Source organism: Topomyia yanbarensis, chromosome 1, assembly GCF_030247195.1.
Source record: "Topomyia yanbarensis strain Yona2022 chromosome 1, ASM3024719v1, whole genome shotgun sequence".
Taxonomy (NCBI): Eukaryota; Metazoa; Arthropoda; class Insecta; order Diptera; family Culicidae; genus Topomyia; species Topomyia yanbarensis.
The window spans coordinates 142,846,485-142,990,663 of NC_080670.1; the positions used below are offsets into that span (position 1 = coordinate 142,846,485).

At 36.9% G+C, this 144,179-nt stretch overlaps 2 protein-coding genes and 1 long non-coding RNA gene across 4 annotated transcripts in view; all 3 read left to right on the forward strand.

The window, feature by feature from the left end:
* The first annotated feature begins 2,756 nt into the window (after window positions 1-2,756).
* On the forward strand, window positions 2,757-112,692 carry LOC131696429 (uncharacterized). Its single transcript, XM_058984970.1, has 9 exons — window positions 2,757-2,977; window positions 3,060-4,147; window positions 91,742-91,847; window positions 93,473-93,604; window positions 103,484-103,730; window positions 103,822-104,281; window positions 104,346-104,733; window positions 111,180-111,359; window positions 111,432-112,692. Exons 2-9 carry the CDS (start codon window positions 4,078-4,080, stop codon window positions 112,588-112,590), a joined length of 2,742 nt encoding a protein of 913 aa, XP_058840953.1. The 5' UTR covers window positions 2,757-2,977; window positions 3,060-4,077; the 3' UTR covers window positions 112,591-112,692.
* Window positions 112,693-131,753: 19,061 nt separating this feature from the next.
* On the forward strand, window positions 131,754-133,556 carry LOC131676369 (uncharacterized). 2 transcript variants are annotated; one of them, XR_009303162.1, is made up of 5 exons: window positions 131,754-131,890; window positions 132,202-132,510; window positions 132,608-132,704; window positions 132,777-133,343; window positions 133,411-133,556. It is a non-coding gene; the product is annotated as an uncharacterized LOC131676369 (long non-coding RNA). The 2 variants fall into 2 exon arrangements; XR_009303161.1 differs by lacking the exon at window positions 131,754-131,890 and having other exon boundaries at window positions 131,920-132,510.
* Window positions 133,557-143,934: 10,378 nt separating this feature from the next.
* Window positions 143,935-144,179, forward strand: part of LOC131675814 (cystathionine gamma-lyase) — a 25,471-nt gene continuing 25,226 nt past the window's right edge. Inside the window, exon 1 of the mRNA XM_058954963.1 lies at window positions 143,935-144,088. Within this exon, the coding sequence (XP_058810946.1) occupies window positions 144,054-144,088 (35 nt within the window). The 5' untranslated portion in view covers window positions 143,935-144,053. The remainder of the gene's footprint in view (window positions 144,089-144,179) is intronic.

The window sequence follows — 144,179 nt, forward strand, 5'->3', positions numbered from 1 at the left end:
AAACGTTGGAAATCCGTGTTTCACTATTGCCATCTGCGCAACTATTTGCTACACGTGTTTGACAGCTGCACTCTAACTGCATTGTATCGATCACTGCGCCATCTACAAACGTTTGCCAAACGTGTTTCAGACGTCTAATTTATTCGTAATTTCAGTAGCGGGTATTTACACACGATTCAAATCGAGCCTAAACGTCTGTTATCTGTGGAAGTACAGAACGCTCAGCCCGGGGACAATTTGACAGCTCCCATACATTGAACTCATAAGCAAATTTTTTGATGATTTGCTGATGTCATGGCGGCTCTAATGGAGCAAAAGATCACGATAACGCGAAGAGAATTTACAAATACCATGATAAAACTACTGATATCATAAACATTAGGTACATTACTCTTTGAAAGTAAGCTCTAAAATAAAATATCACGATAACATGCACAGAAATTATGAAAATCGTGACTAAGAGCCTAAAATCATGAACACAATACGACTAGTGACAACAATATCGAAAATCATGACTAAGATCTTGAAATCATGAACATTAATTGCTCTATGCATGACTAAAATATCACGCTAACATGAACGAAAGTTACAAAAATCGTGACTAAGATCCTGAAATCATGAACATAAATCACACGACTCGTGACAAAAATATCCAAACTCTACTCATGACTAAAATATCACTATATGTAACGTGAATAGAATAGAAATTACGAAAATGGCGACTAAGATCCTGAAATCATGAACTTTAATTCCGCTAGTCTGACAGGAACTCCGATGGAAAACTCATGAACAAAATAGTAACGTGATGAGAAATTACAAGAATCGCTAATAAGCTCCTGAAATCATGAACAACGTTTCACTGTCGGCTGTGTATTCCCAAATCATGAACAAGAATCACAACAAAAACTAAACATGTCCAGGGAACAAAAACAGTAACCCAACCAAACACTCTAATGTAACGCCATGTATATGTTTGCAGTTTTTTGAAAACACAAAGAATTTCATGAATAGGTTTATTATTCATAATTTCATGAACTTGGTCACGGTTTTCGTCAATCGTTCAGTTCACGAAATCGAGACCTTTTGTTCATAAATTTATCAACGGTTTTTTCCGCGTGTACACAATCAAATTGCATCTCAAGCAAATGTTCGTCAAAATTCACTCATTCAACCAATCGTTTAAAACTTTCAAAACTCGCAGGGAAAATAGAACAAAACACCTTGTTAACCTTTTTCCATATTCGTTTTATTTAATTTCATAACAATATCCAAATGCATATACCTTCATCTTAACATTGTTCATAATTTCATGTACAATGTTTGGTCCAACTTTTTTTGATTTCGATTTTAGAGGTTTTAACCTTAGGATCATTCACCTCTTTTTTCGGGTTGGAAAGTTGTTTTTTTTATAAATCTCTAATCTTATGTGCGGGATAGGGAATCAAACCCAGGTAGGCTGCGTACAAGACAATCGTTTTACCAACTACACTAGGCCCATCCCATTGGGGCCAACATGCTTTTGTGTGGGAATACATTTTTTCTTCATCTCTTCTTCCGATTTCACCTCCTTAGCATGCTTTCGGAGTGCTTGCTTCAGGATGACTTAGTATTTCTCAATTGGTTTCAACTCCGGCTCGTGCATGGGATTAAGATTTTTTGGCAAGAAATTGACCCTCGCAGATTTGTAGTAGTCCACACGTCCTTCAAGTAATGGCACGAGGCTAAATCTCGGCAGAAACTATAAGGTCATCGTGAGACTTCAGAAATGGAAATAGACGCCTTTGGAGGCATTTATTCAGGTACTCTTGCCAATTGACTGTTCTGGTTGTCACGAACGAGGTACTTTGCTTTCCACGTGAGCAGTTTGCCTGCCAAATCATGTATTTTTGGCAAACTTAGACATCTTCTGCTTTCTAATCTCCTCAGGGACGTCGAAATTATGACGAAATGTGAAGAAAAGGATCCGAGGAAGCTGGTGGAAATCTGCTTTCAAATAGGGCTCGTCATCGGTTAAATCAACAGTTGAGTGTATAGCTTCTGTGCACGTAACTTCCCAAGCGTATTCTGCCGTTTATCGCGAATCTGTGCCTTCTGGACTTTTGTACCTGCGTTGTCCTTTGCGTTTTTTATGCATGTTGCGTAAAAGTTTAGCAAAAATGTAGTTTTATCTACTATTGGGAATCCTCTTGAAAACCTCCACTACCTATTTATGATACTTCACACTATAGTGAGATCCATTTTGGCTACTTTTTCCTTCCTATCTACAGTCAAACGTTCGTTTTAATGATTAAAACACGACTTAACGTAGATTGGACCATTCCCAATCGTTTGCTAATGGTACGGGCGATTACGCCGCTGATGTTCTTCTGACTAAATTTTTGCAATGGTTGCACAATTGCTTGTGATACATGCAAAATTTAAACAATACATATTGAACTAATTTCATCGAAAATCTTAGTAGAAAATTCGCAATAGGAACAAAGTTACAATAATTTGGAAGTAATGCAATTTGATTCCATACACCCTTTATGTGTGGATAACATTTGGAAGTTTACTTCAATACCACAATGCTCATTAGCTCAAAAATAATGATTAAACATTCGGACAGAAAGGGTTCGCACTTCTCACGTGGTCGACTGATCCGCGTCTCACGAACCACACGTTTTCCTCTCCAGCACACTCTCTCATGCTGTTTCGCAAAAAGCATACCTTACTCGCCGTAGCTCATTGTTGTGCGGCGCACCAACTTCGCGAACCAAATATACTTTCATTTGATTTTATGGTTGTTCCCAATCAAAAAATGAACTTTTTCATGTTTCCTCTCACGATGGTGTTTCGCGTAGCAAATCCAACAGCAATCAAAGAGTTACCCTCAATCCTACATGTTTCCTTCTTTCTTGTTGGATGCAGCAACTAATTTCGAGTGAAGAGCTGAAAGATACTTTTTTCACACAGGAGAGCGAAAGATTATTGGTAGGTATGTGTGTCAAACCGTTCGATCCGGTGCATTTCATTTAAATGTGGGAGGCCGCGACTTTTTGATGTTCTCTTCCTCTTAGTTACTACGTTCTGTGCATAACGCAGCACACTGCATGCTGGCTGTAGCCGACGCGGCTTAAACGCAAGCTCTTTGCAGCGACTCAAACTTTTCCTCGTTTGCTGCTGCGCTCATTCGGCCCGTGGCTCAATCAGTCGTCGTCGGTTACTTGAATAGTTCGGAAGTTATGCGCTCGCGAATAACAAGCTAATCACTGTTACCAGTTTTTTCGCTCCGAAATAGGACCGCACCGTGTTCCAAGTAGGGGTAGTTGAAAAACAAGTTGTATTGCAAGACGAATCGGTGACACCAAACTCTATGTACGAAAATTACATAATTTTTCCAATCATATCGGTGTGCTAAGGTAATCTTTGCGGTTACTGAATGGCTTCAATGTGATAATTGTTGGTCATTGAAGTGCGTTCAATAGGTGGTGAATAGTCGTCGTTATAGTCCTGCACTAAGTTTTTATTTAAATGTTGAATAACAATTATAACTAAGTCGAACAAAGTATATTTGCTGATATATTCAAATCTAACAATGAAATAAATGCAAGCGTTTGTGTGAAAATCTTGAAACAAAGAAGTAAAGTGCCAAAAAAGAGCGTTTAGTATCATCGATGTAATAATACTTCAAGTGAAAGCAACATGTGAAAGCAGAAACTCACCTCTTTGCTCTCCACTACCATAGCAGCAAAAAGCAGTTGTTTACATTTTGCACTGAAGCTTTAATTTATTTGCCGTAGCTGCCATATCGAGTTTTCTTTCGCATTTGACCACGAAGCCGGGTAGACGACCAGTGAAGCAATTTTTAAGGAAAAATTGCTTAAACGAAAAAGTCAAAGATAAAAAGTATCAACACTGACGTTCGTTTCCCGCCCTTTACACACGATCGCACCCAAGTAAGGGATGAAAGTCAGGTTTGTTTGCGTGCCTACATAAATGAGTGGCACTTCGCACAGTAGACACACGTCGTTTGAAGTGATCATATTAATCGCCGTTTCATCGAGGATACCCCGGGCTACCTAGACCAGCCTATAAATGATGATAGTGGCAAAAGCTTTGCTGGTCTGCTGTTTCACGCTCTTCGCCGAACTCAGTTTGATTGAAGGTAAGGAAGTCGTAGTCATATTTGGCGAAGAATATTAAGACAACCCGAAAAGCGGTGCAAGTGGATTATATGAACATTCTGAACCAGGGGTGTCTCGGTACGATTCTCCAGTGCAATGAATGCTACAGGTTGCACAAGACTAATAATATGGTAAAGCTATGGTTGATAGCGTTAATTGGTTTCGATTTGTTTGGAAACATCCACACTACCCATGCTATTGATAAGTACATTCAAAGGGAAAGCTCCGCTTTCCTTTTAGTGAATGGCAATGCCGCCTCCCGGTGTTTGACCGAGGTTTTTTGTTTAACTAATAGATTATATTTAACCGGTAACCGGGCTAGTACAGTTTGTTATTTTTTAATCGCAAAAATTGTTGGATTGTTGGAAGATAAATACAAAGCCACTGTTAATAGTTTGGAATATGCCATAGTTGAACAAATTTAAAAATATGTGTATCAAGTATTAAGCAAATTCAGCCAGATTCATTTCACTCATTCACTATATACATCCAACTTACAAGGTTCTTTTTATCCATTGACCGTCATCATAAAATAGTAAAACAGAACCTGAAATAGATTAAATATTTTTTAATGCAGTCGATATATTGTATAAGGCGCTTTTTCAGGCTTGGGTTATTTCCGCGATATCAGTTTGCAGAACGCCATTTCGCCGAATATATCGTTTTGCCGAATATCCTAGTCATGTGGGTAGCAGGTTGGGTTGTTTTGCCGAATTTAGTTTTAATTTAATAACTGTTTATCAAAAGGGATTTCAGTGTCGAAAAATAATATCAAGCGTTATTCGATATTTAAATTTGATCTCATACAAAGATCAAAAATGATAAAATATGGAATCAATATTCAAGTCATGTCAAAGATTTTGCTATACACGAAAAAGATATTGAGATTTTGTTTGACGATATTATATATTTATTACTAAACTTTTCGCAAAGCAGTTAGTTAATTAGTTTGTAAAATATAAGCGCAACTGATGATATAATACAAAAAATATGCTCTGACGCCTAATGTGGCTACGCCGCATCGCTTTGATTCGCATGTTGTCCGACATCGCTCCGCTAAACTAAACTAATTCATCGCCTCTAAGTTAGAGTAAGCCGGGCAATCGAGTGGATACAGCTTTACTTGGGCTCGGTTATGCGGACAAGCGCCCTCACACTTGCTTCGCCGTATACACGAACCCAGTAGCAGTCAAATAGCTTTGGGCGAAATGACCCATTCGACGAAACACGTTTCAACATTAGGGGACAACATTTGCACGCCAGCTGATCGTTTAAAAAATCACACAATGTTTGCTCGAAAAATTTCATGGAATATTCCTAATACAAGGTTGATGGTATGCGTACGTTGTGTCACATAGATTTTTTAACATTTATGAAATACTAGCTAATACCCATTGCGCGTTGCTGCGACTTTCAATGTGTTCCGAATCGCGCCGTCTGACGGGCAGATAATATCCGATCAATAGCATACAAACACGGTCTATACCCAATGCCTACCACATATAAATTTTTACGGCAATCGGTTAAGCCGTTTATACATATACATACAAACATTATATATATATATATATATATATATATATATATATATATATATATATATATATATATATATATATATATATATATATATATATATATATATATATATATATATATATATATATATATATATATATATATATATATATATATATATATATATATATATATATATATATATTCATTTGCTTGAAAGAAAAACAGTTTTTTTAACTATTCATATTTGCAAAAACAATGGAATCCGCGTGGGATGCCACACCAAATTAAGAGACGCCGCACGTGGAAAATATTGGAGAAAAGATTATCGTTCGTATATATTTTTGAAAACCACTATCATTCCATAAACCAAAAAAAATACTGTATTACAATACACATTCGGTGAGATCTCCCACAATCAATACACGAATCATAAAAAATGTATATATTGCGTGCATTGGCTAAGTTTTGTTACATTCACGACGTTTTTAGGACTTGTCTGACATGCTTAATTGGTCTAAACTTCTTCATTCATTGCAGTTCAGTCCATAATTTTCAATTTACACTACTTGACTTTCTAATGTACTTTGTTGGCATCTTGGAATTTGAAGAAAAATATCGCAGATTTTTTATATGTATTTACATGATTTTTCCACTTAATTACAATATCCTATTAAAGTGCTGATAGTAGGTAGGTGCGCACAGTGGCCCGACTGAGAACAAAAGGTGGACTAAAGTCAAAATCTTGCCGTATCGGTTCAAATAGGACGGTTTTATGCAATTTTGATACGCTGAATTCGTTTTCGATATTAAAACATAATAAAAATAAACATTTACTATGCATTAGGGTCTCAAAAATATTTATTTTATCGAAACTGTTCTTAACATTTCTGTATATTTGTTTCGTGCGCTAAATCGTTTGTGATATTAAGACTTGTTAAAAAACCATAATTATCCATTAGGGTGACTAAAAATTGATAATTTTGTTGTGAAGGCACATTTTTTTTATTTGTTGTAAGCGCTCTTTCTTTGTATGCTGAATACCTTTTTTGATGATAATATATTTTAGAAATTAACTTTACTACTTATTAGGGTGGCTCAAAAGTAAGCAGATTGTTTTTACGAGCACATATAGTGATTTCTTCAATAGTAATTGACGTAAGCTGAATATATTTTGAATGTTGAAACGAATTCATTCACATCTCATTATAGTGCTTCAGTTTTTACTAATCAAATAAGTTAAGTTCGAATAATTTTGGAACATCAAATTCATTATTGGGTTACTTGCTATGGAAACTATATTTCCATTAATTTTTAAAACAAAACTTTTAAGCGTCTTAGTGGAATGTTTAATTACTTTCACTAATCAACAGTGCTGGTGTGTTAGGTCGCTCATTTCATATCGTACATAAAATATAAATTAAAATTTTTTTCGCGTATATGGTTCATTTAACAATGATCTTACTTTATTTGGGTAATATCGCTTACCCTTAAGATAAATCAGTACTATAAAAAAACTGATCAAAATAGTTTTACCAAATGACTTGAACTCATCTTATTCACTCAATTTGACAGTTACTGCGTAAATAGTCAAGACATAGCTACAGAAACATTTAATGACATATTTTAATAGGTTGAAAATATTTACTGAGTTTTAAACATTCTGAATACCTTCACCATTTATGAAATCACTCTTTCCACTAAGCTCCTCTCTCTTAATCACTAGTAAAATCCTCATGGATCATGCTCTCAATGTTACTTGAAAGTTGTGTATGTATTTGTGTCATTAGTCTAACTATAAAGTGATTATACAAATTTTATATCAGTAATAACCATGCGTCTCCATACACAGTTTTTTATATATTGACTAGTTATCGCATGTTTTCGCAAAATCAGTATAAAATCATTTTGAAGAGCAAATTAAAATTGCTTTTACGATATAATTTAACCACATTGATAATTTTGGTGAAGTAAGGCAATGCATTAAATCAACTGTTACTTCGAAAAACGAAAATAACCGAATGTACTTCCTATGATCAAATTATGCAAAAACAGAGTTATGAGTTATGCCCTTCAAAAAGCTGTCAAAAATTATTTTACGTCCAAATCATATCTGATAGCTTAGCTGATGCGAGAAAACTACAAGCGAGAATATCGCGTAACTTTCATATATGGATTGAAGTTCGGGTTCGTCTCACTGTGGTGCGGCGTGTCATCCTGAATCTTTGCGACATCTGTACCGATTATAAGGAATAGACGCAACACCACTTTAATTTCTACTCGAAACGAAGCGTTCTCACAAACATAAGCTACAAACTTTCTAGAGGTTTTACTCACACAATGCAATTATCGTGTGGGTTTGTAAGAATTAACGCAAAACCGTAAGAAAAATCTATATTCAAATTCAGCGCTATAAATGTTACGGCATCCGCGGTATATAGCCATTAATAATATTTGTTGTGATATTAATTAGCAGCTAATAATTACGTTTTTGTTGATGTCGCGCCAATGCATCGAATTTATATACAAGATCTCGAAAGTGCGACATCTATACCGACGCGGCGTCTCACCCGGATTTACCTAGAGTCTGTGGCATTAGAGTTCCGTACAGAGGAATGCGCAACATAGCATAGCATAGCATAGCATGAACACCTGCACAAATCGTAGGATGGAGTTGCAGAATTGAGCATATCCATTGTCATATCAGACTTCGCCACAATCTACAATGACGTAGACCCGCTCAACTTCACACACCTGGCCACGTCCTTACAAGCGTTTTTATTTCATAATAGTCCTATCACCTACTTAAGGAAAACGCTCGGAACCGAAACAGTTTTCATAGATGACGGAGATTTCAAAAAGGCGAAAAAATGTGATCTGGAGATTATATAAATATGTTACCAATACTTACTATTCTCATCTTGGTTTGGCTGGCATTTTACGTGTATTCTTCATTCAACAATTTCTTCTACCAAACAATTAACATCTACTATAAAAATGACAATGTTCTATGTATTTCATTAGTTTGCGGTGTTGTCCGAATCGGTAGACTCCCAAGCTGTGTAGATTTCTTCTATTTTTCGAGTCACTCTGTCTTTTTCTAAGGCTAACTGTTCCCATTCCATGCGGTTCAGATCATCATACCGATCCATGTTCTTGCTGATGAGATCTAACCACGTGTATGCCGGTCTACCTCGTTTTTTGTACGGTCTTTTATATTTAGCAGCTAATTTCAAGATATGAGAGTCATCCGTTCTCATTATGTGACTCCAGTATCTCATTTGAAGGGCACGTATTCGCTTAGTTATAGTTTTTTTGTTAATAATTTGATTAAGTGTTACTCTGCTATCACTATTCACGCAGCAGGATGCCAATTCTTCCACTATCTGCCTTTCGTAGTTTCTCATTGAGACTCGGTTCTTCTTGGTCAAAATTGATACCTGCGAGCCGTACACCATAGTGGGGGCAACTACTGAGTCATAAAGTATCTTCCCTACTTCAATTGACGGTTTGTTTCTTCTAGCGAAATTTATCGCAACCTTTGATGCCTTCACCGCTTTTTTACAGCGCGCTCGCATAGTCTTTGATCTACACAAAGTCGAGGTAATGGTAATTCCCAAGTATATGATTTCATTAGACACATTGTATGTAATGTTTCCTACACAAATTTGAGTCGGTGGTGTTCCTAAAGGTGTTCGAATCAAAATTTTGGTTTTTTCCTTATTGAGATAAAGATTGATTTGTGCCAGATGCTTTGTTAATGTCGGGATTATCTTGTCTAATTGTTCTCTAGTTTGTGCAATGATGAGTATATCGTCCGCATACACTAGAATGATTGGGAATTTTAGAGACTGTTGCTGATCGACGACAAAGAAATCGCCAATTTCTTCTTGTGCTGCTTGCAACGCTTCTTCCATAATTAGATCAAACAGATATGGAGACAGCGGGCATCCCTGTTTGATTCCCATACGGCGACTTTCTTTTCGAGATCTTTTCCCATCCCATAAGGTCTGGAAGGATTCTTCTCTTATACACTCCACCACCCTTGCAATCAAATGAGGAGGCGCGCATTTTTTTCTAAGTATTTCGGGGATCTTTTGAAGAGATACCATATCAAATGCTTTGCTGATATCAAGAGCCATGATGATTGTATCGTCACCGGCATTCCATCTTTCCTCCAAAACTCGTTTTGTAACGAATGCGTGATCCATTGTAGACCTTCCCTGCAGGAATGCAGCTTGATGAGATCCTATTGGAGTCGTATTTGTTGTTAATTCCTTCAGGATCCACGAAGCATATATTTTATAGCCTACACTACTTAGACAAACTCTACGATAATCTCCGACGGTTTTTGGTTGCGATACTTTTGGGATTGGAACTAGTAGCGTTTCTTTCCACTGGAGTGGAATTACGTTTTCCTTCCATATTCTCTTGAAGATCTGTTTAAGTTCCATTGTACTTTCTGAGGCATATTTCAACAACTCCATGTTTACGTTGTCCAATCCAGGGGCTTTTCCGTTACTTGATTCTTTAATACTTGATTCAATAATGCAAACATCAGGATATTCCTCGGTCGTGTAAGAAGTTTTGCATTGGTATATAAGGTTTTTGTTTCGTGCGGTTGATTTTTCGATATTTTTTCATGTATGCATGCGTCTTATTAATTCTTTCTCCCAATTTCAAATGCTGCAGATTTTCAAAAAAATCCACTTGTTCTTTCTCCTCGTGTTCTTTATTGAGACGGTTATAGTTTATTTTTGAATCCTTAAGATTGTTCATCGCCGACATGTTGAATGGATCTCTTTTTGATCTGAATGACCACTTCTTGATTTTTGCCAGAGCTCTCCGTCTTCGGGGTGTGTTTGGTATCTTACTATTTGTTGATATCGTTTTACTAGCTATTATCTTAATCTTCTCGATGAACGATCCCCATACATCTGTTGTACTTCCAGCATTCACGTCGATTTGAATTGTATCTAGTGACTCTGCATATTTACGTCTAAATTCTTCATCCTTCAGAAGCGCTATATCCCATTTCTCCAAATCAATATTTGCTGGATCCTGTGAATGGTTACCTTTACTGTTAGCTACACCTTCTACGATGCTTATTCTGCCATATATGATTTTATGGTCTGTGCTCACATTTTGTACCCATTGTGTAGTAGTCATTAGAGATCTGTTTGCCATAGTAGTACGTAGCACTAAGTTATGGCGTCGGATAAAGAACTTCAGCTGTTCTCCATTCGGGTTCGTTTCTGTGTGGCCTACAAACTTTCCAATTAATAATTTATCCTCTTCAGTCAAATTGTCGTCGCCTATATTATAAATTTAAGTGTTATAAATCTTATGTATCTTCTAATCTAATTTTAATTCTAATTTCTAATACCTATATGTGCATTTGTGTCTCCTAAACATATTAAACTTTTAGTGTCCAACACCGTTCCAATATACGATCCAAGATCTCCTAAGAATTTAACATATCCAGTGCTTGTTGCATGAAAATTTATGATGTGCAATTTAACCATGCCGTTATGCACAGGTATCGTTACCTCGATTCCCTGAATGTTTTCAAACTCGTAGTGTATTTTTTCCACCAATACCTTAACGCCTTTCCTTACCAGAAACGCAAGTCCTCTTGATTTGTTCTTTCTATTTTTTGAAATGTACCACTCGTAATTTGCACTAGATACTTGCGAAGCATCCACACTAATTTCTTGTAGGCAAACGATGTGTATATTCCGTTTTAGTAATTCACTATCGATTGAGTCTCTTTTTGACTGTTGACAGCATCCTCGAATGTTCCAGCTGCATATTATAGGTATGCATGTTTGAGTTTTAACCTTCAATGGGTCTGCCAACGACAAATATCGTGTAGGGTTTATAGAATAAAAACGGATGATAATATTAAACTGTCTATTTCCTAAATAGTGGTTTTCCTCCAAGGAGCACACCTCTATTTTCTTTGTGTTCTCCATATTGCCGCAGTATGGTTCCAGCCGTGCTCGAACTACACCATTCTTATCGTATATCAAAACGATGAGGTTGAACGTGTTTACCAATGCTGTGATGTTACAGAAGTCTAACTCATTCAAATATGAATTTCCTGCTCGAATCTCTTCCAAATAATCATCCCTTATTATTTTTTCATTACTTATTTGGTACATAATCATTTGCTCTTTGATATTTTCTATGTTCTCTCCTACTTTTGACTGAACAGCGTATAGTAACGAATTTTCTCCTCCTGGTGGCTTCCGATATTTACAAACGAGTACACCGCTACTAGAAAATAACTGCAAATCTCGATGATTAGAATCTTCATCCTCCTTCCTATTATAATCCGAATGTATGAATATATTCCTGTCTGCGGTGCAATTGTCTTCGACACAAGGCGTGTGCTCCAACTCTATTGCCAATGTTGAAGTATTTTCAGTATTCTCAGGTTTATCGAACTTCTCGGGCACTATGTTTGTTACATAACTTCCCATATGCTTATCTACGATATTATGCTGCATCTCTCGGTTCGTTTGTGCAATTTCCAATACACTGGTAACACTATCGTAATGGTCCATTCCATTATAAAATAGATTTATCGCATCATACATATTTGCTTGACTTTCAAAAATCATTGGCGGGAATTGCTCGGCGAAAACTCTTATTGTCACTCCAAAATAGTCCCTTACTGCTCTTATTATCTCCGAACCTCCCCAGACCCCATTTTTCTCCAAGGCAAGTAGTCGGCGTTCAATTATTGTTGCTTGTCTTGACTGATCATCTGGCCATCTTTCCCCTTGTTCTAATTCTTCCATAATTATTGAGTCTCTATAATCGTTTTGATACAACCTCAAATGCTGTACCATCGTGACGCGCATTATTCTTACCGCTTCCTTGTGAAGGTTATCAGAAAAATCCAAACCTACGGAAATTTATCACTATCACTATTATTTTATTATTTATTTGACAGTTTTATCTTGGACATTCGTATAAAATTCTATCAGTATAAGTAAAATATGAAGTAATATTTGCCTGTAATTTGATGTACAATTGCCGAAAATAAACAACTTCCGTCACCTGGGATACGAGTGATTTTCAAATAATATTTGTTGTTAACCATTTTTTCCATATTTTGTTCTTTTAGTATGTTCACTCTCACTATAAGTTAAACCTTTTTCATTCAGAGCTCTAATTAATATCTAGGTCGCAGAAATAATCTTAGCATGTATATAAATAATGAAAATTGTCAAATAAATCGCTGAAAAATGTTATTGCTTATTACGGACTACATTGCAATGATATTCAAAATACTTGGTAAAGGTACATGAAATGGTCTCACCGACATCCAGTATGCGAAGGTCTTTTCTCTACCCTATGTACTACCAAAACACCTTCTACGACAATACGTCTCTATTCAATCCTGTGTCCGAATAGCGTCTTTTGTCGCAATCCACACAGAACGAAGAGAAATCCACTTGTAGATCCGAGTGCTGCGGAACCAATATGATCTTCTTGGTTACTGGTTTTCCGGAAAAATTGTAAATCAGCACGTCGAACAAGAAAATTTCTGACGGGAGCCAACACTATATAATCGGACCATATCTCATAAAACACGAACAAGTTCTACCGTTTCTGATTCAATTTTCTCATTAACATTGACATAAAAATTGCGCACCGATATTTTTTTCCTTCCGCCTGGTATCAAAGCTTACTTGGACTTTCCCGTACAGAGGAATGCGCAACACTGCCTAAAATGATGCCCTCTTCTTTGTTCCTGGCACCCACCGTTTTTGGTGTAACTTTGAGTGACTTCAACCGAAATTCACAGTGGAGTGAATTGAAAACTTACTGTTTCGTTGCTCATAGCACTTTATTCATGATACTATTCCACGTAATTTATTTTACATTGGTACAAACAAGTATAATAAACTAAATTCAGTGTCTTGTTTAGGCGATTGAAATATTTTGCCATGATATTATTTTTTTCAACACTAATGCTCTTCTTGCATGCTCTCCGAAAGAAGAATGTTTGTTTACTTTGCACTATAGGTAGCCATCTGACTGTTCGATAGGTTGATTTGGCTTCACTCTGTGCGGGCCTTTATAACATAAACAACACCTTTGGATTTACCCTATATGCATTATAATTTACTGTTCGTTAGGGTGGCTTACATTTTTTTCTGGCGGAGCAAACATTTTCTCAAGGCAGTTTAGGTGCACTGGTTTTGCTTATATCATGAAATTTAAAAAAATAAGATTGACTGTTGATGGGGGGGGACCTAAAAAATTGAATTTTAATTCTAAGGTACAAAAAATACGAAGGAATAAGTAAAGTGTAGAAAAACGCAAAATAACCTAAGTCTATTTTGCCTCCCCTCTCCCTTTCCATCCGGCAAACCATTCACTCAATGAATCTACGCCCAAAAATGATATTTTCGTACAACATGTAAGCAATAAAATGACATCAAAAATGATTAGAATATTTTATTACAAACCTGCCAGTACGGTGCAAGCAAAAATCAATTCAGTTATATAAAACATCTTTTAATCCATACATACTTACATACTTATTACATTTGGCACATATTTACAAGGGCACGACTGCCACGAACCTGATGAGCGACATATCGACGATGACACACAAAGAACAAAAAATATAACATTTAAGTACATAAATCAGCAGGAGTTAAATGTTGTCTTCGTGTTAATATATTTTGCAATTCAGTGGGGGAAGTTAGGAGTCATAAGTGTAAAAGGGGGTGGGAGGATGGTCTAAGAGGGTCTTTGTTGGTGAAAATGGGTTGAATCATTACCGAATAACCGATCATTCGCTAGCCGACTAGTAAACTCATATGTACATATAGTTGCTTTTTACTGGATTATACTATATCCTTTGACTTAAATCAATAAAGCATATAATTGATGTAAGTAAATAAGTGAAAGAAAACGAATCATTGGTTGATAGTTTTGCGCAGAGAGGTATATACATGGAAAAACGTTGCAACTCCCTTACTGTAATTGAAACGTCTATAGCAATTGTCTGATGCACGACCAATCTTTCATAATGCACTACAGATACGACTACAATCGTGGTCAGTTTTTGGGACTAATGTGCTCATATTCAGGTCACACGAGCACCCACAATAACTAATTCCGAAAGCGTCCATGCGAAACGAACAATCGTCACTACGTCACCTGTTCAACCATCAGTCGGCCAATTACTTGGTTAAATCCGCTACCTAACGATTGCGCAGGTTGCAGGAATAGGAGTGAGACGCTCAACCTATTTACTTATTGAATCGATTAGTATGCTGCACCATGTTTCCGTATATTCATATCGCAACTGCACATTATAGAGTTTTGCTCAATAGAGTTTTGCTCAATATCAACTTATCTCGATTTGGTAGAATAGAGCGCATGCTAAAAGTTGGCGAAAAATAAGCACACAATCCACTCGTTAGGAATTATAATGAAAGGTAAAATATACTACTATACAACTCTACAGTAATACGGAAAACAATATATTAAGATGATATACGTGAGAATTCATTTAAAAAAATATGAAACATAAAAATATATCAGAAAGTAACTAATTGATAACCATATAACATTTTCAACTAGTAGTAATTATTACTTGGGCAGTTTCTACTACTAGTTATTATACGTCGAAAAATCTAGCAGATTAAATGCAAACTGAATAAGGATTAAGGCCACCCGTCAGGACAAACTTCGAAAACTCGGTAGTAATGCCTGATAAGAATGAAATGACAAGATTATAGCGGAATACAATTTTCATACCAAATAGTGTTATAAAATTGGTCTCATTAGTAGTTTAAATAGATATAGTTTTGAAATCTTTTTGTTATGTGTTTCTGATCGGGTGGGCTGTGGGTTCTAAACAATTTCGTAGTACGGTTCAGATGTGTTTGTTGCAGGTTCCTTGTTTGTTAACTCATTCAACAAATATGTTTCGTTTCACTTTGGTGTCGCATCAAACCATCTATGGTGTACGGTATAGACGCGATTCTGAGAATGATAGAAAAAGGAAAGGAGCAGTTAAATCTGTAAATTGATGTCGTTTCACAAGATGTATACGAGGTATTAATAGAGAAGGTCGCAGCTCGCCAGTACATCCCAAACCGGCATATTGGGTGATCTTCCTCGAGCCCGAAGGGAATCCAATAGTTGGGATCTGGTAGAAATATACTGCCCAGGCAAATAAGTTCGATATCCTGAGATATGTCGCCACAAGCGCAGAAAAGCATCTGAATTATGTTATCTGCAGTTAGCAGTATATACTACCCGTCAAAAGTTTGGAATCGCTTTTGCAACACCCATATTGAATATTGCAACGCCTCGAAAAGTTTAGCATCACATAGGAAAGGGTTAATTCATGAGACTGTATCTCGAAATCCTGATTATCTACATATTTGTTGTTTTCATGAAAGTTGTTCTTTAAGTCTAGAGGAACCATCAGGTAACATTTTAGTTGGGATTTATGTCACCGCATGGTGCCAGTGTACATGTGAAGTTGAGCTCATCAGCTTGTTTCACCTATTTTTCTAACGACCTACACTGTTAATATAACATGTAAATATAACGAAATCGAGCATGCAATGCACGAATTCATTCGTCGTTTTCTGCAACGAAGTATTTTCGTGCATTGTAAATTGTAGGTTTCGTTCATTTCATGAACAAGAATAGCCGCTTGCTGAACGAAAGCTTTCGTAAATTTTACACATTTAATGTACACTGCACGAATGTTATCGTTGATAACGACATTATTTTTCGTGAATTAAACGAAATGTTTTGTTTATTTGAATAAACGTTTGTGTATATTACGAACGATTTCATTGCTGACACGAATTTATTTCGTTCATCTTAGAAAACTGCGTATTTATTAGCCTGTTGTTGTTTTCAGTCGATCTTTTGGGATCGATGTTTGACAACATCTTTTTTTTTAAAAAAAATGGATGTGGCTCAATCGATATTATTGTGGTACGAAGAAATGGCCGGTTGATGAACGAAAGCTTTCGTAAATTTTACTTATTTAGTTTACGTTGCACGAATGTTATCGTTGATAATGACATAATTTTTAGTGAATGAAACGAAATGTTTCGATTATTTTAATAAACGTTTATGTATATTACGAACGATTTCATTGCTCATGAATTTATTTCGTTCATCTTGGGAAAGTTTTCGTATTCATTAGCATATTAATTTTTCAATCCATAAGTTAAGATCCATGTTTACCAACGGCGATTTTTTTTAACTAACTAAAATGATCGATCTGGCAAAATCGATTTTATTTCAACCTGCTCACCTCTATTGGGGACTAGAAAGATTGTGGTGTGAAGTAATGGCCGCATGATGACCGAAAGTTTTCGTAAATTTTACTTACTTAGTTTACATTGCATGAATGTAATCGTTGATAACGACATTATTTTTCGTGAATGAAACGAAATGTTTTGTTTATTTTAATAAACGTTTATGTATATTACGAACGATTTCGTTGGTCGCAATCGATCTTTTAGGATCGATGTTTGGCAGCACCGATTTTTTTTTTAATTAAGGGGATCGATCTGGCAAATCCAATTCTATTTCAACCTGCTCATCATTGTTGAGGACTAGAAAGATTGTGGTGTGAAGAAATGGCCGCTTGATGAACGAAAGATTTCGTAAATTTAACTTATTTAGTGTACTTTGCACAAATGTCGACGTTGAAAACGACATTATTTTTCGTGAATGAAACGAAATGTTTTGTTTATTTTAATAAATATTCGTGTATATTACGAACAATCTCGTTGGTCGCGCGAATTCCTTTCGTTTATCTAAAAGAATTCTTCGTATTTATTAGCATATTATTTTGACATTGCTCCTGCAGAGAAAAACTCAAACTTATTCATACAAAACCAACAAGCAGTTCGCGATGGCTCAACTGCTCCGAATTCTAGATCAAATGGAAGCGAAAGAGGTTCAGGAAATCTTTCTGAATCCGGCGGACACGGATACGGCTACTAAATAGTCAGACCGTTGTGATTATCTGTCAACAATTATCTGACGTATAGCGACAATGACTCCATATTCCATCTCTATTGAAGCTCCTTTGACGTTGACGGTTTGACGAATGACGAATATTATAACTTTCGTATATACCAGCGAACAATTCGTTTGCCTAATGAAGCCATTTCGTAATAAGCCAACGAAAGTCGTTTCGTGGTTTTCACGAAAAACTCGTAATAAGAAAAAAGTGTTTCAATAAAACTACGAACGATTCATAATATGTACGAAAAATTCGCATATTTTATGAAAATTTTCTGTACGAAACTAATTCCTAGCGATTGACAAATATATTCTATCAGTGTAGAAGGTTCGTGTCTTCTTAAATTTCATTGAAATGGTCATGATTATGCACATAGTAATCGTTTTAATTTGGAACTATGTCACCACGTGGCGCTAGCGTATATGTGAAATAATACATTTTGAACGTGTTTTATCTGGTGAACTTGATTTACTAAAAGATTCGCGCCCTCAGTGAAGTTGCGTAGAAGGACATTATCTATTTGCTTTGGAACTCTGCCGAAACGTAGCGTTTATGTACATACACTACCTGTCAAAAGTTTGGAATCGTTTCAATATGTATTGCAATACTCATATTGAATATTGCAACGCCCACGGAAAAGTTTAACATCACCTAAGAAAGGGTAAATTCATGCTGCGGTACCTCGAAATCCTGATTAGCTACATATTTACTCTCTCCTATAGAGTTGTACTTTAGTTCAAGGGGATAGTAGGTGAATATTTTAGTTCAGAATTCTGTCACTAGATGACCCTAGTGTATATTAGAGATGATCGGGTTTCAATTTTTTCGAACCTGAACCCAAAAGCTTGAAAATTGAAAAACTCGAATTCGACCCGAGCCCAAAATATTAATATTTGAAAAATCCGAAGCCGACCCGAGCCCGAACATTTTAAAATTGCAAAATCCGAACCGAACCCGAAAAATTTATAAAGCCCGAGCCCGACCCGAACCCGATATTTTCAAAATTTAAAAACACGAACCCGACCCGAGCCAGAAATTTATAATTCGAAAAACCGGATCTGAACTGGACTTGTTAATACGGAGAATCAACCAAAGATCCCGAAGATTTTTAAATTTAGGCATCCGAGCTGAATCCAAGGATCATCCAAAAGTATCATCCATAGCTCATCCAAAATAGTTATAGAATCATTCGATCCTGAAGTAGCACCATACGCGTCCAGTTACATCAACCTATGGCAAAACGAATTACTGGCGAGAGAAATTGGCATTTATATTTAGTATTATTAAACGTCGCATATGTAATGTTCTGAGAAATTTTTAAATCGTTGATATCTTAATCAGAAAGTAGGATAAATCAGCTAACGGCTAACGCATGGGGAAACAAGAGGCATAATTATGACAGATTCAAACAACCTTGCCCGTTGTACTTAACCAAAATTTCTAACTTTTTTTTATCGAAAACCATTCCTGCAAGTGTAGTTTTGTATAATTTATTACATGTATTAAATTAAGCACTGTCAATTGGCTAGTCGTATTCGACAGTTTACATGACGTCAGCCGCGTTACTGGTTGGTACGGTCAAACTGAAACTTGTGTCGAAGGGTGTCAATCAAGATTCTTTGTCGCGTTCTTGATGTCACATCATTAGCTAGTACAGTATGCGCGCCAGTAGAGATCTAACCATTCGAAGCCGATGATTGTAGCAGCGCATAGTGGAAGAAACCCGACCAAAAAGGCAATTAATTGGAAGCCAAACAACAAATTTGATTGCATCTTTATCGCTAGAGTTTTCCTCAACTTTGAGGGTATATTTCTTTGAACTTTTTAAGCGGCTTCTGAATTAGGCTTCTGATTTGATAAAAACCGGTAATGTTCGGGATCTTCAAAGCCCCATATCCCCGGTCACAAGTGCGTGCGGTAAACAAATTTGAATGCATCTTACTCGCTAGAGTTTTCTGCAACTTTGAAGGTATAATTCTTTGTACTTTTTCAGCGGTTTCTTAATTAGACCTCAGATTTGATGAATACCTGTAATGTTCCGAATATTCAAAATCTCATATCTCCGATCAAAAGTGCGTGCGGTCAACAGATTTGATTGCATTTTATTTTCTAAAAAAATCCGCAACTTTTGGTGTATATATTGTCATACTTTTTCAGCGGCTTCCAATTAATTGCCTCTGGTTGGATTTCTTCCACTGTGCAGCGCCTGCCATCGTTGTTCAACACTTTGGATCAAATTTATAGAGCGAAAATGTGTACTCTCGATTAAAGTTTTCAATGGGTTCAAACACTAGCATTTCATCGCTGGAGAAAGTAATTTTGAATGAACTGTGAATGCCCCGAAAACCCGTTTTTATCAGCCCCTTTTGTGTCGCTTTGGTTGACAAAATGGGAGAAATAACAAAACATATTTATTTATTTTCTTTTATAAACTGAAGCTGTTAAAATATTCAACATTAGTTCGTATACATTGCCTCATAACCCTGGCTGGTTAACGAAATCGGGTCGAAAAGCTGGCAAAATAAGGGGCTGATAAAAACGGGGTTTCATTTGTTCTAGTTCCATTTCAGGCCTGCTCAAAAAAGTGTTTCGAGAAAAAAACACGGGTGTTGATTCCAGTACACTCAGGGGAGAGATGCGGCAGAATTGAAAATTTGAACATTTATATGCTTTAGTTTACAAACAAATTAAGTTGCGAGAAAAAGTATTTTCTAGTCTAATTTGAGGTCACCGAGCACGAAAACAACATTCATCCTTTTTTTTTTTTCAAAAAATCTTTTCAAAAATTTTTTCGGAAGAATGTGTTTTTTCGTTACACGAGATATTGACAAATAACTGTAAATAGTATCCGAAAAAACGCTTCTTTGGATTCGAAAATGGAAATTTATTTCGTGTTCAGCGACGCAAAATTTGAAAACTAGAGTTATTTTTACATATCATCCCTAGAGCATATTTAAGGCCAATAAAAAATTTCGATTCTTGACAAATTCTACAGTGATGAACCCTTTAATTGCACTTGACTTATCAAAGCGGAACTTGAAATTGCTGGGGGACGGACATAGCGTAGTTGGTAGATAGATTGCCTTGTACGCAACTCACCAGCCCCGCAAATTGGGATAGCGATTTTTTCAAAAGAGATTTCTTTAACCTGAAAAGAGACGAAAACTTTGAACTTTTCTCTCTACTGATGCTATATCATCCCAGAGCGTTCTGTCGCTGCTAATTTTCAGTCTAGAGTACATTTTCCATGATACCAGGGTGCTATTACGACCTGGCAAATACAACTTCGGAGAACCAATAAAACGTACTCCGGTTGGCTGTCTACTCCTCTAAAATTTAAGCTTCGCGCTTCTCAATATTGGAGAAAACCATGTCTAACTGCTGCTCCTGAGGCAAACACGAGTATGACCTTTTTGCGACATCCCTGTGGTAACCTCGATAATAGCCACCTTCATCCCACTGAATATTTAAATCTCCACCAACAATATTTATTTTCTCCTCCGAACTAATTTCCTGTAACCCATCTATACACGGTTCCTGAAAATCTCGGCGACTTCCAATGGTGAATATTAAAGTCCTCCATAGATACCCGGAGCACTAGGATGCATCATTCCAACTACCGAAAACCAGTTATCGCCGGCATTTAATTTCGGTTCACTTTTAACTTTCTGGTAGGGGAACATGGGGAGACTTGACCATGCGCAAAATTCTATTTTTGGTTACGGCGTTTTCTATTCGATTCTTAAATTTTTTTCAAAACTATGTTTATGCTTGTTTCGATCCCTTAAGGTAATTTTAAAAGTTTGGAATGAAAAATGCTTTCCTCACAGAAAATATTACGTGATTAATAAATTTGCATTAAATGATGTAATTCTTTGTCTAACTTTGTATGGACATATCTACTCGACTACTAATTACTATTAATGTACTAATATACCATCTTAATCCTTCTGAAGTAGTAAAATGATTTTACATAAATTGGAACATTGGAATAGTAATTACTACAATTTGCACGACATTGAACGCAATAACTAATGTTGGGGAGACTTGACCAAGATTTTATGGGGAGACTTGAACAAGTGGCAATTAGCTGAAGAAAGATACAAAAAAAATTCCACCTCAAACATAAGTCTTTATATTTTAGTATTGGTAGACAAAGTTAGCAATAGTAGGACTGATTTCGTGACGTGTGAACATGCAATGCAAACAGTACAGTTGATCCATAAAAATAAATGCATTAAAAAAATCAAAATTTTTCAAATCAAACCCTTTTATATGTTTTACTGCTACCTAAGGATCTCGACAATATGGAAAAAAAATAATTACAGTATTTTTTATGTCATTATTTTTTTTATGATTTTTCAAAATCCTCTTGGTCAAGTCTCCCTGCAGTGGGGAGACTTGACCAAAAAAACGATCACAGAAAAACTTTTGTAACTTTTCAAAAATTAAATTAAAAATTCTGCAAAAAATCATGAAGATGCACAATAATTTTGCACATTATATCCCAACGACTTTTGAGGGATTGAAGGCTTTTATAGAGATTTATGCAGTTTAAGCTGAAAACCTGGTCAAGTCTCCCCATGTTCCCCTACTTTGCGCATTTATTTTCTTCCGATTTGCGGTCTTTCTACGGATGACTACCACTGCAAATTGGACATGTCATACATTCGGCTTTATATTCAACAAATTTATGTTTAAATCCACTTTCAACATCGTGTCACACATATTCCAGCTTGTTTTAGCATTTTACACAACTTGAAATACTTCATGCCAGCACAGAGCTCCATATCTCCCATTAAAAACTAGGCCAATATTCATATTTTTGGATCTTTCTTCTCCCGAAGTCCAAATCCGGCTTAACCACCTCAGCTAAACTAAATCCCAGCTTTAGCGTTTCATCATTGGAAAGACCAATAATCTCAAGAGTTCGATCGCAACTTATAACTCTGTGGTAGGTCTGTTTTTTCTTCGGCGGCGAATATTAAACGACCAATATTCGCCGCCGAAGAAAAAACAGACCTATTAAAACGTTCAAGCTCATTGGAAACGATTTACTTTACATTAGCGTGAAAATTTTATGCCATCTCAATATACACGAGAGCTCATACATTATATGCATGATTCGCTCAAAACATTGTCATTGTGACAAACTCTAAACTTATACAAAACTAGACATGTTTCACATTCAAAAACAGCATTGACGGCGCACAGTGGCTGGAGGCTGGCCAAAACCTCAAAAATTTATTTTTGAAATATTGATATTTTATATTTTTCCTAAATTTCTCATGTATTGAATGATGTATATTCAAAATTTTATGATCATTGGATAAGAACACGATTTTTAACATGAGTTTAAACGTAGCAAAGTCCGGATTTTTTAATGATTTTCATTTCCGAAACCACCATTGCTCTGTTCACTTCAAATGCATGTTGCTCTTTTTATTTTGGTCCGATTTTAGCACAACTAGTTTCATTGTGTAGAGGAACGAAAGAACTTGGTTACTGAATAAAATACATTTGGTAAATTTACTTGGAACTATGACTTTTTAGTTTAAATATGTTTGAGGTGGTCAGATCAAAAATACTTTTTTCACTAATGTATTCTGTACAAACTTCGGAATCATTTCGGAACGGTCACATAGTATATATTCTATGGGAAATAACCTCTACTTTTCGAATATCATGGTCTCATTCTGCGCCTAGGTGCGCAAAAAGGTTTAAGGAGATTTTAAAGCTTTGTTGCTGATATGGAGACGCATGGTGTTTTGTGTAAAAAAGTTAGACAATCTACAGTAAACCAACACGTTATACAATGGTTTCAAAGTAGTGTTCTTCATTTTTTATGATATTGCTGACATTGGTGAACAGTAACGGAAAATCTATCATGAAAACGGTATCATATTTATAAGAAAGGTTCAATGACACTGTATGGTAAAATGAATTGAATATTTCACGACTTTTGACATCAAAAATGAGCTCAGCACCTCAAATTAGCTTAAATTGTGATTTTCAGCCAAATTAGGTAACATTTGAGGTTTTGTCCGACTTTTGTTTGAAGACCCGCCACTGTGCGGCGCCGGGAGTTAAGTGATAAGCGTGACCGCCACTCACCCCAGTTGGTCTGGGTTTCAATCCCAGCCGAGGTCGTTGAGATTTTTCTGAGGTGGAGGTGGAAAAAATCTGTGTTCATGAGTTGATGTGTCATTATTTAGTCCAGATAGTGGAGGTCACCTCTCTGGCGCCGGTGTTTGGTCTCGTAGAATATATAGGCCGCGAAATATAACTAGAGCATGTAAAAGGAGAAAAACAGCATTCTTAGAACTGCAAAAAAATCTATTTCTCGCTCAGGCAAGCACGTTGTGTGAATGCTTAATTCACCCTTAACAAAACATTTTACCACGTCTGCATTAGAATTCGTGATCGGCTCAGAGCACTGCACCCGGACTGTGACGAGCAAATTTTAATTATTGGCCTCTCCCTCCCCGCCAGTATCCATCGTCGTTGGTATGGTACTAGCAGCAACAGTAGAAAACATTCCAAACAATAGGTACACCAAACTTATCTCCGTCCGTGCGAGTTGAAAACTTTCGACTGTTTTGGTCGATTACTTCAGAGCGTGAAGACAGTTAACACTGAATGGAAGGGAATGAATTCCCGCTGATAAAATAAAACGATTTTAATCCTTTCATGCCCAACTTTTTTCTAGTGCATGTAGGGTTTCAAAACTATTTTTCCTTGAAAACGGTGGGGTTAAGAAACACGAAAAGCCTATTTTCATAAAGATAGGTCCATGGCAGTGCTAGAAGCTGGTCAATTTTTTCCTTCTAATGCTCAATACAATTCTCCAAGAATAATTACAATAGTCCAATTTCGTGGAAAACGTAGCCAACGACAGTCTAAATTGATAAGTTTGATCAGTTTTCAGTAATACACCATAACGAAGATATATGAAAAAACATTTTCCGTCGTCAACGTAAACTGCCTCTGGCAGCACTGCTCCATCGGAATCCAATCAGACTAATTGTAATAACTTCAGTTCTAGAGCTGATCCTTGTAACTGTTAATACTCAAATTTAAGGCAATAATCACATTAATGCGCCTTACTGTTTTTGTGAGCAAATCTCGGCTCAATCAAAAGTTATAGCTGTTTAAAAACGTTGTTGTCCACAAACAACATGTGCATGAATGGGCTAACACATAAAAAGGGGTATTCGCAGTCCCAGCTTTGCAAACAAAAACAAATATAGTTCATGTTACCAACCCTGGCCCTGCGTAATGTCTTTTTATTTGAAATTTTAATCTCAGCTGCATCGAATGAACATTCAAGATGTCCTCAGATTTTTACGGGCTGCGACAAAAAAATTATTTTTGGGTGGAATAAAAGATCTCAGAAGATCTGGATCAATGTATTGAAAGCCAAGAAGATTTCGTTCGAAAATAAATTAAAAGTTTTCTGGGTACGTGCGTTTTTCATTTTTGGGCTAGGAACTTTTCAAACCAGCCTCGTATAGTTACACTAGTCTGGTCACTGTTCTGTTTTGTGAGATTATTTGGTGCGTTATAAAGTTTAAAAAAAGTCAAGGAATCAAGCACTATACGTTTAATATCTTAGCATATCAATTGAGCATACTTTGTGACACCAACCCAAACAATAAAATTTTGTAAACGTCACCCCGTCATCGCATTAACATCATCATCAAATGCGGGGTGGCATATTGCGAAACATGATGAGGATCGGATAGAAAATGGCCGGAAAATAGATACAACCTACCGGTAAAAAATATCCGGTCTCTAATAGTTAACCTGCCCGGATGACTGAAGACCAGAAGCAGCGAGTCACACACTCTATGTGACCGCGTGTTTTGTACTTTGAAAGTTTATGTTTTAGTAAATCGTCGATCCGTTGGATCTAGTTAGTCAACCGTTCAGAACATTCGCACGATCGTTTGGTTCTGTTCGGTTGGTCGAGCAAACTGGCAAAGTTAGAAAGTCATTATAGACGCCATTACCTAATAGTCGATTGGGTTTGGCGGTCGACCGAAAGTACGTTAAAAATGCTGCTTAATGTATAGTCAGACACTCGTGTGTGGAAAGTGTGCGCAGTGCCACTCCCCGTGTCCTGTAGTGAAACGCAGGCCTCCGCTATGAATAGGCCGGGTTGCTGCAGTATCCGGAGTCCCTCGTCACCATCAAGGCACAAATCTCCGATCAACATGAGGAACGTGCCATTTGAGCCAGACGCTACTGATTCCCGATTCGTCGCCATCGTAACTGCATCCATTTCTGCATCGCCGTCGGAGCCCGCCCCGCATCCAGCCAGCAGCAAGTCCGTGGCAAGACAACCGTGAAACGACCCTAATAGCTGGTGAGTATAGTGTAGCGCCACCATCACAAATCAAACGGCACGTAACAGTTTCCAATGGATCCATCAGACACATAGCTAATCAGGCTCGTGGTTATCAAGCACTTTCTCAAGAACCCATGATACCATGGAGTCATAGTTAACATATCGAACTCTCAAAATGAATCATGTTCCGGAAGAATAACCTTCGAATTGATAAATTTCAGCCGTAGATAAAAATCCGCCTAATGCTTCACGGGAGCTGTAGCTCCGTTTTGCATAGAATATGTCGTAATATAGGTATTATATGTAAAACTCGTAAAACAAACTTTTGGATTTTAACACGATCTGATGCTTGCCAAATCTCTACTTTCGCAACTTCCGTGTGTCGACGAGACAGACTAAACCATTATAAATTAGTCTTTGCACTTCCGCTAGGTTTCCATAGATTGCTACATTTTTTCTACTTTTTCCCATGCAAAGATAGGTGTGTGAGATCCGCACCAACAGCTATAAATATTTTTATGAAACAACAACCTGATCGTGTTACGATTATTATCAACATTCCTTTTGCTGCACATAACAATAGCCGGACGAACCCACACGCATCACCAGTTATGCATAGAGAACAGACATCTGTGTTCGAGTAAATAGGTTTATAAATCTTGTGTAATTTTTTTAATAAATAATAAATATCTGTTAAAACACTAGCCACCCTATCAGCACATCCCAGCTATATCGCCTATCTCGAAATCTCTGTGATTATCTGTCAAAGCATGCAAACCCAGTAGCGCACATGGTAGTGATATCCCAATTACAGTCGAATAGACTGTAAATTTTTACACATCTTAAATGATCGGAATGAATGTCTGTTCTCTGTGACTTAGGTATATTACTGTGCATAAATAGATGCAAAACGAAGTGCGCGGCTTGTGATGGAGGCGAGAGCTTTCCAAGTGCGGCTTAATGCGCAATCAGCCGCTTATGGGATCGTTATACGGTGAGAACGCAGATTTCGTTTTCATCTCCTCAACAGTCGTCTCTTCAACAGAAGTGACTAAAGCCTCGAGGAGTTCAAGCGGTTTCACTTTTAATAAGATTTTGTAAACAATGCGGGACACATGAAAGAAAGAGAGACCGTTAGAAGGCACTTCACCTGTGTACATGTAGGTGAAAATGCGGTAAATTCATTGCTCGGAGAATCATGGTGTGATAATTGTTCGAGCACAACCTCACGCTAAGCTATCTGTGTTCTGTGCACGATGATGTTTCCATGTTCATTTGTTTCTGTAGTGTTTTTGCTTACGCCCAGCGTAGGTAGTGTAAACCGAACAGTGCCTTCAGAGCCTACCTACATGCGGAGACCCGTTCGCTCGAAGTACTTTTACAAACGTTTCTCAAGATTAGAGTTCAACTCTACAAGCATGTAATATTAGTGTGTCGCGACCTTAACCCTTCACTCCCTGTTGATGCTAGCCCATCGAATTTGCATATTACATCGATAAAGCAAGACTTTATCTGTATACACTGTAAATAGAAATGATCAGAAGTTGCGAATAATATTACTTTATATTCATGAATTACGTAACGCGTTGAGGGGGAGGGGGTTCAACAATTTGTTACATATTGTGACAAATGGGGGAGGGGGAGTAAACTAGAACGTTACGTAATATGTTTTCACTGTAGAATTTTTGTTAAAGGATTTGTTACGTAATAGGGGAGGGGGAATAGATAAATTTGTGACGATTTGTAACATGGGGAGAGGCAATTTTGGGCAATTTTTGCGTTACGTAATTTATGAATGGTCTCTATGACCAGTTTGCAAGAATAAGTTTTTAGCTCAAATCATCTTTTAAGAATCATTTTCAAATATATACTCTAATGAAAAAATATTATACACAAACTTTAACCCATATAGTCCTACGATTCCACATATTGTTTGGATGATATCCTGAACAGGTCGTTAGGCTCTTCAATCATAAAATGTTTATTAGGGTAACATTTTATAAGGTTTTACTTATTGAGAATAATTGAAACAAATCGCTTATAGTTGTTTCGACGAAATGCTCGCATTTTTCTGTTCATGCTGCACATCAACTGGCGCACTATACCTCTTCAGTTTATTTGTTTATTTATTTATTTGTTTGCTATAATTTCATCTGACATAGATTGTCTTAATGAAAACTTAAAACTAAAAGTTAAAACTAATTAAAAATTTAAACATTACGAGCACCACGAAAATTATCAAGTACTCGTTGACGAAACACATTAGTCGACACATTAAAATCGAAGAAATCAGCGAGTTCGTTGAATCGCGAGCAAACGAATCGAAGCGGATCGTGCTGTCCGTACTGTGTATTTCGTGACTCCAGGAACAAGAAGTTACAACGACGAAGTTGTCTCACAGGAGCGTACAAATTCAGCTGAGTAAGCAGAGCAGAGCTGTCATTTCACGATCTGAAGGTCATTTCACGATCTAAAGAAATGCCAAGATCCTTGACGCGTTCTGTCCTTATAAGAGAGCAGCCACAGATTTGGTAATCATAAATAATGAGCAGAGTTTTCCGATGGAAGGAAATTATGTTGTATTTTATTTATTTATTTATTCTTATTTTTCATCTGACCCATGTTGGTCTGCATGAAATGTAGCTGAATAGGAAAAGCCCATTTCAAGAAATACTTTAGAAGCAATCCTCAAATGGGCATAAAAACCCATTATCTTTTCATATTTTCACACCTGATTACAATGCATTCACTCTACAATAAAATATAATCACATAGTACACAGCATTACAAAAATAAAACCTATTTTAATCCACCTAGCGGTGCAATTGTGCCTTTCTCAATCATGAATCACGATAATGTGTGCGTTGTTTATATTCATTAAAAACTTTTAAATGCATATATTACATTTTATTATTATACATTACATGACAACTATATACAGGAAAATAAATCATTATTCGAGATCTAAAATTTTGAAAAAGAAAAAACAGCCACGGTAATATTGAACTGAAAAAAGGTGCGAAATCGGCAAAGTCCCAAAAAGTCGATTTAAAAAAAAAAGATTTTCGAAATAACATAAAATCTCGACGTTTCATGCATTTTAAAGACGTTTGTCATCAAAAATACGAATTCGATTTCTGAAATTCCAGAATTCCCCCTTTGAAAAAAAAATTTGAGTTCCGGCTTATATGGGAATTTCATATGTGACGTGACGATTTAGTCTATATTTCCGGACCCATATAAGCGATCCGTATGAAATTTTATACACATCTGTGGGGATATTATAGCTATCATTTGGGACTAAGTTTGTGAAAATCGGCCAAACCATTTCCGGGAAACTGATGTGAGTTCGTAAATTTTGAAAGATGGCCGCTTTTCCCGGGCACTTCCGGAACCGTCTATGGTGATCAATGTAGTCAACGAAAGTTTGTTTGGCTGTTGGTGACCTAGAACAGCAAATTTAAGTTGTTTGAGAGACATTTTAGCGAAATTTTTACCTTTTTTGCTTTCATCGGAGTATCGGTTTGAATCACAATTTGCTATGTGATCGCACGCCACAGCCTGTAACTCCGGAACCGGAAGTCGGATCGGGATGAAATTAAATAGCCATTTACGGGGACGCAATATCTTTCATTTGAGACCAAGTTTAGTCGAATCGGTCTAGCCATCTCCGAGAAACCGATGTGACTGTTATTCTGAATTTAGATACTTCCGCCGGGGCTTCCGGAACCGATGATGGTGGCCAATGTGGCCAAATAGACTTTGAATGGATGTTAGTGACCTAATACTACAAATCGAAGCAGTTGTGGTCATATTTTGGAAAAATTTTCACCTTTATACATTCATTGCAGAATTTCTTAAAATCGACATTTTCTGCGTGTTCGTACTCATCACCCTGTAATTCCGGAACCGGAAGTCGGATCCATTAGAAATTCAATAGCAGCCTATGGGAACGTTGCACCTTTCATTTGGGACTAAGTTTTTAAAAATCGGTTCAGCCATCTCTGAGAAAAGTGAGTGAGATTGTGTTCGCGTACACACACAGACGCACATACACACACATACATACACACACACAGACATTTGCCGAACTCGACGAACTGAATCGAATGGTATATGTCACTCGGCCCTCCGGGCCTCCGTTAAAAAGTCGGTTTTCAGAGCAATTGCAATACCTTTCTATTGAGAAAGGCAAAAAATACAAATATTACAAAAATGAATCTTAAAATCTAAGTCAACCTTCTTAGTCTATTTTTGAAAACATCACAAGATACAGAAAAGTCAAAATGGTCATAAACACTATTAAAACATTACCTATCGCCCTAATGGGTTCGTTTTGGCCGTACTCAGTGCGTTGAAACTCGAGTCTTAAAAAGTTATGCGAGACTTCTCGGGGGCACATTGACATTTATTTGTGAGAGAATATCTGGAGCATCTATTTGGCCAGTTAATATCTTCCCAACAAATACTGCTCTAAATGTGTTCCGCCTTTTGGCTAGGATTTCCATATTGAGCAGACGACAGCGATCGATGTACGGTGGTAGCTCTGTTGGGTTACGCCACGGCAGAGTTCTAAGAGCAAAACGGAGGAATCTTGCCTGCACTGCTTCTATTCGGTTGATCCAAATGCTCGTTGAAGGACACCAAATGGGTTCTGAAGCTTCCAGGACAGATCGAACAAGTGAAAAATAGAGTGCCCGCAAACAATATGGATCAGTGAACTCTTTGGCGATTCTTATAATGAAACCGAGATTTCTATTTGCCTGTGCTGTAATAGGAGAGTAATGATTTCTGAATGTCAGTTGTGAGTCCAGAAGTACACCGAGGTCTCTGAAAACTGTCATTCTCTCTAGCGATTCCCCGGAGATGGTGTAGTTCCACAGTAGACCTATCCACATTTTGAAATAGTTTTGAAATATACATCGGTCAGCTCAAATTTTTGTTCTAGGGGTGAATTTAAGAACTTTCGCCAAAAATGGCTTAATTTGGACATGATTTAGAGGTGTCTCCATTCAAAAATCGTGTTTTTGCTATGTTTCCATAGGAAGACCACTTATACTCTGATTTAATAGGCCCTACATGCCCACATATCGTCAAGGATTGTTCTTTAGACATATCTTAACATGTTTTAACAGGTGAACATAGCTTTAATCGCAATAGAAAATTTGTTATTTGGATTTTTATATAGAAAATACCAAAACCAAGAAAAAATACTACTAATTTTCTTTGGTTTTGATATACTTTTCTATATGAAAATCCAGTTAACAAATTTTCTATGCGATTAGAGCTATGTTCACCTGTTAAAACATGTTAAGATATGTCTAAAGAACAATCCTTGACGATATGTGGGCATGTAGGGCCTATTAAATCAGAGTGTAAGTGGTCTTCCTATGGAAACATAGCAAAAACACGATTTTTGTTTGGAGACACCTCTAAATTATGTCCAAATTAAGCCATTTTCGGCGAAAGTTCTTAAATTCACACCTAGAACAAAAATTTGAGCTGACCGATGTATATTTCAAAACTTTTTCAAAATGTGGAGAGGTCTATTCCACAGTATTGGATTTTTTCTTCTTGTAAAAGATATTATGGAGCACTTGGACACGCTGAGAGCCAGCAAGTTGCGATTACACCAACTACAGAAAGCATCTAAGTGTTGCTGTATTTCCTTGCAATCTTCTATTAACCGCACAATAAGAAATAGTTTGAGATCATCGGCATATATAAGTCTACACCCCGGAAGTATAACTAAACAAACGTCATTGAAGAACAACGAGAAAAGCAACGGTCCTAGATTGCTCCCTTGAGGCCATCCCGACAAGTTGATGAAACTGAACCAAAACTCCAAATTTTCCCATTACCACATGTAACGTTTCGGCTTACTGCTCTTCAGCCATTGTCGGACGCATAAACTTATATCACGCATCTCCATTCACTCTCGTTCACTCTCCACCGCTAGGAATAGCGAGGAACGCAGACAGTCGAAGAGTGATCGCCCGCCTAGCGGTGGAGAGTGAACGAGAGTGAATGGAGATGCGTGATATAAGTTTATGCGTCCAACGATGGCTGAAGAGCAGTAAGCCGAAACGTTACATGTGGTAATGGGAAAATTTGGAGTTTTCATTTTCACCGAGAAAAGTCAACAAGCCCATGAAATAAATTAAGACTTTATGTCTCTAAACCTATCTGATTCATAATGACAATTGTACCTATAATTGCATGCACGATCACCTCACGATGTCGTGCAGATTACTTACAAATAACTGACTAACGGCATTATGAAATTTTGTTTACAACTTATTGTGGAGCCTTTTTTTAAAAATGCGCATTCTTGGTATATTGTAAACGTTCGTTTCATTTAAATAGGCTATTTCTGAACCATTGACAACATGGTTGCTTTCCGGACACCGATTGAAAAATCAAACGGCTTACGAGGAGATATCGTTTTCAAATGCCCGTAAAAACTACTGCTATGTTCGTCGAAGATAAGTCCGGCAGTCTTGGAGAGTAGTTAAAAGAAGAACTTAATTGCCCTAAAGAAAAACTAGGCACATATTATCGCATATTGACCAATTATCAAAAAAAAATATTTTCATTTGTGGTGTAACGTTCAAAAAGTCTAAACCTCTACGTGCGAAGACCTTTGACTGACTCTTGTCACCCATAATATCATAGTTAGTTTTGAATAAAATTAAAGTTGAAATGAAATGAATATTTTTATTGCAGTGCTGCATTACACTGCTGGGAGGATTAATACTTTCATTGTTTACTCGTATATTGTTTAAAAGCATAATAAAGTATTTTTTACCCTTCTTTGATATGGTCGGTGTTAAGTCAGATCGGACTAAGTGACAAAATATTGATTTCGAGAAAAACGAGTTTAAAGTTTGAAACGCAGCATCCTTTACATTATGATCGGAAACTAATTTTTGCCATAATTCTTGTTTATTGTTACATATTTCAAATCTTGCAAAAGTCGAATGTAGCCGACGAAATTCGTTATCCAGTGCTATCATTATCTCATTTTTTTTATGTTTTGCGACTTAGCCCGGTCTGACTTAACACCGGCCATATATAATAAAGCTGTAAAATAATTTTGCCCAAGAATTTGGTGTTGTTACGCCACCGTGCATCGCTTGCCTGTAATGCGTTAAATTGGGTACAGTTGTCTAAACCCACTTTCGCTTGAACATCCGACTGTACTATATGTTATGAAATCTATTCAGTGAGCTCCGACGTTCATTCGTATCATTCAAGATAAAATAAAACCATTTGGGTTGAAAAACGAAACCAGTTCACCAATGGCATCTCAATCCGGACTAGCCTTAATATACAATTTAGTAACGTATACATACTGCATTTTACCAGCTTGATGCAAAATTTTCCGAATTGAATTGATCGCATAAACCACTTTTAGTGTGCTATTGAAAGTTGGATTTCACCGAAGGGCAACAACCGGATAGCTGTGAACGGGTTTGTATATATTTTTAAGAAATGTACAGGGGTTAGATAGTTGAGATAAGCAAAATGTTGGCGAAAACCATATATTCATTGAATATTTATAGAATTTGATTCGGTCAGAAAACTTCGTCTAGTTACAAAAAAATACTTCATTATATAGACAAAGAAATGCAACGGTTTTACGGAGTGTACGTCAACAATTTTCCTCGTCTATATTGTAATATGGCAAGAACTATGCTTAAAATTGGGAATTATATTACAAATAAATATGTTTGAAATTAACACATTTTAATATATTTTATTCTTATATAAATTACTAATTCTCATTTTTTTGGTAAAAAGTAATCTAAAAAATTAAACGCCGGTTCCAATTGAAGAAAGTGGTTCTTTGAAGAATATCTGTTTGAAAAACAATTTCATGTTTTTCTCCAAGTGATCAAAAAGAATTTCTGCGTTGGAAAAGCTGTATCATTATGTAACAGGTTGCCACACTATATGGCCATTCTTCTCCCTGATACAGAGCTCCTATCCCTTACCTTCCGGCGGTGCTAACGGGGATTTGAACCGCCATACACCGGTTTTGTTGGACCCACGTTTGGGATGAAGCCCCTACCGCTATTAGTTCATACATTTTGACAGCTGTTGGAGTTGGAGGCTGACTCAGTTTCGTTTCGAGCGGAAGCGACATTAGTGAAGAAAGGGAAGGGAACGACGCGCTCGTAAAATTTCTACAATAACCCTCATATAAAGTAAGGCTTTCGGTACAGTTAACGCTTATTCTAAGTCGTTCAAAATATTTCATATTCTCTACACTAATAAAATCGATAGTTCTCAGTGGTAGCTTCAGTTTGTTTAAGTACTATGCAAATTTAAGAGCCAAAACAATTACCCTTCTTTGATATGGTCAAAATTTTTCTTTAGACCCTCCGGCACTCGCGCGAATGGCTCCCCGAATGAGCAGCCGATGGTGCTGGCTGAAAGAAGATTTCGCTAGAGTTTCTGAAGGTGTTGCACAAAATACAACGGCGCGAGTGTCGGAGGGTTAACGGAAGATAAATCTGGAAATGAACATTATTCCCTGGAGTAATTCGTTCTTGACAAACAAATATAAATAAGAAGTAATACTCCCGATGGCCGGCTGTCCGGAGTTTACATTACTCAATAAAAATTTCAGAAATGATTTTCGTGCAGATTGCTATGATCGTATTGTCTACGAAGACGTACATTCTGATGTTTTCACTTTCCTACTAACACCGTGATGCTCGTGGAGATGCATATGGGGCATTCCACGCAAAATTTGCCACAATTTTTTTTGCCAGATCAATTTTTTTGGGTTTAGTAGACCAAAAAAATTCGACGCCTATTTTTTTTTTATTTCAACATAGTAGGCGAGACTTTCGAGATTTTTTGTGTTGAATTTCATCATTTGAAAAAAACCTACTTTTTTCCATCGCTCGTACTGTCATGGAAAATATTGAAAAGTTTAAAACAAATCGGCTTTTTTCAAACTTGGACATGATTTTTTTTCTTTTTTTTTATTGTATAAAATAGTAAAATCATTTTTCTTGATCCCATAAAAATTTCGGAGTGGGCAATTAAAGACAAACGGAGATATGAATTTTTCATTCGCGCCTTGCGTGCGAAAAGCGTACCGCCACGCACTTCGCTCGTACTCAGGCTTGTCTGTATGAGATTGTACACACCACCGCGTTGTGTAAAACACACTTGCAATTAACTTAATTATTTATTAGAAATAAATAAAAAATAAATAATAATTATTCAACGGATTGGCTTGATTTTTTATGAGGATGCATAATATGTGTACCCAGTCGATGAACCACGGAAAACAGAATAAATTTTTTTTTCTCTCATTATTTGTAAGAAAAGTGAGTGAATTTTACTTTAAAATATCATATTTTCGGATTTTATGAGGATATTTTTCTAAAATTCAAGCCATTTTTTTTGGTTCATAGAGTAAATACTAGTCCAAATAATAAAAATCTTATTGAATTTCCTGTTTCAGTCAATTTTATCAAGAGTTATCATATTCGCCGTGGCGCTCCTCGACGTGGAAATGGTTGGACATATACTCTTGGAACGCTGGTGTGGTTCTGTGTGACTGCATTTTTTTTCTCGTACATAATGAATGTATAAATAAACCTTAATATTAAATAAAAGGTCCATTGTTGCCTTATCTTCAAAATCGTAAACCAAAATCACTTTCGGTTTAAGCACTTTACACCAGACGCTCCCCTAAAGGAAAACATACACAGCTAATGCGTTATGTTTGTTTAAAATTATTATTGTTTTACACTCAATTTTGTAGTTGATTTTATATTAGGGACCATTCATAAATTACGTAACGCAAAAATTGCCCAAAATTGACCCCCCCTCCCCCTATGTAACAAATTGTCACAAATTTTTCCATCCCCCCCTCCCCTGTTACGTAACAAATTCCAAGAAATTTTTTTTTTCTTCGATGAAAACATGTTACATAACGATCTAGTTAACACCCCCTCCCCACTATGTCACAACTTGTCACAACTTGTCGTACCCCCTCCCCCCCCCCTAAAAGCGTTACGTAATTTATGAATGGTCCCTTAACAAACGATTGGGAATATTGTTGTTAGGTTGTATGAGATAATTTTTAAAATGATTAAAATGTGATATTTGTATTCTGGCGATAAATGATTGCTGAAGAGAAATTCTTGCAGGTCGGCAAAAATGTTGAACGAATAATTTTTAAGTTTCTGGCGCTTTTTAAATCTTGTTTTCAGTTTAGTTACCTATCGTTTGTACGTCGTACTCTTAACTCCATTCTTTTTGAAAACTTTGAAAGTTTGCATTTATTTTTCTGATGGTGCTCGTCGACATTTTAAAAATGTCAAACGTTGTACTAATTTTTTTTTAACCACAAATCTGACTGCATTCACCCCACACAGTGGCATTTTCGCGCAACAGCCCATGGAAAAGGTGCTTGCGACGAAACCATTATTTGTCGACCAAGTTTACAAATGATCAATGATGATCAAATTTCGACCACAACTGAGTCGTACGATGTGGCAAGGAAGGCTTTTTTGTTATGCGATGTTTCAAGTTCAAATCTCAGAATAACGTAGGAAACGTGCCTATCCAACCAATTTATTCTGATGCAAGAGCAGAGAAAAATTCCACGGAATTGTTTCGAAAAATGCCAAACCATACCTGGAACACAATCATTTCACTATGTTGAGACGAACGTGGACTTCAAATTAAAACTGAAGATCTTTTCTTCCAGTGACACTTTTGAATGAATAAGTCAATATAAATCTGAAATTAAGCATACATCTAAATGCAATAAATAGTAATGTTAATCGCAAGTGTGTTTTACACAAAGCGCTGGTGTGTAAAACTTCATTCAGCCAAGTCTGAGTACGTGCGAAGCGCGTGACGGTACGCTTTTCGCGCGCAAGGCACGATTGAAAAAATCATATCTCCGTAAGTATTTAATTGCCCACTCCGAAATTTTTATGGTATCAAGAAAAATTATTTTACTACTTTATACAATAAAAAAAAGAAAGAAAATCATGTCCAAGTTTGAAAAAAAACGATTTGTTTTAAACTTTTCAATAGTTTCCATGAAACCAATACGTTGAGTAAGTCTTTATATACTTCATCCGAAATAGGGTTCGCAGTACCGACCCTTTTTAGCGAGAACCGGTACTACGGTACTGAAGCCCTCAGTACCGGTAGTACCGGTAAAGTACGGGTACTCGAATATTTTTTTAAAAAATTCGAAAAAGGCTTCAAAGTGAAATTGAATACTCAAACTGATGACCTTATCCTCAGATGATCGATTTGTGCTGATCAAAAAAACATGTTAATTGTTTTTAAATGCTTCGGAATGGCATGACTTATTTCAGTAGAAGATATTTTTCGTATGCGACATCTTCTTTTATTTCGAAATATAGGCCACTTTGAAAACAATAACTGTTAAGCGGTGCGACTTTTGTCGACTTCAACAAATGGTAAATGTACGAAACCCTATTAGCAACAGTAAATCAAAGCGAGAATGGCAGTAAATCCGAGCAGGTCGCTCGCATTTCCTCTTTTGCTGTTCTGTAAATTGGTTTCGACCTGCATACCAAGGCTCCTTGCTTTCCTATAAACTAATCACCCCATTTGAAGTAGTGCACCAAGTCTAAATTTGTTAGCTACTAGATCGCTGTTCGTTCTTTTATAAATAATGTTTTAAGAGCAAACCAAATACGTACATAACTTAGACTACAGTCTTACTACGCGCCACCCAGTGAATAATGGAAACCAATCAGAATGTCGCTAATAAAAAAAATCATAGCAAATTTGTATGTCTATTACGCTAGATGTGAATATTTTGAAATTTAGTTCAAGATCGTTAAAATTTAATTTCGACAAAATAAAGCAAGAATTTAAACATACCGTTCAGTACAACGAGAGCTAGTAATGTTTAACTTCTAGAATTATTATGATGATGGCCCCACCTCATTCCCCCACAAAGGTGTTAGCTCAACGATTTATATAGAAGGTAATTAATATAATTAAAAGTTATCTGCAGACCGATATTTTGAAACAGGTCCCCCTACAGAGTCTACATAATTTTCATAAAAAAATTGTATGGTACCGAGAATACCGGTGCTGGCTTTTGTTCAGTACCGGTATTACGGTACCAAAAATGGGTCGGTATTCCCGGGATTTTCGGTACCGCTATTACCGGTACCGCAATCCTAATCCGAAAGCTGTGAAAAAGGCGCACATTTCATGTCTTGGGCACTTTTTGGTATCTTCTTTACTTTAGACAGTACGAACGATGGAAAAAAGTAGGTTTTTTTCAAATGGTGAAATTCAACACAAAAAATCTCGAAAGTCTCGCCTACTATGTTGAAATAAAAAATACGTGTCGAATGTTTTTGAATACTAAACCGAAAAAAAAATTGACCTGGGCAAAAAAAAAATTGTGGCAAATTTTGCGTGGAATGCCCCATATGTAGTCTTGATCACTATCAACATCGAGTGTCAAACTAACATCCCTTTACTTCCCGGGTAGAACAGGCTTGATCGTGGCTGGCGTCATTATTGACCATTTCATAAAGGAGTTGAGTCAGTGAAACATGAATGATTTGCTCCTCCCAAGCACTCATTCGGTTAATCAATCACTGGGTGCAATTACCGGCAGTAGGGTATATACCTGCGATTATTGGTAGTAGAATATATACCGTTGCTTGAACACTTGAACATTCATACAAATAAGGCTCCCGTATCACCTATGCATACAATACCTTGTTTTCGCATGCATTTTACTGAGCTATAACTCATACCATTGCAGGCCGACGTTCTGTTGGCTTACGTCCAGGGTGGCCAGACCTACCGATTTATCGGTAGTCCTACCGATTTTGGTCTTCCCTACCGATTCACAGACAACCAAGGCAAAACTACCGATATTTTGTTATTCCTACCAAAAACTACCGATTTTTGTTGATTTTGGACACATCCTACTCAACATTCATTTTTTGGGTTGGATTTGGTCTGAGATCTGTGTTGTCAGTCTTTTACAATTCTATGTCAATACTACGTTTTTGGGACAACAACCCGGCCTACCGATAACTACCGTTAAACTTTTAGTGACCCTACCGATATTAAGGAATTCTATCTGGCCACCCTGCTTACGTCTCTTGCGGTAAGCACATTCTCATTCATTGAAGGTAAGCACATTCTCATTCAAGTTTTAGAAAATGATTTCAAATTTAGGATTTTGTGCATGTGTAAATTGAAATCTTTGAAATAGTAAAATTCGAATATAAGCTTGAATTCCGAGAGTTATCGCTGCAAGCAAAAGGAAGATTCAGAAAATGGCGAAGAATCAGGGGATCTGCGATTGTACGGCACGGTAGATCGAAAGGAAGAATGCGGGGCGCAGTCGAGAGCCCGGACAAAACGCACATAGTAACTGTATCCGTGAGCTACAAGTCGAGAACTTGTATTTCCCAATCAAAAAATTCGGTGGTTACTGCCGATCCCGTGTTCTATTCCAGAACCGACCGTTATGTAAGCTTTCATCTGGTAAAGGATGTGACGGATAAAAACAAAAATGTGTCTTTGATAAAGCGTTCCGTTGGTGTTACACTGAGCTTGCTTCGTAAATCCCGCTTTGAAGATATGTATGAGTAAATATCGAATATAAACGTCAAACGTAAAAATCAATCTGGGACTCTTCGATGCAACTGTCGATGAGAACTAGTTTTCTTTTAACGACGTTCAATATTAAATGTAATGTAATACGTATTTTTATATTGGGCGTTTATCCATATTAGGATTAAACAGTCGTAGGACTGGGGTGGTGGAGGATGGTAGGAGCCTTCTGAAGAGACCGATATTTCTTGCAATCGCCTGCGAGCAAGCAACGAGTAAATACGTCGATTTTCTTAAGGTTGGACAGAGAAAGGGTAAAATTCTCAAACGAAAAAAGCAATTTTTTCCACACCGCATGTCAGATCTTCATAAAAATGAATCAGCAGTACTGTAACAACATTCTACATACGCTGATTGATTTTTCTGAAGATCTGACATACGGTTTGGAAAAAAATGCTTTTTTCTTTTGCGAATTTTGCGCATTCTCTGTCCAACTTTAAACCTTTGTTAAAAAATCTCGAGCACATATATCTAACAATGAGAGATTCTGCTTTAACATTTGTGCTTCAAATCTGTGCATAATATGCTACACCCAAAATCCGACGGGTATGTTTCAATTACTTTTGGGTAAAATTCTATTGTCTTTTCGGTAACAGACCACGCAATTGCGCATTACGGTAGTAAATTCATATTTCTGCAACGCTAGTAAAAGGTGGAATAACGAATTTCGGTAGCTGTTCATGTATTTGCATCATACAACCAAACACTTTTTCAGTATATGTCAACCTCGGCTCTGTTCGTATGTAGGATAATTCGGTCGATTTCTATGATAGTCAAGCCAACCAGAATTCTGGCGGATTTCTGTCCGAATTCAGACTGGAATCTGCCCCAATTGTTCGACTTTTCCTAGGTCATTCAGTCTGAATTTTACATCAAACGAGTCACAAAATTTAATTTCACAATTTTAGTTTTTCTTACATGCAAAGTCCTAGTATCAGACAGAAAAATACGTTCCTACACTTTTCACGTCAAATGTAATTTTCATTTTTCCTAAGAGTGTGGCCTTTTCGGTGACTACTTAGTAACACTGATAATGTAAATATTTTTTCAAAATTGTATGAAACTGAGCGGACGCACTTTCACAGTGTGCATTTTTAAATACGAGTAACATAAATTGCAATTTGGGCCATAAACACAATATACTGTAAGAAAAATTGGGAAATACTTTCAGGAAGAGAATACCATGGGGTGTGTCGCTTAGAACAACGTACCATACGCACTAGACTGGTTCAATTTTTGACTTTTAGGTCCACCAGGCTCTACTGATTCCTTTTATGGCTCCTAGTAATTGTGCAAATGTTGGTACCGATAGGTTGTGTCTACGGACCTTCCAAAAATTCTGAAGTTTGTATGGAAAATCGGTTAACATTGAAAATAAATTCTTAAAAAATCACCCCATCAATCAATTAATCAGAACAATATTTATTTCTAAAGGTATTCATCTACTGAACACATTCGAGGAACATTTTAAGTTTATGAAAATTCGCTGAGAAAAGTTATTAACTAAAGAAGCAGCATGTCTTCAAAACAAGTGGATTTTATTATTAATCATATCAACTTTGTTTGAATAGCTCCATCATCATACAAGTGTAAATTAGACTTTCCACCTACCGCTCGCGTATGACAGATACAGCTATTTAAACAGGGTTGCTATGATTAATAATAAAATCCATTTGTTTTGAAGACACGCTGCTTCTTTAGTTAATAACTTTTCTCAGCGAATTTCACTACACTTTCAATGTTCCACGAATGTGTTCAGTAGAAGAATACCTTTAGAAATATATAGTGTTCTGATTAATTGATTGACGGGGTGATTATTTAAGAATTTATTTTCAATGTTAACTGATTTTCCATACAAATTTCCATATAAACTTTGAAATTTTTGGAGGGTTCGTAGACACAACCGATCGGTACCAAAATTTGTACAATTACTAAGGGCCATAGAAGGAATCAGTAGAGCCTGGTGGAGCTAAAAGTCAAAAAATGAACCAGTCTTAAACACACTCCGATCCACAGTACTTCACAATTATTTCACTGGTTATCACAATGTGTGGTACATTGAAGTACACTTCTGTCAACTCAAAAAACAGTCAAAAAAGTGTAGTTAAATGACCATAGTAACCAGTGTTTTTGTTTTGCTGAGCACCATGGCACATCGTGGCACATTGCGGCACATGTTATCAAACTGTTTGTTTGCAAGCACGATTCGATTTGTGCCGAGCGACTCACCCCTTGTTACCCACTCATTATATTTGTTAGCCTGATTACTATGGATTTTTTCCAATCTCAATCATTAATATCATTTTTGGATATCTGAAAACGTATTTTTCGGAAATCAATATAAAATGCAGAAACACTGATTATTCCGTAGTTCGTGTATTTGTGGCTTCCTTGGCGAAAACGATATCTCACAAACAATTGTTCCGGTGAACTGATTCTTATTTTTTGTAAATGTATGTTTTTTGTCGCCGAGATGCGTTTGGGGCCGTACACAAACGACGTATCGAGTCGCTTGTTGGTATTTTTGCATAGGAAAATTATGGAATGTCATTGAAATGATACCTACATTATAATGTACAAAAGTTTTGTTCAATTCGCTTTACCCAAATTTCTAAAAAAATCGAAAAAGAAATATTGTTTCTACGCTAAAACTGTTAAACATCCGTTTCTAAAGTTGTTTCTTGTGATTAGTTGGTTTTAGCTCATACTGTATTGTTACCACGTTTCTGGTGCTTCCGGGACCGTCGGAATTGAGTAATGAGACTTTGATTGATATTGATACGCATCCATGTATATGGATACACATTTTAATGAAATCTGAAACATTTTGAAATCTTGGCCGTGACGGTTTCCTTCGTGCCCACTCCCAACAATCCGTGTTTCCTAAACCGCAACTGTTACAACATTCTTTCGCACCACATCATGGTGTTTTTTTTTCGCCAAAATCGTGCGATCTATTAGTTACGCCAAAATTGTTAAATTCGGATCAATGACGTCTTCTGAGGATTTTGTTGAAACTATAAGCCTTTCAATATCACACAAAATGTGCGGCGTTAACCAATGCTGAAGTATTGAGCTGCAATAAGCACCAGAATATACACTGGATGTGTACACCATGCTCAAAAACTATGAGTGATGTTTCGCATATTCAAGCCTTTCGAGATAAGCGCGGATGCTGCTGCTGTAATTCCTACCCGCACCCCGTCTATTGGTATTAACACACAATCTCAAACAGAGGAATGTGATGCGCGGTTTCGTGAGGAAATGTGCGAAATGAAAAAGCAAATCGGTGTTTTTCAGCAAGTTTTAACCGAAATATCTCATTCGCGCGCTGGTTTATCTGCAAGAGAGAACTCTCTTTCTCTTGTATCGTCTCCTCTGTCGTCAACGAGGCTGATGCAAGGTGCCCGGAATGTTTATAACTACACTCGTTCTTCTTCTGCAAGCACCTCACAATGATGTTGTTTTTCACAAGAGGGAAAAATACTGTGACCGAGAAAGATATCTCCGACATGGTTACTGATTCTCTCGGATCTACCGCAGTGTTTGTGAAAAAATTGGTGCCTGAATGGAAGGAAAGGTCATCCTTCATCTCGTGCAAAGTGGGAATCGATGCTTCACTAAAACGAATCACATTATGCTCATCAACCTGGCCGCGGGGAATTCCGGGAGTTCCACGATGCATTTGGAGTTTGGGAGCCGAATGGCGAACGTTAAACAAATATGACCGTGCAAGTTGGAACTACTAATTTCGTTATCAATTGTGAGATGTGTATTCTTTTATTTGCTGTATGTCGAATGTTCTTAAGTTAAGAAGTAATCTGTATGCGCAAGTCGCAAAGAGGAAATCAAATAAATAAATAATAGTTTAATGATTAATCACCCTAAAAGAGAGATATATTTACCAACTTTCTTGCAAGTGCATATATCAAAATTATGTCTTCAACAAAGTTGTAGAGCAGGCTTTTGTTAACAACTTTGCTGAAGACACTAAGTCTTTATTTTTAATATCTTCCACATTATGACTGGATGCTTGTGGATGGTCCTTTTAAAGCTAATTTAATAATATAACTTTTGGAATATCATTCTGACAAGTTCGAGATGTTTAGTAAAAAGCTTCAAATTAGCAAAATGAAAAACTTTTATGTTACAACAATGGTTTATTTCGTGTATTTCCAAAGCAAATTGACATTTTTTGAAAAATAAAGTGTTTCAAATGGTGATTGGTTGTTAACGGGAAAACGACTGAGTTTACGTCAATAGTGTTTTCGGACAACTCATCAAAAATCGCAAGCTTTATCAGTTGCTGCTATGATTTTCGTGAATAATCCTCCTATAAGTGAGATTTTTCAATAATTTTTTTAGTTAAAGAAATGATCTAACGTCTTTAGAAAAGTTGTGTAGATTGCTTTTACGAATATCTTTGCTGAATACAAGAAGTCTCTTCTTTAAATGCTTATGAAGTTATAGTTCGTTATATTTGGATAACCCCCAGAAATTTTTTTTTAATATCTTTTCTATTATCATTCCTACGGGTTTCATATATTCTACGAAATTATTTCAATCGTCAAAATACACAAAAACAATAGTTTTTTCAAATCATCTGTAACTCTACCGGAGAAACTTTTAAGGGGTTTACAACGGTCAATAACTTCAATAAAAACTTTCAAGGGGTTCACAATTGTTAAAAACTTTTAAGGGTGTAAGCAACGGTCAATAACTTCGAGTGTACTACAAATAGAGATTTTTGGTCTTCAGCAAAAATGTTCGCAAAAACAAATTCTTTGACACTTCTAAATACTTTATCTTGTTTTGTAGAAAATATCGCACATCAAGGGGGATTAATCACTATGATTATATAATCAAAATAATGGTCTTGGATCATCTTAAAACATCCCAGAACACACAGTTGCTGTACGCTTTACCGTTTTCACGTGAATTATTTTTCGCACGTTTTTGGCGAAAAAAAAACCACTATGCACATGTGTAATTCAGTTCAATTGAAATCTCTTGGTAGTTGTACGTTATAACTTATAACATTTGCTCTCCGCCCTTTTTATAATAGAAAAGCAAACTCACGTGGCTTCGTTACGGATGTCTATTGGTACAAATGAAAAGTTTACATTTTGCTATCTGCCGTTCACTAAATCGAAAGTAGATGTCCAGTAAGTAGAGAAAACGATTTTTGGCATTTACGAAGTAACAAAAAATATGCGATTTGAAGGCCAAATTTTACCATTACGCCTGTCTCTAGATTTCACACCATTCATTGATTTTAGAGTCGAAAAAACGAGTCGACGCGATGCAACAAAGCACGCACAGTTGAATGATGACGAGACTCGCAACATGCATTGAAGGGAAAAAAAACAAAGTAGTGGTCAAATTAAATTCAATACACAGCTGTCTGGGTGTTTTATCGTTTCGCTGTCTTGGTAACTTAATACTATTAGGATGAAACGGTTCCTCTTAGGTGCTTCACATCTTTAAAAAATTTAGACGTTTCAAATCGAACATGACTGCAAATAGTAGCAAAATGTATAGCTGTGGTTCAGTTGCCTATGAATAATAGATTTGGAAGAAACTGTAAATTCCTGTAAATTACATGGTTCGACTACCTTTTTCTAAACTCCGGTCTAACTCCATATTTATTTTTTCAGCGATTTTTTATAACTTCTATAAATGTTTTTGAGTAACCGAATACACGGGCGAATGACCACCCGGTTAAAGCCCTCAATAAACAAATTACAATTAGCCGAATACAGTATGATATTTTAAAATACATTAGACCGACCCGCAACAACTTTGGTCCTTTTTCGAAACACTGCTGATTTAAGTTCTGTCCGAGGTTACATAATGATTTTATATATATATATATATATATATATATATATATATATATATATATATATATATATATATATATATATATATATATATATATATATATATATATATATATATATATATATATATATATATATGTATATATATATATATATATATATATATATATATATATATATATATATATATATATATATATATATATATATATATATATATATATATATATATATATATATATATATATATATATATATATATATATATATATATATATATATATATATATATATATATATATATATATATATATATATATATATATATATATGTTTATTGCCTTCACCAACAGTCCCCTTGGCCCCAATGGTGGTTGCTTAAACTAATTACATTTTAAAATTGCCAACATTTTGCACCATTACACGCATTCCGCGTCCGGTTGAAGTCAAAGGCCGTTGCCATACCGTTAAAAATTCGCTGGAGTCCGGTAACAGCACTCTGGCAACCATAGTTGGTTCTCCTGAACGGAACTCGCAGAAGAGAGTTATTGCGTAGAGCTCGAACGCGGGCCCAGACGTCCGAGCATTGTAGGGTAATCCACTCTGGCTCGAGTCAGTCCCTCCGAATGCTGAGTGTATCAAGGTGTATTAACTGGCAACGGTTTTCATAGCTCGGCAGCTGAAATCTGTGTCGCCATGGGATATTCCGAAGGGCGAAGCGTATGAACCTGCGTTGGACAGCCTCGATTCTGTCAATCCCGTTCTGGTAGTACGGATTCCTAACAGCAGAACAATATTCTAACGTTGAGCGGACCAACACGCAGTAAAGCGATTTAAGAAAATATACGTCCCTGAAGTTTTTCGCTTCGGAAGATGAACCCAAGCTGTGATAGCTTATCCACGATGTGTGAAGTATGTGGTTTGAACGTTAGTGCCGAATCCATGATGACTCCGAGATCTTTGATGTGAGAGTGTCTTGGAATGCTCGAGCCGAAGAAATGGTAGTTAAACTCAGTCGGATGGCGTTGCCGCGTGAACGTAACTATTGAGCATTTGCTCGGGTTTAAAATCACTCTGTTTAGATCACACCACGTACTAAAGCTGTCCAGTTCCCTCTGAAGAAGCTCGGTATCGGTTTTATCCCGTATTTGTTGAAAAATGTCTTTGTAATGTGATATTGACTTCATTAAAGTAGAGGAGGAATATTACTGGACCGAGATGGCTTCCGGATGTAGCGAAGAATGGTGCAGATAGACAGTCCTTAATGCTGATTTGGAATTGCCTTCCATCGAGGTAGAAACGAAACCAGCGCAGAAGTTGTCCATGAATGCCGAGTTTGTCCAGCTTCGCTATTGCGATATCATGGTTGATTTTGTCGAAGGCCGCAGATAGATCCATGTAAATAGTATCGGTTTGCAATCCGTCAACGAATCCATCCATTACATATGTTGTGAACGAGAGCAGGTTTGTCGTTGTCGATCGTTTAGGCATGAAACCGTGTTGGTCATCTGCAATGTAGTGCTTGCAGTGAAAGAAAATAGGATCTAACACAACCAACTCGAATAGTTTTGATACGGCACTTAAACACGAGATTCCCCGATAATTGTCAATGTTTGATTTGTTTCCTTTTTTATGAACTGGAAACATGTGCGCTGCTTTCCAGCAGGAAGGGAATGTTCCAGTAGTGAGTGATAGCTCGAAGACTCGCCAAAGTGGTTCAAGAAGCCCGCTGATACACTTTTTGACAAAAATCGAGGGAACATCATCTGGACCCGGGGAACAAGATGGTTTCGTTTTGGCATTTGCTGCAAGAATGGCAACATTATCGACATAAATTCGGTTCGTCCTAGAGAAGGAGTTAAATTGGCAGCGGCATCGACTTGTTGTGGTGGAAGGCGCTCGTTGGAAAAAACGCTTGAAAATTTGTCGGAGAACAGTTGGCAAATTTCCTTAGTGCCGGTGCCTAAAACTCCATTAAACGACATACAAGATGGTAAACCGGATTCTTTTCGCTGCTTCTGTTTCTTCATTTCCGCCCTATAATTGTCGATTCGGTTCAGTGGTGCTGCAGTTTGCTGCTTGTGTGTGGACCCGATAAAACGAAATTCACCGGAAACCCCAATCCCGCCTTAACAGTTTCTTTATTTATATATTCAAAAAAGTTATATGAATCTAAGTGTTGGTTACTACGGTTTATTCTTTAAAATGTCAAACAATAACTTTCGTAAACACATTAATTTGTATTGATGTTAATTTTAGGGTAAAAACGTAAATTTCAATAAATTGTTTCTTCAAAATGAAGCATTCGAGGATAAACATAAGTTTATAATTTTTTTTGTACGGAGAAACCGACAATAACCTGATTTTAAGAAACCCCTACCAACAAGATGTATATCGCTCGTTCAAACGTATAGATAAATAGTGCCCTTAAAGTTACTTCAATTTAATCATTACACAAGATAGCGAAAAAAATGTTTCTTGAAATGAAAGTACCCCCTTAAGAAAAGTGAAGGTGCCAGCCGATTTTTATGCGTAATCAAGTCTCATGAAACTTAGCCAAATGCACCTAATCACAATCAACATCAACGAGTAGAAAATAGAAAATACTTTTGTTCGTCATTTTTCAGTTTGTGACAACGTGTTGGTGCAACGGTGTGGCGTCTTACCCAAATAATATTTATTTGATTTACGAACGTTTTGTCGTAGAAATTTGATGATTTTTTTCATGAAGAATATCATTTCGGTGTATTTTAGATACTTGTCGCAATTGATAAAAAATGATTTCTTCAAATATTGTATGGTTTATTTTGATGCAGGATTGATTTTTAGAAATGTGCGGCATCTCTCCCGAAATTACCCTATTTCCAAAAACTGAAATAAGCACCTTTTTTACACATACAAACATCCATATCTTGGAAACAAAAATCGGAATCAAAAACAAATTAATAGCGTTCTGTCTGAGTGTTAGGCCTTCTGCCATTGCTGAGTAACACGAATGAGAGTTTATCCGTTACACACACAGACACGCGCATATACATTATCCCATCGAGCTGAGTTGATTGGTAGATAAGACGCCGCCCTTCGGACCTCAGAAAACATATTTAAACGTTGAGCGAATTCATACATTACGTTTATAAGAAATGTAAAACCCAACCATATTTTTCTTTAAAAATCATTTAAGGTTGGACAGAGAAAGGGTAAAATTCGCAAACGAAAAAAGCAGTTTTTTTACACACCATATGTCAGATTTTCATAAAAATCAATCAGCAGTACTGTAACAAGATTCTACATACGCTGATTGATTTTTATGACGATCTGACATACGGTGTGGAAAAAAACTGCTTTTTTCGTTTGCGAATTTTGCGCATTCTCTGTCCAACCTTAAGTCCGTGTCAAAAAAAGTCCGTGTCAGAGGCCATCCCGAGAGGATTTCCCCTATTACAAAAATCCGAATACCATGAAGTTCATGATCCATTATACATAAATCTCACTTGCGTCGCGGTGTGGTATCACACACAATGTATCGTCGTGTGAAGGTTTACCAACTAATCACATTTTTTGTCTGTCGCACGTTCCGACCGAAACAACAATCTTTCTTACTGTTCACAGCTAATCATTACGAAGATCAACCAGGCGTGTGGCTTTGACTCTACAATGCCAAATAAATTAGTTGTTAATGGAAAAATGGAAGAACTATCATCAGCAACTGACACACTAAGAGCTAGATAGAGTACGATGACGCAACGTTATCAGCCTAGCGTAAAATGATTTAGTATCTTCTTTTCTTTTCTTACCTTTTCGAAATGATGGGAGGTTTCAATCTAGGAAGTATGTGGGTAATAACAGTACCAAGAGCGGGTTATAAAAAACTGACTGTATTTAGCAGTAAAATGTGCAAGCACTGTAACGGTAACGGAGAAGAGTTACGTACATACAATTGTTATCTCACACTTTGTAGGTGCAAGAGTTGCGCCTTGAGTTCCAGATACCCAGTAGTGCATTTGAGGTGATAAAGTGGCTTTAGCAAAAGATCAGATTGATTGGTTGATTTGATTACCGCAACTTTATTATAGATGTTTTATTACAGTTCACTACACGTAGGTATTATTCAGAAAACAATTTTATTTCTGACGATACGATATTTAACTGATTTTTTTTGGGAAGCTCACAGTACAATAGCTGTTGGTAACACTGTGTTAAAGTTCAAGGCACATAAACGCAACCCAATTGTGTCTGTTAGAAAATTTTCCCCTTGATTTATTTTAAAGAATAACACGCTCGAATGGGAACTATCAAGATAAAAGGCAGAGGCTATTAAAGAAACGTGAAATGTTTCTGCTGTATCTTTCTTCCAGTTCAACGTTATAGTTATTTGACTTCACTTGTTGCCTTAAAACATTTGTCGGCTTTTGTCTGAATGAATTAGTTGCGCTGTAAAACGGGGTCACCGTGAGACACAGTATAATGAAAGTGCTTGTGTTGGGCCATTGCAGAAGAGATTCAAACTGTACCGGTCTACGGCGATTAGAAGAATTGGGACAACAGGCGTCAGCTGTAGAGGCCATACAATGTTTTGTGATACCGTAAACTGGGATGACTTTGATCACATTTCGAATTAATCATCATATATTTGTAGACGCAACACATTTCCTCATGTACTGATGTATGAAGAACAAGATTGAATGGTTTTACTTGAAATTGTACATATGCTATTATTTTTCCAAAAAAGTTTTCAATTTGAAATCCGTTTTCGTATTCCAGGGTGACTTTGATAACCTGTATGTTCACCCACATTAACTTTTTGATTTTAATGTTTTTCATTCAAATGATTGTTTGAACTAGTTCCAGCCAAAGGCGTTGTTTATGTTATAGAGACCCGCACAGAGTGAAGCCAAATCTACCTATCGAACAGTCAGATGGCTACCTACACACTCAATTCGGCTCGGTAATTTCCCAACAGCTGTGTAGTCAGTAAATTTAGAAACTATCTCAGTAAAGTGAGATTAGTTTGCTGATTTTCGATGAAATATTTTCCGAGTCTCAGCTCTCAAACCTCACTTTTACTGAGATCTCAGCAAAAAATAATGTTTGCTGAATCTCAGCTGTTGAGATTTCGGCAAAAGATGCAAAAAAAAGCTGAGATTCGGCAGAAAAAACTAAGTGTGTATCGTGCAAAGTGAACAAACATTCTTCTTTCGGAGAACATGCAAGAAAAGTATTAGTGTTGAGATAAATAATATCATGGCAAAATATTTCAATCGCCTAAACAAGACACTGAATTTAGTTTATTATACTTTTTTGTACCAATGAAAAATAAATTACATGGAATAGTATCATGAATAAAATGCTATGAGCCACGAAACAGTAGGTTTTCAATTCACTTCACTGTGTAACTCGGTTGAAATCACTCAAAGGGCATCATTTTAGGCAGTGTTGCGCATTCCTCTGTACGGGACTCTATAACATCACAGACTCTAGTTCTAGTTTAGCTTAACTTAGTTGACCGTCCGTGAGTTTACCGTGATTGATCAAAGCCTGTTGAAATTGCATATTGAACCGATTGTATGATACTTGGGAGTAGTACATCATACTCTACGCGCAACCTAAAGAGACTAAGATTATAGTATGAACAATAACGTAGATGGCCACGCCCATGCAGGTCAGTTTTGGGATGGGGAGGAAAGTTAGTTCAACACTTGTGACTATTATGAACGAAGAATTCCCTGCATCATCCATAAGTGTCGCAAGATAGGATTGGTGTTAGTAGGTAGGGAAATGAATCAGGATGTATCTTGGTAAATATTATGATTTAACTAAGTACTCACGCGCTTTGTCTTTTCATTTCCAATAGAAATGTAAATGCCGTTCGAATAGGCATTTTAATAATTATTCTTACGCGTGCCTTACATAAAAGGATAAAGCTGTGTGGAAAATAAAAGAGGTAGGTAAAGTGCCTATTTTCATCATACTAAGCGGGGTGCCTCACTAATTCATCAATTTCTCTGCCTAAAATCAATGGAATGCGTAAAAATTGACATCAACAGCTTTGCTTCGTTATAAGGAACCAATATAATAACACAAATGCGCTGATAAGGGGCCATGCACAAATGACGTAGCGTTTTGGAGGGTAGGGAGGGTATACCAAATTTGTGAAGAAGTGTGACGAGGGGGAGGGTAGGGTCAAAAGTTGTGCGACGTAGCATTAAGTTTAAAACCCATTGTTTAGAGAAAACAATTTAATGATCCTCCATTCCCAAGAGAAATGAATTTAAATTCAAACAAGATACGGTTTTTCATGAGGTAAATTGTACGATTCGCGGAATTACAGGTTCGCAAAAATACGAAAACATTTTGTATGCGGTTTTAACTTGCTACATTAGTTAGCTAATGCTGCTAACTAGTAGACTTAGTTTGGAAGCTGAATTAAATTTTCACTTCGGATTCAACCAAACAAAATTTAGTAATTTAGATGAATGTATGGTTCTTATAATCATTGGCAGCTGCACGATTGTGAACTGAGAGAACTTGTCTTCATGCTCCCCTTAACATATACAATTTAAAACAAAACTATCAACACTATATTTGTAATGAAATGGGCTTATTTTTCACGCAATTTGCTGTTATAATGAAAATGTTGATAAAAGTCGTCAAACATTTTGAAAGGACACGAATTTAAAATAATTGAAAAACATATGTAAGTTTTTTTTTCATCACCCGGGCTCTTTGCATGGGGCGAGGGGGAGGGGTTAGGTAAATGCTACGTAATTTACGAGGGGGAGGTTAGAATTTTGTGACCAAATGCTACGAGGGGGGAGGGAGGGGTCAAAAATCTCCGGAAAACTTCATTTGTGTACGGCCCCTAACAGTGTAATTCTCGTGTTTGAGCGCAATGAAAACTCGAATCGAGCGCCCCTATTGTTGCGCTACCATTTGACTCAATGCGTTGAACAAAGATGGCAGACACTGCTCTAACCAACGGCTTCAAATGGGTAGGGTGATAATAGAAACATAGCGAAAATGGGCTCATCACCCTATCTATTCATCTATAGACAATATGATCTTAGCAATATGTACGAAAGTCGCTCGCGATAAATTTCCGAGAATTCTAAACGAGCAATTTGAACTCCGAACAGTCGGCCATCGGGAGTATTGCAGTGAAGAAATTCACTGCGAAATGTTTTTGACAATTTGGCATCTCAATCAGACACGTTTCCATAATTTGGTTAAATGCCAAATTGCATACGACATTTTCCTTGTGCATAATAAATATAATAAACACAACGACAAGGGCTATTGATCCATCGGCGACCCAGTAGAAGAAAGGATGGAAGAAGAGCAGTACTGGCAAAGACCGACTACCATATGAGCGTTCAATGTTCAAACTCGGAACAGTGACGCAGAGTACTGCACTGGATGATTTTGAAGAGAGGACCAAGAGTGCGATTTTCGAAGTTTTAGCTTCCGATGTTCTGATAGAGTGAAGTTCTGGAGTGTTGAAATGTTTACCACTGTTTAGGCTATTATACAACCGTTTAAAGTAGCGGTATCGGTGGTGTACTGACAGTGTTGGAAGAAATAATGAATTTCTGCATTTGGATTGAACCATAAGTTTTAAAATCGTTATAACTATTTTTTGAAAATTCGTAGCTAGTTACCGTCTTCGACAAAGTTGTTAACCAACTATAGTTTAATAAAGCAGGTTTTTCATATTGAGTGAAATAGCGATCTTTATTAACGTAAATGCAAAATAATTGATTTCCCCATATAAAATCCCATACAAACCTTGAACGAAATACGCAAACCCGGGAAGCGTTCGACAATTATATTTCGATTTAAGGAGGGGTCCATGTAGTGGGCAAAACAATCGATTTCCTTTTTACCCGCTTAATTGTTAGTATTGAACGTCTAGAATATCCTCCGGCAATCTCGGTGGCTACGCTAAACTTTTGTTATAAACCGCCATACATTCCTGTCACGTATTTGCTGTACCATATACAGATTTCAATCTATCGGCAACAATTTTCGAAAAACTAACAGCGATAAAAATACAGTGTAAACAATACACTATAAACTACTTCTACCCAAATTTTCAGGAGCAAAAACCCAATGGGTTCTTTTCTACAGCGTTTTTTTCGTGATGCATTGGATGTGAAACCCCCTTTTATAACCCTTTGTGTCGAAACCGCGTTTTTCAAATTGGCGAACACGATAACTCAAAAACTAATCAATGAATTGACTTGATTTTTGCCTTTCTTTATAGAAAGGTATTGCAATTGCTCTGAAAACCGACTTTTTAACGGAGGCCCGGATGGCCGTGTGACATATACCATTCGATTCAGTTCGTCGAGTTCGGCAAATGTCTGTGTGTATGTATGTATGTGTGTGTATGTATGTGCGTCTATGTGTGTGTATGAGACCAAAAATGTCACTCATTTTTCTCAGAAATGGCTGAACCGATTTTGACAAACTTTGTCTCAAATGAAAGGTACAACATTCCCATAGGCTGCTATTGAATTTCTAATGGATCCGACGTCCGGTTCCGGAATTACAGGGTGATGAGTACGATCACGCAGAAAATGTCGATTTCAATAAATACTTCAATTTTTCCAAAATGTTCCAAAATTCCGATTTGTAGTATTAAATCACTAACAGCCATTCAAAGTCTCTTTGGCCACATTAGCCACCATTAGCTTTCGTTTCCGAAAGCCCCAGCGAAAGTATCCAAATTCAGAATAACAGCTACATCGGTTTCTCGAAGATGGCTAGATCGATTCAACCAAACTTAGCCTCAAATAAAAGGTGTTGCGTTCCCGTAAATGGCTATTAAATTTCGACCCGATCCGACTTCCGGATCCGGAGTTACGGGTTGTGGTGTGCGATCACCATGTATGGTTCCGCAAATGCACGGGAAAAGCGGCCATCTATCAAAATTAACAAACTCACATCAGTTTCTCGGAATTTTGGGCCGATTTTCACAAACTTAATCCAAAATGGAAGGTATATCATCTTCATAGACGTCTATAAAATTTTTATACGGATCGCTAATATGGGTCCAGTCACATATAAAATTCCCATATAAGCCGGAACTCAAAATTTGTTTTAAGGGAAGACGCCGTGAAACTTCAGAAATCGAGTTCGTATTGTTGATGCCAAACCTCTTTAAAATGCATGAAACGTCGAGATTTTTTTATGGAAATCGACTTTTTGAGATTTGCCGATTCCGCACCCTTTCACATTTCTTATAAAAGAAATGTATAGAATTCGCTCAAACTTTCAAGATTTTTTCCGAGGCCCGGAGGGCCGAGTCTTATATACCAATCGACTCAGCTCGGCGATTTGGGACAATGTCTGTGTGTGTGTGTATGTAACGGACAAATTCTCATTCGTGTTTCTCAGCAATGGCTGAACCGATCTTATCCAAACCAATTTTAAATAAATGAACTAAAAAACAGTATGAACGCTATTAATTTGTTTTTGATTCTGATGTTTAGTTTCCAAGATATGAATGTTTGAATGCGCAAAAATGGCGCTTTTTGCAGTTTTTTTAGTTATCTGCCGAAATTGACAATGTAGATTAACAGTTTATATGTTTTTAGATAGCTTTAACGAATACCTTTCGAACAAGCGATAGATTGTTGAAATCGGACTATTATCAAAAGAGATATTTAACATTAAATGCGGACGAAAGATTTTTATCATTTCCCATTACAAGAAATATAACCAAATACATGTAATCTATTATTAACGCCAAAACGGCTTATTTTAGGTCAATAGTATCTTCGGAGAATTTAATGGAGGCAATATGCCCTTTCTTTTGGAATTGTGCTTTTGCTGATTAATCCCCCTATGAGTGAGATATTTTAACAAATTTTCTTGGAAGTGATTATATCGAAATGATGCCTTCAACAAATTTGTAGCTCTTACTTTTGTGAATAACTTCACTGAAGACGTCAAATATCTATTTTGAATACTTTAAAAGTTATGACTTGTTGTTTGTTGATTACTCTTTATCGCCTATTTATTGTTCAATATAGTAATAATCCATTGAAATAAGCCAAACATTATTTCGATAAAACGAATTTTGTATTTCATTTTACTATCTACAACCGCTAGAAATAATCACTGAACACTTCCAAGTTGTCTGGAAGGAACTTGATAACTTATCAGTACAAAAATGTTCATTTGTGCGAGCCTTCTGACTGCAATTTTTCTAACTTATAACCATCGGATCGATCTGAAACATATCGGAAAATGAAAAGCGAAATAAATAACTCCAAGCAACGGCGTAGCCAAGAGAAGGTTTTGGGGTATAACACCATACAACCCCCCCCCCCCCACCACACCCAAAAACAAAATTGGATTGAAGTTGAAAATTTATTGATGCTGACTGATTTAATTCAATATTACAATAACAATTATCTGATCCGTAGATTGATAACCTGTTGTTGTAAACGTCATGAGGATTGATAAATTGTCGGAATGGGGTCCTGATATGTAACTGATCTATTGGTTTGATTTCACAGTTGTCTAATAGCATAAATATCAATTTCCTGCCTGAAAACATTCCAATAGAAAATTCCAGAGTTCTGTAATCAATCATAATCCTCAGATTTCTTTTCAAATTGAGCTCACTTTTGTAGAGATGTACTGTAATGAGGGTCTTTATTGAATAGAAAGCGAAGTTAAAATTGATTTAATGTCTATGAAACATAGAACTGCTCCCCAAAAAATGAATAACTTTCAACATTTGCTAAAAATGTTTTTGCCTTTCTCATTCACTCTAAAATTCGTCAATCAAATCCCGACCCGGAGAGCCGAGTGTCATATGCCAATCGACTGAGTTCCTCGAGATTGGAAAATGTCTGTGTGTGTATGTATGTGTGTATGTGGAAAAAAATGTGACCTCTGTTTCTCAGAGATGGCTGAACCGATTTGCACAAAGTTAGTCTCAACTGAAAGGTACAACCTTTCCATCGGCTGCTATTGAATTTTTTTATTGATTGGACTTCCGGTTCCGGAGTTACGAGTTGAAGAGTGCAATCACACAGCAAATTCCCATATAAACTGAAATAAAAAAATTTCAAAATAAAATTTGTATTTTTGATGCCAAATGACTTTAAAATGCATGAAACATTGAGATGTTTGACAAAAATTGACTTCTTTGGACTTTGGTACATTTTTGCCTTTCTCATATAGAAAGGTTATGCAATTACTCCAAAAATCGTGGCTGTCGATCCGTTGTATGTATGTGCAAATCGTACTGAACATGTAATATTCATTTCCACCATTGTATTGAACATAACCAGCCATGGAATCGTAGTCTGGACAAATGAGAAAAGCACAATTGCACCACTAGGTGGATTAAAACAGGTTTTTATTTTGGGAATGCGTCGAGTTGAGACGAAAACGTAATATGATTAATAACGAGGATAACACTTTCCGAATGTAGAGATAAATTTATGAAAAAATGACGATTTCCATTCGATTCTAGCAGGTTCTGATCGATTAAGATGAGCATTTGATGTTTGTTGTATGACCAATTATATGTATAGGTCAAATGTTTAAAAACAGTAATTTAAGGTCAAGATAGCATCATTTTGAAACCGCCAATTTCGGAGGTTTAGTATCTTCGATGAGTTTTACAAACGTTAAACAGCGCATCATTTGATAAAATAATTTTGACGGTATATCGTCCAAGAAGTATTTATGGTGAATTTTCTCAGGTTAATATTCATGACTACAATAAAGTCTCAACAAATTCGCTAAAGACACGAACCTTGTTACTATTTTCTGTAAAATAATTCTGCATAATTTTAAAACTTCAAAAATTATGGTTTCGGAATTATGCCGTTTGGACAGTAAGATCGATTTTCACCAAACCGAATTTCTGGCTACGCCGCTGATTTCAAGTAAGTCGTTCTACACTCATTCAAAAGAAACTTCTTCGAATGCTGAATATCTATTATAACACATTGAAACCCCGATTTTATCATCTAAAAATAAACATATGTTTGATGGGCTCTAGCAGACGAACGAGACTGAATTCGAGAAAATCTTTTCTTGAGCATGTTTTCCTTATCATGAAGATATGCGAAATATGCGAAAATAAAAAGTTCATTATAATCAGAAATAGTTATCAGACTACATCAAGGGACGAGAAGAATATTTTAACAGCTTCAGTTTATTATAAAGAAAAAAAAATTGCCCGATTTAGTCAACGTCCCCATTTTGTCAGCCTAAAATACACCATGAGACTGATAAAAATGGGTCTTTATTGTATGTATTATTCGCTGTGTTTCACATTAATAGGTACATTTCTTTTTTGGAGATTGTTTTATTGCATCGAACTACAACAATTTTTAGGTAGTTTTCAAGGGGTTATTTTATAGACTTCTTCCAAAATTTGGTGAACCTATTACAATTCGTATACCAATTAATTGGTATACTTAAGGGTTTATATTTGGAGATAGAGAAAATACTGAAATTTTCAGCTTTTTTCCTACACAATATTACGAAAGCTTATTAAACAATTTTTCCTACTAAGTTTGTGTAAATTATAAACTATTTGAAATTTTTTAATAGTTTTATTTTTTATTTAACCGTGATTTTTTAATAAATGGCGACCATCGCTTCACAACGTAGTCTATTTTTCATGGCTTGCTGTGAGCACGATCTCTCGAATTGCTGAACTGAAAATTATGGAATAGAAATTAATTTTTAGTGTTCTTTACGAACCCGCTGCTGCCCTAAGACGATTTTTTATTTGTTCTTTGGCATTAGGATTAGCGATAACAATTCAAATCAAGGATACTACTGGGAAGTCACCTTTAGAAAAAGTCGATGTCGAAGTAAAATTTGGAACTATGCACGCATGCACTTCAGAGATAGCGTGATATCAGGAGCTGCGATTTCATTTCAACGCTTTTTTGTGAAAAGGGCGATACTTACAAATGTAAACATAAGGCTTTTTTCATACATGCGCATGAGGCCTTTGAAACGCAACAAATTAACCTAAAAATTTGTATTCTACGATATTGCTTTCTTAAACTACAGCAAAAAATACATCGGGCGAAACTGTATTTTTGTTTGTTTATTTAAAGTTTAGCCCTCCACCCTCCACTCAAATAAACAGGGCGATACTTTTTTTGCTAGCAGTTTAGAGGCGAAACTGTTATTTTCGTATTTTTTTAGGATTATCAAGCTGATACCAGCTGTAAATAGTAACAATGATCTCTATTGAAAAAACACGGACGAAATCGGTGGTGCAGAACGGTAGTTATTGTAAAAAAACGTAAGGGCGATACTTCAATGCTCATAGGTGAGACCGAAAAAGTAAACAATCGCCAAAGGGGCGATACTATCATTTTGTCAATTTCAATAGCAAAAACAAATTTTAATTTAATAATTTCAAATACTTTATGAAGTTTTGGGTTTCGATCACTGAATCATGCAATCTAGGATGTAAAAAAAAACACAATAGTTCTTAAATAGGAAATAAAACCAAGTCTGGAAATATTCACTGTTGATTTTCTTTGAATGGTATCACTGCTAGTATCGCCCTTTTCAAGAAAAAGCGTTGATTTCTTAGTTCTCAGTCGCGTTGGGAATGTGAGTAAAGTATAAACTTCAAATGGATTAAAAAAAAAATTCGATTTTTTTGGCTCAGTACAATGTATAACCCCTTTAGGAAAATTCAGTTTTCCCACCACAATATAGATATTTTATTAACAGAGCATTAACAATAATTCGTTGGTATGTCTATTTTATGGGCCAATTTTTCGCTTTCCCATTGATTTGGTTTGAGATTTCTAGCACTGATGTTGTCCTATGCGATTTTTTGGCTCAGTACAATGTATAACCCCTTTAGGAAAATTCAGTTTTCCCACCACAATATAGATATTTTATTAACAGAGCATTAACAATAATTCGTTGGTATGTCTATTTTATGGGCCAATTTTTCGCTTTCCCATTGATTTGGTTTGAGATTTCTAGCACTGATGTTGTCCTATGCTGATTTGAGCGATTCTCTGAGTCCTGCCACTATCCCATGTAGTATGTTATCAAAAACATCGCGAAGCATCAAGTTCTAAATGTTCTCAAACGAGATAATATCCGAAGAGAGTGATAAGAGTTATAAGAAATGTCTCATCACACTGATAGGTGGATTGAAAACGTTTTTAAATTTAATATTACCCTGGCTGTTTTTTGCTTTACAAAATTTTAGAACTCAAATAATGATTTCTTTTCTTATATAGAGTTGTCATGTCGTGTATAAACCTGTTTTAATCCACCTAGAGGTGCAATTGTGCCTTTCTCATTTCTCCAAACTATGATTCAATACCTGGTTCGTACAATATAACATTATGGAAATGTCTTTCATTCTTATTACACTTGGTAAGTATATATAAGAGCACCTTTTTGCATTCATCGCGGTATCGGTTTGAATCGGAGTTTTCTATGTGATCGCACTCCACAACCCGTAACTCCGGAGCCGGAAGTCGGATGGAGATGGAATTTAATATCGGTTTCCGGGGACGCAACACCTTTCATTTGAGACTAAGTTGATCAAATCTGTCTAGCCATTTTCGAGAAACCAATATAACCGTTATTCTGAATTTGGATGCTTCCGGATCCGTCGATGGTGACCAGTGTGGCCAAAGAGACTTTGAATAAATGTTAGTGACCTAGATCTACAAATTCAACGGTTTTGTTTACATTTTGGAAAAAAATTCACCTTTTTACATTCATCGCAGAATTCGTTAGAATCGGGATTTGCTGCGTGATCGTACGTATCACCCTGTAATTCAAGAACCAGAACTCGGATCCACACAAAATTCAACAGCAGCTGATGGACCTTTCATTTAAAATCAAGTTTGTCAAAATCAGTTCAGAAAATTCCGAGAAACCGATGTGGACAAATCAACAAATTTTGTTTTGTAACCATACTCTTCAACTCGTAATCCGGAACAAGATGTCGGTTGAAAATGAAATTCAATAGCAACCCATGGGAATATTATACCTTTCATTTGAATCTTAGCTTGTAAAAATCGGTTCAGCCATCTCCGAGAAACCGATGTGGACATTTTGTTAACAAATCCGCACATAAACACATACATACATACATGCATACAAACACACATACATACATATATACACACAGATATTTTGCGATCTCGGCGAACTGAGTCGAATGTTATATGGGACTCGGCCCTCCGGGCCTCGGTTAAAAAGTCGGTTTTTGGAGCAATTGCATAACCTTTCTATATGAGAAAGGCAAAAGAATAATATTTAATTAGCTTAATCAGCATGAGTTCAATGTTATCTTCATGTGATTATATTTTGAAATGTTGGTGGAATGGGTTTGAAAGTGGAGGGAATGGGGGGTTAGTAGAGTGGGAGTGGAGGATGCGTCAGAAATCCTTCATCTTATTTCGGTATACGGGGTGGATGAAGGAAATGCGGGCGTGAGGGTGGTCCAAGGGGAGGGGAGTGATGAAGGAGGGAGGTGTAATAGCAAGGCGGGGGGGGGGCGACGCAATACTCAACTGCATATTTTGCCTTCCATTTGAGACTTGGTTTGAGAAAATCGGTTCAGTCATCACCGAAGAACCGATGTGACTTTATTTGTGGAATATGCCCGGAATTCCGGACTTCCGGAATCGTCGATAGTGGACAATATATTCAAAGAATGTTTGATTGGCAATCAGTGATCTAGATCTGCGATTAGAAGTAATTTGGTGACCATTTCAATAGTTTTTAGCCTCTGAGGTATTACGATTGTACCGATTTATATGGGAAATTCCAGTGTATCCTTACTAACACCCCTGTAACTCCGGAAGCAAGAGTCAGAATAGAATGAAATTCAGCAGCAGTCAATGGTATTACTGTATCTTTCATTTGAAATCAAGTTTGTAAAAATCGGTAGAGAATTCGTTGGGGAATGGGTGTGATATTAGCTCAGGAACTTGGCGGGTTCCCCGGGGGCGTCATGAACTGTCATAGGTGGCCAATGTGGTCAAAGCTGCTTTGATTGAATTTCGAGATAACATAAAATCTCGACGTTTCATGCATTTTAAAGATGCTTGGCATCAAAAATACGAATTCGATTTCTGAAATTTCATGGGGTCCCCCCTTTGAACAAAAAATTAGTGTTCCGGCTTACATGGGAATTTCATATGTGAACGGACGATGTAGTCTATATTTCCGGACCCATATAAGCGATCCGTACGCAATTTTATAGACATCTGTGGGGATATTATAGCTATCATTTGGGACTCAGTTTGTGAAAATCGGCCCAACCATTTCCGGGGAAACTGATGTGAGTTCGTAAATTTTGAAAGATGGCCGCTTTTCCCGGGCACTTCCGGAACCGTCTATGGTGGTCAATGTAGTCAACGAAAGTTTAGTTGGCCGTCGGTGACCCAGAACAGCAAATTTAAGTTGTTTGAGAGACATTTTAGCGAAATTTTTACCTTTTTTGCTTTCATCGCAGTATCGGTTTGAATCACAATTTGCTATGTGATCGCACGCCACAACCTGTAACTCCGGAACCGGAAGTCGGATCGGGATGAAATTAAATAGCCATTTACGGGGACGCAATACCTTTCATTTGAGGCCAAGTTTAGTCGAATCGTCATCTCCGCCATCTCCGAGAAACCGATGTGACTGTTATTCTGAATTTAGATATTTCCGCCGGGGCTTCCGGAACCGATGATGGTGGCCAATGTGGCCAAATAGACTTTGAATGGATGTTAGTGACTTAATACTACAAATCGAAGCAGTTGTGGTCATATTTTGGAAAAATTTTCACCTTTATACATTCATTGCAGAATTTATTAAAATCGACATTTTCTGCGTGTTCGTACTCATCACCCTGTAATTCCGGAACCGGAAGTCGGATCCATTAGAAATTCAATAGCAGTCTATGGGAACGTTGCACCTTTCATTTGAGACTAAGTTTGTCAAAATCGGTTCAGCCATCTCTGAGAAAAATGAGTGACATTTTTGGTCACATACACACGCACATACACACACACATACATACATACACACATACATACACACACAGACATTTGCCGAACTCGACGAACTGAATCGAATGGTATATGTCACTCGGCCCTCCGGGCCTCCGTTAAAAAGTCGGTTTTCAGAGCAATTGCAATACCTTTCTATTGAGAAAGGCAATAAAAATGTAATATATTTTTGAAAGCTTTTAATGAATATAAGCTACGCAAAAATTCTCGTGTTCATGATTGAGAAAGGCACAATTGCACCGCTAGAAGGATTAAAACAGGTTTCATAATGTGAATACACAATATGTATAGCCTATCGATGAACCACAGAACACAGAATAAAAAAAAATTCTCCCTATTATTATGGAGAAAAATGAGTGAATTTTACAGTAAAAATGAGATATTTCGGTTTTCCTGCACCCATTTTCCGAAACTCGAACTTTCTTCTATTTTTTTTGGTTCATCGAGTAACTAGGCTTGAACTTTACAAATCTTATTAAATTTCCTGTGTCAGACAATTTTATCAAGAGTTATCGTGTTCGCCGCGACGCTCCTCGACGTGGAAATAGTCGGACGTCTACGGACGTATGTGCTGCTCTACGTGACCGAAAATATTTTTTGTGCACAATGAATGTATACATAGATCTTAACATTACATAAAAGATCATGCATTGAAATTCTCACTCACTCGCGCGAGAAGCAGCTTATCCGATGTCCAACTTTTCTAGGATAATATAACTCTCCGTCTCCACAAAGAGCGTGTAAATATTTTTTCGATAAAATTTTTCAGATTTTTTTATTCTCACTGGAGAAGGCGGTAATATTTTTTTTGGGGAAAATGCCAAAATGTGAAAATTAAGGAAAATGCCAAAATATACACTTAATTTCAATGAAAATCGACAGAGAAGTACGTTGGACTTGTTTTATCGTGTTTTGGAATAGCACAAGCAAGGCAGTGAGCGCAGGAAGGATACCGTGATAAACTAATTTGCTCATTCTCCGCGGGTTTTATTTATCCGGAGAAGTTGTGTGAGTGTCAATAACTTTTCGTGTGAGAATGTGAGTTTTTATTTCATTCACTCGTACGAGTGATAAATGCAATACCGGCAAAAGGTCCATTGCAAAACTTTCAGTTTTAGCACTTTACACCAGGCGCCCCCTTAATACGCATTATGATTTGATAGGATACTCTTTTCGATGCTGTTTGGTCACTGCAGACTCAGGCGATTCGCATTTAATGCCAAAATATTGACTCCAGCAGGTTAAGTCACCGGGAAACTCTAAGCTTGCTCATGGATTCCATGAGAAACCGGCCGACCGGAAAATATGACCATCGTCGATTTGAGCGAAACTTTGCAGTCGTGTTCAGTTTATGGAACTCCATGATTTTTTTTCTTGCGATTGCTATATTTTGATACAAGAGCAATTTTTCAAAAAGGCTTAGACGTTTCTACGTGCATTGATTTCCAAAAGAATGGGAGATTATTCTATTTTGAAAACTGTTGTTACGGCATTTAATTAGCAAGGGACTGGAAGGTGAAGTATATTTTTCAATATTAATAGCCATAATACTCAAGCAAGCGTAAATCGTAAAGTAGCTTTGTACTTCATGCTGTCGGAATGCTGTTGAAATTCATTGAATGAGCTAGTTTTTTGTTTTTGGTCCCTCACAAATTGCCTGCCTGAGTGTTTTATTTGATCGACTATTGTGACTGTATCAGCATCTGTGTCATATAGTCACATGTGTTGCTGATTCGCACGGTGTCGGCAGCTTTCACCAATTTACTCTATTTTATACAGCAAAGCATTACTCTATTTTATACAGCAAAACGATCTGAAAACGAGTTACAGGGTATGAATACCTATATACGAAAAAAAATTACACTGAAAAAAAGTCATTTTCCACAAAAACAAAAATTAATGGTTAAAATTTAAAATTGAAATAAACCCATTCATTAATTTTTTTATATTTTGTCAACTAAAACCTAAAGAGAAAAAAAAAATATTTTAAAGGTGATTGCATGATGGAGAACGAATCGGTAAAAAGTCTTTCTGACAATAACTGAATATAGTTGAATCATATTTTGATTGTTTTCATGTAGCTTTAAAATGGTTTACAATATCGTCTTGATGTCAAAGAGAAAGTTACAGGCCTTTTGAAAAACAAAATAATTGTGTTGTTAAAACAAAATTTAAAATATCTCAAGAACTACTACATTTCAGAATTTTTTTGTTATGAGCATTTTGATTTAAAATGGCATTTAGAATTATATTCAAAAACCAAATTGTATTTTTGACCGCAAATAATATGAATCATAGAAATATGTCGAAAGTTGTTGTTAGGAAAACTTTTTCGTTGAATTTTTCTTCATGATCCAAATACACTGAAAAAGTTTCATTTATGTCTTTAAAACGATAAACATTATATTGTTAACATTTTATGATGGGGTAAAGCGAATAACTTTTAAAAAGGGCAAAATTACACGAATTGTTTTTGTTGGAGCAAAAATATCTCGAAAACTATCGCATTTTGGAAGATTTTTATTTAATGCATTTTGAAATAAAATGATGCTTAGAATAAAATTATGTAATAAAATTACAGTTTTGTATGTCAATTAGTATGAAATTTAAAAACATGTATAAAGTTATTGGTAGAAAGACTATTTTACCGATGAGTTCTCCATCATGCAATCACCTTTAAAATATTTCTTTTCTCTTTAGGTTTTTTGCAATTTAAATTATTAACATAAATTTTTGTTTTTGTGAAAAATGACACAACTTTTTTTTTCAGTGCATATTTTGTTTCATCGGAATATAAGATAGTCGGTCACGATTTTGGAGATTTTCGGACGGATCTTCGTGGAATTCCTCTCATATAACCTTATTCCACGCTTTTCTAAACTTTCTTCATTCATCTCCTTGCTCTTCCATGAGTACTATGGCTCTTACTATTACTATACTATTTCACACCAGTCCCTTGCTAATTAAATGTCGTTACAATATGAAAAAAATCTTCGTATATTTAACGAACGGTTTTCGTAATTTTGTCATGTATTTCATCAAATAATTCGTACGATTTATCGAAATAATTTAACGAAAGATGGATTCACAAGCAAATAAAAATTTCATGTGAAGGACTCCTGACGTAATTGTATTTCCATGTGATTGTTTCTTAGCTGGCATTTCGCCAGTTTACTCCATATACACCAAAACCTGGTTTTCCGTGTCACATATTTATTTTTAGAAAAATGAAGATAATGCCTTGAACATTTTAATAAAAATTTAGGGATGTTGCCAACAGTCTGTCTTTTTGGGCAATATATTCTATTTTCCACGATCCACCATAATCAACGTGGTAAAAGTGAAAACTGGAAACATCGCCAACTTACCCCGGGCTCCTCCACTAGACATTCACATCCGAGCTTTTAAAGTGTGTATTCTTCGTACTAAAAAGTTACGTGGGATTTCAAATAAACGTAACGGTTCCTTGAATCGAGTGCTCCAATTATCATCCTACCATCTGAGCCAATGAGTTGAACAAAGATGACAGACACTGCTTTAACCAACGATTTTAATTAGGGAGAATAATAACAGAAACGGGGTAATGTCCAACAATTTTTACAAAAATGTAAACAGGTCCGCGTTTTACGCTGTCGGTCTTATACTATGTTCACACTAGAGAGTTAAAACAAGTTATAATAATTAGCAACAAGAAAAATGTCATCAAGATAGCGTTAAAACACGTTTTAACTCGTAGTGTGAACGTACTATTATACTACGTTCACACTACGAGTTAAAACGTGTTTTAACGCTATCTTGATGACATTTATCTTGTTTGCTAATTATTATAACGTGTTTAACTCTGTAGTGTGAATATGATATTACTTGCCAATGGTTTTTGTCATATGGGTTAGCATTTTTGACTATTAACCCAACAAAAGGTTTTAGGTCAAAGTGGTTAAATGATAAATATGTATTATGTCTATTTTATAAAATAAATTCTAAATCTCAAAAAGCGGACAAAAATTTCAAATACCTTTTCGATAAAAATTTATTTTAGAATGCAATTAAAAATTCAACATCTTGTGTATGAGGTAACTAGAATAGCGAAAGTTCTAAACTACTGCATATTTGATATCAACTTTGTTTATACCAACCTAATTCTCGCATCGAAAGAAGGTCAGACTCGAGCGGGCATAGCGGAATTTGTACATTGAATGTCATGTACGCTGCTCACCTGGGTTCAAATCCCAACCTCGCACACAAAAATGGAGATTTTTTATAGGAAAATTCCTAACCTAAATGAAGAAGAGAATGACCTTAAGGTTAAAATCGCTCACTTTTCTATAACATAATAGGGAGAAATTTTTTATTCAGTTTTCTGTGGTTTATCGACAGGCTACACATATTGTGCATTTTCATAAAACAAATAAAGTCAATTCGTTGTTTAGTTTTTGAGTAATTGTATTCACCAATTTGAATAACGCGGTTTCGAGAAAAACGCTATTAAAGTTGCCGATAGACTAAAATCTTTTTATACAGCAACTACACGCGAGGAATGCAGCAAATACACGCGAGGAATGCATGGCCACCGAGATTGCGGAAGACTATTCTAAAGATTAAATACTAACAATTAAGCGAACAAAAACAAAAGTCGATTTTTTTAACCCCCCACCAGACGTCCCCCTTAATCAGTTTGAAATTTATATTGCAATAATTTACAGTCGTGATTCGCTGGTTGGTCACTTTGTAACTGGATCGCTTTTTAGTTGGACCTCCGCTAGTGACTTAATTTGAAAAGAAGTATTCCGCTATACAAATATTTGAAATTTTAAATTTACACGGTGTTTGCATAAATCCAACTGATAGTGTAGTGAAATTAAAACGGCAACCTTATTTAAAGTTGTAATTTATAAAATTGGAAAAACGGTGCTATGGAGAAAAATATTTTGATTTTAAATTCCCTTGAATTAATACCAATTGACTGCTTAATCGTTGCAAGAAACCGATGTGAAAAGCATTGTTGATCAATGTTTGTTTTTGTCATCAACATTTCAAAAGCTTGACATAAATCTTAACACCTCACGATTAATTTTTATTTGAACGTTATAATTTCATATTTTCCACAAATAAGAAAAATCAAAAAGTCTACGTAGACTTTTGGGGGGTTGGGGGGGGGGGGGGGAGGGGGGTGTTGGCAAAAGTCTACTTAAGTCTACTAGGATGGAGGGAGGCGGGGAAATCCATTGGATTATTTTGCAATTTTTCGTTGCCCTTTTCTTTACCACGAACCGTCCAGCACTCAGTCCTCGTATACATCATCCTCGAGTTGCAGGCCCTAGTTGTTAAGGAGGGCCCCTCTTGGCGTTGACAAATATTATTTTAAAAGTTCCATTTGGATTTACCTTACCTCATTGAACCTTCGTTTCAATGGATCAATGTTCCTCACAAATATTCTCGAAAGAAACTGAAGTATGATTTCACACCCGTGTTTGTTTAGCAGAGCAAAACTCGCTTGGGTTATCCTTCACAGCGAGAGTAGCTGGTGCTTTTAGATTCTTTGTGAATATCCGAGGAAGTGAAGTACTACACCCAACTAAATCAGCAAAACTGTTAATAAATGCGAAAACATACAGCTAAATGTGAACGACACAGAAAGATGGAGTGCTTTACCAAAACATTACACTCTACGGTGAATGTGAAGAAAATAAGACATTTTTCCTTTTAGTGCTACGAGCTATATAAGAAATAAAACAGTGCATATTTATTTGTTTTTAAGCGTTTTATACAATAAAAAGCAATGGAAGCGCTCCAAAATTCTATCGAGTGATCACTTTAATTCGAAATTCTAATTGATTTCAACGCAAACCCACGTGTCTCTTGAAGTCTATCCCCTGCTCAATAAAACTCTGCTGGTTAAAGTACCACTAGAGGCGGTAACCCTACCTCTATTTGAGAGTTCAATTGGTCAAATGAGTCATCAAATACTCTTGATATACCAAAGGATTTGAAATTAATCCCAAAATTTAAATTTAAAATTTAATATATTTGTTTTGCCGTTCATTGTTACTAAATATATAAAAAATCATATTCAGATACGAGATGATACCGAAACATTTTTGTCAAGGGGTCGTACTCAAATGACGTAGCTTTTTTCGGGGATTTTCGACTATCAATCCTCCCTTGCAAAGAGGCCAAGGATGGAAAAAAAAAATAAATACAATTCTTTCAACTACGGCCTTTTATCAACATTTTTATTATAACAGCAAATTGCGTACACAACAAGCCCCTTCCATGACGAGTATAGTGTTAATAGCTTTGTTTTGAATTTTATATGTCAACTCTGCTACTAAACTAAATCAACTAGTTAGCAAGATTAGCTAACTAATGTAGCAAGTTAAATCCGCATACAAAATAATTTCGTTTTGGATTTTATTTTTGAACTATTTACTAGAAATCAGTTACAACATTCTTGTAAAATATTTTAAGTTGTGCTAACACATCAACACAAATAAAAGAATAATTCATGTTTTGCCTTTCTCAATAGAAAGGTATTGCAATTGCTCTGAAAACCGACTTTTTAACGGAGGCCCGGAGGGCCGAGTGACATATACCATTCGATTCGGGAGTGGGCGTAGCGTATTGGTAAATCGATTGCCTTGTACGCAGCGCACCTGGGTTCGAGTCCCGACCCCGCACATAGGGTTAGAAATTTTTCCTAAGAGATTTTTCTAACCCGAAGAGGCGATTGACCTTAAGGTTAAAACCTCTATAATTGAAAAATAAAAAAAAAACCATTCGATTCAGATCGTCGAGTTCGGCAAATGTCTGTGTGTGTATGTGTGTGTATGTGTGTGTATATCTGCGTCTGTGTGTGTACCCGAACACAATCTATCTCACTTTTCTCAGAGATGGCTGAACCGATTTTCACAAACTTAGTCCCAAATGAAACGTACAACATTCCCATAGGCTGCTATTTAATTTCTAATGGATCCGACTTCCGGTTCCGGAATTACAGGGTGATAAGTACGAACACGCAGAAAATGTCGATTTTAATAAATTCTGCAATGAATGTATAAAGGTGAAAATTTTTCCAAAATATGACCACAACTGCTTCGATTTGTAGTACTAGGTCATTAACAGCCATTCAAAGTCTTTTTGGTCACATTGGCCACCATCATCGGTTCCGGAAGTATCCAAATTCAGACTAACAGTCACATCGGTTTCTCGGAGATGGCTAGACCGAATCAACCAAACTTAGTCTCAAATGAAATATGTTGCATTCCCGTAAATGGCTATTAAATTTTATCTCCAACCGACTTCCGGTTCCGGAGTTACGGGTTGTGGCGTGCGATCACATAGCAAATTGTGATTCAAACCGATACTCCGATGAAAGCAAAAAAGCTAAAAATTTTGCTAAAATGTCTCTCAAATAACTTAAATTTGCAGTTCTAGGTCACCGACGGCCAAACAAACTTTCGTTGGCTACATTGGCCACAATACACGGTTCCGGAAGTGCCCGGGAAAAGCGGCCATCTTTCAAAACTAGCAAACTCATATCAGTTTCTTGGAAACGGTTAGGCCTATTTTCACAAACTTAGTCCCAAACGATAGCTATATTATCCCCACAGATGTCTGTAAAATTTTGCGCTTATGTGGTTCCGGAAATATAGACTAAACGGTCCGGTCACACATGAAATTCCCGTATAAGCCGGAACTCAAAATTTTTTACGAAGGGGGGACCCCATGAAATTTCAGAAATCGAATTCGTATTTTTGATGCCAAACATCTTTAAAATGCATGAAACGTCGAGATTTTATGTTATATTTATGTTAAAATCGACTTTTTGGGACCTTGCCGATTTCGCACCTTTTTTCAGTTCAATATTACCGTGGCTGTTTTTTCTTTTACAAAATTTTAGAACTCGAATAATGATTTCTTTTCTTATATATAGTTGTCATGTCATGTATAATAATAAAATGTAATATATGCATTTGAAAGCTTTTTATGAATATAAACAACGCAAACATTCTCGTGTTCATGATTGAGAAAGGCACAGTTGCACCGCTAGGTGGATTAAAGCAGGTTTTTTGTAGGATTATGAATGTTTTCGTAACAAGCATAGCGTAAAATCCAACCACAACCCTTATTTGAAATTTGATCCATGTTTCTCATTTCTTTTCATTTTTTTATTCCTACAAGGATTTTTTGTGTTAAAATTTCATTGATCTATTTTTTCAAGTTGTGGATTGTATTTGTATTTCTACAATTTTAAGATTCTGCCTTTTTTTATCTATTTCCATACTTTCATTTTATCCATCTTTTTACGTTCCTCACTTTTGCTTCTTTTTCTATTGCTACCACTATCACTTACTTCAATTTATTGTTTTTTCTCTGTTATTTCATTTTATTCGCGATTTTTCGAGAAAATTCTGCTTTCTTTATTTTATTTTTCTTATTGTTTCATATTTTAATACCCTGCTTTTTTATTTGTTTTTTTTTGTCATTCCATCTAATTTTTAGAATTTGTCTATTCACTTCATTTATTCTCATATTTCAATTTCTCCTTTTTATATTTTTTGCATTTCCAAAAGCAATTTCACTTATTCAAATTCATTCCAATTTATTTTATCGTTTAATTTTTATCTTTCTCCTATTTTCTTCCTTATGTTCTAGTTTTTAGCTTCCTGTTTTTCACAATTTTATTTTTTCCCATTATTCATTTAAAATAATTTTATTTATTTTTATACTTTTTTCTTAAGATTTAATTAGTTAATGTTATTTCTTCATTGTTTCCATTTAACCTAGTTAGAAAGTACTTTTTTTGTTGACCATATACTATACGCTGTCTATACGTTTACATTGTTTTTTTTATAATTTCCTTAAAAAACATTTGATTTGTCTTTTTTGACACTGTGCGCGCACTTTTTCTTCATTTAATATTTAGTTAGTTGTTTGAATTTATTTCAAATTTCATTTCTAGTGTTTTTTTTCTATTCTTCAAATAATTCAATCCATTTCATTCATTTTCTTCGTGTTAATTTCTCCATTTTTTGTGTTTCTGTGGTATACCATGTTGGTTTTTTCTACTAGTTTTTGTTTTCCATTTTGTCTGTTTGCTCCGTTTTTGTTCAATACTTACTATTTTCTTTACTTATTCGTCTTTTCATCATTCCAATTTTCCTGTTTTCAAAATTTTCCGGTTTGTCCATTTTTTTCAATTTCTCTATGGTTATTTTATTCTTGTCTTTTATATATGCTCCTCTAGTTTTATGCATTCTTAACGTTTTATTTATTTTTTCTATTGCTTTGAATATGTCTTGTTTTTAATGTTAAATAAATTTTATTATTCTTGGATTATCGAGTTTTTCAGTTATATGCATTTTTCATATTAATGTTTGTATTCTTTTAGTAGTTTTTTGTACATTTTCATTGATTCTTTAAATTTTTCCTACATTCTTTAATCTTTGCAATATGTTTTTCTAGTTTCCTGTTTTCTTTTATCAATTTTTTATAGGTTTTGTTTTGGTTTTTCTCGATTAAATATTTTTTGACAATTGACATCAATTTGTTTATTTGGTTGATTATATTGTTTTTAGCTCATTTGTACATTCTTTTAATATTTTGTTTTCCTCTTGACAAAAATGGCGTTTTTCAAAGTCACCAAAACTATCGAAGAGGTATTAAAAAACTCCCAAACTATAAAAAACTTTACTAAGTTTTACATTTCTTAGAAAAGAAATGTATAGAATTCGCTCAAAGATTTTTTCCGAGGCCAGGAGGGCCGAGTCTTATATACCAATCGACTCAGCTCAACGATTTGGGACAATGTCTGTGTGTGTATGTAACGGACAAACTCTCATTCGTGTTTCTCAGCAATGGCTGAACAGATCTTATCCAAACCAATTTTAAATGAAAGGCCTATCACCCAGACAGAACGCTATTAAGGGGTCATCCATAAATGACGTAGCATTATATGGGGGAGGGGGAGTTTTCTATTTTGTGATGATGTGTGACGACAGGGGGTAGGGGGTCATGTCATGCTACGTAGCTTTTTTAAAGGGGAATAACTAACATAGTTTCTATTTTTTTTTAATTTTGCGTTGACAAGGGGGGGAGAATTACCGTCAAGCTACGTAATTACCAGGGGGAGTATTTAGAGGTTTGTGACGAAATGCTACGATGGGGGAGGGGGGTGCGAAAAATCACTCAAAAAATGCTACGTCATTTATGGGCCGTCCCTTAAATTATTTTTGATTCTGATCTTTAGTTTCCGAGATAATCGCGGTTTTTGCAGTTTTTTTGAAATTTGCTGCCGAAATTGACGACATAACTAAACAATTTATATATTTTTAAAAAGCTCATACAAATACCTATAGATTGTTGAAATCGGACTATTATCAAAAGAGATATTTAACATTAAATGCGGACGAAAGATTTTTATCATTTCCCATAGTCAGAAATAAGACCAAAAACATTCAATGTTATTTTTAGCGCCAAAACGGATAATTTTAGGCCAATAGTTTCTTCGGAGAAATTAAAGCATACAATATGCCCTTTCTTTTGGTATTGTGACTTTACTGATTAATCCCCCCACGAGTGAGATATTTTCATAAATTTTCTTGGAATTGATTGCATTGAAAAAAAAAGCCTTCAGCAAATTTGTAGTTCTTACTTTTGCGAATAACTTTACTGAAGACAACAAATACATATTTCGAATACTTCAAAAGTTATACCTTGTTGTTTGTGGATTATCTTTTGTCGCCTATTATTGTTCAGTATAGTAATAATCCATTTAAATGAGCCAAATATTATTTCGATAAAACGAATTTCGTATTTCATTTTTCTATCTACAACCGCTAGAATAACCACCGAACAATTCCAAGTTGTCTAGATGGAGCTTGATGACTTATCGGTGCAAAAATTTTCATTTATGCGAACCTTCTGACTTATAACCATCGGATCGATCTGAAACATATCTCGGAAAATGGAAAGCGAAATGAATGACTCCAAGCAGTGGTGCAGCCAAGAGGATGCTTTGGGGTTTAACCACACCCCCCCCCCCTCACCCAAAAGGGACCATCCATAAATGACGTAGCATTATATGGGGGAGGGGGGAGTTTTGTATTTGTTATGATGTGTGACGACAGGGGGGGGGGGGGGGTAGGGGGTCATGTCATGCTACGTAGCTTTTTTAAAGGGGAAAAGGGGTTGACCTGATGTCACGACAATCTTACCCGTTTCATCTAACTAACATCGTTTTTGATTTTTTTTTAAATTTTACGGGGACAACGAGGGGGGTGAGGGTTACCATCAAGCTACGTAATTATCAGGGGGGGTATATAGAATTTTTTGACAAAATGCTACGATGGGGGAGGGGGTGTTAAAAATCACTCAAAAAATGCTACGTCATTTATGGATCATCCCAAAAAAAATTGGATTGAACTTAAAAGTTTATCTTGATGCTGACTGATTTAATTCAATATTACAATGATAATTATCTGATAAGTAAGGGAATGTAGTCTAGGTTTGGACGGGTTTGTTTAGAGGCTGATATCTTGTTTCCATAACAATATTTTTTAGCTTGTAATACACTATTTTGTAGATATATTATGTGGCTAAATGTCTGCGAATGGAAGATGTTTACTTGCAATTTTAAATAAGACTCAGGATCAATTTTCTACATGACGGCAAAATGACAAAAAAAAGTGTCGTATAGGTTGGGACACTTCAAACAATTTAAATAATTAAAGGCAATTTAAACTTTAATGCATTATATTTATTTTTTGGTTAATATTTACTTATTAATTGGTATTTTAGAATAAGAATAAGCAACTGAAAGACTTATTTACTTCCATTTGACAAAGTTAATCTGACTACCAGTTTTAACAAGTAAAACTTGTACGCAATCTTGTATTTTTCGACGAAAAAAAATCCAATGAAGCAAACGCAAAACCCTGATCGGTAATAACATTTTAGTTACTTCTTTGAACTTTAAAATTATTTACGTTAAAATTTCAATGAAAAAGATTCAATTTAAGATGGCGCAAAAATCAGCACAATAAAATATTTTTCGCTCGTTTTTTGACACTGCTTAGTGCAGCTGTGACAATAATGAACTATAACTTCAACTTGGTGAGCTACGATCGAGTCTAGTATATGCTAAAAATAACAGATGACAACACTGCATAGGAACGAAAATATCGAGCTGTCCCAACCTATACGACAATCCCTTACATTGATAACCTATTGTTTGAAACATCATGAGGACCTTTGAAACATTGTGGGAATGCGATCCTGATCTGTAACTGATCTATTGGTCTTGATATCATAGTTGTCTAATAACATAAATATCAAATACTTGCCTAATAACATTCCAATAGAAGCTCATTCTAGAGTCCTGAAATCAATAATAATCATAATCACAATTTCCTATTATATTGAGTTCAGTTTTGAAGGGGTGTACTGTAATATGGATTAGGGTCTTTTTTAATAGGAAGCGACACTGGAATTGCTTTAATGTCTATGAAACTTGGAACTGCTTACCGAAAAATTGCATAACTTCTAACATTTGCTGAAAATGTTTTTATTTTAGGAATTCGTCGAGTTGAGACGAAAACGTTATAGAATTAATAACGGTAGTTTTCTCCAAAAGTGGGGGAATTTATGAAAAATGGCGTTTTCCGTTCCGCCAATTTCGCAGGTATATCTTCGATGAATTTTACAAACGTTAAACAGCACATCATTTAATAAAATAATTTTGGCGTTATATCCTTCAAGAACTATTTATGGCGAATTTACTCTTCAAACAAATTTAGTTCCAGACTTAATGTCTTCAGCAAAATTTTGGGGAGTGCTTTTAAAAACCACTTTGTTGAAGACATGAAGGCTCCATACGCATCTCTATTTTCGGAACAGTCTGACTCTGACGGAGCGTGCGAAGGTACATCATTTGTTTTACCCGGAAATTCCAGAAAAAGAAAACAGTCTTCTTTTCCCAAGCTGCCAAGAAAAGGCCTTAAAATTTCTCCACCAATAGATAAACTGCGCCCAAAACCGAAAAATTCCGATTCAAAACCGAAATCAATTCCGCCCGGTTTTGGGAACGTACAATCCAAACAGAACACCATTACTGGCAATAATAAAATTTCGACTTCCTCTGAGCCTCAGCCGGGGGTAGGATTATTGAAATTTTCTGAAATTGTTGATTGGATTTTTAAAGCATTCAATATTTCTGAACCACTAAAGAGTATACTTTCAGCTTTCCTCCCAACAATTAGAACATTTTTAGAGCAGCTGATTGCTCAATGGCCCATCCTTGCAGCGATTGTATCTTTCAATGGGTAATTCACCTCCTCCAATGAAAGATTCCATCACTGTTTTACAGTGGAATTGCAGAAGTATCATACCTAAAATTGATTCCTTAAAAATTTTACTGCATAATTTAAAATGCGATGCTTTTGCTCTATGTGAAACATGGCTTACCTCAAACATCAATTTCAACTTAAATGATTTCAACATTATTCGCCTAGACCGAGACACTCCGTATGGAGGAGTGCTTCTAGGAATTAAAAAGTGCTATTCTTTCTATAGAATTAACATCCCCTTGTTTGCGGGCATTGAGGCTGTAGCTGTCCAAACGAACATTAAAGGTAAAGACATGTCTATCGCTTCTATATATATACCTCCCAAAGTTCAAATTGGACAACGTCAAATTTTTGAGGTAGTGGAATCCATGGCTGCTCCGCGTCTGATACTGGGAGACTTCAACTCGCACGGAGTATTGTGGGGTTCCCTCTACAATGATAATCGATCCTCTTTGATATACAATGTTTGTGACGAATTTAATATGACAGTTTTAAATACTGGCGAAACAACACGCATCCCCAGACCTCCTGCACGTCCAAGTGCATTAGATCTATCTCTGTGCTCGACATCACTTCGGTTAGATTGCACGTGGAAGGTTGTACCTGATCCTCACGGTAGCGATCATTTGCCAATCGTTGTTTCAATTAACAGTGAATTAGGCCTTACGAATTCAATCAATGTTCCTTATGACTTAACACGAAATATTGATTGGAAAACATACCAAACATTAATTTCCACTTCTCTTGCTTCGACAGAAGAGCTACCCCCTACCGAAGAATATGAATTCTTAGCGGGTTTAATTATTGAAGCAGCAGAACAAGCCCAAACGAAATGCAATCCTGGAATGACAATAAATAGACGACCCCCTAATCCTTGGTGGGACAAAGAGTGCTCTGATGCATATGAAGCTAAACAAGTTGCCTACAAAGAAATTATGAAACAGAAAGGGGGTATACGTGAGAACTTTGAAAATTATTTCATTTTGCAAAACAAATTTGACAGTATACGTCGTGCCAAAAAATCTAGTTATTGGAGACACTTCGTTAATGGCTTGTCAAGAGAAACATCAATGAGTACTCTTTGGAACACAGCCAGAAGAATGAGGAATCGAAACGTGACTAATGAAAGCGAAGATTTTTCGAATCGTTGGATATTTAATTTTGCCAAGAAAATTTGTCCCGATTCTGCTCCTGCGCAGAAAATCACTCGCGATGCTCCCACAAGTAACGATTTCATAGATTCGCCTTTGACAATGATGGAATTCTCAATTGCACTCCTCTCATGCAACAATAATGCTCCGGGACTAGACAGAATTAAATTCAACTTGGTGAAGAATCTGCCTGACCTAGCAAAAAGACGCTTGTTGAATTTATTCAACAAGTTTCTTGAGCAGAATATTGTTCCGCGTGACTGGAGACAAGTGAGAGTTATCGCAATTCCAAAACCGGGAAAACCAGCCTCCGATCATAACTCGTATCGACCGATTGCAATGCTATCCTGCATCAGGAAATTGTTGGAAAAAATTATCCTACGACGTCTCGACAATTGGGTTGAGGCGAACGGCTTGCTATCAGATACCCAGTTTGGTTTTCGGAGGGGAAAGGGAACGAATGATTGTCTGGCGCTACTTTCGTCAGAAATTCAACTCGCTTACGCAAAAAAAGAACAAATGGCGTCTGTGTTCTTAGACATAAAAGGAGCATTCGACTCAGTCTCCATTGATGTTCTCTCGGAGAAGCTACATCAATGTGGTCTTTCACCGATATTAAATAATTATTTATACAATTTATTGTCAGAAAAGCACATGCATTTTTCATATGGCGATTTGGCGACACTCAGAATAAGTTACATGGGCCTCCCACAAGGCTCTTGTCTAAGCCCCCTTCTCTATAATTTTTACGTGAATGACATTGATAATTGTATTGTCAGCCCATGCACTTTAAGACAACTTGCAGATGATGGCGTGGTTTCTGTTACAGGACCAAAAGCTATAAATTTACAACAACCATTGCAAAATAGCTTGGATAATTTATCAATTTGGGCTTTAAAGCTGGGCATCGATTTCTCTACGGAGAAAACAGAGTTGGTCGTTTTCTCAAGGAAGCGTGATCCAGCTCAGCTTCAGCTTCAGTTGGTTGGTAGAACGATAGCCCAAGTCATGACCTTTAAATATCTCGGAATTTGGTTCGATTCTAAAGGTACATGGGGAGGCCACATTAGGTATCTGATAAAGAAGTGCCAACAAAGGATAAATTTTCTGCGAACAATAACTGGATCATGGTGGGGTTCTCATCCAAGTGACATGATAAGATTGTATCAAACAACAATACTTTCAGTAATGGAATATGGGTGCATCTGTTTCCGTTCAGCTGCGAACACTCACATTATTAAACTGGAACGGATACAGTATCGTTGTTTACGAATTGCCCTAGGTTGCATGCAGTCGACCCATACGATGAGTCTTGAAGTACTAGCGGGAGTTCTTCCTTTAAAAGACCGATTCTGGGATCTCTCTTCTCGTTTACTTATCCGATGTGAGGTTATGAACCCACTGGTAATTGAAAATTTTGAAAGACTTGTCGAGCTTCAACCCCAAACCAGATTCATGACAGTGTATTTCAATCACATGTCACAAGAAGTAACGCCTGCTAGGTATGTTCCCACATACGTCAATATACTAGATATTCCTGAATCCACTTTATTCTTCGACACGTCCATGCAAGCAGAGATTCGTGGAATTCCGGATCATCTACGCTCGCGGGAGATCCCTAAAATATTCACAAGTAAATATCAACACATAGACTGCCTTAAAATGTTTTACACTGATGGGTCACGAATCAGTGAGGCCACTGGTTTCGGTATTTTCAACAATAATTTTTCAATTTCTCTCAAACTTGCAGAACCCGCCTCTGTTTATATAGCGGAACTAGCAGCAGTTCACTATAGTTTTCAAATAATTAATACTTTACCCCCGAACCATTACTTTATCCTCACTGATAGTCTCAGCACAATTGCAGCTCTACGCTCAAAGAGGATTGATAACCACGATCCATTCTTTTTGGGGAAGATACGAGAATCTCTGAGTAACCTGACAAGAAAATGTTATAAATTTACCCTAGTGTGGCTCCCCGCCCATTGCTCTATTGCGGGCAATGAGAAAGCTGATAATTTAGCCAAGATTGGTGCACTAGATGGTGAAATATATGAAAGACCCATCGCTTACAATGAATTTTATAGCGCTTCTCGACAGAGGACACTTGCTAGTTGGCAAACATCTTGGGACAATGGAGATATGGGACGATGGCTACACTCAATTATCCCTAAAGTATCAACGAAGGCATGGTTCAAAGGATTGGATGTAAGTCGGGACTTCATCCGTGTGATGTCTAGGCTCATGTCCAATCATTATACTTTAGATGCGCATCTCCGTCGTATTGGGCTCGCTGAGGGTAATCATTGTGCTTGTGGAGAAGGTTACCATGACATTGAGCATGTTGTTTGGTCCTGCACTGAATATCGTGAAGCCAGATCACAATTAGTAGATTCTTTACAAGTCCGAGGAAGACCAATCCATGTTCCTGTTAGAGACATCCTGGCGTATCGCGATCCTCTATACATGGAACTTATCTATCATTTTCTAAAAACAGCATCTGTCAAAATTTAATTAAATTCATCTCCTCACACTCTCATCCAAGGCTAATCATTCACCAATTAAAGTGTCCTAGAATATTTAGTTTTTAAATTTAGACAATAACAGAAAAAAAGTAAATAAATACACCCGAAAATACTAGATCATTATGAAATACAACAATGTAAGGAAAAAAGCAAACAATAAAGTGATTTCGGTGTTAGTTTTAGATAAAGTACTAGTATAGTTAAAATTAGTCTTAAGGATTTTTGTAACGTGCTATGTAAAAAAAGAAACTGGCGTAAAAAGCTTTTGCAAATGCCGTGTCAAATAAACGTATGGAAAAAAAAAAAAAATGAAGGCTCCATGTGTTCAAGGTATTGACATATTTTAGGCTATTTATATTTAATTTTAAATTAAATTATTATGATTTTACTGTTAATGATAAATCTCTTCTATTGTTTATAAACGATAAAATTTACATTTTACCCAAAGCTTGAGTTTATGAAGCTCACAATAGAAAGTTATTTTAGAAAAAAAAAAACTATATTAAGGAATATAAAGTTGTTTTAAATGAAAGTCTCGACAAATTCGCAGGACAGGAACTTTGTTACAATTTTTTGAAAAACTGATTCTCCATAATTTTAAAATTTGAAAGATGGCGGTCTCGTAATTATGCCATTTTGACAGTTAGTTAGATTTTCACCAAATCCCCACCAAATCAAATTTCTGACCACGCCGCTGACTCCAAGTATATAGAAGAAACTTCTTCGAATACTGCCTATCTATTATAATACATTGAAGACCATTTTCTGAGGATATTTTCTTTCAATTGCATCGAACTACACCAATTTTTAGGTAGTTTTCAAGGGGTTATTTTATCAACTTCTTCAAAAATTCGGTGAACCTATTCCCATTTGTGCGATAATTTATGTTAAAAGGGTATCCTAAATTAATTGGTATACTTAAGGATTCATATGTTGCAGATAGAGAAAATTCATAAATTTTCAGCTTCTCCTACACAATATTACAAAAGCTTCTTAAACAACTGTTCCTAATAAGATTATGTAAATTATAAAGTAATTGAAATTTTTTAATTGAAGTGACGAAAGGTTATCGAAAAGTTTCGCGAAAAAGAAAATACCAGTAATGATAATGATTTTCCCAAACGGGTGTCAAGAGTGTTTTATTTGTTCTTTGGCATTAGGATTAGGGATAATAATTCAGATCAAAGATACTACTGGAAAGTCATTTTTAGAAAAAGTTGACATCGAAGTAAAGTTTGAACTATGCACGCATGCACTTCAGAGGTAATGAGATATCAAGAGCTGAAATTTCAGCGCTTAGCCGGTACTAGACACTATTGAGAGTATGAACTTCAAATCCATTCGAAAATTTGATTTTCGATTCTTTTGACTCAGCACAACATACATAATCTCTTTAGGAAAATTCAGTTTTCCCTACACAATGCACAGAGGAGTAACTAGAACAAATTCTTGGCCAAAAACCAAAAATTTTTTTTCCATTTTTTTGTTTCGTTATATTTTTTTACATACCCAAGAACCTACTGTATAACGTGGCAAAATAAGGAGTATATCAAAAATTGTTAAAGAATTTTTGCATGTATGCCGAATGGTGATATTTTAAAGGAATATTTTAATCGTTTTCGTTATATATACAGCAAAATCGCTTTCTAGTGATGATGACTGTATTAAATAAGACAATATTATTACAAACGTAGTTCAAAACAACCGTTCGTTTAACTTCAGCTTAAAACTAACTAAAAAAAAGTAGACTTGCTGTGTATTGCACCAACTTTAAAAAATACCTTTTTTAAACATTTTATTCCAAATTTTAATGATATAATTTTATTATACGGCTAGATCCGGCAAAGTTGCTGAAGCAGTATTACAAAACAAGATTTTAGCTATACGAAAAATATTCGAACTCTTCCGATCTTGTCCGATCCACCAATCCCAAGCGATTTGAAAATATTGAAATTTTTACTAATTTGAGGTACACCGAAATGCTGTAGGGCCAAATATTATGTTTGCCAAAATGTATCTCTATGAAAATATGCACAGGCGTCTTTTCTTCTCCCTTTCCCACTGATCAAATGTTTATGCAACTGGAAAAACAAATGTATTCACAAAGATCACCTAGAAATTACTAGTATTCGAAAGGATATAGAAAATTGGCCTCTGCACTGGTAGGTGGGTAGATACCAAATTGTCCCAAAAACTAGTAATTGTCTATTTTTAGTTCATATTAAGCCATAATAACAACAATTGCAGAATTTTGGCCAGGATTCGACCCCAATTACTCCTCTGTGCAATGCATTGATTGAAGAATTTATATATGTTACTAACGGAGCACTAGCAATAATTCGTTTGTATTTCTATTTTATGGGCCATTTTCCGCTTTTCCATTAAATTGGTTTAACCTTTGAGATTTCTTGCACTGATATTGTCTTACGCTAATTTGAGCGATTCTCTGAGTCTTGACACTACCCCATGTAGTATGTGTTATCAAAAACATCGCGAAGCATCAAGTTCTGAATTTTTTCAATCGATATAATACCCGAAGAAAGCGATAAGAATTATAAGAAATGTATCATCACACTGTTAGGTGGATTAAAAGCGTTTCCTTCATTGGCACTACAAACAACTAGAGCAAAAAACTGGTACATGAATATCAAATTTCAGTGTACTATACATAATATCAGTGAACTCCAATGGATTCCAAACATTAACTTTTTTGTACTCAGGCAATACATAGTGGTGGGGACCCGTACGTTGGACGCCCCGTATTTGCTCTCTACGGCCCTGGTAGTAGGTGATCGAATCCGATTAAACTTATATGAGAAGATTTGAGGAAAGAAGACAGAAAACGCTTTTAATCCACCTAACAGTGTGATGAGACATTTCATATAACTCTTATCACTCTCTTCGGATATTATATCGTTTGAGAACATTTAGAACTTGATGCTTCGCGATGTTTTTGATAACACATACTACATGGGATAGTGGCAGGACTCAAATCAGCATAGGACAACATCAGTGCTAGAAATCTCAAACAAAATCAATGGGAAAGCGAAAAAATGGCCCATAAAATAGACATACCAACGAATTATTGTTAATGCTCTGTTAATAAAATATCTATATTCTGGTGGGAAAACTGAATTTTCCTAAAGGGGTTATATATTGTACTGAGCCAAAAAAAATCGAAATATTTTTTTGAATCCATTTGAAGTTTATACTTTACTCAAATTTCCAACGCGACTGAGAACTAAGAAATCAACGCTTTTTCTTGAAAAGGGCGATACTAGCAGTGATACCATTCAAAGAAAATCAACAGTGAATATTTCCAGACTTGGTTTTATTTCCTATTCAAGAACTATTGTGTGTTTTACATCCTAGATTGCATGATTCAGTGATCGAAACCCAAAACTTCATAAAGTATTTGAAATTATTAAATTAAAATTTGTTTTTGCTATTGAAATTGACAAAATGATAGTATCGCCCCTTTGGCGATTGTTTACTTTTTCGGTCCCACCTATCAGCATTGAAGTCTCCCCCTTACGTTTTTTTACAATGACTACCGTTCTGCACCACCGATTTCGTCCGTATTTTTTCAATAGCGATCATTTTTACTATTTACAGCTGGTATCAGCTTGATAATCCTTAAAAAAAACATACAAAAATAACAGTTTCGCCTCTAAACTGTTAGCAAAAAAGTATCGCCCTTTTGTTTGCATGGAGCGTGGAGGGTGAAATTTTAAATAAACAAACAAAAATACAGTTTCGCCCGTTGTATTTTTTGCTGTAGTTTAAGAGAGCAATATAGTAAAATCAAAATTTTTAGGTTAATTTGTTGCGTTTCAAAGCCCTCATTTGCATGTATGAAAAAAGCCATATGTTTACATTTGTAAGTATCGCTCTTTTCACAAAAAAAACGTTGAAAGGAAATCGCAGCTTCTGATATCACGCTATCTCTGAAGTGCATGCGTGCATAGTTCCAAATTTTACTTCGACATCGACTTTTTCTAAAGGTGACTTCCCAGTAGTATCCTTGATTTGAATTATTATCGCTAATCCTAATGCCAAAGAACAAATAAAAACCTTTCGAAAACGAACCATTAGGGAAAATCATCATCATTACTGGAATTTTCATTTTCACGAATCTTTTCGATAACCTTCCGTCACTTGCGTTAATGCACTGGGTGCACAGTGCTCTGAAAATCTAGCGAAATCGTCTTGGGGCACCAGCGGGTCTAATTCAGAGCTATCTACGCGGCGAGTTAAATCTGTAAAGAATACTAAAATTTATTTCTATTCCATAATTTTCAGTTCAGCAATTCGAGAGATCGTGCTCATCGCAAGCCATGAAAAATAGACTACGTTGTGAAGCGATGGTCACTATTTATTAAAAAATCACGGTTAAATAAAAAATTAAATTATTAAAAAAATTCAAATAGCTTATAATTTTCACAAACTTTTTGAGAAAAATTGTTTAATAAGCTTTCGTAATATTGTGTGGGAAAAAAGCTGAAAATTTCAGCATTTTCTCTATCTGCAACATATAAACCCTTAAATATACCAATTAATTGGTATACGAATTGGAATAGGTTCGCCAAATTTTGGAAGAAGTCTATAAAATAACCCCTTGAAAGCTACCTAAAAATTGTTGTAGTTCGATGCAATAAAAAAATCCCCAAAAATGAAATGTACCTATTAATGTGAAACACAGTGAATAATACATGCAATAAAGACCCATTTTTATCAATGTCATGGTGTATTTTAGGCTGACAAAATGGGGACATTGACTAAATCGGGCAATTTTTTTTTCTTTATAATAAACTGAAGCTGTTAAAATATTCTTCCCGTCCCTTGATGTAGTCTGATAACTATTTCTGATTATGATGAACTTTTTATTTTTGCATATTTCCATCTTCATGATAAGGAAAACATGCTCAAGAAAGGATTTACTTCAATTCAGTCTTGTTCATCTGCTAGTGCCCTTCAAACATATGTTCATATTTGGCTGATAAAATCGGGGTTTCAATGTATTATAATAGATATTCAGCATTCGAAGAAGTTTCTTGTGAACGAGTGTAGAACGACTTTGTTTCTACTTACTTGAAGTCAGCGGCGTAGCCAGAAATTCGGTTTGGTGAAAATCGATCATACTGTCCAAACGGCATAATTCCGAAACCGTAATTTTTGAAGTTTTAAAATTATGCAGAATTATTTTTTCAGAAAATAGTAACAGAGTTCGTGTCTTTACCGAATTTGTTGAGACTTTATTGTAGTCATGAATATTAACCTGAGAAAATTCACCATAAATACTTCTTGGACGATATACCGTCAAAATTATTTTATCAAATGATGCGCTGTTTTTAACGTTTGTAAAACTCATCGAAGATACTAAACCTCCGAAATTGGCGGTTTCAAAATGATGCTATCTTGACCTTAAATTACTGTTTTTAAACATTTGACCTATTCATATAATTGGTCATACAACAAAAATCAAATGCTCATCAAAATCGATCAGAACCTGCTAGAGTCGAATTGAAATCGTCATTTTTCATAAATTTCTCTCTACATTCGGAAAGTGTTATCCTCGGTATTAACCATATTACGTTTTCGTCTCAACTCGACGCATTCCCAAAATAAAAACCTGTTTTAATCCACCTAGTGGTGCAATTGTGCTTGTCTCATTTGTATAGACTAAGATTCCATGGCTGGTTATGTTCAATACAATGGTGGAAATGAATATTACATGTTCAGTACGATTTGCACATACATACAATGAATCAACATACTGTGATACTGAAACATCGCTTGAAACCAGCGACGGATCATGGAGAAAGATCTGGGAGGTCCGGGTCCTGCCGAAAATTTTCAACTTGTTAAGAAATTTTAAACTAGTTTTAATTTTAAAGTAGCAACCCCTCACTGCATACTCCCTCCGGGCCGGTATGATTGACGATTTTTAGAGTGATTGCATATCCTTTCTATATGAGAAAGGCAAAAATTACCAAAGTCCAAAAAAGTCAATTTTTGTCAAACATCTCAATGTTTCATGCATTTTAAAATCATTTGGCCTCAAAAATACAAATTTGATTTTGAAAATTTTTCATTTCAGTTTATATGGGAATTTGCTGTGTGATTGCACTCTTCAACTCGTAACCCCGGAACCGGAAGTCCAATCAATAAAATAGCAGCCAATGGCAAGGTTGTACCTTTCATTTGAGACTAACTTTGTGCAAATCGGTCCAGCCATCTCTGAGAAACTGAGGTCACATTTTTTTCCACATACACACAGACATTTTCCGATCTCGACGAACTCAGTCGATTGGCATATGACACTCGGTCCTCCGGGTCGGGATTAGATTGACGAATTTTAGAGTGAATGAGAAAGGCAAAAACATTTTTGGCATGTTGAAAGTTATGCATTTTTTTGGTGAGCAGTTCTATGTTTCATAGACATTAAATCAATTTTAACTTCGCTTCCTATTAAATAAAGACCCTTATTACAATACATTTCTAAAAAAAACGAGATCAATTTGAAAATAAATCTGAGGATTATGATTGATTACAGAACTCTGGAATTTTCTATTGGAATGTTTTCAGGCAGGAATTTGATATTGATGCAATTAGACAACTGTGAAATCAAAACCAATAGATCAGTTACATATCAGGACCCCATTCCGACAATTTATCAAAAGTCCTCATGATGTTAACAACAACAGGTTATCAATCCACGGATCAGATAATTGTTATTGTAATATTGAATTAAATCAGTCTGCATCAATAAATTTTCAACTTCAATCCAATATTTTTTTTGGGTGTTGTGGGGGGGGGGGGTGTTGTACGGTGTTAAACCCCAAAACCTTCTCTTGGCTACGCCGTTGCTTGGAGTTATTTATTTCGCTTTTTATTTTCCGATATGTTTCAGATCGATCCGATGGTTATAAGTTAGAAATATTGCAGTCAGAAGGTTCGCACAAATGCACATTTTAGTACTGATAAGTTATCAAGTTCCTTCCAGACAACTTGGAAGTGTTCGGTGATTATTTCTAGCGGTTGTAGATAGTAAAATGAAATACAAAATTCGTTTTATTGAAATAATGTTTAGCTTATTTCAATGGATTATTACTATATTGAACAATAAATAGGCGACAAAGAGTAATCAACAAACAACAAGCCATAACTTTTAAAGTATTCAAAATAGATATTTAAAGTCTTTGGTAAAGTTATTCGCAAAAGTAAGAGCTACAAATTTGCTGAAGATATCATTTCGATATAATCACTTCCAAGAAAATTTGTGAAAATATCTCACTCATAGGGGGATTAATCAGCAAAAGCACAATACCAAAAGAAAGGGCATATTGCCTCCATTAAATTCTCCGAAGATACTATTGACCTAAAATAAGCCGTTTTGGCGTTAATAATAGATTACATGTTTTTGGTCATATTTCTGGCAATGGGAAATGATAGAAATCTTTCGTCCGCCTTTAATGTTAAATATCTCTTTTGAAAATAGTTCGATTTTAACAATCTATAGCTTGTTCGAAAAGTATTCGTTAAAGCTGTCTAAAAACATATAAATTGTTAATCTATGTTGTCAATTTCGGCAGATAATTTAAAAAACTGCGAAAAACGCAATTTTTGCGCATTCAAACATTCATATCTTGAAAACTAAACATCAGAATCAAAAACAAATCGTCGAGCTGAGTCGATTGGTATATAAGACTCGGCCCTCCGGGCCTCGGAAAAAATCTTGAAAGTTTGAGCGAATTCTATACATTTCTTTTATAAGAAATGTAAAACCGTAACCGAACTAATATCTGGAACTAAATCTTTATAGCACAAGATCAGCGAGAAAGAAAAATCAAATTTTAGACATATAATCACATTTCATGTATAGACCAAGATTTCTAGTTATATTTTGCCTTTATTGTAACTTTCCTAAAGTACGCATACAAATGTAGCGGATGCAGTGGTCTTAATCATATATCACAACTATAAATATACAAGAATCGAAATCGGACTTAGGTGTGTTTTTGCAACGGTTTTTCGAGTGGCAGTAGTATGTACCTATTAGCAGGCTTTGCAGTATGTACCTATTAGCAGAATTAAAATAGGATAGGCTGAATGGAAATGAATCACGTGAAGTGGAAATAAATCAATGAATTGATCGAACGTAAATAATAAAGTTTCGTTGTGCTTTCCATGGATCCGCGTCGTCTTTGCGCAACGAAAACACATATTGCAATCATGCAGGTTACGCATGCATACGCTAACAATTTAGTAACAAATTAGATATACCTACCTACACATTCGCCTCACACATTGAACCCAAGCGCACAAAGCAAAATGAGTCAACGCTGATGATGATGGGTAGAGCGAAAGAGACAACTAGTACCACGACACTATGTTAACCGTGTTTGCAAATGAAGCTCGAATGCACAAACGATTTTGTGTACGAATAATTGTGTTCGAGATTGTACATAAAAGTGTGCTGGAAACGAGCACAACACAAAAGAAAGCATAATGTTTGAACGGACAATCTCAGTCGCGTGTTGGACAGCACTGGGTAGCGTACCTCAACAGCCAGTGTATCGGATTCAGCTATTCTGGCTGCGAAAACACACAGCGCAGTGATCTGCTCCGCCTGCCGTTCAACAGGCAACTGAGCTTGTCCGGCCAAATCCGTTCTTTAAATAGTCGATGCTGACGTCATTCATAGAAGCATAGCGCGCTAGTTACACAAATCTGTCGTGCCAGACTTGGGAAGCGCTATTTTCTGTGTGTAAATGCGCGATATTTTGACTAGCTTGTACAGTATTTATATTTTTAAAGCCATGATATCAAAAATTTTTGAATTTATCTATTGGAATCTATTCTTATAAGTATTTTGGGGCGATATGCGCAAAAAAAATGAAAATTTATCGTGAGATGGCTGAATTATATGCGTTTAAAATTGGACCACTTTTTGTGACATACCATTTTGCAAAGTGCACCCCCATATCGACAACAAAGACGTAGTTCCACGTCAAAAAATGCGATGAAAAGATCTACGGGCGATGTTAACATATTGAACGAAAGCTTTCGAACCATGTTTCATAGAACAAATATAATGATTGCTTATTAACCAATTTATGTACAATTTTAAACCGCTTCACAGCGGCACAACGCACAGAGGAGTAACTGGGGTCGAATCCTGGCCAAAACCTTTTATTGCGGCTATTGCTGTTATTATGCCTTAATATGAACTAAAAATAGAAAATAACTGGTTTTTGGGACTATTTGGCATCTATCCACCTACCAGTGAAGGGGTCAATTTTCTAGATCCTTCCGAATACTAGTATTTTCGAGGTGATCTTTGTGAATACATTTGTTTTTCCCGCTGCATGAACAGTTGGTCAGTGGAAAAGGGAGAAAAAAGGGATACCTGTGCACATATTCATAAAGATTCACTTTGCCAAACATAGTATTTGACCCTACAGCCGGAATCTTGTTTTGTAATGTTGTTTCAGCAACTTTGCCGGATCTTGCCGTATAATGTAACTTTTTTATCATTCAAACTTGGAATAAATTGTTTAAAAAAGGTGTTTTTAAAGCTGGCCCAATACACAGAAACACTACTATTTTCGGTTATTTTTAGGCTGAGGTTATACAAATAGTTGTGTTCAATTACGTTTGTTATAATATTGTCTTGTTTAATGCAGTCATCATCATTTGAAAGCGATTTTGTGGGATATATAATAAAAAATGATTGAAAACCCTTAAAATTGCTAAAGAATTTTTGCATGGATGCAAAATAGTGTTGCATCCATGCAAAAATTCTTTAGCAATTTTTCGCATACTTGTTATATTGCCACAATATGCAGTATGCTTTTAGGTATCTAAAAAAACTATAAACCAAATAAAATTTCGAAAAAAATTTGTTTTGGTTATTGGCCAAGAATTTGTTGTAGTTACTCCTCTGTGCGACGTGACGAACCCCAAAAATGAACGTCTTGTAATTATTTCATGAATATGTATACTGTTCTTCTCAAAGTTTGAATAAAATTATCTCATGACTTTTCGATAATCGGATGAAAAATTAATGTTCAACATGGTGTTGAAGCAAGTGATGTCGAAAATTTCTGTTTGAATGAATTCATATGAATGTTTCATACCTTCGAAATTCAAATGGTGATATTACATAATAAAATCGACAAAACACAAATATTTTTGAACAGGCTTCTTTAGGATGGTTTTAGAATCAAACTATCCAATTTAAAAATAATTTCAATAAAAATTATGCATATTAGAGCGATTTTAGGGCTGGGGTACGAATGTACCCAACAAAACCGTTTACGTATAGAAAAAGTCACGAAACCGTTGTAGGGTTAAGAATTACAAGGCTTTAAGCTCACCCGAAAGAAGAATGATTGTATTAAACTATAGATTTGAGCTTTTTGTGCAGAAATCATTTACGTTTGTTCTGAATCAAGAAAAAGCCATTGAGAAATTTCTTGTAATATCAGTAATTTAAATTTATGCGCTTTACAATTTTTAAGATTGTCTCCCATGTATCACATATCAATATGACTCAAAATTTAGTGTTGTTTCATGATAAACAAGCCTCACCCTGTGCATTTACGAGCCACATTTTTGTACATCCATATTTTTAAAATATCCGTATGGAGACGCCCTTTAGCTCATAAATCTTCATACATATTGGTCGATGTTAAGTCAGAATGGACTAAGTCGCAAAATCCTAAAAAATTAGACAATGATAGCACTGAATAAAAAATTCAATTAGCTATCTTCGACTTCGACTTCAAACTTTAAACTCGATTTTCTTAAAATCAATACAATCACTGAGAACTGACATACAAGTAAAGATTTGAACTTGTGTAAGAAATAAAACTGTCGCTTTGAAATGACAACAGCGAGTAGCAATTTGCCACTATTCGGCATTTCGGTCGGCCAGCAATCGCTATACGGGACTTGTGTGCAAACTTGGATACAGTGGTGATTCACGCTTGCGAACCTGTATGCGATGGTGATTTTCAACGTATTTTCATTTAAATGTTTACACAGGTTTTTCGGGAAAGTTTGTTCTAACATATATGTCTGTTCTCTGTGATACAATGTCACTTAGTGCGGTCTGTCTGAACACCGAACAATTAGTTACATAAACAACTTCTTATTGTTGAAATATTACTGATTTTTACTAGTTTTGGAAACCATTGCTGCTATCACATGTAATATTGACGAGCAGATTAACCCTGTAACGACCACTACCTTTAAATTGGTTCACATAAAAATTGTCGTAAAATTATGGAATCTCAAAACTGATAGCAGAAATGAATTCAGCGACCCAAAATTAGTTACACACTCAATTTTTAGCCATATAAACCAATAATTTTGTCACAACTTTGTATGAAGAGGTGCCACTGTGCGCTTGTACCACTAGGAACACATCCCAAGTAACTTCTGAAGTTTTATAGCTGTAGTGTGCAATCAAAGTTTTAAGAGTGACCTCAAGAGTATCATAAAACCTAAATTGTTACTTGGGATGCACAAAAAATAGTGCAATTGCTAATTTCAATTCACATTGTTGCAAATCCCATTGATTTCTCATGGGACGTATAACTCAAACGATGAATAAAAACAATTTTTTCAATAGTTATTTGAGCGAATTTGAACGATAACAGTGTTATTATCGCAAGAAATTAGCGTGACTAATTAATAAAAAAATATTTTGTGACGACTAGTATCATAATTACCCTATAACCCACTACTGCAACTATTGATACAACTCAACTATAGGTCACCCACCCTAACTATATAGCAGCCATATTGCAACAGACAAACGTAACATTTGAGAAAAATGCAAAAACAACAACAATATAATATTGAAGTTAATATATATATCTGTTCGAATCAAACTATATCAAAACGTATAAACTAGAGCACGACTAGTTGTTAGTATGTCATTGATTGGCCCCACTGAGAGTAGTTCACCTTCGTATTCATTTGCGACCTGTAAAGTCTCTAGCTCGTTCTCTCACTTGCTTGCATAAATTATTCATTTTTAAAATAAAGTAGGACGCCAACATTTACTTGATGTTTGATATCTCATTTCCTATTTGCAGCACTCGAGAACAACTTGTTCATTAACGATCTTTTGGAGGAACGCAAGCACTACGAGGCTGCACAAAAATCTATTGCTGAGTGGAGAAGTACACTGACAAGAAACAGGTGAGAATAAAGGTGTCACATGGATTTTTTTTCCATAATTCGTATTATCCGGTTAGCTACTATATAAAACTAGAGTTATTTCAAATCAACAACAGATTTTTGTTTGAAATTGTTTGTTCGTAGTACAATTGTCTTATACGCATTCAAAAATCTGCGATGCCTGTCGAAATAGAAGGTCTTGCTCTCCACTGAAATGTTGTACTAAAGCAGTGCTTCGGAGAATCAGTTAACCAGTGCATATATAAAACTTCGAAGGTTATTGTAATCGAACGTGTAGTCTTTCACTTGTAGTAAATTTAACAAAAAAAATTACGCTGTACCAAGCACGATCTGCCGCAACAAAGGTTTTATGAAGCTTTGGAATAAATATGAAAAAAAGAATTCCTGGTTCCTATGCAATATTTACACGAGATCAGCAATGCATGAACTAGTTTGATAAATATATAAATTTCACCAGTTGAATTAAATTATCAAGTGGTTAGGGAGTATTAAAAACTGATGTTTGGTGTTCAAAATCGCATCGTTAGGATCAATGCAATAACTATAACTATCGGGTAGGATATCGCACCATTTCGTTAATAATTTACCCCACAATTGATTGAGTGCTAATATATTGTTGTGAATGTAAGGGAGACCGGGGCCGGGGTAAGTTGGCGGTATCTAAGTATACGCCAAAAACTAAGCAATCAAATGGAGATTCAATTACTTCAAGGGTCCTTATGGAACGTGCTGAATGTCTTTTCGAGAAAACTGTATATTAACCGACATTTGCTATTATATTTCAGTTTCAATACCCCGGCATTTTGACTTTGACGCGTACTCCCTATTCAAAAGCAAATTTTCGAAATTGTTCATGCAATTGGCCGGAATAAATGTCTTCTACATTGGCAAGATACACAAGAAAAAGATTTTCTTACTTTGGAGTGAATTCCAGAAATAAATTTTTTGATGACTTTTTTGCACTGTAAATAGTACCGCCAACTTGCCCCGCGTGCAGCACTTACCCCAACCGCATATTTTATTAAAAACTATTTAAAAAATAACTTTTGTTTGTGGATACTGAAAGCTCTTTTCACGCGCTATCGAAAAATATAATCAAAGTATTTAAAATTTAGAAAATTTACTTGGTTTGCTCGAAAACACAATATTACCCACAACTTCCACCAAACAAATCGTTTTGCAACAAAATCACATTGGATAACGGGTTTCACATAACTTGAGGTACACAAGAAGAAGCAGCGCTATATGTTTAATAGAAACAAAGAAAAAGGGATTCCGCCAACTTACCCCAACCGCCAACTAGCCCCAGGCTCCCCTACTTGTTTCGTTTTTCAAGAACACCCCATTCATGACAGTCGCATAATAATTCTAAAATACCTCGTGATTTCATACACAGTTTCGAGATATTTTATTGTTTCGCTTTAATATGAACTTTTGAATTAGACTAATAAATATTGATTGATACTAGATCAAATCCTTTATGAAGGAACACCGAGCGTTTCTTCAAATTTCGAGAAATCGTATCAACATGATATAGCCATCTTTCTCATACTGGTGACAACATTCACACATTCAGAAATGTTAAAGGTTTATTTATTAATAAATCATGTACTCTTTAATTACAGGAAAAAACGAGCTGACAAAGTTGCCTGCTATGGAGATCTTGGCTGCTTCGAAGAAACCGCATATCTGGAGATGCTTCCATCGCCGCCGGAGGAAATCAATACAAAATTCTTCGTGTATTCGGCAAAGCACAGGTGAGATATTTACCAATATTTAGCCGAACGATTTCACTAAACTACGAGAAGTCGTTTTCCTCGATCAGTGACGAAGGTCAGTGCCTCAAGCGAGAGCACTCGACTGGATAGCAGTTCATCACCGTTTTGTCTCTTGCCTAACACGTCGAATCGGTCGTCGTGCATCAGGTGAAGCATGCCGCCCGACGCGGTTTGCTGCCTTGGAGAGATCACACTGCAAATTAGCCCCCTAACAAATAGACTTATAGGTGCGAGGGGTGTGTGGTTGCTTGGGCAAGAAAACAGTGGAAATTCAGATTGGCTTGAGTGCTTGCCGTTATTGAAATCGGTAAATTATACACGCCACGGTGCCATTGAAACGGCAAAGGATAATGCCACTCACCTATAGGTTGTATGGAAAACTTGTACATTTTTTTTTTGACAAACAGCTGAATTTTCTTACCGTAATAACTCAGTGAAGATAATAGTTCAACACTCCATGCGAACCAAGTCTAAAATGCACCGAGCCCAGTATAGATAATTTCAAAAAACATCTGCGGGAATAGATTTCTAGAAGTGCGTAGAGGCTATTTGATGTTAGAAAAAAAACGAAGGAAGGTTCAACGAACTGATTATGTTAGTTCCAACGATTTTATTTGTAAGTTCGCACACATCCTATTTTTTTCAAGACATCAACTTTAATCGGAATCGACGCTTATTTAACCAGAACACAAATAATGACGTTATCCAGATACATTAAACTGTACAATGTTGTATGTGCAAAAGTGCTATTAGGTCCGTATAGATTTTTTTTTGAATTTCGGACTGCAAATCTACCTAACTTCCTATGCAGAATTGGGATGATTTGCTTAAAAGACTATCGACTTCGGTATTATTGCCGGGTCTCCTATTACACGATTAACTGGCGCCTGAAGAATAAATACGCGTAGTACGAATCCCATAGTTTGCGGGATTTCGACTAATTCGGGCTGTGGATTTACAAGAGGAGAAGAGCTTCTGGATGATGTAAACAAGGACTTGAATTGAACCCACCAGGCGTCGCTAGTGCGAATACAAATTTTCAAGAGATTTTTAATCCTTTATTTCAATATTTTGATTATGTAGATGGATATTGTCTGCAGTAAGGTTGCACGAGAGGTCAAGAACTACCCGATGGTGACTGATTAGTTTGCGATACTATCACTATACCGCCAGTGAACAAACAAGCTTTCAACACACGGTAGATTATGATATATTTTAAAAGTCTATCAACTTGTGAAGATGGTGTTTTCGACAAAGCCCTTAAGGAGGTTAAGGGTTGTTTATATTTGTATAAAAAGTCCAACTGACAATTTGTCTTAATAAACTGTACTAAACTAAGGTAAACTAAACATAATTAAAATAGTGACAATACACGACGACGAAACTGCGAAGAGTTCATGACGAAGTCAAAAATTTCAGCAAACTCGTTGAAGCGACGACTCATTGCTAAAATTGGACTATTGGTAGCGCATTTAGTGCTGCGCATTTCAGAATGCAGCAGGGCTCGAGGGCGAAGAGAACGGGTAGGTGCGTAGAGGTTGATTACTCGACTATGCACAGATGATATTGGAATAGACCCACCAGGCTGTGCCTAATGCGTGTACTCCATTATGTTCAGCGATCCCTAATAAATATCTTATGATCCAAGAGCCTAACAATCTGTTCAGAGAATCATCCAAAGAATATGTGGAATCGTTGGAATACATGGGTTAAAGTTCGTGTATAATTTATTTTTATTAGGGATGCTTTTTATAATATGTGGCAGTCGGAGAGCTGAGAGAAATGATCAATTCAGCGTGGGACATCAGCACGTGAAACCCCAAACACCTATGGAATAAATGGTAAAGCGAAATTTTTTTAAAAATATGGACAATCAAATTATTATTAATGCTGTGCAAATAAAATCTATAAATTCTTCAATAAATTTAATACAAACTACATTTAATACAAAATATATAAACAAACGATATCTAGAACATAGATAGCATAGCGGAGACCGGGGTTAGTTGGCGGTGTTTTCAGTTTTCAATTTTTACCGCTTTGATTTTGGTAGATCTTGCAAAATAGAACACGTTGCATGAAAGGGTAGATTGTTGGCAACATCTCTGAATTTTATGAAAATGATTGATACGTTGTCTTCATTTCTAGAGACAAAAATATGTGACGCGGAAAAGCCGCCAACTTACCCCAGCCCCGGGGTATGTATGGGGTAAGTTGGCGGAATGCCAGAAAATAAGCAATCAAATGGAAATTCGATTATATCAGTGGTCCTTATGAAATGTGCCGATTGCTTTTCAATAAAACTGTATGTTATTCGACACTTTCCATTATATTTCAGTCTCAATACCCCGTCATTTTGCCTTCGACGCGTACTCCATATTCAAAAGCAAATTTTCGAAATTCTTCAGCCGATTGGCCGAAATAATTGTACCCAGCATTGACGAGAGACACAAGAAAAAGTTTATCTTATTTTGGAGTGAATTCCAGAAATGAAAATATGTGATGACTATGTTTTCACTGTAAATAGTACCGCCAACTTGCCCCGTGTGCGTGACCGCCAATTTACCCCAACCGCAAATTTTATAAAAAAGGATTTAAAAAGTTACTATTGTGTATGGAAAGGTGTAATATCTATACGAATACTGTAAGCTCTTTTCACGCACTATCGAAAAATATAATCATTCGGGGAATAGATTGAAAACCACCTTAAAATTAAATTAAAATTAAGAAAATTTTGCCAAGCATGTTCAAAAACACAATAATTCCCACAGCTTCTACAAAACAAATTGTTTTGCAACAAAACAGATTGGATAATGCGTTCCACATTACTTGAGGTTCACAACGAGAGACAGCGCTTTATGTCTAATAGAAACTGAGAAAAAGGGATTCCGCCAACTAACCCCGGGCTCGCTTACAAATAATCGAAACGAATTTTAAGAACAGAAAAGCAAACCCGAACCTACTAAGGACAATCCAGTAATAATGCAGTTACATATAGATATGAAATTGTATCAGCATGTTTATCTTAAGAACCAACATAACAATTAGCCTAAAAACAATGAAATGCTCGTGTTTGAGCGCAACGAAAACTCGAATCGAGTGCCTCAATTATCGCCTTACCATTTAAGCCAATTCGTTGAGCAAAGATGGCAAATGCTGCTCTAACCAACGGCTTCAAATGGGTAGTGCGACAATAGAAACAGGGTTCATTACCATCAGGTGTATTTATCACTGATATGGGCATTCGGATAGTTTGCTACTTCGACAATAAAAACTCACATTTTCACACAAAAAGCTATTATCACTCACACAACTTCTACGTAAAATACAACAAGTTATTTCTCCGGATAAATAAAACCGCCGGAGAATGAGCGCATGAGTTTATCACGGTATCCTTTTTGCGCTCGCTGCCTTGTTGCCGCTATTCCAAACACGAAAAAAAGTCTATCGTACTTCTTTGGTGCTTTTATTGGAAATGAAGCGTATATTTTGACAGTTTTCTTGATTTCCAAGAAGGCGAGAAGGAAAAAATCAGATAAATTCTATCGGAAAAATTATTCTCACGTTATTTATGAAGACGGAGAATTTTGCGACTCATCTTATCGCGGAAAACTTGGATATCGGATAAGCTTCTTCTCGCGTGAGTGAGTGAGAATTACAATGCCTGATTACCATATATTGTTTTAAAATATTACATAACGAAAGATGAATTGATTGGAAACCACTTTTACTTTCGACGCGCTTCCGTTGTTATCTATAACATGGCTATAACTGCTAACTCGATGCACAAAACAACCCAATTCACACTATAGGTGCTAAATGAGAAACGTAACATTCAGTTGTGTCATACCAGAGTAGGTTACTTCCGCATAAAATAACTAGCAAACATGAGTGACCAGATATATCTGTGACCTCACACTACTTTGCAAGCATTAACAGAAAAGATGTTTTGGTGCACTTTAGTTAAACAGTACTTTTTAGAAAAATATGTGTTAATAGTTCTAAACTTGGTAAATATCCAAATGCAAAACATAGTCATGTACTTGACCATCAATACAGACTACGGTGTGTATATAAAATAACCTTATTACAAAAAATTTGAATCTTTCGCTATTCTATAGCAGAAGTTTTTACCGTTAATTTAAGACTTGTTTGGAAGTAATCCACCAAAGGTTGACGAACATTTTTATTTTTTCAATTCAATTTGGCGAACTATCGCCAAAAGAAGAAGGGGCCAAAATAATCAATCATGCCATGTGTATTCGTTAACATATAAAATGGTTTCAATTTGAGTATATATTCCTTGTTTCGACGTGAGTCTTTGTTTTTTACCTTTTTTAGGGGTTTTTAGGAACGTGTCCACTGGAACACAGAAAGAGAAAGAATGACCGGAACGCACAGTGGTCCTAAAGAGCAAAAAAGGGGTTTTTAAAATTGCGTCAAAACGGTTGATTTTAGCAATATGGTGTCTTCAAGAAAGTTTCTTGAAGTAGAACTCCCCTTCTTTCTGCCTTATCGGATTGATGATTAATTCTTCTAATAGTGAGTTACGAAAAAAAATTCATCAATGATTCAGATAGACAAATACTTCTTTCAGCAAAGTTGTAGAGAAACTCGTTACAAACATCTCCCCAAGGCGGAAATACAATAGCTGAAGTTTCTTCATTCTCACCGTTCCGGTCATCCTTTCTCTGTCTGTTTTCCAGTGGACACGTTCCTAAAATTATATTTGAGTGTTTTATTACAAGACTTATCATACATTTACATTAATAAATAAATCTAATCAATCGTGAATGTTATACTGATTATAGCATCATTAAAGTTATCACTTCTTATTCGAAAAAGTTGTTGATCATGCACAAATCCATAAATATCTCAATAACTACCTTAGAATAAGATAGTAAATTCCACATATAGAAAAATTTTGTAATATGGAGAGAAATCCTTTTTATTTGACAACCAAAATGCCTACACTGATCAAGTTAAGGTTGAGATATTCATTAATTAAAAAAATGTGAGAAAGTTTCATGGTTTGAAAGCATTTACTAAAAATGCTATATCTCAGCCTCCCGACCGAATTTTTACAATATTTATTCACGAAAACTTTTGTAATGAATAGTACTTCCCAATACATGCCTTTTGTTTAATGAAAAATATTAATTTGTGAGAATTTTCTGCATAATTGACTAAAAATATTGTTTTCGATTTGTTTAATCATTGATCGTTTTGTTCTATCATTGATATAAGCACTTTTTGTGAAAAACTTTTAAATGGAATTTATTCTCCAAGGTCTACAGGAAAATAAAAACAATATTTAAAAAATAATCGGACTTCGAAAAAAATTACGAAAACCGCTTATATACGACCATTTTACTCAAAAATGGCCATTTTTCATAAATCGCATTTGTTGAACCTCTAGATGATTTTTTTAGAAACTTGATTTGTTCTACAAAAGTGCTTAAAATGTGCTTATCTTTCATTATAGGGTCGATATAGCACCATGACTTTTCGCACATTGATTTTTTTTGTACAGCCTAATATAGTATGTTTCATAAATCATGATATTTAGATTTGAACTAAAAAAATTTGTTCTGGATCCCTCGGTGGATTATTTTCGAATTAGTTTTAAATTAAAGGTAAAAGTTTCTTTCATCTAATAATGAACAATTCAGCGATGCTTATTTTTTTGTCATAATATTGTTCTATTATACACACCGTGCAGACTGTGTTAGCATTGACCATTTTCACCCTAACATTTATTTTTTCAAATTTAAACTGTGGAAATTAGGTCCACACGTATCGTGAACGCGGGAGAATATGCGTTATCAATAACCGAACGAATAATCGATTTGACCTTCACACCTTCTGTTATGGCATCACTGCACCGATCCTAGCGTATACTGAGAACCTTGGGCCGAATGACAGCAGTGTGACACTGGGACAAGAGGCGGGAGCTGACCAGGTGACACAGCAAGTCGATAGAAGCAACGTGTAACAGAAAATTGCGGTTAACATCATTTGTGAGCAGATAAAATTTGTAATATTTCATTATTATAGTTAAATATTTCTTTAAACACCTTTAATTTATAGGTGTCGATTTAAAGATATTGGTTATTTACATTATTTTAAGGGAATTGAACTAAGGAGAAGACTAAATGTAAGCAAATTTACGCTATTCTGAAATTAACCTAACCTAACAATAAAATTGAATTATAGCTTTGAGCTACCGAGAAACTAATCGTCGCTACGAAAAACTCTTCATCCCTTCGAACACCTTCTCTTTGTAATCGCTTCAATTGTTTTAGAGATTATCAGTTTTACGGTCGCTCTTCTTATTGCGACACTAAAACAGACCGGTCGAGCTTTATACATCCCATAGTGAAATCGAAATAAAAAGTTATCAATTAGTTTGAAGGCAATTTTGCAAAGTGGAAATAAAGTGTATTTTATCAAGATAAAATCTCACAAATATTTACCAATGTATTACCAACGTCCAGCCCACTTACAACTAGACGAATTAGACTGTTTAAAATGTAAATCATTAAGGTATTGCAAAAAAAGAAATGTCTTAGCGCCTACTCACCATCCCCTCCCTTAAACGCAATTAGCAAATGTTACATCATTAGGTCAATTTTTGATATAAATGACGAAATGCCCCCTGTTCAGTTTGATGAAGAGTAGGTTCGCAGCGGAGCGTACTTCATCACCGACAATCTACATAAAATAATTGATTTCAGAAATATAAACAGTGGTATCGACAAAGTATTGTAGGACGGTGGACGGTACAGCTCAAAAGTTTATGAAAGTACTAAATCAGTGGCGGATCCAAAGGGAGGGTCCCGTACCATCCCCCCGAAAAATTTTAACTTCTTGAGAAATTTTTAAATAGTTTCCTTTTAAAATTTGTTCTAAATTCAAAGTTATTCCAAACCAGCTTCGACAACCAAAACTGATTTTAATTAAATGAGGGTATTACATATTACGTATTGTACAATGAACATTTCAAAATCGAAATTTCGGACTCCCTCCGAAATTATTTTCTGGATCCGCTCCTGTACTAAATACAATGAGGACAATATGATAATGAACATGATTAAACATGTCACAAATTGGTATTCGATACTACTCGTGAATTACCAATTCTCAACCTATACTGATAAAATAAAGTACTGAATAAGGGTGCTTACAGAGTGGCGGCGAGAAGCTGAGCTGGCGCTGATGCTGACATTAGAATGCGAGATGCGAGAAACCTGCTTGCTGCAAACCAAAGGGATGATGTCAGAGTGAAAGCTGAGCGGATCGGCGCCGACTGCCTGCTTTTACTCTGACAGGTTCCATTTGATATGCTGCAAGCAGGTTTCTCGCATCTCGCATTTTAATGTCAGTGCCAGCCCCTGCTCAGCTTCTCGCGGCCACTCTGTAAGCACCCTAATGCGCAGAAAACTACACATTTTTAACAAAAGTGGAATATCCCACTTAAAGGGTAAAGAGCTTATACCTGTTAATGAGTACAGACGTTGTACGTCAACGTGAATATGTTTTACACATTCTTATTCGCAAAACAATTACAACAATATACTTAAAAAATACACATTCATAAAAATCGCGCCCAGTATGAAAAATACTTAAAATAGATCTATTTGAGAATTTTAAAAATGAACATTCAATGAATGTACATCCATTTCACATTATTTTCCGCTCATAAAAGTATAGGAATCTCGATAGGGATCCTATTCTAAAGCTACAAATCTAAATAAAAGCTGTCACTGGACAGATTTTTTTTTTGTTGGCTGGATATTCTAGAGCACTCAACCTTTCAGAACTGGCGCAATTTGCAGCATCATCAGTTGTTTAACCTGCCGTTGAAGCATTGCCGACATGTTCTCATTCCGCCACGGGTTCCGGTACGAGCCGATAATTTGCAGGTTGCGCTACGATCCATAGTCCGCAAATCGCTTTAAATTATTCTTAAAGGTTTTTTCACCCATTATTATGATCAATACACAAAGTGGCATTACCTCATCGAAAGGTTGTGAAATGGATAAAAATACCCATTGTTTTCATTTTTCATTTTCATTTTTATTTTATTGATTTTTCCAACTGACTGGGTGTCTTATTGAAATTACTTACAACTAATTAATATTAATTCAGATACAAACACACACACGCTTCTTTCATATTAAGCAATATTACAATACATTAAAACATAACAAGTAGCAATACATTAATCAACACAAAACATAACATTTTTTACATTTCTCATGTTTCTTATGCAAGCCTATGTATTTCCATGTTGAAGTGGGATCCAAGGAAGTGCGGGATTGTTATTTCGAAACTCTCGAAACCGTATACCACGAGGTCATGTTTTTGGAGATAACGCTTTTCCTTTTAAAGTTGAATCCAATTCAACTTTGAATGAAACGAAATCGAGAACCGAAGTATCCTGCCACGCTGGTACAAGCTTTTTCACTAGTATTGGCATTTTAGCATCCAGACATGTGGTCACAAGATTTGACACCTGTTCTTCGCTAACGTCGCTACCGATATTTGTCAAGAATAGCTTGAATCTATCATCGGTACTCGATAGTGGAACTTCTTTCATGGTCGAGGACAGAGGATCAACTATATCTTGCGTAGAAACGTTGACAGCATGCTCATATTGTTGAGTAGGTTTCGTCGCTTCCAAAAAGTTGCTTACAGACGCATTCAACAGATCGATACTGGTCCTTAAATTTTCGATCTCCTTATCGCGTTCCTTTTCATGACTGGCGTGCACGGCAACGAGCGAGCTTATTGAGTTGTGAAATCTGGTGTTTTCCAACACATCAACACACCTATCACACATCCAAAAATGTTGGAGTTGGTGCAAGCATGAAGCTCATCATCAGTTAGGCCAGTGCATTGCTTATGAAATACACGCCAGCCGTTGCAAAAACCGTCACAAATAACTGAATTTGCCTTTTCAACGGTACGATTACATTTTCCGCATGCCATATCCATCTTACAAGTGCGATCGTAGGTCAAAGCTGCACGGTGAGATAATAGACGCTTTCAATACGTTGCCGGTGCTGTTGCTTCGAGGTGATATTTGCACACAAAAATCCTCGGGATCTCGATATTACGGGATTTATACGGGTTGCTAATACCGGGAATCGACAATCACGATGTACAGCTACATTTCTATATCACAACCAATTCTTCACGGGACCGAAATCACGAATAGTAACGCGTTTTTAACAGAGCAGCGAAACAACACGGCAGCATTGTTGGAAACAATGAAGTACCCATTTTTTGACAGCTCGAATAATTTCCGAAAATGGCCAATTTGTATTCATAAAACGGGTAAAGTTTGTTGCCGTGTACATACGTGGTTCAAGAGTCATCTTTGCACTCAGACTAGACTATGCGTATTCCTCGCGCATATCATGCTCTGTGGATTAGTTACCTACTTGGCCAAATAAACATCAAACAAACAAAGAAAATCGTTTGCTCAGTCTACTTAAATGTCAGCTCGATTAGTATAACCTGGCAGGCACGTTTTACCTTACAAATTCCATGAAATCAACGAACATTTCAAATTCTATGCGACAAATATGTTCAATTTTGAAAATAATAAATTGAGGACTACAATGCAATAAAAATCTCGGAAAAAATAGGCCAAGGCCGCTTAATTTCAAAGCAGTGTTGATGAATCACTTTATAAAAATGGTGATAGTAAAAGCGGACGAAAATATCTGACCACCGCTCCAAATTTTAGAAGTTTTCTTTCCATTTTTTAAACTAACTTCTCCTATTTTTTAAACTAACTTCACCTATAGTAGTGCTGCATATTAAGTAACACAAATATTTCTCTTCCAGGAGTGAAAAACCCATACTAGAATTTTTCTACGACGAGATCGCAAAAATTAGCAACGGTACAACACCAGCACCAACCCCTAAAACTACAAATGTAACCGCACCGATCAAACACCGCTACAATCCGGATAAAATTTACGAAAAGTTTGGCAATATGGAAAATGTTACGGCCCGTGCAATCATTCATGGTTTCGGATCCAGCTGCACACATGTGTGGGTTTATGAGATGAGGACTGCGCTGATGGCCGTGGTATGAAATCTATACACAGAAGAGAGGCGAAGCTCTATTCACTTTTTTCTATTGCGCATTTAATTACACATTTACTTATCGATTTTTACAGGAAGATTGCATTGTTTTATGCATGGACTGGGAAAATGGAGCTACTCTACCGAACTACGTTCGAGCGGCAGCAAACACGCGTCTTGTCGGGAGGCAATTAGCTTACGTGTTGAAGGGGCTAGAAACGCACAATAAATTAAACATGTCTCGAGTTCATTTAATCGGTTTCAGCTTAGGATCACATGTTGCCGGTTATGCTGGAGCTGAGTTAAAAGGTTTACATAGAATCACTGGTCTTGATCCAGCAGGACCACTGTTTGAGTCACAGCATCCACAAGCTCGACTGGATGACACGGATGCTGGATTCGTTGACGTGATTCATTCCAATGGAGAGAACTTAATTCTTGGTGGATTAGGTTCCTGGCAACCAATGGGAGCGGTGGATTTTTATCCCAATGGAGGAAGAGTACAGCATGGCTGTTCAAATTTGTTCGTTGGAGCTGTAACTGATATTATTTGGGGTAATAAAAGCGCTATTTTTGTCCTAAAACAAATGTTCTCTATAACGATACTTTCTATGTTCAGCACCTCCAGCATCTGTGGAAGGCCGATCACTGTGCAACCACCGACGAGCTTACAAATTTTTCATAGACTCAGTTGCACCCAAGTGTCTGTTTCCTGCATTTCCCTGTGATAACTACGAAAACTTCCTAAAAGGAGATTGTTTCTCTTGCAACCGAGTACAAAATGGAAGCGAAACATCCGTCTGTGGTAACATGGGTTACTATGCTGATCGATCGATTGGCCGTGGCCAATTATACCTTAAAACACGGGAGGAGGAGCCATTTTGTGCACATCAATACAAGTTGCAGATACAGAGCGCCCCAAACGAATTACCGCTTCGAACTCTGGGGAGACTGGAAGTTGAGCTTGAGAGTGACGGTGGATTAACTGAAGTATTTACTATAACCGAGTACAGTATCGTTCCTTGCTATGTACTATTTTACATTTTTACTGAGCTAGGGTAGATCAACTCCTTTTTCACCTCACGCGTGTAGCATAATTACAAAACTTTCTTCAAGTTGCACAGTTCGATTTTTTTTCATGAGCTTCGGCATTCAAGTTGCCACCATCACCGACACCACTAACATGGCGGCACCTAGTACGTCTTGGTTGACTTCGCCACCTATAGATCAATTCGCCTATTTCTTTTACCTATCCCTCCCCGAAATTTATACATAGCGACATCTAAGAACACCACCAAACAAAGCTTTTGGGGAAATAAAACTGACGATACGGTAACCGGGGGTCTGAAGAAGGCCGACAAGGTACCCAGGCACCTGCAATAACTATGAAATTTTTGCAATCGATTTGGAAACTTTTAAATTATTACATGGATGCGTTTCGACTTCGTCTCATCAGAAACCGACACTAACTTTTTGTCGGAATAGATTAGCGCCAGCTTGACGCAAATCCCTAAAACTAAAACACACATTGTGTTTCAATCGAACGACTGGTCAAACCATCACATCACTCCCGTCCGAGCAGAAGTTCTGTTTATGCCGATAAGACACAGGGAAGCCGAAACTTGTCTTGGCTTAGCAGGTCTATGCGAAAGCACTATGCTATATTTCACCCTAAGGAGAAAAATTGGGTAAACACCAAAATTTCTCACAAGGACGAAAATTTTTGGTAAAAGCAGTCTTTGCACTTGAAGGGCACAAATCCTTAATTATTGCATGGGTGCGTTTCGACTTCGTCTCATCAGAAACCAACACTATCTTTTTGTCGGAATAAATTAGCACCACCAGACAATTCCTAGAACTTTGTTACTAATTTGAAATTTAGAAATCGTACACCAGTACCGGAACGTGTTACTCGGGAAGTAAATGAATATTCGGTTCATTTTCACAGAGTACCTATAACAATGGGTGAGTTTATGAATCCGAAACATCTAGCATTATCTAAATCAGCTAAAAATTACCAAAGTTATGATTTTTAATGATGTTTCGTTTATTGGACACCCAATGATTAATTCCGAACGCCTGAAAATTACATAGTGCATTTGTACACTTTTAGCCATGTATCCAATTTCAGAATAAAATACAAAGTATACATATTTTATATTATGTACATAAGTGAAAATATTCATTTCATGCGACATTAGATCAATATTTCTTTAATTTTGATTCAAAATATTGAAAATAGGGCGACTGAAAGTAAATTTTCAGAGGCATCTTGAACAAACACAAAATCTTCTGCACCGATTTCAAATTTGGCACTGTCCTTCGCACAATTTTCCAGGTAACCACGGTTTTTTGTTTCATATATTTTTTAAAGTTATTTTTATTTTTATAATTACAAATTAGCAGATATTTTTTAACGAACATTGTTTTTGTGACTTTCAAGTGCTACGAAAAATAAAATAATTGAAACAAAAGATAGAACTACCGTAGTTACCAGGGTAATTATGTGAAGAAGCAGTGTGCAAAATTTCAAAACGGTGCAGTAGATTTTTAGTTATTATGTACACAGCCTCCAGAGACTCGCCACTCGTTCAATTATCAGTAGTTTGTATGAATATTAGCAGACTTTATTAATCAAATGTTACAATACACTAGTTTACAAAATAAAAATAGAAATCTGAACTTTTTAACACCATTTCTGATGTAAAATAGTATGCTGAATCCGAAAATCAAGTCTAAAAAAATTACAGTAGAACAGTTATCGAGTTACAGTAAAAAATAAATTTCGCCGTTAAAATAAAAGGAACGTTCAGTAAAATTCAAATATCTTCGGTTGTAGTGCATCGTATTCAATTACCTTTAATTCAACATAATAATATTCCATATCGATGCACTACGACCGAAGATATTTGGATTTTAGAAAACGTATTTTTTATTTTATAGAATTCATATTTTTACTGTAGCTCGAAAACTGTTCCACTGTAATTTTTTGGACTTCATTTACGGATTCAGCAAACGATTTGACATTGAAAATGATCACCATCTTATTGAGTTCAGAAATGCTGTAAACTAGTGTTATTGTAAGTTAATTTAATGAGTATGCTCACACTCGCCAAAACAATTTATAAAATGCTCTTTACTACAATAATCCATATTTGACGATTCCAAATGTTTACACGAAAACGCTTCCGATCACATAGCAACTAAATTATTAGTTGTATTTCTGAAATCTATTAGTTAAAATTTAGTACAACTAAACGATTTTTGAATTTTCTAAATCATCATTTTTTAGCATCAACACAAAAGTTGGCAGAAACAAACAAGTTTCTAGATTAAAAAAATAATGATACTGTCAGTCAGTCAACACTCAAACTTTCAATGCATATTTTTATGTGTATATTTAGTTGGATCAACTAAATTAATTGTTTATTCAAATAGGTTATAAGTTGAAATTCAAAGTAGCTTTATCTGTTTCAACCATATGAATGGAACATTTAGCTAGTCAACAAAAGTCACTGTTGAATCAAAAAGCGTACTGATTAAAGCTCGAAGGAACTTTAGTTGTTACAACTGTGTAAATAATAAATTTAGCTGGATCAACTAAAATTATTGCAGATTCAAAAGACTTGAGCATTGAAATTTGATATACCTTTAGCTGTTTCAACTATGTGAATAATACATTTAGTTAGATCAACTCAAATCTTTGCTGATTCAAAAAACTTGTGGATAAAATTCGAGGTAGCTTTAGCTGTTTCAACTATGAGAATGATAGATTTAGCTTGATTAAATAATGTCATTGTTGAAACCAAAAAGCTTGTTGGTTAAAATTCAATGCAACTTTGGATGTTTCAACTGAGTAATTAATACATTTAGCTGGATCAACTAAAGTCGGATCAAAATGTTGTTGACTAAAATTCAATGCAACTTTAGTTGTTTCAACAGTATCATTATTTAATTTAGTTAGATCAGTTAAAATCACTACAGATCCAAAAACTTGTGGATAAAAAACCGAAATAGCTTTACTTGTTTCAACTGTGTGAATGATATATTTAGCTAGATCGACCGAAGTCAGAGTTGAAACAAAAAGTTTGTTGATTACAATTCAAAGCAACTTCAGTTGCTTCAACTGTGTAATACATAAAATTAGCTAAATGAACTAAAATCATTGCTGATTAGAAAAACTTGTGGAATGGAACATTTAGCTAGATCAACAAAAGTCATTGTTGAATCAAAAAGCGTGGTGATTAAAGCTCGAAGCAACTTTAGTTATTACAACTGTGTAGGGGAATTATGGTTAAAGCCGACACCTTACGCTTAACATTTTTTCTAAGTTGCCACAAAACCAATAAAATTATAGTTTTTATGCAGAATTCTTCTTCAGAAAATTCTTAACAAGACTTAATTTTTTCAGCGCTTCAAAAAATTAATTTCATTAAAAATTATTGGTTGTAAAACTTGGAAAACAAAGTGACTTTTTGTAGGCACTGCGGGTAAAACCGACACCATATAGGGGTAAGATCGACACCCCCTTTAATTTATTTTCTCTCCACTTTATTAAAATATTTATCTTTATTAAAAATGAGATATATGCGTGAATAATAAAATGTGAGTATGTATGATGCAAATATACGCTTTTTATTGCTTCATCATGTAGTGAGGGGAAGAAAGTTCGAAAGCGTAGTACTATAAATAAGAGTATTTTATGCTATAGGATTATTTATTGACGAGTATTTCCACATAATCCTTGCGCACATCATTGCAACCTCCAGTGTCATATTATTTCGTAAGAGAAGATTTGCAAGCGTTCTACGTTCTGCTAATTGGATTCATTCACTTATAAGTGACACACACACTTCTTAGTAAAACTATCTTTTTCAGATTTGATTTTTCGGACTCTGATCATCAACGATCTATTGGGGTATACATAAGATCATTGTCTCATTGTGATAAAGTTCGTCTATGACAAACCAAGAGAACACTAGAAATTCGGTTTGATGAGCTTTTTGCAGAAATAGCAACAGCTTCGATAGAATCAGATAAGCAAAAATTCCAATTTTTGATTTTTAAAGAGACTTACAAGAAATAAACACAATAAAAGTATTTCTGTGCATTTCTGTTGATACTATAGTGTTCTAATAGGCTAATTGAAGTGTCACAAAGATCCCCAGTATTTTGAAATGAATCGCAAGTATACACAACCATCTTAACAGCGTGTCGGTTTTACCCTAACCATAGGGTGTCGGTTTTACCCCAACAGCGCACATTTTTTTATAAAAGCGATTAAAAATATTGAATTTCTCAAACTCGTCTTCAATGCACCTAGTTGATCATAGGACAGGCCGATAATAATAGGTACTGAAAAATGTGGTGATTTGAAAAGCTTTGGTTCGGTTAAAACCTTAAAATCTACCAACGAAATTTAACATCCAGACGAGTATGAACGCTGCTGTCGTACGTTTTGTTTATTTTTATGACATTCGGCGTACTAACGTAAATCCAATTTTTCTTCAAATGCTCTAAATAAACGTACTAATAATAGTGTATCATTATGAAATGAATAAAAATTTGATTTCTAAGAAATGTTGTGGGGTGTCGGTTTTACCCACAATTCCCCTAAATAATAAATTTAGCTGGATCAACTAAAATTATTGCAGATTCAAAACACTTGAGCTTTGAAATTTGATATACCTTTAGCTGTTTCAACTATGTGAATAATACATTTAGTTATATCAACTCAAATCATTACTGATTCAAAAAACTTGTGGATAAAAATTCGAAGTAGCTTTAGCTATTTCAACTATGAGAATGATATATTTAGCTAGATTTAATAATGTCATTGTTGAAACCAAAAAAACTTGTTGACTAAAATTCAATGCAACTTTAGTTGTTTCAACAGTATAATTAACACTAACACTACACTACACTTTTGCGCACGGCATGTGGGAATAAAACAATTTCATAATTAAAATGGATTAAAAATATATTTAAACCTTTGAAACGCAGCTTTTAGGATTAAGGAGAGCGTCTGGTGTAAAGTGCTTAAAACGAAAGTTATTTTGTTTTACGATTTTGAAGGCAAGGCAACAATTGATCTTTTGTGCAATGTTAGGATTGCTTTATACATTCATTGTGTACGAAAAAAACATATTTTCAATCACACAGAATCACACATACGAGCGTTCCAAGAGTAGACGTCCAACCATTTCCAAGTCGAGGAGCGCCGCGGCGAACACGATAACTCTCGGTGAAATTGTTTGATCCCGTATCAAATTCAATAAGTTATGTAAATCTTAGACTTGTAGTTAGTCGATGAACCACAAAAAATAGAAAAAAGTTCGAGTTTCGGAAAATGGTTACACGAAAACCGAAAAATCTCAAATTTTACTGTAAAATTCGCTCACTTTTCTTCAAAATAATAGGGAGAAAAAAATTTGTATTCAGTTTTCTGTGGTTCATCGACAAGCTACACAAATTTGGCATCCTCATAAAAAAATCAAGTTAATTCTTTGATTAGTTTTTGAGTTATCGTGTTCGCTAATTTGAAAAACGCAGTTTAGAGAAAAACGCTATTAAAGGGTGTCCTACATAAAATACCATCACGGAAAAAACGCTGTAGAAAATATTTGTTTACTGTATTTTTATCGCTGTTAGTTTTTCGAAAAATTTTGCCGTTAGATTGAAATCTGCGTGTGATATAGCAAATACGCGCGTGGAATGCATGGCTGTTTAAAAACAAAAGAAGTTCAGCGTAGCCACCGAGATTGCGGGAGACCTTTCTAGAGGTTCAATACTAACAATTAAGCGGATAAAAACAGAAGTCGATTATATTTGCTCTCTACACCAGAGGCCCCCCTTAAGCGAAAGAATTTATGGAATCTCTTAAATGTTGCACTTCCAATCAATTCCATTTAATACGAAGAAATTATTTCCACATTTTAAATTTCAACAGCCAAATATTGTGAGCTAGTTGAAGTGTCGTTTTCGGCTAATAAATCACTTGAATGTGCATTGAAATTTTTGTTTTACTTTTTACTGTCTTTATTCTCAGACAACTGATAGCTACCGAAAACAACAATATGTATCAGCATGTTGGTAATTGAAATATCAACAAACGCGTTAGTTGTTTCAGCAATTTTTGTTTAATCAGCTAAAACTAAAATCAACAATTGCGATATTATAATTTAGTGATTGGCGGATTTTCCGTGCATGGATGGTAGTTGACGATTTCTAGCAAAATCCATCCCCCCAAAACCTAGAAGCTGGTATTTAATTAAGATTTTCAGTATAAATTTTAGATATAAATTCTAACCATATTTGTTTCTACCTCCTGCGGGTAAGACAAGATTAAAAGCTCTTTATATTTTGAACACACAAAATGTTCGCCCTTTCTTTTGAGTGTAGTGACTATTTTTGTAAAAAGCGTAAACTAAGCATGATTTCACTAATATTTCAGAAAGGACGATGCAGAAATGTTTGCTGGTGAAATGATCTCACAAATACTTGTACCACATCCGGCATTAGGTTTTCCGAAAAACATCACTCTAACCTATATGGCATACAAAGGATGGCTGACAAGAGGTCTGTCATCGTGGAGCATCAGCAAAATCATACTGAGTGATGGTTTCGGAAAAAGGTTACCCAATAAAGAATGCATTTATACGAAACAGTTTTCACTAAACTTAAGCTTGTTAAATTCTCGTTTTAGCTTTTCAATTTGTAAGCAAATGCATTTGGACTCCAACACACCATTATATATGACACTGTTGCCTGGTGAGTGCGAAGCAGATGACGACTACATTCACAGTTCAGGGGACGATGACCAATCGACAGATGCTCCAGCGGACAGTGACGAAGTCGACCCTTATGAAGATCATTCGAAAGGCCAAAGTAACGAACGGAATGATGTTGATCCTCCCACTCATATACAGCACAATTTCCGTAGTAAAGGGAATGCTGATCATGAGAAAAATATCGACTTTCAACCGTGGCAGCCAATAGTTATTGATTTACCGCGTAGTTATCGAAACATTGGAGCGAATTCATCGTATCCAATATACGTTACACCAATCACTACTCTGCCGACGACATCACCTTCCACGACTGTACAAAATATTATCAGTGAACCCGTTTTAAAGAGAGGCCAGCACAAACCGAGAAAGTTACAGAACAAAACAAATGATCGCAGCAACGACAAACGATCAATTGAGGCTCCAATAACCACAAAAATTACTACAGTTGCACCTCCTGAAAACAAAATGATTACTGTACAACTGTTTCCTTACCGATTTGCTAACGTGTTTGAAAAGGCTGAAAGATATGCGAGACTTACTTTATTACCATTGCTAACGGAACAGTTTCCACAGTTTTTCAAATCGAAGACCGACGATGGGGAATTAATAGAATTTGACAATATCGAATTCAACCAAACGGAACCAGTTCCAACGATTTACAAAACCAACAAAACTGAGCGATCGATGACAATCAATCGACGATCAGGTTATGAATCAGCCACGGCCAGCGAATCCTTTGACGAGCAAAGGAGCTTGAAAGAAGATGATATAATTGATGCTCTACCACCGAGCACACGCAAAGCATTTATCAGCGAAGATTTACTATTTAGAATGCACCGAATAGAAGAAACTAGTGGGACAGCAACCCCTACTGAAACCATCCAGGATGGTCAGGACGATCCTATTAGAATTGACTTGCCAACGTTTCGACCCCCAAAAATGTTGCCGCTGGGCGAGCAGCAACCGCAAACGCGGTTCATTCCACTTAACTACGATGAAGCAAAAGATAGGGAAGAAACGACAATCAGAAGTAACATGCTGGGTGATACAAAACCAAATGATAGCAAAAGCTGAAGGAGAGAGAAAGATATGACAGTATTCGATAATGTGTAATTAGAGCTAAGAGTTGAACTATGATTTAGTTATTGCAATTATACGCACTACAGTTTTTCTAAATCATTTTTTGCTTCCATTGAACCAATCCGAAAGCAATAATTATACCATGTCGTTAATTATTCATGTGCAAATTTGGTTAACCGTTGTGTGCCCACCAAAACACCTTTAACAAGCCTACAAGGGTACCCGGGTACCCGCAAATTGAAATGCTCATAACTATGGCTTTCTTTAACCGATTTGGACACTTTTAGATATTTGGGATTCAGGAATTCGTCATCCATTTGGTTCTATGAAATTGGACCGGATGAATGCATCTGGTTCTTGGCAATCCGAACTATTCAGAGTCATCTTCCGGTACTAGGGCAAGATTTGTAAATTTTAATAATATTCTAGCAATATGAGCATAAAAACTCTTTAAATTCTCTCCGAAGTCTATTATTTATTGTTACGGGACCATATGGCAATGTGATCTTGTAATGACCGCTCACGGCCCCACGGGAACCTGTTACAGAATGTCTGTTCCATAGTCAAATCACCAAATGGTTCCAAAATCAGGAGACACAGTCTGCTGATGCAATTCCAAGAATTTTGATTCCCACATTGCCAGTATTCCTAGGGTTACCACTTCTCCGGATTTGACCCGGAGCCTCCGGTTTTCGGGAGCGATCTCCGGACCTCCGGGTTTTGCATCAATTTCTCCGGGTTTGGTGGAAAGATCAATAATTTAAACTTTTTTGAATTTAATTAATTCTTTGCAAAATATTTTAAAAGTGTAATGCATTTACTATTTTTCTGGTTAAGACCAGTCCATCAAATATTTCTGATTTCGTATGCGAAGCAGCGAAAATGAAAAACAAATCAAATTTATTACTGTTTAAGGAAAATAATATTTCACTATCTAGAATCAAAACTGGAACTTCTTGTGACGAATTAGCGAGACCACAGAGTGTTTCTCCTTCTTGATTTTGAGTTTCCCACAATCTTTGATATATTTTTGATAGAATTGAGAATATCACTGCATTTGACTCACTTTTTGAAACCCCTGGGTTATAGTGGGTTAAAGTCCTCCACGCTCATGTCAGTAAAAATCTCCAGGTCAACGCCTCTCCAGAGGTGGCAACCAGGGATGTAATGCACCTCAGAGCAAATAAAGAGAAGAATAAAAAACGCTCTTTGCACTTTTCATGCGAACCACCGCTCTTCTCTTTCACAATAAACCTCTTCACTCCGATATGTGTTGCTCCCATACGTGCATTCTACTCCTTGGCTGCAAACATCAAAGAGTATAAATAAAGAGGCTCTTTAGTGTGAATCTTGGTCCACGCGCAGGGAAGCAGAGAAGGCAACCAAAAAACATTTTAAAAACGTTCTTCCCATCAAACTTTATCTGAATTGTGGTTTGATTCGCCTTCCTACCTACTTTGGGGCCATGCATAAATGACGTAGCATTTTGGGGGGTAGGGAGGGTATACCAAATTTGTGACGAAGTGTGACGAGGGGGAGGGTAGGGTCAGAAGTTGTGCGACGTAGCATTAAGTTTAAAACCCATTGTTTAGAGAAAACAACTTAATGATCCTCCATTCCCAAGAGAAATAAATTTAAATTTAAACAAGTTACTTTTCACGCGGTTTTTCATGCGGTAAATTTTACGTTTAGCGGAATTACAAGTTCGCAAAAATACGAAAAGATTTTGTATGCGGATTTAACTTGCTACATTGGTTAGCTAATGTTGCCAGCTAGCAGACTTAGTTTGGTAGCTGAATTAAATTTTCACTTCGGATTCAACCAAACAAAATTTAGTAATTTAATTTAGATGAACGTATGCTTCTTAGAATCATTGGCGGCTACAGGATTGTGAACTGAGAGAACTTCTCTTCATGCTCCCCTTGCCATATAAAAATTAAAAAAATTATTAACACTATATTTGTCATTGAATGGGCTTATTTTGAACGCAATTTGCCTTTTTAATGAAAATGTTGATAGTCAAACATGTATTTTAAATAATTGAAAAACATATGTAATTTTTTTTTCATCCCCCGGCCGCTTTGCACGGGACGAGGGGGAGGGCGTAGGTAAATGCTACGTTATTTACGAGGGGGAGGTTAGAATTTTGTGACCAAATGCTACGAGGGGGGAGGGAGGGGTTAAAAATCGCCGGAAAAAAGCTACGTCATTTGTGTATGGCCCCTTTCCAGTGAGGTGAGGCACAAAAAATGGCTCTTCAAGGTGACTCTTTGAACGAGATTGTGCAGCTCTTGGTGAACAGATCTTTCTCTTTTTCGTTTTCAAGTTTCTCTTTGTGCGGTCGTTCTGCACATCGCAGTGTTTTTGTGTGGCTCTATTTTTCATCGGTGCATTTCGCTCTTTGTGGCACATTGTGTGAGCAAATAACAAGCCTTGTGGCAACCATAAGTATTCCATTGAAATTCACAAATAATAATAAGAAATCCTGATGCTCGGGAACCGACTAAATTAACCCGATTCATTTGAACCAAAGTGGATGAGTTCCTGAACCTAAAACACCCAAAAGTGTCGAAATCGGTTGGAAATTGCCTTAGTTATTAACAATTCAGTTTTGTGGGTACCCGCCCTAGTTACAATTGTCGTTTTATGGTACTCTTGGAGACCTTCTTAAAACCTAGAATGCCTTTGCAGTGTACTATAAAAAGGCAATTGCTACTTGGGCGGGTACCCTCGTCGGCCTGTTACCTAGTAAAAAAATCAGAAGTTCCTCCTCACTCCACTCACTATATCAACAATATTATTCACCCAAAAACTTGACTTGGCGAAGTTCCAAAAGGTCACAAAGTTTCAATTTCCAGCTGTGGATAAAACATTGGAATTTCATCAATTGAAATCTGTTGTCTCGTGTCACATGTATGTTTTACGCTATTTCGGCGATTTTTCGTGATAGACTACAAACCGAGCTTCAAACATATATGTATATATATATATATATATATATATATATATATATATATATATATATATATATATATATATATATATATATATATATATATATATATATATATATATATATATATATATATATATATATATATATATATATATATATATATATATATATATATATATATATATATATATATATATATATATATATATATATATATATATATATATATATATATATATATATATATATATATATATATATATATATATATATATTTATTTTTTACGTTTTAACGACATTCAATTAGCTAGAGATTACTGGGTAGGGAAAGTTATGAAACTTAGAGCCATAGTACTCAAGTGAGAGCAAGGATGTGAAGTAAACAGATCGGAAAACTAGAAGTGGCAGGGTCATTAGAACAGGCTTAATATCGTGCGGGCTTAATTTTTGCCTTCTGATAATGAGGGTCGAGCTTAGGCAGAATAACTACGAATCACCCGAGTTCACTATCATGTGTCCTTGATAAAGGTAGACGTATTTATCTTTACCGTGACAACCGGCATCTATATATATTCCACCTGGTCGATCCATCGTGCTCGCTGCGCGCCACGTCTTCTTGTACCGGTCGGATTGCAATTGAGAACCGTTTTCACCGGGCTATTGTCCGACATTCTGGCTACGTGCCCGGCCCACCGTAGTCGTCCGATTTTCGCGGTATGACAGATGGGCGGCTCCCCCAACAGCTGATGCAACTCATGGTTCATTCGCCGTCTCCATATGCCGTCTTAACTCCGCTAGCGAATGACGGATCCCAATAGTAGCATGTCTGTAATAACATACGTACATGGAACTATTGAGATCCAGAGCTACAGGTCCAAAGCCCTGGTAAAGGAGGATGGTTGTGATGATCCGGGCCGAGATCACCACGTAAAGCAAGGTAGGGTATAACCCCAATTCCAAGGCGTGAAGCGACCCGTGCCGAGGGATGAGTGATCGAGGGGGTGAAAAAGATGCTCGATCGTTAACGGAGCCTGTGGGGTACCTGGGCAACCCCCACAGTAAGCGTCCCTTACCACGCTAATGCGGAGCTCTGGCGTGGCGGACATATATTTCTCGCGCTACTCGTGGGACTATACATGGAGGCAAATAAAAATAAAAATAAACAGACGGAGGTGCCAAACCCCTTCGCAAGAGGTGGTTTGGCGAGGTCTCCCCCCCGTGGGGAGAGTAGTGGAGCGATGAGTGCTGCACCCGAAAGCACCAGTGACCCCCCAGCAGCGGTAGGCAATATCCCTACCAATGCATCGGAGGGGCGATGCGCAAAGTAGCGAAGCAACTCGATGCTATAGTCGACTTCGCTAGCGCAAAGCAGAACATAGCCAAGGAGTTGAAGTTGAGCCTTCTGGAGCTCCGGAAAGCTGTTCGTGTCGCAAGACAGGAACAGCAGGCATATGTTGAGAGGGTGGAATGTCGGGAGAGGCCCGACAGAGAAACCCAGACAGTGGCCTCCAATAGGGAGGAAAGAGAGAAGGTCAATAGAGGTTCACAGACAGTGGCCTTTACCTTCTACGGAGCAGCCACGTCGATCGGAGCGGCGACCGAGTTCCCCTCGAAGGGAAAAGGAAAGGGCAATCGCAAGACGGCATCGAATGCGAAACGCCCTAGGAAGTCGCCAGGAGAGGGTGCCAAAACCGACACCACTCGGCGTGCAACCGTCAAGGTCAAACGCCGCCTGGGTGAGGTAAGCGAGGGCGAGAGTGACCTCGCTGTGGAGAGCGATGGTACCAGCAACCCGGCACGACCGGGGCAGGGGGGCTCAAACCCCTGGACGCTGGTTACCAAGAAAAAGCCGGCACCGAAACCGGAGGTACCGCGGCCTGCGAGGAAGGCCAAGGACAGAGGCGAAGCCTTGTGGTTAAAAACCGACAAGGACAAATACGCCGATGTCCTTAAATCGATGAAGGCGGCCGAAAGCCTTTCGGCCCTTGGGCAGGATGTGCGTAGCGTAAGACGCACCAACACGGGAGAGATGCTCCTGGTGCTGAAGCGAGGCGCACAATCAAGTGCAATATATAAGGCCTTGGCTCAAGAGGTCCTTGGCGAGGGCGCCCAAATCAGGTCGCTAGGTGCGGAAACAACTCTCCAGTGCAAGCACTTGGACGAGTTCGCGACCGCAGAAGACGTCGTCGCAGCCGTCAAGGAGCACTGCGGCGTCACAATCAAGCGGGCCTCTGTGCGATTGAGGGACGGACCCTCTGGCACCCAAGTAGCCTACCTCAGGCTACTCAATGCGGATGCCAAAAAGGTAACCGAGAAAGGGAAGCTGAAGATCGGCTGGTCGGTATGCCCTATTAGTATACCCCAGCCTCCTTCAGTGGACAGGTGCTATCGGTGCCTAGAATCCGGCCATAAAGCTTACGAATGCAAAGGCCTAGACAGGAGCAAGCTATGTCGTCGATGCGGCGAGGAGGGGCATAAAGAGCGGGGGTGCACTAAGGCATATAAGTGCCTTATCTGCACCGCTAAGAAGCAAGCCCATAAACATGCTATGGGCGGACCTTCGTGTCCCTTCGGCGAGTTAAATAAGAAGAAGCCGTGAGAGTCACACAGCTAAATCTTAACCATTGTGCAGCAGCCCAGCAGCTGCTGTGGCAGTCGGTCTCGGAGTCGAGGACAGATGTCGCCCTCTTATCAGACCCGTACAGCATCCCTGCCGGCAACGGCAATTGGGTGTCGGACGGGTCTGGAATGGTGGCAATCTGTACAACGGGAAGGTTCCCGGTTCAAGAGGTAATACACCCCTCCGCCGAGGGTGTGGCGATTGCCAAGATCAATGGTGTGTTCTATTGCAGCTGCTACGCCCCACCAAGGTGGCCAATAGAACAGTTCTACCAGATGATCGACAGGCTCTCGTCGGACCTCGTGGGCCGGAAACCGGTAGTAATAGCGGGAGACTTCAACGCTTGGGCAGTGGAGTGGGGCAGCCGCTGTACAAATACCAGGGTCAAGCGCTAATGGAAGCGTTTGCGAAACTCGATACTGTGCTAGCTAATGATGGCTCCGCTAGTACATTCCGTACAAACGGAGTGGAGGCGTGGATTGATTTGACCTTTGCCAGCCCGAGTCTGGCTCCAGGCATGGAATGGAGGGTAGACGAAGGCTACACCCATAGCGATCATCTAGCAATCCGCTTTAAGATCAACTATGGTGTGCAGCATCCGAGGGCGGGAGATCCCTGTCAGGTACGCGGGTGGAAGTCCAATCACTTCGACAGCGAAGCTTTCACCGCGGCCCTGGGACTGGAGGCCAACACCGACAGTCTAAGCGGGGATGCGCTGGTAGCTGTTCTATCACGCGCGTGCGACGCCACAATGCCGAGAAAAACACTGCCAAGAAACGGTAGATGCCCGGTATACTGGTGGAGTGCCGAGATTGCAGCTCTACGGTCAGCCTGTCTCAGAGCTAGACGTAGGATGCAAAGAGCTCGCACCGAGGATGCAAGAGAGAACCGCCGTGAAGTGTTTCGAGCTGCGAAATTAGCCCTTAACAAGGCTATTAAAAGCAGCAAGAGAGCGTGTTTCGACAACCTGTGTGAGAGTGCCAACGTGAATCCGTGGGGTGACGCCTACCGGATTGTGATGGCCAAGACCAAAGGGGGCTCCTCACCCCCAGAACGGTCTCCGGACCGGTTGGCAACGATTATCGAAGTACTCTTCCCGTCTCGAGCCACAAGCCCCTGGCCACCTGTACTACGAGACAGTGCAGGCACGGTCGAAATGGTGGCTCCAGTGACCAACGAAGAACTACTCGCAGTGGCTAAATCCCTAGCAATGAACAAAGCTCCAGGGCCGGATGGAGTCCCGAACAACGCTCTCAAGGCAGCGATCATAGCGAACCCGAACATGTTCAGGCAAGCTATGCAGAGATGCCTTGACGAGTGCCGTTTCCCCGATAGATGGAAAAGGCAGAAACTGGTGCTGTTGCCGAAGCCCGGGAAGCCGCCAGGCGACCCATCGGCGTACAGACCAATCTGTCTGATAGACACGACTGGCAAACTGCTTGAGAGGATCATCCTCAACAGGCTCACCCCGTACGCGGAAGGTACGGACGGTCTGTCAAGCAACCACTTTGGCTTTCGAAAGGGTAAGTCCACAGTGGACGCTCTCAACTCAGTGATAAATACTGCCGAGATAGCGATCCAACGAAAAAGACGAGGTATTCGATACTGTGCGTTAGTGACACTCGACGTGAAGAACGCATTCAACAGCGCAAGCTGGGATGCCATCGCGCTCTCGTTACACCGGCTTAGCCTACCGGTGGGTCTGTACCGGATCCTGGAAAGTTACTTCCAAAACCGCGTACTGATATACGAGACCGATGCCGGTCAGAAAAGGGTTCCGATTACCGCCGGAGTCCCGCAGGGTTCGATCCTAGGCCCGGTGCTATGGAACCTCATGTATGACGGGGTCCTGAGACTGAAGTTCCCTCCTGGGGTCAAGATCGTCGGCTTTGCCGACGACGTAACCTTGGAGGTCTACGGGGAGTCAATTCCTGAGGTAGAACTAACCGCAGAACACGCGATTAGCACGGTGGAGGAATGGATGAGCGCGAGAGGCCTGGAGCTCGCTCATCATAAGACGGAGGTAGTTATCGTCAACAACCGCAAGTCGGCACAACATGCAGTTATCCATGTGGGAGAAGTCGCGATCACTTCACAGCGAAGTCTGAAGTCTCTCGGAGTCATTATAGACGACAAGCTGACCTTCGGCAGCCATGTCGACTATACGTGCAAGAGAGCGTCGACTGCTGTTGCGGCACTATCGAGAATGATGTCCAACAGCTCAAAGGTGTGCGCCAGTAGACGTAGGTTACTGGCAGGCGTTGCCGTATCTATCCTCAGGTACGGCGGCCCGTCATGGTCAAGAGCACTGAGGGTAACCAGTTACCTACAGAAACTGGAGAGCACCTACCGCGTGATGTGCCTCAGAGTGATATCTGCCTACCGCACGGTATCACACGATGCATCCTGCGTGATAGCGAGCATGATGCCAGTCGGGCTGGTCATTCGGGAAGATGAGGAGTGCTTTGAGCTACGTGGAAATAGGGGAGCCCGCGAGCGCACCAGGGTGACCTCGGTCGCCAGATGGCAGCGTGAGTGGGACAACTCCTCGAAAGGTAGGTGGACCCACCGGCTGATACCTAGCATATCGAGCTGGGTGGGAAGACCCCATGGGGAAGTTCACTTCCACCTGACACAATTCCTGTCAGGCCATGGCTGTTTCCGTCAGTACCTCCACAGGTTCGGACACGCGGAGGTCCCAGTCTGCCCGGACTGCCCAGGTGTAGATGAAACTGCCGAACACATACTGTTCGTATGTCATCGGTTCGACGTCGAAAGAAGAGCAATGCTTGACGTCTGTGGCTGGGACACAACCCCGGATACCCTTATTCAGCGGATGTGTCAAACGGTGGAGAAGTGGAACGCAGTCTCGGCTGCTACCATCCAGATTGCCAGTAGGCTACAGGTAATCTGGCGAACCGAGCAACAGACGGCGGGCACGGCTAACTAGTGATTGGTTAGTTGGAGCGAAAAAGGCCAAGCGCAAAATAAGAGAGTGAATGGTCTGTTCATGCCGAGGTAGGTTGGCGCAGCGAATGGCAACCGCGTAAGGGGTAAACCCAGCCACCCCGAAGCAAGACAGAAGAGTGAGTGTATAGGCGTATAAGTGGACTGCCTCATGCCAAGACGGGAGGGTCGTAGCGTAGTATGTTGGAACTAAGCTATCGATGCCTCATGGCGTGGCAGAGGAGTGAAAGGGTGAGCATCCAAGTCAGTCTCACACTGCATGTTAAGGGTGAGCATAAAAGTCAGCCTCACAGGTTGGTAGAGGCTAGCATAAAAGTCAGCCTAGCAAGGAATGAAAAAGGTGAGCACAAAAGTCAGCCTCGCATGGTATGTCAGAAGTGGGGCCTAAGAATAATGTCCCACATGGGATGCCAGAGGGAGTGACAAAGGTACAATAGAGTTGCACGATTGAGAGTGAATCAGGTGATAGGGTGAGCACCCAAGTCAGCCTCACATGGATGGGTAGGGCGAGCACAAAAGTAAGCCTAGCAAGGAATGAGTAAGGTGAGCACACAAGTCAGCCTCGCATGGAACGTAAAAGGTGAGCACAAAAGTCAGCCTCATGTGGGAGTGTTTGAGAGTGAATCAAAGTGTGATTAAGAGAGCACCCAAGTAAGCCTCATACAGGATGTATGATCGCGTGAGTGAGAGTGAATGAGTACACTTAGTACAGCCATCCCCCCAGAAGTAATACCGAGAGGTAGTTCCTGGGAGGAATGATGGCGGAGCCCAATGGAGTTTAGTCGGTATTAATGGCTGGTCACCATTCGAGTCCGACACGCCCCCAGTGCACCCCGTGTGGTAGATTGGACCCTACCGTTAGCACGTGTACTGGGCTAGGACATAAAGGTCTTCTCCATTGTAAAAAAAAAAAAAAAATATGCCGTCTTCCATCTGCACTCCACCGTAGATGGTACGCAGCACTTTCCGTTCGAAGACACCAAGTGCGCATTGGTCCTCCACGAGCATGGTCCAGGTCTCGTGCCCGTAGAGAACTACCGGTCTAATCAGCGTCTTGTAGATGGTCAACTTCGTACGACGGCGCACTCTGTTCGACCGAAGTGTCTTGCGGAGGCCAAAGTAAGCACGATTTCCTGCCACGATGCGTCTACGAATCTCTCTGCTGGTATCATTGTCGGCGGTCACCAGTGAGCCCAAGTACACGAACTCTTCAACCACCTCGATTTCGTCGCCACCGATGCAAACTCGAAGCGGGCGGTTCTCATTCTCTTCTCGTGAACCTCTTCCTATCATGTACTTTGTCTTCAACGTGTTGATGGCAAGTCCGACGCGCTTGGCTTCTCTTTTCAGTCTGATGTAGGATTCCTCCATCTTCTCAAAGTTTCGTGCAATAATATCAACGTCATCGGCGAAGCCAAGTAGCTGAACGGACTTTGTGAAAATCGTACCACTCGTGTCGATCCCTGCTCTTCTTATTACACCTTCCAGCGCGATGTTGAATAACAGACACAAGAGACCATCACCTTGCCGTAACCCTCTGCGTGATTCGAAGGGACTCGAGAGCGTCCCTGAGACACGTACTACGCACATCACCCGATCCATCGTCGCCTTCACTAATCGCGTCAGTTTGTCCGGGAATCCGTACTCGTGCATAATCTGCCATAGCTGATCTCGATCGATAGTGTCGTATGCGGCTTTGAAGTCGATGAACAAATGATGTGTGGGCACATTGTACTCGCGGCATTTCTGCAGTACTTGACGAAGAGCGAACACCTGGTCCGTGGTAGATCGTTCGCTCATGAAACCCTCCTGGTACTGCCCCACGAACTCTCTTGCAATTGGTGATAGTCGACGGTATAGTATTTGGGAAAGTACCTTGTAGGCGGCGTTCAGCAGGGTGATTGCTCGGTAATTACAGCAATCCAGCTTGTCGCCCTTTTTGTAGATAGGACACACGACACCTTCCATCCACTCCTCCGGTAAAATCTCATCCTCCCAAATCTTGGTAATCACCCAGTGCAGCGCTTTAGCCAGTGGCTCGCCACCGTGTTTTAGTAGCTCGCTTGGTATTTGGTCAACCCCAGCGGCTTTATTATTTTTGAGCCGGCTAATCTCCTCCTGGATTTCTTGGAGATCCGGAGCCGGTAGTGTAATGTCTTCCGTGCGTGCTCCCAGGTGCGTTACCGTGCCATCCTCGTCGTCTGCTGCATCGCCGTGCAAGTGTTCTTCGTAGTGCTGCCGCCACCTCTGGATCACCTCACACTAGTCCGTGAGAAGATTCCCGTTTGTATCTCTGCACATGTCGGCCTGTGGTACGTGGCCCCTGCGCGAGCGGTTCAACTTCTCGTAGAATTTCCGTGTGTCTTTAGCGCGGTACAGCTGCTCCATCGCTTCGCGATCTCGGTCTTCCTGCTGGCGCTTTTTGGTCCGGAAAACCGAGTTCTGCCTGTTCCGTGCCTGTTTATATCGCGCCTCGTTCGCCCTCGTGCGGTGTTGCAGCATTTATATATATATATATATATATATATATATATATATATATATATATATATATATATATATATATATATATATATATATATATATATATATATATATATATATATATATATATATATATATATATATATATATATATATATATATATATATATATATATATATATATATATATATATATATATATATATATATATATATATATATATATAGACTTTTCAGCATTTTATTTATGTTTTATCACGCTAAAATAAACAAGTCAATCAACGCTAAATGGAACGACTGAAACAGTATTCGTGTCGAAAAGGTAATAAGATGGCTACCACGAGTCCAGCTAAGGAATACCACGAAAATCCGTCAGTAAATCTTTAAAATCGTGATCGACCATCTTAGACTCAGATGAAACTTTACGCATTTCATCGTCATGGAAACCTAAAAATTTTCCACATTCAAAGAAACTATTTTGACTCAAGAGCATTTTTTTAAAAGGCGTGGAAGTTTTTACTTGTAACCTTTTCGAAAAAAAACTTGTTCGATTGCCGTATAATATACCGCAACACAATCTGAAAACGAGTTACAGGGAAAGAATACTATTTATTGAAAACATTTTTATTGAAAGCTTCTCCGTGAACCAAATATACTAAAAAAGTTTTCTTTGCGTCTTTGAAACGATAACCATTTGATCATTGTCAGTTTTTAAGAAGGAAGCCCAAATAACTGTTGACAAGGGCATTATTTCACGAATTAATTTCTTTTGTTGTAGCGAAATTCCAAATTCTCGACAACTATTGCATTTTGGAAGATCTTTGTTGAATATACTTTTATTTGAAATGACTCTTAGAATCATATTCTGTGATAAAATTATAGTATAGTAGAGTAAAGCCATGTCAAGTGATCTTCGAATTTTTCGCAAAATCACCGATCTTCATGAGGTATAATTTATTGTATAGGGATTATGGTGATTAGCTTTTGGTATAAATATTTCGTTACAATTCCTTTTTTTCTTTAAGATATTAACCCTTAAACTTTATTGCATGATAAAATTGAAAATTTTGTATCTCAAAAACTACTGAAGATAATTCAATGAATTTTTGCACACTTATGGAATGATATTTGCACTATCTTATAAAAATGTTTTTGGTTTATAATTGTGTAAATAACGGTACTTTGCATCTATTTAAAGTTTTCAGTTGTATTTCTTCTTGTGTTCTTCACGCTAAAATTTTTCAAAACTTATGTCAAATTATGCAAAAATCTTTTACCTTCAATAATCTGTATTTATAATTTTTCATTTTTGTTCCTATCGAGAGTTATAAAGGATTTTGTAACTGTGCGCTTTTTCAACGCATGGCCCATTTTGATGCAACCCGCGAGAACGTACATATTGGCAATGCCGCACGTCGCAACGTCCTAATGCGCATCGCTTTGAAGGAGCGTATCTCATGTTCAAAATTGGCATCTCTGAGATTAAAGCAAAAAGACAAGCTTTTCTTTATGGATAATTGAAAGTGAATGTTTTCTGAGTAATTTGCATGCTCTTTAGCGTTATTATATTGTTCAAGAGTTATTTAATTTTCTGTCACTCAATACCTCGGACAAGTGCGCTCGGTTATTGCCAGCCGATGAGCAAAGTTGAGCAGTGGGCATGTTTTAATCTGCGTTAGCATATTTTTCACAAATTGACATACTTCACCACGTTTTATTTTCACTTGGTTCTGTCTAAGAGGTAGATTGTGAATCTTTTCTTAAATCCACATAGCGCCTTTTCAGCCATGCGTCATCGGGTCGTGCGTTAAATTACGCGCTCATTTAATTTGCATCAGTGCGAGTGAGAAAACGTTTTGACGTTTGTTTTTGTTTCGATCGCACTTGGGTGTTTCCCATATAGAGAGAACTGGACGAAATGCTATATTATCTCAAGATATACAATATTTGCTCAAAAAAACATTCGATTGATTTATGTTATAAATATGGGTCGATCACACGAATGATGTATTCCGTTAAAAAAAATTCATAAATATGTTCGTCGTATCTTGTTTTTATGGCATCCATGTGGAGTGATAAATTTAAAAATTATATTGGTCACCACATGTGTAGCATATGTCGTAATGGGCGCAAAAAATACAACGAAAATAAATATGGACATGAACAAAACACAATTTTCCTTAAATTTTCGATTTTACATCCAATGTTTATAGTAATGGGTTCCACTATAACGCGTTTAAAATATAGGAAAATTTACGCGTTTAATTTTTCTTCTTATAGTGTTTGCCAAAGTAATGGAACTGGAATATTCGATGACTCAACAGGTACACGCGGAAAACTGTAACGAGGATTTTGAAATAAAGATCGTTGATGAATAATTGAAATTCGACAAAAATAAATAATATCGTACCAGAACTTGGAGAACCACCAATCAACAGAATTAACAGAAGCAATAGTGATAAAAAACCCCAACATCGATGCGATTGAACAACAGATTTTATGTAAACTTTTTTCAAAAGACACATCGTTGTTCACTCGGTGAAAATAAAAACGTGAAATAAAATGCTGTTGGCATAAGATTTTCCACTTTCATATAGTAATGTTGTAGACTAAAAAAGAATTTGGATATAACGTAGATGTATTTTGACTAACAAAAGTGTTTTTAAAGATGTTAATCGTTAGTAGCATTAAATTATAAAAATAAAAAATATATTTAACAACGATAATTTTCGTTGTGCACTTCAGTCAAAAAAATTTAACGCATCTCAAAATATCCGGAAAAAAATTACCTTCGATAATTCGTATTGAAAAGTTTGCCCTTTTGCGCCAATCGAGAGATATGGTTTCTTTTAGTCATGCGATGCGCACTTCCTACACGATGCGCTTTCTGACGTAGTGACGTGCGACGTTGCCAATATGAACGTTCTCGCGGGCTGCATCAAAGTGGGCCGTGCGTTGAAACAGCGCACTGTTACAAAATCCTCCATAACTCTCGATAGGAACAAAAATGAAAAATTATAAATACAGATTATTGAAGGTGAAAGATTGCCGCATAACTTAAAATACGTTTTGAAAATTTTTAGCGTGAAGAACACAAGGGGCCGTACACAAATGACGTAGCTTTTTTTCGGCGATTTTTGACCCCTCCCTCCCCCCTCGTAGCATTTGGTCACAAAATTCTAACCTCCCCCTCGTAAATAACGTAGCATTTACATACCCCCTACCCCTTGTCCCATGCAAAGCGATCGGGGGATGAAAAAAAAAATTACAAATGTTTTTCAATTATTTTAAATACATGTCCTTTCAACATGTTTGACAACTTTTATCAGCATTTAATTTTTTTTTATTTCGATTACTGAGGTTTTAACCTTAAGGTCATTCGCCTCTTCGGGTTAGAAAAATCTCTTATGAAAAATTTCTAACCCTATGTGCGGGGTCGGGACTCGAACCCAGGTGCGCTGCGTACAAGGCAATCGATTTACCAACTACGCTACACCCACCCCCTATCAGCATTTTAATTATAACAGCAAATCGCGTGCAAAATAAGCCCATTTCATGACAAATCACAATCCTGCAGCTGCCAATGATTCTAAGAAGCATACGTTCATCCAAATTACTAAATTCTGTTTGGTTGAATCCGAAGTGAAAATTTAATACAGCTTCCAAACTAAGTCTACTAGTTAGAAACATTAGCTAACTAATGTAGCAAGTTAAATCCGCATACAAAATCTTTTCGTATTTTTGCGAATTTGTAATTCCGCGAATCGTAAAATTTATCTCATGAAAAACCGCATCAAAAGTAACTTGTTTGAATTTAAATTTATTTCTCTTGAAAAAGGATGATCATTAAATTGTTTTCTCTAAACAATGGGTTTTAAGCTTAATGCTACGTCGCACAACTTCTGACCCTACCCTCCCCCTCGTAACACTTCGTCACAAATTTGGTATATCCTCCCTACCCCCCAAAATGCTACGTCATTTATGCATGGCCCCCAAGAAAAAATACAATTGAAAATTTTAAATAGATGCAAAGTACCGTTATTCACGCAATTATAAAGTAAAAATATTTTTATAAGATAGTGCAAATATCATGCCATAAGTGTGCAAAAATTCATTGAATTATCTTCAGTAGTTTTTGAGATATAAAATTTTCAATTTTATCATGCAATAAAGTTTAAGGGTTAATATCTTAAAGAAAAAAAGGAATTGTAACGAAATATTTATACCAAAAGCTATTCACCATAATCCCTATACAATAAAATATACCTCATGAAGATCGGTGATTTTGCGAAAAATTCGAGGATCACTTGACATGGCTTTACTCAGTATGAAATTTGAAAACATGTATAAAGTTATTGAGCTTGTGCTATCATCCCTGCCTGCTACTCCATTTTTGATCTGGACTAGTTGAAGTTGCACAGGGGATCAGTAGATAATTAGGTTTGAGAGCAGCGAAACATCCTTCAATATGCAACTCCTAGTAATCCCAAAGTGTTTATTGATCAATGCCGGTGCCGACCAGGCCCGAACGTAGATCGCGGAAGGACAGGGAATGAATGCTACCACAGGTATCACGGTGGAGGATATTTGTTAGTAGTTCGATAAAAGATATTCTGAAAAGCGCGTACGATTTAAGATGTTTGAATCTCTGGGCGCCCGGCCACCAGGATTTATCGGTGTGAAAGTGCATACCAAATACCAAGGGAATGTCACATGCTCAGCGTGATTGGGGCAGAATCCACAGGTCAATCATAACAAAGGTGAAGTCGGTACGTTAAGCTACATCTAATATCCATCCAAGTACACGGTGCCGGTGACAGGATGTTTCTTTTGTAATTGGTTTTTGTTGACAAGATAGAAGAACCTGTTTTAATCCACCTATTCGTGCGATTGTGCCTTTCTCATTTGTCCAAACTACAATTCCATGGCTGGTCTATGTTCAATATAATGATGGAAATGTCTATTACATATTTAGTACTATTTGCACATACATACAATGAATCGACAGCCACGAACTTGAGATGCTCTGTGTCGACGTGAAACCAGCGGTGGATCCAGGAGTGCGGGGGGTACGGAATCTGTCGAAAAATTGCTACTTGTTAAGAAATTATAAATTAGTTTCAATTTTAAAGTTGTTTCAACTCAAAATCATTTCAAACCAAATTTTTCACTGGTTTTTCTTAAATACGGATATTTCGAAACATTGAAACAAAAATATAAAATATTTAATTAGCTTAAACAGCATTAGCTCAATGTTGTCTTTCGGATAGCTTATTTTATCATGCATGTTTGTGTGTGATGTGGAGGGGATGAAAAACCCTCAACCGAATCACCTCCTACTTATCTTGGTATGCCTGCTGGGTGAAGGTGATTGGCATGAGAGAGGTGTGGGTCTGAAGAGAGTGGATGTGGTGCTCGTTTGAGGGCGATCTGTTGGGCGGCTTGAGGGGGAAGAGTGTAGAAAATGGTTGTGTGTAATGTCAACCCCTCACCGCATACCCCTATTCAGTAAACCTTTCTTAGCCAAAAAAATTAGCCCTGCGGCCGGAATTAGGTTGTCCAAAAGTGCCATAGGCACATAGTCAAATTTTTTCTAAATTTTTTTTTTCGAGGTTATATCAAATCTCGACTTTTCATGTATTTCAAAGACATTTGGCATCAATCATACAAATTCGATTTATAAATTTTCCTTTACTCCATCCTAATGTCCCAGTCGTTATGACGCACATTCAATTTAAGATCATATGTCGCAGTAGGATATTATGACGCATAAGAACTGCGGCATAATGTCCCAATGATGAATGACCTAGGACAGTATGACATAGTACCTTTGCGTTAAAATATCCGAAACAATGACTATGTCATATTATCCCAGATTTTATGACGCAATACCTCTGTGTCATAACATACCAATATCAGTGTACGTGATAAGATCCCGGATATTATGATGCATGACTACTTTCGGACGGTGCGACACAAAATAACTTCGGATATTATGACACACTCGCGTACGTCATTATTTATTATTATTTATTTCTTATCTTCGGTGTACACCGTACAGACACATTTTAAAATTATATATTTCTTATTAATAACTTATATCTATGCTTGGAAACGCTAAAATCATACACTGTGAAAGCTTCGTTAAATCTGCGGCAACATCTTTCCAGTGGATTATTTTGTCCATATGAAGTACGGTGTCTAGGGATCCACAACAGAGTGGGTTTGCGAAGAACACGAGGAGGCGCATACAAATTAACACCCGAGAGAAGATCGGGACTGTCGATATTACCATAATCATAATGTCCGGGACGTTATGACGCTCACTATTTTGGGACGTTACGACCTGTGCGTCATAATATCCGACACTATGTATCAACACTTCTTAACTTGTAAGGTCAGAACAATGTACCACCAAGAGTCAGGAAATTGCTGCAACTGCTCAAAAACCATCGACAATTAAGCCGCTCCTTACGTTGGCAACAATCAACAAAATTCCTAACTAATTTAACAATCATATTCTATCGTTTTAAAACACTTCAATTCGAGGTCCGCCTTTTCTCGACCATGATGTACAATATGTGCTCATAATGTTTAATATGCAAAAATAATAAAAATAAAAAAAATAATAATAAGAAATAGTTTCTGAAAATAATAATAAGAAATAGTTTCTTTTCTTATGAAAAGAATATCTTTCTTATTCATTTCATTTTTCACGCATAGTTTATGATGCTACGTAAGAAGGGACGAACCCTCCCTCCCCCTCAGATAAGAATTTGTGAGATATTTAGAAATTCCTCCTTCTCCCATATGCCCTTAAGTAATTAGTGTATGGTCCCCAAGATTTAGGATCACGCAACCTGAAAGCATACAGTTTTACATGTAGCAGAAGTACCTCCAAAGACATTAAATAGAATTTTTGGAAAATCGAGATGGAACATGAGATATAAAGAACAACTTTACGACTTTACGCCATTTTTTCCTAAATCTCTGTTATTTTTTGGAAACAACGTTCCCATACGCAGGAATTTTTTTTTTCAACTAATCGTTAAGGTACGAGCAATACTCTTATACTAATGGAATTTTTCGGGCTTTAGGATTTTAGTAGATCTACTGGACTTCTATCGCGATCACCGCACCGCAAGCCTCTTAAATTAAAAAAAAATGGTTTCGAGAAAAAGGCCATAACTCCACCCATTTCTAATATTTTTTTTTTTCAAAAACTCATGCTTGTGTTTTCACTGAAAAATGTATTATCAAAAAACAATAACTTTGTTGTAATAAATTCATTGCTACATATAAAACAAACTTTCCTCAATTTTTTTCTCAAGAGGGTGTGTAGCCCTTTAAAGTTTAAGCTCGTTATTTATGTGTGAATGTAAATGAATGTCGTGCTCATAAAAATAAAAGAGTGTGTTCAAAAACTGCGTAACACGCATCCAGTACCCTTGAGTCAATAAGTCCAACAACGAAAAACAGCAAGCCGAGAAAAGCACTGTTCATGATATTGAGCCTTATGATTTATACTACCTTGTTTTGGTATTTTTCTCGTAGTATTTTTATTGTTTCGGCGTGCAGAGGTATTTTCGGCAAAAATGTGAATGGGGCTGTTATATTTAATGGGCACGTCACTTCATCTATCTTTGATGAGATATCCATTTCCAATATATTGAGGAGCTTTTTTGTTTATTAAGGCTTTAGCCATAAAATCATTCGCGTTTACTGCAGTACTATTTTCCGCTGCCCTTTCTGTCATTTCACAATGAATTGCTTCAATACACATAGTTTAAATACTTCTAGAAACTATAGCGTTTTTATATGTTTGCACCATTGCAAGAACAAGACCATTTATCTACTCAACTTGCAAATGATCGATTACTGTAATTTTTTAAACTGTCAAACTAATACGCTAATGAAAATCTGCTTTTATTTAGAATCAAATCCCAAAAAAAGAGTAAATTTTAGAACAAATATACAGATTATGTAATATATACTTGAATAGGGCATGGAGGAAAGTAGCCCCATTTTTAGATAAAATGGACATATAGTCACCAACTAGGGTGTGACACTCTTTTATAAAAATATTTCGCCTGATTTTATATTATTTATATCCCCTTATATTTATTTATAATTGTCTATAAAAGTTATAACTATATTCGAAGCGTTGAAAGTTCGAAAAAAAATTCGAACAGCCGTTACCATAGTAGCCTTAGTTACGCATGTGATTAAAAACAATGAAAAAAATGGTGTCGCATCAACAAGATATGGTAAGTACCCAAATATGTATACGTAATTCTGACTGGTTCTAATTAGTATTCGTTCCAGTGACACAAAAGATACTAATTAGAACCGGTTTTGTCACTTGAGACGCGTGCTAACTGGAGCCAGAAGTACTTGCGGCTTATTTTCCTGTTGGTAGCGGGTGCTACTATTTTCACCTGCAGTGGTGGTTTAGTAAAATCGTAGCCAGACACAAAAATGCATCTTTGTAAAATCCCAATCTTGTTCTCTACCAGTTACTTGCCCCAAAATATCCGTTTTAACACTAATGGTGATTCAACCATCCCAACCAAAATAGCTACTATTTCAGCGTCAATCACGAATATTTCCCAGCAGCTGTAGCCTTTCCATCATCCGATCAGTCGGTAACAAAAACGTTCTAACGACGGTTCTGCCACAGGGTTTGACGTTAATTTAACAACCGCACCTAGACGACAATTGGCTAACAGCAGCAGCTACATCAGCAATAACAAACTAGAATTATCGTCCAGATTCCGCAGCAGTAGATACAGCAACATCACCTTTAGGTATAACAGTAACAGTACACAATACAGTTTTAAGAAGCGGGAGCATCGCAAGCAAAAGGAACCACTGTTCAGTTTGTGCAGTAAGCTATTTTTTAAATTTCGTTAAGATACCTTGTTTAGAACATTGTAATGTAAAAATCCTGAACATCGCTCTAAAAAAATTTACATTTCTTTCAGATCGAATTGGCCACAAATCGCTCGACAGCAGCAACAGAATATAACACAACAACCGCAAACACAACAGCAAGGTGCTCGGAAGGAACTTTTTCTTTCGGTAAGTTTCACCCACAAATTTCTTTTCGTCAGTTGTTCATTTTAATATCAAAATGACTTTACCAATCTACAGAACAAACATGTGATGGGAGCGCAAACAGGCCAATCGTGTGTTATCCTCTGTTTTCTGTCCCCCAAAATCCGCGGCCTAATCTGTCACCATTAAGCTGAGCGAGAGCCAATATTATTCGAAATGTGGATACTAGGTCATTAGTAGATAAGCGACCCATCCAGTATGATTACCTCTTGCTGTACAAACGAAGAAGTCACGTCACGTTTATACTTATCGACCATAATCAACTGTGCAGCATACTTATTCCCGTTCGAAGACTTTGGCCATATGGAAAACGTGCTCCACCCGCAGCAGATATATTACAAGACGTTACACCATGGCAGAGGAGTGGGAAGTATTCAACTGCAGCAGGAGAAAATCCGCTAACCGAAACTAGTCCTGTCAGCAACTAATTAGTTATAATGGCTCTGTAAAAAAAACTAATTGCGCTCAACAGACAAATGCAGGTGTCAAAACATTCGATCAGCACATTGGAAGCTTGGTTCATCATCAACATCATCAAGCAACATCATCCCGGGTGGCAGAAACGCTGTCACATGATGATTAGTACCTAGGACATCAGTACTGGTAAAAGTAACAAGCATAGCTAACTTGACGGATTGACTAATTTTCGTACCTTCACTATTTTTTTCAGTACGATGCAGCTCTCCAATCGAAATGCTGGTACACAATATTGGATCAAACAAATCAGTTATGATAATAAAGAATCCATCATTGTTTAGCAGTCAGTTAGTTAAGCGATTAGTGTTTAAGGGACCATCCATAAATGACGTAGCATTATATGGGGGAGGGGAAGTTTTGTATTTTGTGATGATGTGTGACGACAGGGGGGGGTAGGGGGTCTTGTCATGCTACGTAGGTAGAGTTACCGTCAAGCTACGTAATCACCAGGGGAGGTATTTAGAAGTTTGTGATGAAATGCTACGATGGGGGAGTTAAAAATTGCTCAAAAAATGCTACGTCATTTATGGATGGTCCCTAAGATCTTTCCTCGCGTGCAATTTGAAAAGGGCCAATAAACTATCTGTTAAAAGTCGCACTTCCACTAGAAATTACGGCGAGATCGTTACAAGAATCATTGGACATTTCACACCCAATTGGATATCCCAAAAGTGTACACACTACTGCAAACATACGTGTAAACACTACTTCAAGTGCAGGTTTACTTCGTTTTACCTCGGAAGTTTCAGTACATTTATTGTTTGATTTATAACACATGTCTTGGATCCCCCATGGAGCCTAGTTTGCATACCGTACGTAACTAGACTCATTGTTTTCCCTTCACCCACACCTAAGCCATTAAACATAAATTGCAGGAGCCATGATACTTAACCTTTAACATATAAGTAGAATTTATCCAACCGACAAGACCGAATGATCTAACCGAAAGCTGCAAAAATGAGGCAAATATGAATTTCCTGATCAGGGCTTCGATATGTTTACAACAATCTCGGTTTATCATTAATCTTATTTTAACTAAAAAAATATTTATTTGAAACATGACCTCCAAAATGCATTTAATGCCTTGTGTCGAAACAATCGTTGCTCAATTTTTTCTCAGCAGCAGCAACGCATACCTTTTGCCAACATCATCGTCCTCGCTATCATTATAAATTATTCGTTTGTTTGATAGCCTGTTTCCGGACATTGCTGAACTATTGGCCGTTTTGAATCTGAAAGTGGGCTGAACAGCCCTTGTTGGTTTTTCTGGTGATGGCTCTACTGCCTCTACTATCTGTTCAATTTTAGTCTGTTTTTCTGGACTCGGACCCATTGATTCGTCAGCGCTATCATCGTAAATGATTCTCCTTGATTTGTAACTATTGTCCGTAGTACTCTCGGCTTGAACATTGGTGCCTCCGCCAAAGTACGCATCACCACCTTTTATTACTGCCTGTTACAATGCAGCAATTTCATCCAAATCGAAATCTGCTTCCTCGTCATCAATGTTGATACAATCGGGCATTTGGAATTTCTGATCCTCTTTCATACTGTTGCTTGCTTCCTCTAACTTACGATCAATTTCCACGAAGCTGTTATCTCTGACAGCTAATTCCTCGTCTTCATCACCCCAAAAATTATTTGCGGGTGGAACGGGTTTTACTGTAGGCACTGGAGCAATATTTCAACTGAGCATGTAGCGATTGTAGCTGTTGCCTTACGTAAACATATGCCAGTGCCAATTTAATTTGATCGAATGTAACATGTGGGAGGTATTGATTGGAAGATTCGGTTTGATGCGGTCAAACAATCTACCAAATACAAATATGTATTTGTATTTGAATCTATTATCGCCATCCAATCGAATTCTTTCCAGCCGAAAGGAAAGTCATGTTTGATTGAGAACTTGCACTGACAGGTGGCGGTATAAGATTAGGGAGCGTCTTTGGCTGGCTTTGAAAGTCCGATGTTGTATCATACAGTGGTTATACTTGAACCTGCGAATCAAAGTGAACTATTCATTTGTATTCCATTCTTGAAAAATGGTAGATTATATCAGTTTTTCGTGAATTTCGAAAGAATACTTACAAATCGTAGCGATTTGAATATCTTGGTTGTTGGTTTCATAGACAGTTTCCAGTTTGATGTTTCGTACCATTTTTTCGCCTTCGGAATAGGTTGAATCATATAAATCAGAACAAATTTGTTATAATCATTTGGCAATTTAATTTTGTTCAAAAATCCTTCTCTTTCTAGCAAAACGGTCAACGCTTTCCACCAGTCCTCATATCGTGACTTTCCAACACCGTGAAGTGATTTTTGAGGTAATAATCATTTAGTTTCTTGCCTTTGGAGCCGCGCAGCAGCACGATCGGCAGCGTAATACCTGTACCATCACCGAAGGCTTTGATAGCTTTCAACAAATGTTCCGCGTCTTTACTAAAATCATAATTGCCGTTCTCGTCGATCCCTTCGTATCGCTTACTGTCTCTTACTCCCCTAAGGCGATAATCGTCCGTTCACATTTGTCACAGCAATGCTTGCGAGGTTCGGCTTTAACATTGTCTCCTTCAAAATATCAGGATAAACCGCCGTCTCCAGTCTCTTGTGTCCAAATATTTGTGCATCTTCTTCGACAAAGCTTCCAAATTCTTCTGAACTCCACCCTGATTATATTCTCGTGGTAGATCATGTGTTTTGAAATCAGCACGACTCCAAAACATAATACGCTTGGATGGTTGACTATCCCGTCCAGCTGTACCAGGTTTCTAATAACTTTCTAAATCCTTCGACGCACCATAGTGAATGACCGTCTAACATCCGATTTGTCGATTCCCATTCCGAAAGCTATCATAGCCACAATAATCCGAATGTGGTCTCTAACAAAGCTGATTTTTAAATTTTAGTTATGCACTTGATTTTAATGTAAACAATAAAAGTGACAACTCTCACAAATTCACCGCACACTGAGAATAAGTTCGAAAACAAGTTCGAAAGTTGTATAAATATAACCTGTCTATAAAATTATAATGTTATTCTATAATCGTCTATAAATCTACAAAAACAGTACAATTGTATAATAATTTATAAGTTATTAGAAGTGTCACGCCCCTTGGTCACCAATCACCAAACCATCGAAAATATGGCCAAAAAGCACGAACACAAATAATTGCATTACATTGACAGGGCAGTTTTAGGTAATCTATCTCCTCTTATCTAATAATTTGATTAGTATATCACACTTTTTCAAGAGAATTTAAGTTACAGTGGTTTTTACGTGTATTTTATGTTTCAGTTTCATCGCCTGCTACGATTACTTACATGCATTCCTTGATGCATTCTCTTAAACTTTTATCCAATTTTTATACTCATTTTGAACTAGTGAATGATACTATGTTTTGCTTTTGTCACAATATTACCTTGAATTTAACCTAGAAACTCAAACATCATTCTTTAATTTTGGCGTAAAAGAAGCCCCCGTGGCATAAAGTAACCCCCGATGACGGTACGTTATAACATCCGAAAACGGATGTGCGCCATAAGACCCCGGACTTTTTGACGCACATTTATTTTCGGATCATATAACGCATGTCCCAGACGTTATGACGCGCCATCTTTTGAGACCTTATGGCGCAGTGCCTATGCGTCATTATACGCGGAACTATAAGTGCGTCATCAAATCCCGGACTCTATGACACAATACCACAGCGTCATAACACCTCTTTTGGACGTTGCGAAACAAGAATCGTTTCACATCTTTTGACGCATTACAGTTTTCGGATGTTATGACGCGCTCTTATGCGCCATAATGTCCCGGACTTTGGGACGCACCACTCTTCGGACATTATGACCTCGGGCGTTATGACACGGGGCCGAAAAAGTATAGTGGTGTGATATCGCACGACTAAGGGATCTTCCATAAATGACGTAGCAGTATATGGAGGAGGGAGAGTTTTGTACTTTGTGATTATGTATGACAACAGGGGGCTAGGAGGTCATGTTTAGCTACATGCTACGTAGCTTCTTTAAAGGGGAATAGGGGTTGACCTGATGTCATGACAACCTTACCCGTTTCATCTAACTAACATCGTTTTTTATATTTTTTTAAATTTTTGCGGGGACAATTGGGAGAGGTTTATCGTTGAGCTACGTAATTACCAGGGGGTATTTAGAGTTTTGTGACTAAATGCTACGATGGAGTAGGGGGGTATCAAAAATCGCCCAAAAATGCTACGTCATTTCTGGATGATCCCTAAGGCGATTATTTGAGACGTCCACAGGGTACTCCCTACACGCAGTATTCATTCCTGAAAATAAAGTTATATTAAATGATAGTCTTAACAATTTCGCTAAAGAAACGAACTCTGTTACTATTTTTTGAAAAATTATTTCCATAATTTTAAAACTTCAAATATGACGGTTTCGGAATAATGCCATTTAGAAATTAAGTTCCATTTTCACCAAACCGAATTTCTAGCTATGCCGCTGACCCTAAGTAAGTAGAAACAAAGTCGTTCTACACTCGTCCACAAGAAACTTCTTCGAATACTGCCTATTTATTACAATACAGTGAAGGCCCCATATGATTAGCCCCCGATTTTGTCAGTCTCATGAAAATATGTTTGATGGGCTCTAGCAGACGAACAAGGCTGAATTTGAGTAAACTCTTTCTTGAGCATAACTCTTTCTTGAGCATCTTCATTTTTTAAAAAATTTGCGCTAGAAGGCCTCTTTCAAAGAAATTTATATTATATAATCAGAAATAGCTATCAGACTAGATCAAGGGAAGGGAAGAATATTTTGACAGCTTTAGTTTATTAGGAAAGGAAAGAAATATATCCTGATTTAGTCAATATCGGCTTAAAACACACCATAAGGCTGATAAAAACGGTTCTGTACTGAATTTATTATTCGCTGTGTCCCACATTAATAGGTCCATCCTATTTTCTGAGGATATTTTCTTTCAATTGCGTCGAACTAAACCAATTTTTTGTTAGTTTTGAAGGGGTTATTTTATCGACTTCTTCCAACATTTTGGTGATCCTATTCCTATTCGTGCGATAGTTTATGTAAAAAGGGCTTCCTAAATTAATTGGTATACTTAAGGGCTTATATGTTACAGATTGAGAAAATACAGAAATTTTCAGTTTTTTATCCTACACAATATAACAAAAGCTTATTAAACAACTTTCCCTAATAAGGTTGTAAAATTTAAAAAGTATTGGAAAATTATTAATAGCTTTAGTAAACGGGGTAGTGACCGTCGCTCCACAACGCAGTTTATTTTTCATGACTTGCAGTTTGTACGATTCCTCGAATTGGTGAACTGTAAATTATGGAATAGAAGTTAGTTTTCAGAATTCTTTACAGATTTAACCCGCCGAAAATCGCGCAAATGGCTCGGAATGAGACCTGCTGGTGCCCTAAGACGATTTCGTTAGATTTTCAGAGCAGCGTGCACCCAGTGCACTAACACAAGTGACGGAAGGTTATCGAAAAGTTTCGTGGAAACGAAAATTCCAGTGATGATGATTTTCTTTAACGGGTTTCGAGAGTTTTTTATTTGTTCTTTGGCATTAGGATGAGCGATAATAATTCAAATCAAAGATACTACTGGGTCCTGGGAAGTCACTTTTAGAAAAAGTCGATATCGAAGTAAAGTTTGAACTAGGCACGCATGCACTTCAGGGGTAACGTGATATCAAGAGCTGCAATTTCAGTTTTTGGTTCTGTGCAAGTGTGATCAGAAACATCGCAAAATATTAAGTTCTAAATATTCTCAATCGATATAATATCAGAAGAGAGTAATAAGAGTTATAAGAAATGTCTCATCACACTGTAAGGCGGATTAAAAACGTTTTACATTTCTTATAAAAGAAATGTATAGGATTCGCTCAAACTTTCAAGATTTTTTCCGAGGCCCGGAGGGCCGAGTCTTATATACCAATCGACTTAGCTCGACGATTTGGGACAATGTCTGTCTGAGTGTGTTTGTGTGTATCTGTGTGTGTGTGTGTGTGTGTGTGTGTGTGTATGTAACGGACAAACTCTCATTCGTGTTTCTCAGCAATGGCTGAACCGATCTCATCCAAACCAAATTTAAATAAAAGAACTATCAAACAGTAAGAACGCTATTAATTTGTTTTTGATTCTGATGTTTAGTTTCCAAGATATGAATGTTTTAATGTGCAAAAATGGCGTTTTTTGCAGTTTTTTAAATTATCTGCCGAAATTGACAACATAGATTAACAAATTATATATTTTAGGTAGCTTATACGAATACCTTTCTAACAAGCTATAGCTTGTTGAAATCGGACTATTATCAAAAGATATATTTAACATTAAATGCGGATGAAAGATTTTTATCATTTCCCATTGCCAGAAATATGACCAAAAACATGTAATCTATTATTAATGCCAAAACGGCTTATTTTAGGTCAATAGTATCTTCGGAGAATATAATGGAGGCAACATGCCTCCATTATATTCTTTATTTCTTTTGGTATTGTGCTTTTGCTGATTAATCCCCCTATGAGTGAGATATTTTCACAAATTTTCTTGGAAGTGATTATATCGAAATGATGCCTTCAGCAAATTTGTAGCTCTTACTTTTGCGAATAACTTTACTGAAGACAAATATCTATTTTGAATACTTTAAAAGTTATGGCTTGTTGTTTGTGGATTACCTTTTGTCGCCTATTTATTGTTCAATATAGTAATAATCCATTGAAATAAGCCAAACATTATTACGATAAAACGAATTTTGTATTTCATTTTTCTATCTACAACCGCTAGAAATAATCGCCGAACACTTCCAAGTTGTCTGGAAGGAACTTGATAACTTATCAGTGCAAAAATGTTTATTTGTACGAACCTTCTGACTGCAATTTTTCTAACTTATAACCATCGGATCGATCTGAAACATATCGGAAAATGAAAGCGAAGTAAATAACTCCAAGCAACGGCGTAGCCAAGAGAAGGTTTTGGGGTTTAACACCATACAACCCCCCCCCCCCACACACACACACACACAAAATTGAATTGAAATTGAAAATTTATCGATGCTGACTGATTTAATTCAATATTACAATAACAATTATCTGATCCGTACATTGATAACCTGTTGTTGTAAACATCATGAGGACTTTTGATAAATTGTCGGAATGGGGTCTTGATATGTAACTGATCTATTGGTCTTGATTTTACAGTTGTCTAATAGCATCAATATCAAATTCCTGCCTGAAAACATTCCAATAGAAAATTCCAGAGTTCTGCAATCAATCATAATCCTCAGGTTTCTTTTCAAATTGAGCTCGCTTTTGTGGTGATGTACTGTAACAAAGGTCTTTTTTGATTTAATGTCTATGAAACATAGAACTGCTCACCAAAAAATGCATAACTTTGAACATTTGCTAAAAATGTTTTTGCCTTTCTCATACACTCTAAAATTCGTCAATCAAATCCCGACCCGGAGGGCCAAGTGTCATATGCCAATCGACTCAGTTCGTCGAGATCGGAAAATGTCTGTGTGTATGTATGTGTGTATGTGGAAAAAATGTGACCTCTGTTTCTCAGAGATGGCTGGACCGATTTGCACAAAGTTAGTCTCAAATGAAAAGTACAACTATCGGCTACTATTGAATTTTTTATTGATTGGACTTCCGGTTCCGGAGTTACGAGTTGAAGAGTGCAATCACACAGCAAATTCTTATATAAACTGAAATGAAAAATTTTCAAAATCAAAGTTGTATTTTTGATGCCAAATAACTTTATAATGCATGAAACATTGAGATTTGATGTAAACTCGAAAAAAATAATGTTTGACAAAAATTGATTTTTTTGGACTTTGGTAATTTTTGCCTTTCTCATATAGAAAGGTTATGCAATCACTCTAAAAATCGTCAATCATACCGGCCCAGAGGGAGTATGCAGTGAGGGGTTGCTACTTTAAAATTAAAGCTAGTTTAAAATTTCTTAACAAGTTGAAAATTTTCGGCAGGGCCCGTACCTCCCGGTTCTTAATATGTGATACTGAAACATCGCTTGAAACCAGCGGCGGTCAAGCGATGTTTCAGTATCACATAGTATCTCAAGATCGTGGATGTCGATCCATTGTACGTATGTGCAAATCGTACTGAACAGGTAATATTAATTTCCACCATTGTATTGAACGTAATCAGCCATGGAATCGTAGTCTGGACAAATGAGAAAAGCACAATTGCACCACTAGGTGGATTAAAACAGGTTTTTATTTTAGGAATGCGTCGAGTTGAGACGAAAACGTAATATGATTAATAACGAGGATAACACTTTCCGAATGTAGAGAGAAATTTATGAAAAATGACGATTTCCATTCGACTCTAGCAGGTCCTGATCGATTTTGATGTGAATTTGATTTTTGTTGTATGACCAATTATATGTATAGGTCAAATGTTCAAAAACAGTAATTTAAGGTCAAAATAACATCATTTTGAAACCGCCAATTTCGGAGGTTTAGTATTTTCGATGAGTTTTACAAACGTTAAACCACAGACAAACAGACATAACACTCCAAAACTCGCTCATGTTAAAACAGTTATTTTACGAACATGTTAGTGTGCAGGAACGCCGCACTCAATATGATGGCGCCACTACTTATCTTTAGAAGCTTTCACGTAGTAGCCTGGTAAATAACTAAATTGGTTGAAGGTACGAGTCTGTGTTATGTCAAAGCAAAGAAAGTTCGACAATATGAAAATCATTCGGTTTCCACGCGGAAAATCGTTTGGATTCCAGATCATTGTATCTTGTCTATAAGATGAAAAATGCAACTATGATTTTGAGCAGCGTATTGTATTGCATAAGGTTTCAAGTAGCGCACTGTGTGCAAACAAATATTCGAGAAGATTCATTGTCTAAACCGACAGAATGTGACAACAAGGTTAAAACAATTAATTTAGGCCAGTCTGAGGCTTAAATCTGGCAGCATTGAAACGTTTTATTGCTTGATGTCATTTTTTACACTTTAATATGATAATTATTAGGCGAAGGGAATTTTACCGAAAAGGAAGAGAATAAACAATGCTTTTTGTATTAACTTGCTTGAATAAGGTTGCCTGAAAATTAGTTCTACATTTTATGATTCGATTACTGTTGCTTTGTAAACAGCAAAGTGGGTTGTACTGAGGATAGGTGTTGGAGAACTCCATAATCATTCAAATAACTGCCATATTATGGGCGAAATTACGGTTTCCGGCAATACAAGTTCTAATTTATCCACTGTGAATAAAAACTACAATATCTTGCGCTAGTTTGAGCATTACACAAATAAGATTGAATAACACATGCAATATTGGCTTCAAACAGGAATGCAACGCGACAATGAAGAACTCCAGCGATGAGAATAATAATCACTTATTCGTTGAATTAAATCGATTCGATATCATATTGTTGCTGCACCATGATCAGATCGTCTATCTAGTTTATTCTAGGAAGTAGATTTGGTATACGTAACGTTGTCGTTATGATGGCTAACACACGTACCTGTAACTTTTTCCATTACGAATCTTCTGTCAATGGCAACCAGCGCAGCGTCGCTTTCTTTGATGAGGTGAATAAAACGTTGAGCAGGAATGACGATAGGTAGCGCTAGTGACAAGCAAGAATGATCGTATAAATATGATCGATAGAAATTTTGAACAATTGTTCAAAGAGCCATGTTCGTAAAATAACTGTTTTAACATGAGCGATGGTGAGTTTTGGAGTGTTATGTCTGTTTGTCTGTGCTGATAGGTGGGACCGAAAAAGGAAACAATCGCCAAAGGGGCTATATACTATATATAGTATAATTTTGTCAATTTCAATAGCAAACACAAATTTTAATTTAATAATTTCAAATACTTCATGAAGTTCTGGGTTTCGATCACTGAATCATGCTATCTAGGATGTAAAAAACACAATAGTTCTTAAATAGGAAATAAAACCAAGTCTGGAAATATTCACTGTTGATTTTCTTTGAATGGTGTCACTGCTAGTATCGCTTTTTTCAAAAAAAGCGTTAAGTTCGTAATTCCCAGTCGCGTTGGAAATTTGATTCCAGTTGAACTACTTCACCGATTCCAGTCTAAGTCTAAGTGCTTCGATTCAAAGAAGCAATATAATAACTTAAATCGGCAGGGAATTGTGAAATACTTGTGTTCAAACGAAAAATCTTCAATCGAGTGCATATTCACCAATTGGGTCTAAGATGAACAAAGATGGCAGACGCTTCTCTCACCAACGACACCAAATACAAATAAGCTGAAGTTCCACATTAGACAAGCGAGAGGACTCTGAATAAAATTAAGGTTGAACAGAGAAAGGGCAAAAATCGAAAATGAAAAAGCAGTTTTTTTCCATATCGTGCATTAGATCTTCATAAAAATCAATCAGCAGTACTGTAACAACATTCTACATAAGCTGTTTGATTTTTATGAACATCTAACACCCGCCTGGAAAAAACTGCTTTTTTCGTTTTCCGATTTTTCCCCATTCTCTGTCCAACCTTAAGTGATCTGAATATCTGCATTTCAAAATTCTGATTTCTAATTGAAAACACACATCAGGTTTGGTCCCCAATCTCACCTACATATTCTCTCGCCGCTATGAGGAACTCTCCTACTCTCTTCGGAATGTTGAGCGAACCGACTATACACGTTAGCAGAGTTGACATTATAAACAACAATCCCCATCCGAGCAGTCAGCAGTTTTCGACCAAATCGCTTAGTGAGTAGATGTGCTTTTCGATAAAACAATATTCACGCGTGCTAGTACACTTGCCAACAATATTCAGAATTTTAAAACATTTTTGACGCGATAATGTCGACCGAAAAAAGCTTCAATGGAATCGAAAAGTGAGTAGTTTGGATTTGACCAATAAATGGTTGATATAGGTACATACGGGCCACAGGTTATATACAATTAGACATTCATTACTAAAGGTTA

Coding starts and splice junctions, on each gene's coding strand:
- LOC131696429 (XM_058984970.1), top strand. CDS start 4,078: ATGATGATAGTGGCAAAAGCTTTGCTGGTCTGCTGTTTCACGCTCTTC. Junction 91,848..93,472: donor AGTACACTGACAAGAAACAG/GTGAGAATAAAG, acceptor CTTTAATTACAG/GAAAAAACGAGCTGACAAAG. Junction 104,734..111,179: donor GAAGTATTTACTATAACCGA/GTACAGTATCGT, acceptor CTAATATTTCAG/AAAGGACGATGCAGAAATGT.